Source organism: Coptis chinensis, chromosome 2 (genome assembly GCF_015680905.1).
Source record: "Coptis chinensis isolate HL-2020 chromosome 2, ASM1568090v1, whole genome shotgun sequence".
Taxonomy (NCBI): domain Eukaryota; kingdom Viridiplantae; phylum Streptophyta; class Magnoliopsida; order Ranunculales; family Ranunculaceae; genus Coptis; species Coptis chinensis.
Genome location: NC_141457.1, coordinates 95,934,352 through 96,047,524, shown reverse-complemented (window position 1 = coordinate 96,047,524; position 113,173 = coordinate 95,934,352). Strand labels below are relative to the sequence as shown.

At 36.5% G+C, this 113,173-nt stretch overlaps 11 protein-coding genes and 3 pseudogenes across 13 annotated transcripts; 6 read left to right on the top strand and 8 right to left on the bottom strand.

Annotated features, from left to right (window-relative positions):
- Positions 1 to 3,108: 3,108 nt before the first annotated feature.
- Positions 3,109 to 4,060, bottom strand: LOC147519311 (RING-H2 finger protein ATL80-like). The gene has a single exon (XM_086594850.1). The coding sequence runs from the start codon at positions 3,816 to 3,818 to the stop codon at positions 3,282 to 3,284; it is 537 nt and encodes a 178-aa protein (XP_086450976.1). The 5' UTR covers positions 3,819 to 4,060; the 3' UTR covers positions 3,109 to 3,281.
- A 21,553-nt stretch (positions 4,061 to 25,613) lies between these two features.
- On the bottom strand, positions 25,614 to 27,898 carry LOC147519310 (outer envelope pore protein 21, chloroplastic-like). Its single transcript, XM_086590939.1, has 5 exons — positions 27,741 to 27,898; positions 27,591 to 27,665; positions 27,271 to 27,423; positions 26,127 to 26,225; positions 25,614 to 25,918 (listed from the first exon to the last, which is right to left on the bottom strand). The coding sequence occupies exons 1-5, from the start codon at positions 27,834 to 27,836 to the stop codon at positions 25,835 to 25,837; spliced, it is 507 nt and encodes a 168-aa protein (XP_086447065.1). The 5' UTR covers positions 27,837 to 27,898; the 3' UTR covers positions 25,614 to 25,834.
- Positions 27,899 to 30,302: 2,404 nt separating this feature from the next.
- Positions 30,303 to 31,019, bottom strand: LOC147519309 (putative fasciclin-like arabinogalactan protein 20). The gene has a single exon (XM_086594108.1). It carries the CDS (start codon positions 31,017 to 31,019, stop codon positions 30,303 to 30,305), a length of 717 nt encoding a protein of 238 aa, XP_086450234.1.
- A 1,218-nt stretch (positions 31,020 to 32,237) lies between these two features.
- Positions 32,238 to 36,745, bottom strand: LOC147519308 (dolichyl-diphosphooligosaccharide--protein glycosyltransferase subunit 1A-like). Of its 2 annotated transcripts, none has more exons than XR_015212158.1 (10): positions 36,127 to 36,309; positions 35,993 to 36,037; positions 35,270 to 35,904; positions 34,999 to 35,146; positions 34,717 to 34,892; positions 34,241 to 34,309; positions 33,931 to 34,020; positions 33,231 to 33,389; positions 32,901 to 33,125; positions 32,238 to 32,611 (listed from the first exon to the last, which is right to left on the bottom strand). XR_015212158.1 is itself a non-coding variant. In XM_086590938.1 (10 exons), exons 5-10 carry the CDS (start codon positions 34,750 to 34,752, stop codon positions 32,420 to 32,422), a joined length of 771 nt encoding a protein of 256 aa, XP_086447064.1. In that variant the 5' UTR covers positions 34,753 to 34,892; positions 34,999 to 35,146; positions 35,270 to 35,904; positions 35,993 to 36,037; positions 36,127 to 36,745; the 3' UTR covers positions 32,238 to 32,419. The 2 variants fall into 2 exon arrangements, 1 of the variants encoding a protein (XP_086447064.1); XM_086590938.1 differs by having other exon boundaries at positions 36,127 to 36,745.
- A 674-nt stretch (positions 36,746 to 37,419) lies between these two features.
- LOC147519307 (DNA-directed RNA polymerase III subunit 1-like) lies at positions 37,420 to 46,448 on the top strand (annotated as a pseudogene).
- A 712-nt stretch (positions 46,449 to 47,160) lies between these two features.
- Positions 47,161 to 48,074, top strand: LOC147519306 (GTP-binding nuclear protein Ran-A1 pseudogene; annotated as a pseudogene).
- A 7,223-nt stretch (positions 48,075 to 55,297) lies between these two features.
- LOC147519305 (MLO-like protein 9) lies at positions 55,298 to 62,408 on the bottom strand. Its single transcript, XM_086590937.1, has 15 exons — positions 62,147 to 62,408; positions 61,527 to 61,584; positions 61,123 to 61,343; positions 60,264 to 60,380; positions 59,744 to 59,804; positions 59,526 to 59,614; positions 58,476 to 58,550; positions 58,311 to 58,399; positions 58,151 to 58,197; positions 58,001 to 58,044; positions 57,749 to 57,922; positions 56,627 to 56,662; positions 56,457 to 56,524; positions 56,132 to 56,192; positions 55,298 to 55,972 (listed from the first exon to the last, which is right to left on the bottom strand). Exons 1-15 carry the CDS (start codon positions 62,273 to 62,275, stop codon positions 55,625 to 55,627), a joined length of 1,617 nt encoding a protein of 538 aa, XP_086447063.1. The 5' UTR covers positions 62,276 to 62,408; the 3' UTR covers positions 55,298 to 55,624.
- A 1,044-nt stretch (positions 62,409 to 63,452) lies between these two features.
- Positions 63,453 to 66,011, bottom strand: LOC147519304 (tRNA N(3)-methylcytidine methyltransferase trm141-like; the record flags this gene model as incomplete). Its single annotated transcript, XM_086594106.1, has 9 exons — positions 63,453 to 63,673; positions 64,006 to 64,130; positions 64,230 to 64,292; positions 64,413 to 64,463; positions 64,555 to 64,626; positions 65,245 to 65,352; positions 65,439 to 65,543; positions 65,638 to 65,736; positions 65,847 to 66,011. Coding segments are annotated over 9 exons (867 nt in total), but the record flags the coding sequence as incomplete, so codon positions are not given.
- An 817-nt stretch (positions 66,012 to 66,828) lies between these two features.
- Positions 66,829 to 74,745, bottom strand: LOC147519303 (DHHC-type zinc finger family protein). The gene is made up of 10 exons (XM_086590935.1): positions 74,326 to 74,745; positions 72,406 to 72,519; positions 72,169 to 72,289; positions 71,530 to 71,738; positions 70,542 to 70,610; positions 69,977 to 70,048; positions 69,758 to 69,886; positions 68,619 to 68,699; positions 68,320 to 68,526; positions 66,829 to 67,808 (listed from the first exon to the last, which is right to left on the bottom strand). The coding sequence occupies exons 1-10, from the start codon at positions 74,368 to 74,370 to the stop codon at positions 66,882 to 66,884; spliced, it is 1,974 nt and encodes a 657-aa protein (XP_086447061.1). The 5' UTR covers positions 74,371 to 74,745; the 3' UTR covers positions 66,829 to 66,881.
- Positions 74,746 to 77,434: 2,689 nt separating this feature from the next.
- Positions 77,435 to 82,714, bottom strand: LOC147519302 (MLO protein homolog 1-like). The gene is made up of 14 exons (XM_086590936.1): positions 82,329 to 82,714; positions 82,124 to 82,181; positions 81,023 to 81,252; positions 80,628 to 80,744; positions 80,485 to 80,545; positions 80,296 to 80,381; positions 80,037 to 80,111; positions 79,742 to 79,830; positions 79,446 to 79,495; positions 79,322 to 79,362; positions 79,072 to 79,245; positions 78,444 to 78,479; positions 78,126 to 78,254; positions 77,435 to 78,044 (listed from the first exon to the last, which is right to left on the bottom strand). Exons 1-14 carry the CDS (start codon positions 82,446 to 82,448, stop codon positions 77,670 to 77,672), a joined length of 1,641 nt encoding a protein of 546 aa, XP_086447062.1. The 5' UTR covers positions 82,449 to 82,714; the 3' UTR covers positions 77,435 to 77,669.
- A 7,731-nt stretch (positions 82,715 to 90,445) lies between these two features.
- Positions 90,446 to 91,129, top strand: LOC147519301 (uncharacterized). The gene has a single exon (XM_086594105.1). The coding sequence runs from the start codon at positions 90,446 to 90,448 to the stop codon at positions 91,127 to 91,129; it is 684 nt and encodes a 227-aa protein (XP_086450231.1).
- A 523-nt stretch (positions 91,130 to 91,652) lies between these two features.
- LOC147519300 (uncharacterized) lies at positions 91,653 to 92,006 on the top strand. Its single transcript, XM_086594104.1, has one exon. It carries the CDS (start codon positions 91,653 to 91,655, stop codon positions 92,004 to 92,006), a length of 354 nt encoding a protein of 117 aa, XP_086450230.1.
- Positions 92,007 to 102,205: 10,199 nt separating this feature from the next.
- On the top strand, positions 102,206 to 102,679 carry LOC147519299 (uncharacterized). The gene has a single exon (XM_086594103.1). The coding sequence runs from the start codon at positions 102,206 to 102,208 to the stop codon at positions 102,677 to 102,679; it is 474 nt and encodes a 157-aa protein (XP_086450229.1).
- Positions 102,680 to 104,362: 1,683 nt separating this feature from the next.
- Positions 104,363 to 106,067, top strand: LOC147519298 (rust resistance kinase Lr10 pseudogene; annotated as a pseudogene). The gene is made up of 2 exons (XR_015213141.1): positions 104,363 to 104,630; positions 104,911 to 106,067. The product of XR_015213141.1 is annotated as a rust resistance kinase Lr10 pseudogene (transcript).
- Positions 106,068 to 113,173: the final 7,106 nt, after the last annotated feature.

Here is a 113,173-nt window from a genome sequence, read left to right as displayed (position 1 = left end):
TATGCTTAATTTACTATGTGGGATCATCGAAGATTATCCAGTTCCCGATTTTCGTTAATTATTATTTAAATTATGCATGACTCATTATGTGAAATATTCAAAGATTATCTATTTAACGTTGTTGTTATATTAATTACTCACGAAAAAATATTTGCAAATATGTAAAACTATTATATATTGATATAATATTGATCACTCAACCAAATTTTTTATAACGTGAAAATCTCACTCTCCATTAAAAAAATATACTTCGCCTTTGATAAAACCCTGTCAACTTCATTTTGTTGTTTAATAATAGAAGTTTGATTGAAGTTTTATTTGATTGCCTAATAAGAAGAAGTTCATATATATTGAAGCTACTTTCGAATAGCAAAAGAGTTCTCAATCATCACACGGAAAGACATAATATAAACATCATTTTAAATGCAAAACTATACTTATTGAAATATTCCCATAACATATAACCCAACTATATTTTGAGGTTAGTTCAATGCATTTGCATACAGTTTATGATTTTGTATATTATTTATATTTTGAGGTTAGTTCAATGTAGTTGCATCCAATTTTCTATTCCTTTTTATTTATTTTTTGAGATGGTTCAATGCAGTTGCATCCAGGTTTCGATTTAAAGATTAATTATTCTTTTCGGTTAGTTCAATACATTTGCATCCAATTTCGCATTAATTGTTCTTTGAAACAAGTTCAATGCATTTGCATCTAGTTTCTGATTTTTTAGATTAATTATTGGGGAGAGATTAGTTTAATGCATTTGCATCCAGTTTCAAATTTTTTCGTTTATTATTTGATAAAGTTGCATTTGCATATAGTTTTGATTTTTCTTGTTAATTATTGTTTGAGGTTAGTTTAATGAATTTGTAACGGAAGTTTCGATTTGGATTAATTATTTCTTGAGGTTTTGCATCCAGTGTATTTTTTGAGATTAGTTCAATGCAATTGCATCCGGTTTCCGATTTCTCGTTAATTATTTTTTAAGATTAGTTCAACGCATTTGCATTATGTTTCCAATTTATAATTATTTTTTTTTTTGAGGTTAGTTTATTTTGCTAAAATTTGCATCTAGTTTCGATTTTCGTTAATTTAATCTTTGAGGGTTAGCTCAATGTATTTGGATCCAGTTTCCGATTTTCCGACAATTATTTTTTGATGTTAGTTTAATGTATTTGCATCCAAGTTTTGATTTTCTATTAATTATTATTTGAGGTTAGTTTAATGCAGTTGTATATATATTTCGATTTTCTATTAATTACTTTTTAAAATTTGTTTAATGATTGCATTTGCATTCAGTTTCCGATTTTCCGTTAAATATTATTTGAGATACATTTACATCTAGTTTTCGGTTCCCCATTAATTGTTTTTTGACGTTAGTTTTATGAAAGTTTATTATACATTTTTAAAATATTTGTCATTATTGTTTTTGCGTTATTATTATTATTATTTTCATTTTCTATTATATATTTTGTGATGCTATTTTTTGTATAATTGTTTTTAACTATGTTTTGATGCTGTGTTAAGGATATATTTGAAATAAGTAAGTGATTTACCATTAACACTAAAATGTATGATTTGTAATAGGGAATTAGTTTTTACAAATCACATTTTTTTTAGCAATTTTTTTTATTTGATCAAATATATAAGAATTGGAACACTAAAAGTGTTTGATTCGTAATAGGAAATTATTTTCTACAAATCATTTATTTTTTAGCAATTTTTTTTTATTTGATCAAATATATAAGAATTGTAAATACACTAAAACTCTCAAAATATAAGAATTAGAAATACACTTAAACTCTCCCGAAAAGTTCTCATAAAAGTTATTAGAGAAGATATTTTATCTTTCATATTGCCACATAGGATAGAGAAAATGCTAACTCTCATATTAGAGTGCCACATAGGAGAGAGAAAATCATTTTTTAAAGGTCTCTCATTTAGTATATAGATAGTAGATATCTTATATTCCGCGTATTTGGAAGCTTAGAGTGTGACCATATTTGGATTTGACTTTGTATTTTATTTTTACTAGAATCCTAATATCCTATATTCCGCGTCGGGTACAACCTGGATCCTACTAACTTAGTTTACTAAGAATCTATGTTTCTATTTCGGTGCCAAAACTTGGCTTCCAAGGTGTATGACACGTCGTGTTTCTAACAAATTCCTACAATTTTTCGGTGACCTCAACTCTACAACAGTGAATACTGAATAGTCCCCAACAATACCGCTGATATTGAACATGGAATTATTCTGTTTGTCATGCCAAAAGCCCAAAATGTCCAGTTGATTCGAAATTTTAATCATTGACAAATCTACTAACAAATTTTGGTATCGGACATTCTTTTGTGATTTCGTAAATTCATTGAGCCACTTTTGGGGTGTGTTGAAAGATTTTTTGTAAAATTGATGGCTAAAAACACCAGTAACACGTGTTCACCCGACTACAGTCTTGGGCATATACATTTTGGGCCCAAGCGCATCCTATTGATTGCCCCAGCCCCCAGGTGACAATGCCTCAAACTCTCATAAGCGCCAGTGGAAAATCCAAAATTCTATAGCAACCGAATGTTTTGAACCGAATTTGTGAACACACTGACGTGGCACTCATCAGGCAGGAGGTGCGTGTGTATTGGTTAAAGAAGTACTGAAAATCAAAGTCTCTCTGCTTGCCACGTCAGTGTGTTCACAAATTCGGTTCAAAAGTGTGAGTTCCTGTAGAAATACTCGTGGAAAATTGATGGAAGACTGGTAGAACATAAAATGCCTTTTCAAGTTTCCAGTGCCCTGCTCATGAGCACCAGTTGGACTTCTTGTTGACCCGTCTTTTAGTCTTCTCTCTGGGTTATTAATTAATCTAAAGCATAGCATTTTACTTTGCCACAAATGGAATCACATAACAAGCAAATCAAAAATCTAACCACACATTGCTTACCCTTCACCTACGCCCCAGTGTCCCACTCCATGTGCAAGTTAGCAATTAGCAATAGCAATAGCAATAGCAATAGCAATAGCTCTTTTTCAGTTCATTCCCTTGTGCTAGTAATGGTATCAACTTAATAAAGCCCTTTCTTTTCTTCAGGAAAATAACAAGAAATATATGCTAAAATTAATTATTGATTTTTCCCACTAGCAAGTAACAACTGATATGTATATACACTCCAACAAAAAAGAGAAGAAGAAGAAGACGAAAGAAAAAGAAAAAAATCTCTATGAACAAAAATTTACATCACTGAAGAAGAAAAAAGGTAAAGGAAAGGGAGTGGTCAGCGCTAAGGTAAAAACCTATTAACATTATTAGTATCTTCTCTAGCTTTCAACCCAGATTCCAAATCAACAGAATTGGTACAATCCTGAAAGCCACCGCACTTCTGGCACCTAGCCACAACCAAAATCTGCCTACAAGAAGGACAAGACGAGTGTGATCCAAGCCACGTGTCAATACATCCAACATGAAACCCATGCCCACACTGTGGCAACACTCTAATTTCGACTCCATCAACGAATTCGGACAAACAAATCGCACACTCCGCTAACTTCGCGTCATTGTTACCCGTACCATTAAAAGTAAGTCTTGGAAGTGATCTAAGAACACTTTTTTTCAAACCTTTGTTAGCAGCTGCTGGAGCTTGTGAATTGTTATTAGAACGTGTGCCACGCCGAAGCCATGCGCAACGAGCGACCGCGATGAGACCCACAACGCAAATTAACGCGCAAAGAAGCGCGGCGAGGATGACTACAAAGTCAGAGTCGACTGTGATTGATTCCGGTGGCTCAGCTAAGGATGTGTTTACATTGCCTGAAGTCATGAGGAGATACTGGAAGGTCACTAAAATGAGAATTTTTTTCCCACAGTTTAGTATATGCCTATAATAAGGTGTACAAAAGAGTGCTTTAATACTAACTGGGAAAGGGTTCTTAAAATAATGAAATTGATAGTGTTAGCTCACGCAGAGTGAACGCTACATAGTAAGGCTGTTGGATGGTGTTTGAGATAAGAATTGAGGGTAGGTATTTGGCGAGCTTTCGGTGTTCACATCAGTGGTCACATGCAATAGATATGCTCATGTGGTGGCTGAACCAGACTACTAGAGTTAGGAATCATGAAGAGTAACTAAACCCACCTAGTTTTTCACTTTTTTGATATGGACATTTTTTTTTTTGGGGTAACAATTATAGTGGGTCCTGCCATGTGTATTTGAACTTTTGGGCTTTTGGCATTTGCAAGTGTTCAATTCCTAATGGAAGGCTCTGCTTGGTGTACTTCTCTTAAGAGATTCACAAAAGTTTGTCGGCTGCTCCACAAATTGCGAAATTCCGATCAACTTTAAGGTTTCAGAATGTGGGCCTGATATATGTATCGATTTTTTTGTTAATTATCGATTACCATTTACCAAAACCTGTTTTTTTTAATAATTACTGCTTACTTCTATTAATTGCCAGTAATAGAGATTAGAGAAGCATCTTGATGATTCAAATTATTGGCGAGGCTGACCTCCACATACACAAAATTTTCAGCTGCCGAATTTCTGTAAAATATTTAGCTTTTAGACATTGTCAGAAATTTCAGAGCAAATTTTTTGTTATTTCATTGTGTTGATTTCTGCAGCTTTTTAGGGCTATAGAGACAATAGAAATAGTTGTCTTGAAGGGAATTGGAAAATATCCAAGAGCGGGCTCAAGTTTGAATGGAAGGTTGAGTTTGGCGGTGTTGTCTTGGTATAATGGCCCGCAAAGTCGCAATTTCAATCAAAACTTTTCTGGTATTTTTATTGAAGTTGACATCCATTGCAATATACATGATCTTGGCGTGTGACTGCCTGACTGGTACAAAAAAAAGTGACAAGAGTCCATTCTTATCAGAATCAGTCAAGATTTATTTGCTCGATGATCTGTCTTTTTCATACCTATATAATCTTCTTTTCTATCTACCAAGCCGAATTTAAACTAATTGATCTACAAGACTACAATACACTTTCATAATTGTAAAGTGACGTGTCAATAGGTAAAGTGATATATAATATCAATAGGTGTCAAATGGATTTCAAGGTTAAAGCTTGAGATATAATATCGTGCCTAATTGTAAGCACCAAACAAATCAAATCACACGCAAATTCATGGAACATGAACAAGTGGAGTTTTGGAACTTGAACAAGTGGAGTTACTTAAACTTTACCATACAACACCTATCACCAGGGCCAACAGATCATGTGAGGCGGGTGGAACGCATCATCCAGTTAGTCCATTACTGATTACTCAACGAACGAACCTCTTACAGTCTTACCCACGAACAGATCCTTTTGACTCTTTGAGTTGACTTCTTTTCTCCACTACGAAGGTTTAGAATAATAAAATTGAGCTGCTCAACCACCCAATGTGGCAACAAAAGTAATGGTTGTTATAGTTGAACAAACAAGGATCATATGACTTGTTAATGAAGTTGTAATTTGTTGAAGATTGTGAGGTGGACTTGGGGAAGTTGAAGATTTTGTATGAGTTTGCATTTTGTGTATATTGAACTGATTTTTGATAATAATGATCTCTGTGACTCTAATATCATCTTGCAAATTGTTCGAGAAAGGTGATTTGCGACTTGAGCTAACAGTAACAGTTTTAGCAACAAAAAAACAAGACTCGAGTTAACAGCGGAAGGTGCTAGCAACTTGGCAAAGTGGCTACATGCCAATGATATGCATTATCCCGGCAAAAGTACTGAACATTATATATATTATTTCATACCAAGCGGAGGCTGCTACCAACTTGTCACCCATTAGAGCGGAGATCAAGCTCTGCGCTCCCTAGCTAAGTTCTTTCAGGACAAAAACACCAATTAATGATTCATGGTCACTAGATGTCATCTCGGCATTGAACACATCACTAAGGGCCATAAATTGTTGTTTCACTAAGGGCCATAAATTGTTGTTTTTGTCGTAGAAAGAATTTAGTACGGACGGCCGTTAACTGACCTTTTAAATCTAAAGAGGCGGAGGTTGATCTCCTCTAGATCGAGTGTATTTGCCAAATTGGAGAAAGTCACAATGTTTGTTAATGTGGTTGTCGGGCTAAGATTGTCCAAAGATTTGAAACAGAAGAGAAAGCAAACAAAGAATTGAAGGAAAGGGACATCTTATACCTTGTACTCATCCAAGAAATCGTTTTTCTGATTATGGAATGTGGATAACAAGTAATTGGGGGTAGCACACTGGCACCATCATTGCCACCATATCAACAGTGGGAACAAAATTCCTTGCATAATTCTCATGCGAGGTCAAACACTAGGGTCCATTTTCCATAGTCCATATAGCGGCAATAGCAATCAGCTAAACTTAAAACACATGTTTCTTTAGAAAAAATAAAAAAGTAAAAAATGTAGTGTTAAGAACTTAAGATAAGCATTTGCTTGAACTAATAAGTCGAGTCAGTGATGGATTTTATGGCTTGTCTTAATTTTGAATAATTGATTAGCAGGTTAACAGTTGACAACATAATGCTGGGTGGGCCTGTGAGGTCAACATACATGGACCCATTTGAGAAAAAAACAAAAAGTTGATTTAACCACTCCGGCCCAAAATGCGATGGGCTCACCGAGTTCATTTTCTCACGATCTTTCTTTAGTACGAGCGGGTGGTTGCAGTTGCACCGTTGAACAACCACCTTTTCTACAATTAGAAGTGGTGGGGTATTCTATCTTCATTAGTGGAAATTGTAACAGAACACAACCTTTCTTACATTCCCAAGTTTCAAAAGAATACTAAATATATGAGTAATCTATGTAGTGGACTAGACTACTAGAGCGTAATTTCAATTAGAATAGCGAAGAACATTTGAACTCTTTTTGGCACCATTCTTTTGTGAAGCTCTTCAATTATAAAATCATACAGGTAACATTGGTTGGAAATGTGTCTTTTTGTAGTGGTGTGTCTTTTTGGCACTCACACTATCTTTCACTAACATGGAGACCAGTACCAAACTATAACACAATTCTATTTTATTTTATATATTATATAACACTTTTTACTGATCAAAAAATAAAAAATTATAAAATCATACAGGTAACATTGGTAGGAGTTCTTTAATGAACTGATCACTTCAACTTCGATTTCAAAAGTATGATCTTTTTATAGTTTATGTCAATTGTCAATTCATTTTTGATAATGGAGTGAGGAATAAAGAATGTATAAAATAATAAGGAGAATTTTGTTTGGGTTTTACAATTTCCACGGAACTCTAGTACTTCCACGAATATATTCCAATATAAAAGGTTTTTTCTGATCCACGACATTGGTGTATAGCCGTACCTTGGTCGCACCCAAGAAACAAATACCCCAACTTTAAAATAAAATAAAATGTTTTCAATCTCAGTTTGTCTAAAACTATTTTAGAGGCCATACCCCCAATTTGTGTTTTAAATGGATCCAAAAACAAATTTGTGTCCTTTTTATATTAATGGGTAGTTTTGTGACTTTGTTCATTTCAATTGCAGGAATAAATTTGATTAGGAGAAAACCATAGTAGTAATATATGTATGACAATTGACGCTTATGCTGGGGTGGGCCGGTGAGGTGAAGATACACAGTGAAGACTGAACCATTCGAGACTGATTTCCGCTCCGTCCCAAAATGCATACGGGGCTTACCAAGTTCATGATTTTGACAATCTTATTTTAGTACCAGCAGTAGCAGGTGGTTGCATTTGCACCGTTAAACAACCCACCCAACTTCTTCTACTCCGTCCATTTCAATTGGCCTGCTATGTGCTATCACCACCTTCTTATTAATTCTAAAATTTTGATAATATCAGGCTGTATCCTAAAAAGTTGATACTTCGAAAACATGACTACATGAGACAGTACACCCAAGCTGTGAAAAACCAATGTCTCGGTACATTTGAGTTCAGACTTGTGGTTCGGCTTACTTCCAGTAGAGCAACACGTGTGATGTATGCAGTTTTTCTCCATTCCAAATTAAAAGTAAAAGTAGATAGTTGCTATAATTTCAGTAATGCACTTTTCCCATAGCAATTGAGCACTTTGTAGTGGGTGTTTGTATTTGTGTCTTTGTTGTTAATTAATGGATTATTCATTTTGTGCTGATGAATTATTCTAATGTCTAATGGTAAGGCACTGATTGCCAACTTTGAGGAAATATTTGTGAGGGGGAAGTAAAGTTGCCGAAACCAGTAAAAAGAGTTCGGACTGGAGAGAAATCTGAAAGAGGGTGAAGCGAGTGATTGTTTAACGGCAGTGTTTTACCACGGAACGGGAATGAATATAATGAAGCGACTTAGTCTAAACCAAGAGAACAATTGGAGGGTCCTCAACCAGGAGATGAGGCAAATGAGAGTGATCTGACTATTAAGCTGAAAGAGAAAGATCTTGTTTAGGTGCGGAGGAAGATTGAAACCAGTAATGAATTCAAGGAAAGAAGATGATGTAAATTGAAGATTGGTGAATCTACCACTTCAGAAGAAGGGGGAAGCTGAGGCCTGAGGCTATTACAAAAAACTTAAAGTTGAAAAAGACAGAAGCAGGTGCCGACTAGCAAAGTCGGTAAAACCTTTGGGTGATAATACTATAGGTTTGGGGCTCAAACGCGCCAGCATCAAAGAGTTACTGGTCTCATTTAAAACAGGCTTACCAATAAATTAAAAAAAAAAATACAGGATTTCTTGCCTTTGAAAAAATGTCAGCCTTAGAAAAAGGGTTGAGATGTAAACCAACACAATAATCTTACAAACTTGAATTTGAGCTGGAAATGGTCCTTAAGACAAAATGCCTGGACGAGGAGATGAAAAATATAAAGAAATTCAAGTAGAAAAGAAGGAACCTACAAACTGTCGTCTCAAGAAAGAGAAGATTCACAATACGGAGTAGGCTTTGAAAAAGAAGACGGAGAAGCTGAAGGAAAAAGAGAAGTTGGAAGCTTTGAGGGAGATGAAGAAGAGCATAAAAGTTTACTAGAAGAACCTGGAGATGGTAATGAAAGAAAAGGTCATAGACGAAGAATATTGAAGAATCCTATTAATTGCCGAGCTTGAGACGGAAAGGGCTAACATTGAACAGGAACAGCTGTGATTGCATGAAGATGAAGAAAATTTAAGAGTAACTGAAGAACAGAGAAAGCCACATATCCGTTGAAATTTCACTTGAAGCAGGATTTATGGATTAGATAAAATTGCCGAGAAGAGTTGCTCCTGAAAAAGTGTGACGATTTGAAGTAGGATAGTGAAAATTTTGGAAAATATGGGTAGTGTTGGACGACAAAAGGGTGGAGATGACAGAAGTTTAAAAACAAGTGAGCTTTGGGAAGGAAAATCTAGAGAGAAAAAAATTGAAACACACCCTAGAGGAAAGATTGAAGACGAGAAGCTGGCGACAGGGGATTATGTTCAAAGGGAGGTGGAGGAAATCAGACTGAAAAAGAATCTGTTGAGACCATGATGGAGCACTAAAGATCTGCAGCATCTGAAAGAGCACTGTGAGCATGAAGACATGCTCTGTGCACAATTGAACTTGAGTGACTACAATAAAAACAACTGAGTGAGAGAGGGCATTTGAGGAGCAGAAGGGAAAGGATTCAAATAGTACAACTTAAATGCGGAAAGTTGATGGAAGGGAATTGTAAAATATGAAGCCACAAAGGCTTGGCATGCGGACTGATATTGTTGCAGAAAAACAAGCATCGTGGATGTTTGCTACTTGACACGCGGACAGATCTTGACAAGAACATCAAACACAGAGGGCACAATTCAAAATGGTTATTGAGAAGTACAAGAGCTGCAGGAACTGTGGAGAGATTATCAGCGACTGTTATTCTGTTTTATATGATCTCAATTCTCTACTGGAAATGGAGGAATTTGGGTCCCTTTCTCTGCCGTGGTGGGTAGAACATTATTTGGAGTACATGCAAGGTAGTCATGCTTCTTTGGATATGCCAAATAATGATACATCTCCATTGAGATCATGGTCTGCCAGTGCCTCATCAGGAACACATGTCGTGGCCGGCTCAGAGAATGCACTTCAAGGATACCAAACTATGAAGTCTTAAGGATTTTGTTGTGCAAGGTATGACAAATTCAGACAAAAACACATGATCCATGGCAGCTGATCATGCAAGTTCAGACACAATCATCACAGGGATTAGAGGGAATTGAAAATGCACGAGAACCATCTTATGGAATTCCAACTGATTCTTTTTGATAACCAGAGTATTCAGTCGGGTGAAATTGTGAGGATGTTCGAGTTGAACCTACACAATGGTTTGATTAACAGATTGACATGGATAGCAAAACGTGTCGGCGTCAGCAGTTCTAAGAGATATTCTCAACACTTCGAGCTGAAAAATTTGCAATTAGGTGAATGCATTCTGTGAAAGCGGCTGTTGAAGATTCAAAGCCCATCGTTGGAAAATCCCAGAAACATAAATATGAAATGCAGCAAAATGGGAATGCTGAAGATTCTGTCAAATGCAAATGAAGAAATTCAAGATGACTCTAGTTTTGTGGTTAAAAGAAGTATGGATGCTGGGTGGAAGAGGAACCATGCTCATGCCTCTATTAGTACTGCAAGTAAGGTCGATGATTAATGATGCTCGTTGTGAAAGTATTGCAGCAGGAGGTTGCAAGAAGAGGCAGTAAACTGTTGATCTAGGCGCACCTACTCTTGGAAAAAACGATACAACCTCAGGACGGTGGCCAGAGCAGCAGCTACCCAAGCGTTATCTGATTTTGCTAAAGGGAAGCAAAAAGAAGCCTGAGGGTAATAGCAGACGCTTGGGATGTGACTACAATACAAGTTGTGGAGGAAGTCCATGAGTCTACCCCCAGACAGGGTTGTCAGGTTAGATGCAGTGATTGGGATTTGGGAATGATGGTGGCGTTGTTTGTGAACCAAAGTCAACTGGGAATATTAAACCAAGGGCGGTAAATATGAGAGAAATTCAGGCTGGAGGTTGTGTTGATGAAGATAGTTTGTAAAATGAAGTTGCTACTGAAGATGGGAATGCGGAGTAGGATGAGGATGAACCGGAGCATCCTGGTGAAACCTGTATGGGTAAGAAGTTATATAATTTTGTGTAACATGATCACGCAGCAGCTGCTGCTGAATCTCTTAACTGCATCAGTATCATACTCCCGAATTTCGACAAAATCGGAAAAACAATATTTGTTCCCGACTTTTCGATTTTCGAAAAGTGATTCACTCTCAACTTTCAAAAACCAATCATCCGTTTAATTATTCCAATAATTTGAAACCAATACAAATTTTAAAATCAACAAAAGTCACATTCATTACAAAAATTTACAAATGTAATTAAACAACTCCTCAATTATAATTACAACAAAAACAATTTTTGTCTCGACCCTATTACACCTTATTACAGTAAAAACCAATCAACAATCTTTCTTGAAACATTAATGCAAGCCACATGCAAAATAAACTTTCTTCAACATTAGTCCTGTCAAGATTTATCGACTATGTTCATTTTATTACCACACCCGATAAGCAAACATACAAATCAGATAAGCATTATAAACAATGCTAACATGAGCAAATCCTAAAATACAAACCAAGCTTATACATATATATACATAATCAACAAGGCATATAGTTCCTCCACCGAGGTGCTTTAATTTCCAACTAATCTCGCAATAACTATACATACACTAATTAAAGCAAGTAGTTCATCCACTAGGGAGTTTTAGCTTTTAGCTTCCAATTCAATAATATTAAGGTAGTTAGTTCCTCTACCGAGACGTCTTAGTTTTTGATTAAATCCACATCATATATATAATAAAAAGAACAAAAATGAAACTTACAATATACTTGCACTTATGTTGGCCAAATTACAGAGTGGGGTTTTTTGTCATTTCTTGCAAAAACAATTAATTTAACCCACCCTTCTACAAAATAATTGTGAATCAAAATAAAATAAAATAAAATAAAGTTCAATATAAACAAAATATATCGTATTCAAAATCCAATCATTCTATCAAACCATGGAGAACAAATTCTACGACAAATTTCATACCCATAGTCAATCATTTATTATTGTATTAACATACACTTTGACAAATAATAATTATTATTTAGAGTTTTTTCAAGTGTCCTTAAGATAGCATCATCTTTATGTCTTACCTAGTTTCCTGTTTACCACAATCGCTCTCCTCAATCGAGCCGAACATACACACCTGTATGCATTTTTCACATAATGGAACCACTCACGTGCGTAGTTATCCTAAGCGGGATGTCGCATACCAGGTAACCCCCACACAGACCCCAAAATTATGTGAGTAAGCCTTTACTAGGCATAACATATCGTGTGTTTCATTCTGAATTGGTGACGAGATAATCAAAATCATCATTTGGCTACAAGGGCTCCAAGTTCCCTTAAAAAAACAACTTTCATATTTATCACAAGAGTTGTGATAGCTAGGGGATAGGATCCAGGTTAGCCGCCATGACCGCCAGATCTTAACCTCTTCCTTATAATCCACCATGACCAGAGAGGGGTTTGAACCCCCTGACCCATCTCATCCCACCGCTCCCCTCTCACCTTCTTCCCCTTCAGATCCATCAAACATCCCCGTCACTACATCATATCTACCGGATATTCCAAATTCAGATACGGTGGTGGCTGATCAAGCAGTCTTGCAGACAACAAATGTCAATTCTATTGGGTTTAGATCTTGGAGCTCACTTTTTAACACAAGTAAGAACTCTAAACTCAAACCAAACCTTAAGAAGGTATTCCCAAATTTTACAAATGGTGTTGATGATGTCCCACTAGAAATAGTGGAGGAAGGGATATCTTTTTGGAAAGATTATGTGGTTGGATTCTTTGTATAGAAGAGGTTATCTTACCCTTTTGTCAAAGAATCATTAAACAAACACTGTAAAGTAAAAGGCAACTATGAGATGATAGCAGATAGAGACCTATTATACTTCAAATTTGTGAATGAAGAAGATCGTAAGATGGTTATTGAGCATGGTCCCCTATTCATCGCCGGCAGGATATTTGTTGTTCGACCTTGGTCCGAATCTATAGAACAACATCGAAACAAGATGAAATCTCTCCCCATATGGGTGAAACTTGACTTACCAAAGCAGTTGTGGACTAGTAATGGGATTGATTTTGTCTCAAGTATTATTGGGGAACCCATTTGTATGGACAATGCCACGGCAAACAGGACACGACTTAGCTATGCACGAATTTGTGCATTTGTTAATACAGATTTCAAGTTCCCTTCTTCCATTAGAGTCAACTTAGGTGATGGAAAAGAGGTAGATATAAGCTTGGAGTATGACTGGATTCCATCACTTTGCAAGATTTGTAACATTTTTGGGCATGCTGATGCAAAATGCCACAAAAACAAGAAAGCACAAGCCACCCAAAACCCGAAACATGTGAGGGCAAAACCAACAAAGAAACAACCACAAAGATGGACACCCAAGAAAAATACACAAGGAGGTCAAACAAGCTCCTTAAGAGATGATGGAGGTGCTCCCATCCTTGGGGATTGTGAGGTGACTTCAATTGTCGTAGTAGAGAGCCAACAATCTACTGATGTACAAATTGAACAGCATGAAAATGAACAAATGAGGATTGAAAACCCTTTAGAACAAGAGCTCTATGGTCAAATTGTTCAGATGAAATCACTAATGTGGTTTCTCCTACTTCTCAAGTTCCGAGGTTGATATTGGTTCTCTTATGGTCGTTATTCCAACTCAAGTTGATGTATTTGCTAACACAAATGTTAATGCTGCTAGAGCTTTAGCTACTAAGGTTGTACTTGGTACACATAGAGATGTCGCACCAGCTAAAGATACTTATCAAGATGTTGCTTTTGCACACATGAATGCTGAAATTAGTAATGTTGATTTGAATGTTGGGGTTCAAGTGGATACTGTTCCAGTACTAGTGGATGTTGCTATAGTTGCAAATGCTTCCCAGAATATCATGATTGGTGAGCAGGCTTGTGCTCCCATGATGAAACAGCAGATGAGATATAAAGTACAACCTATCTTTCCACATGGTACAAGGTCGAGAGTTCAAAGAGAAACTCAAGCTGATGAGGAATGGACCACGGTTAGGTAAAAAAGAAGTAGCAAAGAACCCTCTCCAAGTGTGGTTAGGGAGCGCTTAGCTGGAAAAATTAGTCCTACCTTAGGTATGATTAAGCAGGCTTCCAAGACAAAATATAAAGGTAAAAATCTTGATGGATACATCAAGGAGATTTTCGATGATACTCTTGGATTAACATACGCTTGCGGTGAATGTGGGACTTTTTTCTACAATTTTGAGTATGCACAGAAACATCTAAGGAATGATCATCTAATCTTAAGGGATAAACTTTTGTTTGGTGGTAGACATTAAATGTTTTTATGTTGTAAACTCTTTGTTTGTATACCCGAGTGGGTTATGTTCATGAGCTTCTCATGATTGTTAGGCTTAGAGCCTAGTATTATTGTAGTGAAGATTCTCCATCTAATGATCATACTCTTAGGGAGGTATGTAACTCTTTGAAGTTTAATCAACAGGTAGGGGTCTGCCTCAACCCCGTAACTTTTTCAAAAAAAAAAAAAAAAAAAAAAAAAAAAAAAAAAAAAACAAAGCTAGGGGCTAGGATTTTGCGCTATAAAATTTCTAAGTGTCATTTTAACTTGTTTACGTAAAGTTCAACTAGTTATCCATATTCAAACATGTCTCAAATTTATCCAAAGACATTGTCATATTATTTTATAGCAACGAAATCGTAAATATAACACCAACCTTAGTTACTTAATCATTCCTAAAAAATATTGCATAAAGGACCCACACCATTAACTAACAATGATATTACATCATTAATTAATAAAGGAAGTCAACATGGCTAGAGAATGCAACATAACACACCATGAGATTGGTAATTAATCAATAAAACATTTTTTAAATGTACCAAAAATCATAAAAAGTGTTGCAGACCATTATATAGCATTTATATCAGCAACTTTATTATTTACATAACTGCCATCAAGGGTTAGAAGAGCTACAATACGCATCCTTAACTACTAAAGTATTACAATACGCGCTACAGTAACAGTACCATCAGAAATGATTACTAATGCTACAGTACGCACTACAAGAGTAACAGTACCATAACTAATTATTACAGTGTTACAGTACGCGTTACAGTAGCAGTACCATAACTAATTATTACAATGTTATAGTACACACTATAGTACAGTACCATAATTAATTATCACATTGCTACAGTACACACTACATTAAATATTATAGAGAAGTTAGAAATAACTACACTACAAATTCATATATAGTATTTCATAAAAAAAACATGATTAATTTAAAAGGTTACCCTAATATAGTAGCATGCGTTAAATAAGAAAAATCAATCATATGGTTATGTTCTCATTCACGCACAACAACAAACAAAACATTTCTTCTATAATATCAAGTTAATATATGTTACCACACAAAAATAATGGTTACTCACTAGTACAATTTCAATCATATTATTTTCTCCCTTTTACATTATTTAACGTTAATATCTACTATGCAATATTTAATATATTTATATAAATAAATGTCAACCCATACATAAAGCAACCGTTTCATTACTATGATACAAACACTAATTTTTTTTAACATTCAAGGTAGTCAAGTACCAATATAAAATGCTCACAATATATATTTATTTGTTTTTCTAATTAATTAAACGCAATTTAGAATCAACAACTAAATAATTGAAAATAACAAATTAGTGGGTCTACTCATATTTTCTTCTAATGAAAGAACAATAAGAAAAAGAACGACACCCCACGTAAGATTCAAGCAATAAAAAGTACTCCATGTAGATCCAAGAAAACCCCAAGAAATACTAAACAACGAAAAACTCCAAGGAAACACCAAACATAGAAATACTCTATTTCTTCATTTTTTTTCTTCTTCTTTCTTTTCTTATTCTGTTTCTTTCTCTCTTTTGTTTTCTTCTTCTTTCTTTTAGATCTAAAACAAACTCAAAACATTTTCATATTTACAAATTCTCTACACATTTTCTTTTCAAAAAAAAACCTTCCTCTTTCCACAAATTATAGACATTTTCTTTCTAATCAAAGTCTTTCCATATTTTCTCTCATAAATTATGAAATTATTCTCACCATGTTTCCTTATTAATAAAATCTCTACACATTATTTTAAAACTTAAAAAAATTCCTATTAAACCATTTTCAAACCAAACAAACTATTTTTCCTTTTTTATTTTTTTTTTTTCAAAAAGTCAAACACACATAGTTACTTCAATTTAATAGTCAACTTAAGACAGTCAATAATATATTAAATTTTGTGAAATAATTAATTTTGAACATTAATAAAAATAGAAGTGTTACAATCAGCCTTTGAGGTGGGGGAGTTGGGTTAGATCTCACGTTTATTAAACATACACAATGTAGCTGATCGAGGATGCAAGCTTTTCTTGTTATGTTTACATTTTGTGGTATGGGGAAGGGAGTGGTTAGGTGTTGCTCATTATTTCATGATATATAGTAAAAATTATGTTCGCATTTGAGAAGAAAAAAGAAGAACAATAATTGTCAGTACCCTCCATTCTCAACCACTCGTGGCAGACCACGTGTCCAGACTACAAGCAGGTCGTGCATACGACCTAAGGTCAGGTCGTCCAAACGACCTAGGAAATATAACCGCTGCAAGCTAGTCAACAGCATCATTAATGATAGGTCATTACTTCGTAACGGAATGAGTAAAAACAATCATCAAGACAGCGCAAAAGAGGGATTTACGCCTATAAAAGGAGGCGTATTCAGCATTCTTCCATTCAACTATCAATGGCAGCAAGCGAAAAGTCAGCGTTCTAAGAGATAAGTCTACATTGAACTATCCTTCATTTATACTAATCTTTAATCTTTGGATCAATTCAGATAATCTATGCACACTTCTATGTTGCAAGATATACTTCATACTTACAGATCACTTGCAGTCGATCTAGTACCAACCCGAGGGCTACAACTACCACCATGTCACACGTTCCTTTACGGGAATCGGTGACAATACAGATCTAGGAATCCAGCTTACATGTCGCTCCTTACCAAGTCAACTAAGGTGTTGGTTCAACCAATCTCAAACAGAAATTTTAGAGCATGTTAATCTATGAACCTATATCAATGAGGAGAAGCGCACACCAGCACAACTCATCACAGAGGTATATCAAAACCTTAGGCAGATCTCATACAAAGACCTCCGCCAGGTCGTCCATGAACCTTCCATCAGCCAGGTCGTCCTCCTCCAGGTCATCCTCAGCCAGGTCGTCCATCAGATCAGTGCATCATCAGCTCATCAGGTCAGACAAAAATAGAAAAAGGTGAATTTACAAGAGAAAACAATGGATTTTGACCTCGAAAATTGCCACCATAATGATAACAACGTGTGCGCTGCCGAGATCTTTCCGAATTGGGGTCGCACAGGTGATTCTGACAACTATAGCCAAAGTTATGACCAAAATACTAAAACACATCCAAACTTACTCCAATTAGCTAAAGATCACGATTATTTGCCATCTTTGCGTTGATCCGCCAACTCATGATATTTTAGTACCATCAATGTGCAATCTGACAACTCAGCATCATCTGACTCAGATCCTCCTGCATCACTCAGCTTAGGTCATCCTCAAGTCAGGTCATCATCAAGTTAGCTCATCCTCTTATCAGGTCGCCCTCAGCTCAGGTCATCCTCAAGTCAAGTTGTCCTCAAGTCAGCTCATCCTCAGATCAGCTCATCCTCTGATCAGGTCATCCTCAAGTCAGGTCGTCCTCAAGTTAGGTCATCATCAAATCATCTCATCCTCTGATCAGGTTGTCCTCGAGCTCAGGTCTTCCTCATCTCAGGTCTTCCTGAGCTCAGGTCGTCCTCAAGTCAGGTCATCCTCAGATCAGCTCATCCTCTAATCAGGTCGTCCTCAACTCAGGTCGTCCTCAGATCAAATCATCCTCAAGTCTAGTCAGAGTAGGTCTACAACCTGGAAGAAGTAACCAATATTCCAACTATCAGTTCAACTCAAATACAATCACTATCAGTTCAGCTTGTACATAGGTTGTCATCAGTTCACTGGAGCTTGAACGAACATCAATATTCCAGGTCATCCTAGACTGACCACACCACAAAGCTCGCGTCGATGATGTCAATCAATCAAAAAAAACTCGCTCACCATGGAGTTATACCACACACAAAAAGTTGCCAGCATATCCATCATCAATTGAAATAACAAATCAAGGGGAAGCAATACTTTTACTAAGTAAGGAATCAACAATTCCAAGCCGAGAAGCATCCAAGTGTTCCCGGATCAGATATTACAATTCAAAGCACGCAGTTCCCTCCTCGACAGTTCACATATACTACAAACCAGTGAGTCGCTCGAATTGCAAAATGGAAGCTCACTCCCTTGCAGTTTATTGCAAGCCAATCAACCTGGGGGCTAGCCATAGGCATCTCCGAACTGGGACAAGTTATTGCCATCTAAACATGTCAACCAAGCTCCAACACTGGGGCTAAACAACATTAACACCCACAAAGGGCTGCTTCTACTACGAACTAGGGGCTAGCTATAAGCACGTCAGCTCAAAGCTAACTATCAATCATAGTAATGCCCCCAAAAAGCTTACTATCACCCAACCAAATTGGCATCTACGATCATAGTAACACCTCCAAAAGGCTTACTAAGCAGCCAACTCAAATGGCATCTACGACAACAATAAGCCCCAAAAGGCTAGCTATCAACCAATCAGTTTGACGCCCTGCTAAAGATCAAGTTTGAACCACACACTACGATGTCAGATCGCAATCAAGGACGCTCAACGGGAAACAACCATAGTGACACCCCCAAAAGGCTAGCTATCAACAAAAACACTCCCAAAAGGCGTACAAAGCAACTTAACACCAACGCCAGGGTTAAACTTGATTCAATTGTAATTATCACTCAAAGACTAATTATTAGTCAAATCCAATTCACGGTACCCCCAAAAGGACCATTAATCAACTTAAGGCCTCTGATAGGGTTAAACTTGATTCAACTGTAATTATCACTCAAAAGCAAATTATCAGTCAAATCCAATCTACGCACTACGAGCTACGACATACGATTTACGATCTACGCACTATGAGCTACGATCTGTGCACTATGATATAGGACCTACCACATCAACTCCCAACAAAGCTTTAAGTAACAAACAACATCCAGCCTACAAACATAGAAAATTCAATTCGCAGCAATCTCCATTTTCAACCAACTAAGACACGCGGTCTCCTTTATTATTTTTATTTACACCACTATTCTACAAACACTGATATAAAGAAAGGGGGCTATGTCAGTACCTTCCACTCTTAACCACTCATGGAAGACCACGTGTCTAGACTACAAGCAGGTCGTGCATACGACCTAAGGTTAGGTCGTCCAAACGACCTAGAAAATGTAACTGCTGCTAGCTAATCAACAGCATCATATCATTAATGACAGATCATTACTTCGTAATGGAAGGAGTAAAAGCAATCATCAAGACAGCGCAAAAAGGGGATCTACGCCTATAAAAGGAGGCTCACATTATCTCAAACTCAATCACTCAAAATGAACCATGTCTAACTTGATTCCAGTTCATCAAAGAACTGGATACGTAGGCAGCTCAAAACACTGACCTGAGTTCAATCAAACATTTTATACAAACCCTATTCTCCGAGATTGTAAGGTCGTGACTAAAATATACCTTTACAGTAATCAATCAATCAATTAGTCATTCCTAATAATCAATTCATCCTTCAAGTTTCAAAAACTGTGTAGTGAAATCAATTACAACATCAATTACATCCTTCGTCTAATATGAAATTCTTAATAGTGAGTATTTAAATCTACAGAGTGTAGCATCCACCCTCCTCCCTCATCAGTAGAATCTTGTTTCATTACAGTTTGTCGAATGGTTAGATGTTGCTCATTAACAACTATCAGTTACATCTTTACCACTTTCAGTAACATGTATTGATTAATTACCCTTGTGATGTCTATTTATCAGTTACATCCTTCATTTGTATGAGTATACAACAATGGAAATCAAAATTACGAAATATGTTGTATCACCCCTTCTATACAATCCCATCACGAGAATGGCTGGAGGCAGTGTTGTCCATATTTCTGTAGAGAGTGATGAGGTATGCCAATATCATGAAGAGCCCGCAGACAATGGCAACTGAATTTGGAATCTGAGACATAACATGTTCAAATCATAAAGTAAGGAATCTCACAATGATGAACTTGTCATGCTTGACCAGGTGTCCATAGCAGAGCCAAATAGTACTAGATATCACCTGCACAATGCATGGAAGCAGTGGAAGAAACTTTACGCTGCCAGTATGCATCACTTGCATCTGCAATTCATATTTAGAAGTCAAATATATATTTGACTTGAGAGCATTCCCAATGCAAGTTACTCATATTCACCTCTACGTAGGCTCAATTTTCCCTCTTTTTTACCGTTTTGGTGAAAAGCAAGGTGAGGCTGCCCAATGCAAAGGTGACTATTATTCTCGGACGGGATGTTTGATTCCGTCTAAATGTAAAAAAAAAAACGCTCTGGACGGAATGAAACATCCAGTCTAAAGTTAAAAAAAAAAAAAAAAAAGTCGAAAAAACACGAGACAAAATGAAACATTCTGTCCGGAAAAAAAAACGAAAAAATTTAAAAAAACACACGAGGCAGAATAAAACATCCTGTCCAAAGTTCCCAACTCAGCTACTATCTCGGTCACAAGTTTCACTCTCGTTTTGACTTAGTGTATAAGTCACCCCCATAGTCATCCTTGCATTGGGCAAGGGTTTTTTAGCAAATTTGGAGGTGAAAATTCTCAATTCCCCCTCATATTGATTTGCATTGGAAATGCTATGAGGAGTGAGGTAAAAAAAGTAATCCAAATAATTTTTACATATGCCTTACCACAGTAACCAATGGAGATAAATACATGAAGGCTGACATTATGGTAGAGCCCAGACCACAGTAGATTGCCCTTTTACTTCTGTGAATCACAAACAGGGGCGGATCTAGGATTGTCACTCAAGGGGGCTGCTACAACTAACATACACTACAAATATATATTTTTTGGGTGAATTATACACTATTATAACTAGTATTTTTTTTTTCAACGGAAAAATTGGCACACCCCCGCCCCACTAGATCCGCCCCTAATCACAAAGATCGACACAAGAACATGTGTTGTGACGAGAATGGCCAGAAAAATCAATGAAGCCACCATCTGCATCCCATTTGGGGTGTAGACGAAAAAGATGATAAAATATATCACGTTTATGATGATTCCTCCAAGATTATTAATCCAGGTAAGTAGCGTATTGCCATGGGAATTAAATGGCAAACCATACCTAATATACAAAATGAGTAGCTTATAAAATTTGAGTCCCAACGACTATAAGACTAACACATTCAAATCAGGGACAACTTACATCAATAAATTGCATTAAAAGTATTGAACCAAAATACATTAGCCTGATAATTAAGTGAGAAAAAATTCGCTCCTAAGCGCTTAGAAGCGAAAAGTCTCCTAAGCACCCATCCACCATCTTGTTAACTATAGTTAATTAAAATCTAACCAATTTTTGTTTTATTCTCTCTACGAATCATTCAATTTTTCTCTCAACAAATCTTTCATTTTTTCTGTGTTTCTATTAAAAAGGAAAACAAATTATTAATTTCAATTAAAAATGAAAAATTTGTAAATAAATTGTTAATTTTGTGTTGCAGATTCTTCAAGGGGTTCTCCTTCATTTAATTACAGCGCAAATTTCTCAAATTTATTTTTGTATTGGTTATTATCATTAGTATTTTGGTTTATAATAAAATTGCAATTTGTAATCGCATTTACATTTTTTTTTAAAAGGTATGATAAAATTCAAGAGTTTTTTTTTCATAAAGTCTAGTATAGTTTTCATTTTATTATATAAGATTATTTTCCACACAAATCTTTCGTTTTTTGTGTTTCCATAAAAAAACAAAGAAAAATTATTAATTTCAATTAAAAAAATTAAAAATTGTATATAATTTTTTAATTTTGTGTTGTTTTTTTTATATATAATATAATTTTGTGTTGCAACTTTTCAATTTTTAATTGAAATTAATATTTTATTTTCTTTCTATTGAAACACAAAAAAAAAAAATGAAAGATTTGTGGAGAAAAAAATAGAATGATTTGTAGAGAGAACAAAATAAAAATTTGGTTAGATTTTAATTAACTAGAGTTAATTAATCTATAAAAGATGGTAGATGGGTGCTTATGAGACTTTTTGCTCCTAAGCACCTAAGAGCGATTTTTTTTTCATTAACTTCAGTGAAACCGTTATAACCAAATTATAACCGTTATTAAAACATAAATGACTCTACATGCAAATAACTTAATAACAAACCAAACCATGTGAAACAATTATCGAACTGAAATATAACAAACTCAAAACTTTAACTGATTAAAGAATATTCCAAGAACAATGAGGAATTCTATACAAACTCCTCACTAATCTTCAATCATTTAGTCATTTTGCTTTGGTTTGTTAGTGAAACAAAAATATGGATGCAACTCAAATGTTGTTTTCAATTTGTGGTAAGCTTTATTACACCTTCTAAACTCATCTTTTTATCAAAACCCTTTTATAATATATATTAATGGCTTCATGATCATGATCATTTTCTCTTATGCAGGAGGTATCGCCATCTCCGTACTCTTTCTAGTTCCGATGTAAGTTTTGTTTAATTTCATATATGCAATGTGTCTTATATCTTTTCTTTCTTTAATAATGTGTAGTGAATCTAATCATCGTCTTGCATTGGATGATCGATTCGGTTCCTTCATTGCGCAATGTTAAAAAGTGACTAATGAAGTGGGGTTTTCGAAGAATTTCAATGGGGGTAGTTGATTGCATGATTTTTGAGTCAAACGTATGTGGTAATGTACTATGTGTGCAATTATTTTTGATTTGTTGCCATTCTTGCATAAAAACGTTTTGGAGAATTTACAATAATCAAGCAACATAAGAGTTTTCCTGCGTCCCTTATATTATTACCCTTTTAAGTTGTTGTTTTTCGGCATGGTAATAGTTACCCTCTTCCTTCTCTATTTAATTAGAGAAAAAATTCACTCCTAGGTGCTCAAGAGCGAAAAGTCTCGTAAGCGGGACCCATCCACCACACATCCACTATCTTGTTAAGTTAACTATTGATTAGCTATAGTTAATTAAAATCTAAACAAATTTTGTTTTATTCTTTCTCCAAATCATTCAATTTTTCTCTCAACAAATCTTTCATTTTTTTTTGTGTTTCTATTAAAAAAAGAAGACAAAATATTAATTTCAATTAAAAATAAAAAATTTGTAAATAAATTATTAATTTTGTGTTGCAGATTTTTCAAGGGGTTCTCCTTCATTTAATTACAGCGCAAATTTCTCAAATTTATTTTGTATTGGCTATTATCATCAGTATTTTGGTTTGTAATAAAATTGCAATTTGTAATCGCATTTACTTTTTTTTTTTGAAGAGGTGTGATAAAATTTAAGTTTTTTTTTTTTTTTCATAAAGTTTAGTGTAGTTTTCATTTTGTTATATAAGGTTATTTTCTACACAAATCTTTCTTTTTTGTGTTTCCATAAAAAAAGAAAATAAATTATTAATTTCAATTAAAAATTAAAAATTGTATATAATTTTTTAATTTTGTGTTGTTTTTTTTATATATAATATAATTTTGTGTTGCAACTTTTCAATTTTTAATTGAAATTAATATTTTATTTTCTTTCTATTGAAACAAAAAAAAAAAAAATGAAAGATTTGTGGAGAAAAAAATAGAATGATTTGTAGAGAGAACAAAATAAAAATTTGGTTAGATTTTAATTAACTAGAGTTAATCAATCTATAAAAAGATGGTGGGTGGGAGCTTAGGAGACTTTTTACTCCTAAGCGCCTAGAAGCGAATTTTTTCTCGTGCTTAGGAGACATTTCGCACCTAAGTGCCTAGGAGCGAAAAAGTTTTCCGTAAAATCATATGTAGTCACAAAGCAGAAACAAAACTATCATATATGACCACATTTTCCCCTTGCTTTGTACTCTCCCTCATCTGAACCTATGTTCTACACTTGAATAGACTATGTGTGCCTGCTGCTATGAAAAATCCAGAATTACCATGCAGAGCATAGCTAATTTGTAACTAACTCTTTAGACTTTTCAGGTTTATTTTCAGACTAAACTAGCATATGCTTTGCCATGAAATCTGTTACAATGGAAACTGACGATCATTAACTAATCCTTGCATAGAAACTACAAGCTTCCAGCTAGTATTATCTTAAATCCCTTCTCGAAACTCACTCCCCCTCTTGTTATAAAAACATAAATGACTCTGCATGGAAATAACTGAATAACAAACCAAACCATGTGATATCCAACTGAAATATAACAAACTCAAAACTCTAACTGATTAAAGAAGATTCCAAGAACACTTAGGAATTCTATGTAAACTCCTCACTAATCTTCACACTCATTTAGTCATTTTGCTTTGGTTAGTTAGTGAAACAAAAAATGGATACAACCTAAATGTTGTTTTAACTAGATTTTAATTAACTAGAGTTAATCAATCTATAAAAAGATAGTGGATGTGTGGTGGATGGGTGCTTAGGAGTGAACATTTACCCCCACCCAAAGATTGCCTAGGAGCAAAAAATTCCCCCCTAAATACACACAAAAAAAAAATCATTTAGGAGGAAGCCAGAAAGCCAGAAACAAGACTATCATATATGACCACATTTTCTACTGGCTTTGTACTCTCCCTCATCTGAACCTATGTTCTACACTTGAATGGACTATGTGTGCCTGCTGCTATGAAAAATCCAGAATTACCATGCAAAGCATAGCTAATTTGTAACTAACTCTTTAGACTTTTCATGTTTATTTTCAGACTAAACTAGCATATGCTTTGCCATGAAATCTGTTCCAGTGGAGACTGACGATCATTAACTATAATCCTTGTGTTTGTGTTCTCCTTGCATAGAAACTACAAGCTTCTAGCTAGTATTATCTGATATCCCTTCTCCCCCTCCCCCCCTATCCTGTAATCAAATCGGGGTATACCTTTACGAAACACAAGCCAACGGATACTCCAATAATTGTCCCAGTTTCTTATGATCATGGAGACTGAGTATGTTTATCAATGCCGTCATGCCACCCCTTAGTGATAGCCACCCCGCGTGGCTATAGTAGCCAAGGGGGAGTGCGTTCACTCAATAGTCAATCAGGCTCAATCGGGCGAGTCTTAATTGTTTTTTGTTATCTACTGTTGTTTCCTTAGCTAGGGCCTAGAGGTATTACAATTTTTCCCTGAAATCGGAATTCGCATCCAGTGGCCTCTGGGCCTAAGAAGCTCCAAATCTAGGGCTAAGACGTTCCAATTATTTGAAAAGGAAGCGAAAATGGAGAATGCAAATAAAGAAGGAAAGAACATAATTTTATTCTTTCGTAATCATAGAGATTTAAGATTGAAAACGGTGACAATGGAAACAATGAACACAGTTCCTGCCCTTCACAAGATGCGCCTTTTGCTTGTTTTAATTGAGCGATTTAATTGTTTTACTTATACAGTTATACTTTCCCAAAAAAGATCCCAAAAATCTGATTAATTTACCAGCCGAGATGATGAAAATGAAACGTTTACATACAGATTCTACAAAATGTAAATAAGCGCTAAAAAATGAAAGTTCTCGCAAATCTACTCTAACAAGGTTATATGCGTGCCTTTCACAAGTCAAATCTCACATTCCATCTACCATTACTGTCAGCATTGAGAGTCCAATTGTTTTCCCTGATCTGCAGGTAGGGCACCTACAATAAGATAGAAGAGTTGAAACTAAATTGAGTGACCGATGGATTCATCTTTTCAAAACATCAAAACTGTAAAATGCAGGGCAGCAAAACTACAAACAAGGAAAGCAATCAGCTACAATTTAAACTACAAGTGGTAATAGAGATGATCAATGCAATAGTTTTCATCCATGTATATATTAGTATAAAGGTAGAATTTCAAATATACCTTGTCAAAAAGTTCATACCCCACTTTGAGCCTTACATCCTGGTCCTTTTGGAAATTGAATATACTCCAACTAAACTCAGCAGCTCCTCGTCCCTTTCTCTGTAAGACGTAAAGATGTACCAGTACAGAAAGGGCCAAAAGAGAAAAAGTAAGCAACACGAAACTCATTGCCAATTGGTTTCGAGTTCAATAATAGATGTCACTTTTATGGAAGTAATTTTAGTTAAGAGGGAAGATGGCAAATCAAGCGAAAAAAGGGCATGTCATGAGTACCACTATGAGAATATACAATGTAAGACAAAATGTTTTATGGAGGAAATGACGACCAAGCCTTCTTACCCCCTCCGCCAACAAACACACAAACATACACACACACAAGAAAGAAAAAGTGAAGGAGAGAGAGAATCCTACTTCTATTTTCTCAAAACTGCCCTTTAGAGAAATGTGTAGGTCTCAGGACATCATTCATGAAAATAAACCATCTACTTCCTGATATAGGTTACCATCCATGCCGACAAGGCTAAATTAATTCAAAACAAGTCAGAGGTAGAGGAATTGTGGAAATGGGTCTTGGACCAAGAGCCTAATCGAAGGGCTCCAATATGGCAGGTTTTAACACGAACGGAGTTAGTGGCACATGCTTTGTGTTAAAAAAAAATAAAATAAAACCAAGTAGAAACCTTCTCACATCCAGATTAGTGCGGCCAGAGAAAAGTAAAGACTCTTGATGTTAATACATTGATTTTGCATTTGTTGATACAGACTACAGGGTCTCACTTATTACGATCTAGATGTGAACTCATGAACTCGTGAAAAGAATATAATAACTGGTTCTTCATGGTGAAAACAAGCTACAGCATGTCCTAGGCGGAAGATTTGGGACATATAACTGACTTTATCATTATTCATTTATTCTGCTACAATGACATACTAGATTATCTATTATCAGAGTTCAAGCACCAACTATCACATATTTGGTAGTTATTTAATTAAGCAATGAGAATGGAAGGAACCGAACTTCCTCTGGGTCAAATACTCAAATGTACCATTTGGTAAATTTAAACACACATCTATTGCAGTCTAACAGATGAATAAAGAGCAATCCTTTATTTTCAGGCTCTAAATAGACCATAGGGCTACACACCTCTTTGAACTCTCTATCTGCATCACATCTTCCTTTGATGTTTAGGCTGAGTGATCCACTTGAAGTAATAGGGAATGCCTTTTTCGCACGTACAGTATATCTGAACTGCTCCTGTTTATCAAACCGCAACCCTACTCCAAGGCTGGCTGACAACTACATATCAGTAATAGCCCGTCAAATTCATGTAGACAACAAGAGGTCAGAAGTTGAAAAACTAGAATATAAATTAGTTTAAGATGTACTCATGTACATAAGTACATAACACGCTAAAAGATTCCAACTTCACATATAAATGAGCCAATCAAAGATGAAACACACACCTCAGGATAAAAGTGCCTGATTATAGTACCACAATATATCGGAGCTCCAACTTGAGTATCTAGTCCCGCATGAACCTGCATTGAAAATTTCATTATTTCATATCACGCTTAAACAAAAGCTACATTCCACATTCCCATATAGATAGATACCTGCAAGAAGGTTTGGGAATCAATAACGGGTATCTTTTCTTTAGCATGAATTGTAAGAGAGTTTGAGTTCCCGTCACATCTAAGTGAAGTCTCCATATTTCAAACCCTAGCTAGATTTGATAACCAGGTGAGCTCTCTTTTTTTTATAGTAAAAAATGGTCAACAAATCATCATATCTACATTCCACAACTCTGGGCTTTTACATGGGCTCAGCCCGGTATTAATGGGCCCAACCCGGTTAAAGTTTAGAAAATTGGATTATGAAAATTTGTAAGTAACTATCGTATTTAACATCAGTACCGTCGACAAAACCTAACTCAATAATTTATTACAATATTGTCTAATATAATCAAAATTAACTCAGAAGTCAGAAACCATTAAATTATAGGATTTAGACGGAAATAATATACATCTGAGTGAAGTCTCTGTAATTCTTTTTATATCTCTTTATCGTTTCTGCAGAGAAACCCTAGCTTGATTTGATGACCAGGTGGGGTGAGCTCACCTTTTTAAGGTTAAAAAGGGTTTTTTTAAGTACTTCACACTATATTAGTGCGGTTTTGAATTTAGTCACATGAAATTCAAAATTTTGATTTTAATCACACTCTGTCAACAAGTCTGTCTCAAGCTGTTAGTCAACGTATTCGACTAGGTTTGACCGTACATTGACAATTGAGATTGTCCTCGAGTATGGTGGTGAGTGATGATGGATTGGTTCATTTATAAAAAAATTTATATATATATATATGAGGAGGGATAGAGGCACAAAAATAAAATGAATTAAATAAATAAATATATAATATTTGGATATATATATATTTTGAGCTTTTATATATTTCTTTGAATATATATATATATATATATATATTTATATAAATCCATGATATATATATGAATGTGCCTCTATATATATATATATATATATATATATATATATATATATATATATATATATATATATATATATATATATATATATATGAACTAACGCAAAGCTAGTCAAATACGTTGACTAACAGCTTGAGACAGACTTGTTGACGAAGTGTGACTAAAATCAAAATTTTGAACTTTGTGTGACTAAACTCAAAATCGCACTAATATAGTGTGACGTACTACAAACCTTAAAAAAAAGAGTCGTGTATTGGGCGCCACGAATTGGATTTGGCAACTTCCAACCCAAGCCCAAACAGCGAAGTCCAAAAGAAAGCCCAATACATCCCACCTAAATCACGCGAAAACTAGGAAAATCTTTTCAACCGGTATCATCTCTCTCGCGTACCAAACCAAAACTCAACCAAAAACCAAAAACAAAAGTTGATTTTGTGCAAGGATGGTTTCGTTGGTGCAAACAAAGATTTCTTCAGTTTCGAATATCAGTTGGTGAGTGCATTTTGTTTAATTTTTTTTTAATTCAACTCTAGTTTCTCAAATTGTGGTTTCTATTGTTGAATAATAAGTATGATTGTTATTGTTGAATAATTTGTGGTTTCTATTGTTGATTTTTATGCAATGCAAGTTGTTTGGACTGTTGGTATGAAATATTATTTGAGAAAAATTGAAACAACCCGGTGAGGTCGTTTTGAAGATGCACCAAACGACTCAATGAAGTCGTTTTGGAAATGGCCCAAACGACCCAGTGAGGTCGTTTGAATGTTTTTTTTTTTTTTTTTAATATTCTTGAATATTTTTTGTATTGTTGAATAATTTGTGGTTTCTATTGTTGATTATTATACAATGCAAGTTGTTTGGATTCCAAAACGACAAATTATACAATGCAATTTGTAGTTTCTATTATTGATTATTATACAATGCAAGATGAATAATAAAATCGGTAGAATATATAAAGAGGTGAGAGATATTTTTGGATACAGTGAGGGAGTCTTGGCTTTGAAACTTTGGGATTATGAAAAATTGGGTTTGAGTGCACCTATTGTTGTTAAGTGCACCTATTGTTGTTAAGTTAGTAAGTCGTAGTCCATCGCTATTTATTAGTGCTGTTAATGAGGATTTTGTCAGAGTTCTTGAGAAGTTGAAGGGTCGAAGAGTTAGTAGTGATTGGTTTGTGGGGCATTTGTCATAATCTTAGTGGTATACCAATTATAGTAGTTGAAAGAAACAACTACATATCAGTACTAACCCAATCCAATTTGATGAGTGCCCAATTAAACTACCAACAAAAAATAGTCAAGTCAGTCTTTTCGGTAAGAGAAAGTGAGAAAGCATATTAGTCTTTATTAGTCTTTACGACTATGGGCTTTTACATTGGGCTGGTATTAAATTTTAGAAAATTGGATTAATGAAATTTTGTAATGTATGTACTATGTAACATGGGTAACATCAGAACGTCGACACTTTTTTTTTCGACATACAATAATAATATATTATAAAGACTTGCAATACACTTTGATTTAATGGTCAGTTTACAATATTGTCTTACAATCAAAGTGAACTCAGAAACCATTAAACAAGAAGAAATAGACGGGAAAGAAAATACATCTGATTGTTACATATTCTGCCATGTTACATAGAGGGAAACCTCTTTGGATTGGTTGGCCTTGACAGCTAATCTAGCAGAATATAATCACCACCATCCCTATGTTGACGACGCCGACGGAAGAAAAGAACGCCGAAAGACCATGATATCAGAACGATGGCGATAACCAAGGCGCGAACAATATGCTTGTTCTTTGGAACACCTTCACTTGGTCTGCTGCTATTTGATATGACACCATCTGGAGAAAGAATTGATTGATAGGCAGGGTCGAAAAAGTCATCCACTCCATGAACAATAACATGTCCATCATTGTAGATGTTCCATTGTGTTATCTTGACATTGTTGATGGAATCACTTTCCGCATCAGGTAGTGTAGAGACAACAAGGGGGTGTCCATGAAAGAGAGTATCAATCTTGGACCCAAGTCCGAACGACGATTTTAGAATGTCCCTGTCCAGCTCCATCGGTGCAACATGGTATTCTAGTAGCGTTAAGGGAGGTTGTGGATACTTCAGTGAAAAGAAAGCTTTATCAGGCGGTGAAAATATTGTAATTACACAAGCATTCTTCTTGGAGTTGATCAGCGTGGGGAGAGTCGTTGTTAGAGTAAGTGACATAGCATTATAATCTGCATCCGAGAGAGCCTTGACGATCTTCTGGACTTGTAATACTCCTTGATTATGATCAGCAGTCGATGTTTCTCCCTGGGTGGGAAGAATTAGAGCCGAGAAAGTGGAAAGAAAGAGTAGGGTGACCAGAAAAGAGGATTGGAAACGTGAAGCCATTGGCAAGAAGTTTTCCAATGGGTGAAGAAGAAACAATGGCGAGAAAAAGCATGCCCCGGGGTTGAGAGATATATAGCTTGTCCAACTTGAAACCCCTTCTCAACTTATTACAAGTACTAATTTGAAAACAAAAAGGACTCATCCGCGTATTCAAGTTAGACTAAAATTTATGTTCTGCTGAAATAGCAAATACTTCACACGAAAAGATCCCCATTGGTATTTGTCACCAAAGTATCAATTGTTCGGAGGATTGATGTACCAAAAATATTTCGTTAATTCTTTCAGAGCTACAGCAATGCAAATGACCTTGATACAAACAAAAGTAGGAACTACTCTTACGATGTAGTAGCTGCTCATAAATGTGTCCCTGAGAGCAAGTCCAATGGGGAGTTATATGGAATTCTAAAGGCAAATATAGCACCCCAACCACAAAAATGTCATTCCAATGGGGCTGCTAAAAGAGTCTTAAATTTGGAAGGAGTCAAAAACCCAGCCAAAGTTAAGACTTTCGCTAGCTACTGCTATAATAAGTTCGGGAGACGGACGGCATAGTTTATGCTGTCCGTGTGTTAAATTTCAACGGACGGCTAATACTGTACCGTCCGTCCAAAAAAAATTCAAAAAATAATGGACGGACAACAGAAACTATGCCGTCCGTATCATTTAGTACTTCAAAACATAAAACGCAATTGGATTGGTTTTTTTATTTTGGAGAGCCAAATTTGACTGGGCAAGCTAAAAAATCTATGCGGCACTTATGTGGCACTTTTAGCAGCCCAATTTAACAGCTCTCCATTGGACTTGCTCTAATTGCTTTAACCTGAATACACACAGGTAACTGTAATTTTACAGATTTTTTTCCCCTCTTAATCAAGCTCAGACTTAACACTTTAAGATCTGTACTATGGGTACCTAGCATGAAAAAACTATACAAATTTTACGCTTATTACTGAGAACTGGAATGAGATTTTCGATCAATTCCTAATATAACAAACTGAAGACAGGCTTAGTTGAGCACTGTGTAGTGTGTAGTGTGTACCACGACAAACCTGGCTTAAGGATACAATACACTAGACACAAGGTTTGGCTGGATGTAACCCATTTAAATTCCAAGTCAGCAAATCTGCAACAAACAATTTTCACTCTTGCATCAACAATTCTAATGATTTTGGTTCATAGAGCTTTGACCATCCACATTTACCAGCATGCACACTGATAAGGAGCAACACATACATGTTGATTGTATAGGACTACATTGATGTCATTCACATAACCATTAATTAAACTCAGCTCATCAGAATATTTATCAAAATTAAAACAAAACTCGGATCGAACGGTTCCAACAAAGTGTAAAATTATGAATTCTATTCAACTTGAAACATCTCAATCGTAGTCATCTATCAGATCTCATCAATGACCTCAAGAAGATCATCAACCTCGTGCCTCAAAATTGTCAGTTTCTGTTGCAGTACAGAAACCTTGTTCTCTATTTCCCTTCCGCCAGACTTCTTTTCATAAGAGTCAACCACCATAATATGTTTTAACATCAGCTTCTCTTCGATCTCTTTTTCCTTGACAACCAAATCCTCTACCTACACATAATATGGAAGCTCATTAAGCAAAGATAAGTAAATAAAACCATTGGCACTTATGTTTGTATATCCAAAAGACCAAAAGAGAGGCCAAAGGGAGATGATCTTGAAGCCACCATAGTAAGGACTTAAAAAGAGAAAAACAAGTACCCAAATCAAGTTAATCAGCTAATTTCTATAAATGAATGGTCAAATACCATCACTAGAAACTTTGCAAGCCTCTCATGTTCAAAATGAAAATGAAAGAAAAATTAAAATACAAAACAATAAAAATTAAAATTAAAAAAACCTTGGGCCATATCTGAACAGCTTGTGGGCAAGACTGCAAGAACACCAGAGAAGGCTTCAAGTCTTTTGACAGTTCTTTCAAAAAACTGTCAGCTGCTTTACGAGCTGCTTTACATGCTTGAACGTCCCCTGTCCTGGAGAGATCACGTAATGATGTTTCCAGCTTATCATGGAGACCTAAACAACGATTGATGATATTCTGGATCTGCTGAATAGTGGCTTGCACCTAAAGTTATGGAACAGCAAACATATAGAAAGGATAACATCATATTCAGCTCTAATAAGATCGACAAATTAAGGTTGAAAAGAAAATTTGAAAAAACCCTCATACCTCATCCAATTGAAGCTTTGCCAAATAAGAAGCAGAAGACTTGGAGATTGACAGGTCAGCATGCATGTAAATGATGCAAGTGATAAACAAGAAGAAAAATCCAGATATCAACATCAATGGCTCCCTAAGTAATGAAAGGTTGCTGAATTTGTAATACACCTGGAAAGCATTAAAAGAAATCAGTAGTCTTTCTACATGACCTCTTTACAAAAAGAAAAATACAATAATAGTTATACTCATAGCAATATCTACAGAGAAATACAAATGTAAAAACCATATACTGAACACATACTGAATTGTGCACGTAAAGATTTCAGATCCAAAACAATGATTATTTCAGCCTCTTGTTGACTACACTACTTTGTCTAACAACAGAAGCATATCGAGTAAGAGTCCATATTTATCAAAGAGTGGCAGTTTAACAGTCCTGTCCTAAATGAAGTCAGCCCTGATGTTCTGCTACTCATTGACTAACTACAGTCAGATCTGATCACTTGACCTCTTGAATCACAGGGCCCCAACAGATTTACAACAAAAGCTAATAATTAGAAGGGATAGAAAACTGAGATGCCTTCTATTGTGGATTGACTAACGTTAGAGGATAACAGTTGTGTTTGTCCGTGCTAATTGCCAACAGGGTCTTTTAAAATTCAAGAACCAGAAGAGAAGAAACTGATAATGTTGAGAAAATAATGCGGACCTGAAAATGCAGGTTATGCTCTGGCACAACGTTGTTTCTTTCAAGCACAAGCACTGGTCTCCCAACGATATCCAGGTGCGAGTATTTTACCTGCATTAAGAAACTTGGGAAGTTATGCACCAATAGGCAATAAGTATGGAACTGAAGTTATGCACCAATAAGTATGGAACTGAAGTTATGCACCAATAAGTATGGAACGTCTATTTCCAAATCTCAAGAGATCAAAAATAGACAAAACATATAAAAATTAATGAAAAGAATAATGCTGGAAAAAAAAAAGAATGAGAACAAATGTTTGAGCAATGGATACCTCTTGCGATTTCTTCACTGAGAAAGGAACAGAAAAAGAAATATTATTGGACCCTTCGGGCAGAACAACCTGAAGACGTAAAGTATCATGTCAAGAGTTAACACTTTAAAAAACAAAACGATTACAGAAATCCAAGAACCAGACATCCCAGAAGGAAACAAAAACAGGAGTGGGCACGTTTATGTACGCAAAACACATAGGATTAAAATCCATCACCACCACCACAAAAAATTACACTGAAAGCGTAGAGCAATTAACAAAATAAAGATAATTTCCTAACGGATTTAATCAGCTACATTGGTTTGTTCCACTATTTTGTGCAAAATGGTCATAAATAATTTTATGAATCCATATATCATGTGGTGAAAATGAGATGAAAAAAATAGGTGACAAAGCAACAATATAGAGGTATCTTACTGCTTCTGTATTGAATCAGTAATATGTAAGCCAAGAAAGAGAGGGGTAAATCAACTTGCCTTCACAATGAGATTCTCAATGACCAACTCATTCATTGGGCAACCAAAAGTGATATTCAGGAACCTTCCCCCCTCTGACTCAAACAAGTACTCCTTAAGTGGTAAGCCATAGCCAATAGTAAACGATGTTCTCCAACCCCAAACATTGGATATCGAGGTTCAATTTCCAATTCTGTCTGCAAACAGGCACAAAATGGAATAAATTTCTCTACCAATTTTTAAGACAAATGTTCTATAAAACAAAAAACATAGTCCAGCACTTGCTCATCCATCTATACTCACCTTTCTAGAATCACCTCTTAAATGTGAGGTTGATATATTGCCAATTTCATCTCTGTAATAAACTGAATGTGCTCTTGGTGGCAGTCGTGCAATGAGTTGCCTAAATGATGAAACACCTCTTACATGAGGTCTTGCTTGATAATCAAGTCTGCAGCATATCAAAGATGAAATATTTTAGCAACAGACTACATGAGTGAACGAACTATAGGTCCCCTAATTCTACACGCCCCAAAGGTAGTAATAATATAATTAGGATAAGAAGTTAAAAAACCTGGAAAATCCGCCTTTGTTGTGAGCACCTCCATGAACAAGGTTGTAATGCTCTGTGATCTGCACATTGCCCCAATGGGAAATCTCTATCTCACGCACAAGCTCTTGAGCAACCGCAAAAGGACGGTTGTTCTCATAATGAACAACTACTGCTGAATATGAAAAGGCAGGAAGATTCTCGTATGGGCCGTATTTAATCTCTGAATCTACAAGCTTTGTATTCTGAAGTTGAGTATAAGATTCAACCCTAGGGCTAGGCAGTCTAAAACTGACTACTTGGAACTTAACTTCATAAGGAGATAGATAGTAAGCACTGTCCTGAAACAAGACAAGCTGAGTATCAGCCTGAGTAATTTGTTCGGGGAAAGGTTGCAGAGCACGGGTGAATATAGCCAACACGTCCAAAGTTAAGGTTTGCCCTTTACTTAATCCTTTGGGTAACAATACTGAATATAAAGTCAAAGAAGGAGGCATTCCTTCTGGGTAGACAGCTTCAACAGGGAGGCTAAGAGTTGGAGCTTTTGATTTTCCTTTTCCTTCACTAAGTGATGCTATCAAATATGCCAAGTTTTTTTCCTGATACTCAGGAAAGCTTAATAGAACCTCTGACACCACATCTCGACCCGCATTCTCTACCTACATATCAAAAACGACAAATGCAAATTGATTGATTTTCCAACCTATAGCTGTTAATTGATGGGTTAAATATAAAAGAATAATCTACCTTCAGGGTTGAAAGGGTGCGTACGACCTGTGAAGTTAGATCAACCTGCCAAAATGTAGATCATGTTTGAATATTAGCAGATCAGGGATGTTTAAACTGAAAGAGCTTAGAAAATATACAAAATTACTACTTACTCTTCGCTCGACTTTGGAAATAATTAGATCAGAGAATACTGATGTTGATAGAAACGTAATTGAGAATAAGAACAAGAGAGCGAATCGAAGCCCCATTTTTTTTTTTTTTTTTTTTTGTTTTTAGATTTCGAGACCTAAACCCTCTCTCTCTACTGTCAAACTGTCGAGGGACAATTAGACAAAATACCGATATGTCGAAAACAAAATATCAAACTGTTCAAACTCGACTCATTGAGTATTCAAATTAGCTCAATGAGTCTAGATTTCTATTCTTCTCAATTACAAATTCGAATTCGATCATTGATTTCATAGTTTGATTTGAATAGGCTCAAGCACGAGCTAAAGATAAATGAGCACAAATACAAATAGACACACAATTTTACCTCAAGACCAATATAACTTACTAAAACACTTTTAACGGAATACTAAAATACAACTATAATCCACTAACAACTATTTACACAATATGATTACAATTAGTATGTACGTGTTGAGTAACTATAATCCAACACACTAACATAAACAATTATCTAATTAAATGTTAACATAGTTATCTAAAAGCGTGCTACGAGTTTGAGCTCAAGTTTTAATATGTGCTCAAAACTTGACTCACTCGCTCAAATCAATCCCAGAACCACTATTCTAAAAATCGGTATAGGCGGTCTCTAGGCGCTAGGCAGTGTCCAATCGACTCGCCTAGGCCCAAGTCATTTAAAAAATTGGTGGGCCAATTAGGCAAGTTTAGGCGGGTCCAGAGCGGCCTCTAGGCAGTCTAGTCAATTTATTTTTTATTTTTTATTTTTTTGAAAAATTAAACATCGAAAATTAAAAGCCCGTATAGACTTAAGATTTAAACGAGTTTAAAAGACTAAAGTCTAATGTAAATTATATACTATTATAATAAAGAGTGTATTTTTATATGAAGTCGATATTCTTCACACATTTTTATAATAAATATTTTTGTTTGTATTTATTTTTTGAATTATGGTAAATTATTTTCTTAATATCTTGTAGTATAGCGTTTTTAGAACACTGCCCAGAACTAGCAGATGACTCTCGTAAAACTCAGGATATATATCACCGTAAAACTCTCGTTCGCAATTTGACATTTCACGACACAGTTGTCCATATCTCGTGTCATGCCAGTCGGTGGATATTTACCAAAATCAATAAGCCACTTTGACCAACTTCGGAAGGAAGAAGCTCAAAGTATTCGAGGGTCAGCCCAAAGAAGTTGGACTACTCTTGTTTTTGCTGATTTTCTCTCTCTAAAAAAGTGTTCCACTACACAAATTCTGTTCATTTTGTAAGCTTACGAGTTTGGTTTACTTGTTATTTAAAAAAAAAACAGTCACGTACACTTCCCTCGAGATGGCAGTTGTTGTTGTTCAAGACCAATTGCAGTTCACAAAACAACCCTACATAGAAGACGTGGGTCGTAAAATTAAAAGTGTCAACTTCTCAATGTTCTCTGGAGATGAAATAAGGAAAGCAGCTGAATGTCAAGTATATACAAGTGGTCTATACGACATGTCTCGAAAACCAATTCAACATGGTTTACTCGATTCTCGAATGGGTCCAGCAAATAAAACTGGTACATGTACAACATGTCATGGCAATTTCACAACGTGTCCTGGTCACTTTGGATATTTGCACCTTTCTTTACCTGTTTACAATGTTGGTTACTTTGGTTCTGTTATAAACATTTTGAAGAGTGTTTGTAAGTCTTGTGGTAGAATACTCGTTTCGGAGAAAGAAAGTATGGAGTATTTGAAAAAAATGTGAAATCCTAGAATGGAGGCTTTACAGAAGAATGTGTTGGTGAAGCAAGTGTTGAAAAGGTGTAAACCTTCTTCTTGTTTGCGGTGTGGGTACGTGAATGGGAAGGTGAAGAAGAAGGAGAATTCTGTGTTGTGTATCGTTCATTACTGGACAGTAGTAGCAGAAGGGAAGTCGTCTGGAGAAGAGTTTCTTGACCCTGTAAGAGTTCTTGTTGGATGAGGATTGTGAGTTGTTGTATCTGAATGATAGGCCTGAGAAACTTATTATAACTGATGTTCCTGTGCCACCTATACCGATACGTCCTTCTGTTATTATGGATGGTGGACAAAGCAGTAATGAAAATGATGCTACGTCTAAGTTAAGAACGATTATTCAAGCTAATGCAAGCCTTAGAAAGGATTTAGAGTGCTTGGGCTCGGCAGCCAAATGTTTGGCAGACTGGGAGTTGCTTCAGGTTGAGGTTGCGCAGTATATAAATAGTGATGTACGGGGTGTGCCTGTGAGTATGCAGCCATCTAGGCCTATCCAAGGATTTGTTCAGCGACTCAAAGGGAAGCAGGGACGTTTCCGTGGAAATTTATCTGGGAAGCGTGTTGAATACACTGGCAGGACTGTTATTTCGCCTGATCCTAATCTCAAAGTTACAGAGGTGGGGATCCCTGTCTTAATTGCTCAGATCTTAACATATCCTGAACGTGTTTCCCAGCACAATATGGAAAAGTTGAGGCAATGTGTGCGCAATGAGCCTCAAAAATATCCTGGAGCAAATTTTATTAGGTATCCTGATGGTACCTTAATGCATTTAAGATATTCTGCTAGGAAACGTGCTGCTGAGGAACTGAAAAGTGTCGATCATGTCCCATAGGGCAAGGGTGATGCCTTGGAGAACATTGAGATTCAATGAATCAGTGTGTAATCCTTACAATGCCGACTTTGATGGAGATGAGATGAATATGCATGTTCCTCAGACAGAAGAAGCTCGAACTGAGGATCTTACACTGATGGGGGTGCAAAACAACCTGTGTACACCGAAAAATGGAGAAATCCTTGTTGCTTCCACCCAAGACTTTCTGACCTCTTCATTTCTCATCACAAGGAAGGATACATTCTATGACTGTTAATTAAATAAGAAGTTTTGGTGTCTCTCCAATATGTTGGAAGACTAAATTTCTCTGTATTTATAATGAACTTTACAATATACAAAATAGAAACTTTCTCCTTCTGCGAGTGACTTCTTCACCAAGGATTACAATAAGGGAAAGTACTTGCTACCCAAGGGATACAATAAAAGGAACAACCAAATCAGCTAAGAAAAGAAATACTTGCATCACAAGGAAGGAAACACTTGTGACTCAAGTCACACATAGCCGTGTGTGAATACTTCAACACTCCCCCTCAAGCTGAGTGTGTATGTCAATAACAACTTGCCGATCGAACGATGAAATGAATCTGCTCCTAACGGTTTGGTGAAACAATCTGCAATTTGATTTGAAGAAGGCAGATAATGAGGTGCGACAAGTCCTTTTGAATCTTTTCACGAACAAAGTGGCAATCAATTTCAATGTGCTTTGTCGCTCATGGAAGACTGGATTTTCAGCTATATGTATAGTTTGCTTGATTATCTAAATACATCTTGATCGGTGATGAATGATGAATTCCAAGATCTGAAAGTAGATAATACAACCATTGAAGCTCACAAGTTAAAGTTGCCATAGCACGATATTGACCCGGTGAAGAACGAGAATCTTGACTTTGCTTCTTTGTCTTCAAGAGATAGGACTAGAGCCAAGAAGAATACAATATCCTGAGGAGGTAGACCATCGGTAATTGGGCATCCTGCCTAATCTGAATCACAAAACCATGCAAGTGAAGAGAGTTTGTTGATGACAAAAAATTCCTTTATTGATTGAACCTTTAAGATAGCGAAGAACTTCGAAGTCTGTGCCTCCATGTGACTACTTCTTGGAGATGTCATGAATTGACTGAGAATGCTAACAGAATAAGTGATATCTAGCCTAGTGGTCGGATAGATAAATTAAGCCCAATAAGTAGGCGATAAGAAGTCGGATCGAGGAAGCAAGGTGCCATCATCGGGGAGATAACCGTATATTTTGTTCCATAGGAAAATGAAATACGACCACCACTCAAACCGGCATCTTTGAGAATATCCTAAGATATTTTCTTTGAGATAAAAATAATCCTTTTACGAGAGCGATTTCGATACCAAGAAAGTACTTAAGACGCCCAAGATCTTTAATGAAGAATTTGGCTTCAAGAAATTTCTTAAATGCGTGTGATTCTTGGATCATCATTGGTTATAACAATATCGTCAACATAAACTAACACAAAGGTTGAGGAGGTACCTTTGATGTTAGTGAATAAGGAGTAGTCGACCTTGATTGAATGAATCCGGCTGAATAAGTCTTTGAAGAGAACTTTGCAAACCATTGACGGAAGCTTGCTTTAAGCCATATAAAGACTTATTTAGCCTACAAACTTTATTCTCCCTTGTCGCAAAACCCGGTGGCAAAGTCATGTAAACCTCTTCATCAAGATCACCCTTGTAAAGCGTTATTGACATCCAATTGATGTAATGGCCAATTCTTAACCGCAGCAACGGACACAACAAAGTACGAAAAGTAACAAGTTTTGCAACAGGTGCAAATGTGTCATGATAGTCCAACCCTTCCACTTGATTATAACCTTTGGCCACTGTTGGGCTCCATTTGTCCCATCGAGAATGATACTTGATTTTGAATACCCATTTACATCCGATTGCCTTCTTGTTGGAAGGAAGAAATGTGATACTCCAAGTATTGTTTTGTTCAAGGGCCTCTATTTCTTTTTGCATTTTGCTTTCGCCATTGTGGACTTAACAGCGGCTTGATTGAAAGACTTAGGCTCTTCTCTAGAACAAACATTGGAAAGAAATGCTCTATCGCAATTGAAAAATTAGAATTGAGAGAAAATGATTCATAGGATAGGAGTACTGTTGACTTAGAATTGGAAGGAGTGGATGAGCTATCATGAGTGGCATTGTTACATACATAATCGCAAGTTTTACAGGAGGACGACGATCACGTGGTGGCATCTGCCTTCCTTGATCATCGGGAACAATAGCGAGGTGCCACATCGGGGAGTTCCAAGTTGTCGACATTAAGATTTCTTCCACTGCTAGTATCGATCTCAACTTCAACCGGATTATGAGAGTGATTGAAATGTCAAGAACATCATTATCATTCAAGGGAAGAGGAATAACACAAGGTGGTGAAGAATCGGATTTATTTAGATCACTTAAAAAGGAAAAATTCCTTCATAGAAAATAACATCTCGTGAGACATAAATAGAGCTACTAGTAATATCAAAATACGATATCCCTTTTGACCATGGGGATAACCAACAAAAATTCAGGTTGAGCTCTTTGATCAAATTTGTGTTTGATGTTATTATTGTGAGGTAACAAAGACTACCAAAGTAAATGTGAGTAACAAGGCTTAGTATTAAACAAGACCTCATGTGGACTTTTAAGACAAAAGAGGTGAGGGCATTTTATTTATGAGGGTATTGCGGTGAGCACACATTCACCCCAAAATTTTAAAGGCAAATGAGCCCGAAAACGTAAAAAGCACGAAAGCAACCTCAAGGAGGGTGACGATGCTTGGCAGCTCTACTACACCATTTTGTTGTGGTGTGGCCACACAACTTCTTTGGTGGATAACACCATGATCTGAGAAGAAAGACTGCATGTCATTAGAAAGAAACTCTGTACCATTATCAGAACGTATCTTTTGGATTTGTGAGAATAGTTGAGGACCATTCCCTGAATACAGTGTATGAATGTGAGTTTTATATTGTGTTCTAACCATGGCAAAGAAGGACTGTAATAATCTTTTTGTTTCAGATTTAACATGCATCAGGTAGATCCAGGTACATCGACTATAATCATCTACGATATAGTCAAGAAATAACGGAGACCCATTTAATGAAGGATAAGAAAAAGGACCCCAAATATCACAATGTATTAATTGAAAAGGTTCACTAGTAGTGATATTACTAGAAGGAAAAGGTAAACGGTGTTGCTTAGTTTTGGACAAACTTGACAAACACTTTTATTTGAACACAAAATAAACGGAACATCTTGGCTTAAAATTTCTAAAGAACGATAAGACAAATGCCCTAAACGCCAATGCCAAAGATCGATACTAGGTGGCTTGATAACTGCTAAAAATTAAGACTGAAAATAATATAACCCTTCATGATAGCTACCTGTCCAATCCTCTTCTTCGTTAATGTGTCCTGGAAAACACACCGATCATGTACAAAAATCAGTTGACAATTAAGAGATTTCAAATTTGTTTCGCCTGACATGAGGTTGAACTTGAAAGATGGAATGTAGAAAACATTTTCAAGCTTAATAGTAGGTGCGGGAATAACAATTACCAATATGTGTAACTAAAGAATTAGTTCCATCCGGTAATTGGACATAAGAGGGCATGGAACAAGATTTATATGAAGAAAACAGAGACAAAGAATGACACATATGGTTTGTTGCACCGGTATCTATAATCCAAATAGAACTAGGAGGAACAAGAAGAGCTATATACCTGCTAGGTGAGCATTAGAATTATTGCTCCCGACGAAAGCATTGCAAGCAACTTATTGTAAAATGATAACTGGAGGATTCACAAAGGCTTATCTTCAAGTTTTGATGTTGAAGCAGATCCAACGGAGTCCCCCGACTTTGGAGGAAACCCATGTAACTTGTAACAAGTAGATTTCAAAGGCCCATCCTTACCACAAAATTCACTGGTGGGCGTTTTGTCGCGTTTTCGATATCCTCCACTTTGGTTGTTGCCAAAAACATTAAGTAGAATTTATTCATATGAAACCGGATTTTGTGGTGTTGATATTGGTGTAGGAGACAACATAGAGTGAATCTCTTGCTGTTTCTCCTCTTGACATACCAAAGAATAGATTTTTGTGGCATTGGGAAAAGGCTCCATTAACAAAATCTGACTTCGAATAGCCGAAAAACGATCGTGGAGACCTTGGAGAAATTCCATTGCTTGATCTTGTTGAGTTCGTTCCATGTTAGCTTTCCCATTACCGCAAGAACACGGATGAATAACACATAATGAATTGAGTTCATCCCAAAGAGATTTGAGTTTTGTAAAATAAGCGGACATAGACGACTCATCTTGTTTTAGTGATGCAATAGACTACTTCAATTGATAGATCTTCGGAGCATTAGATTGTGAGAACCGCTCCTTCAAATCAGCCCAAACTTCTGCAGCCGTGTTAGCATACAAGATACTGCTGCGAATGTCGCTAGATACCGAGTTTAAGATCCAAGAACTAACCAAATCATTACAACGCTCCCACTTATGCAGATCAGTTTGAGATTCAGGTTTTGAGATTGTACCATCCACAAAACCCAACTTGTTTTTAGCACGAAGAGCCATCGTTACAGCTCGAACCCAAGTTCCATAATTGTCACCCGAGAGAGATGGAGAAACGAGAATAGCGGAGGGGCTATCAGAGTGATGAACAAAGAAAGGATCATTGGTTAATCCTTGATCATTGAGAGAGTTGTTAGAGGACAAATCAGATGGTGGAGTTTTGTGATTGTCGGGCTTAGTCATGATAGCTAGCTAGAGAGGACTTAAAAAACAGAAAAGAGAAAGGATCGTTACTTAGCTCTTGATACCATGTTAAATAAGAAGTTTTGGTGTCTCTCCAATATGTTGGAAGACTAAATTTCTCTGTATTTATAATGAACTTTACAATATACAAAATAGAAACTTTCTCCTTCTGCGAGTGACTTCTTCACCAAGGATTACAATAAGGGAAAGTACTTGCTACCCAAGGGATACAATAAAAGGAACAACCAAATCAGCTAAGAAAAGAAATACTTGCATCACAAGGAAGGAAACACTTGTGACTCAAGTCACACATAGCCGTGTGTGAATACTTCAACAATGACCGTGCCGCTTTTTCTCTCATTTGTTCTTACATGGGGGATGGAATGGAGTCAGTTGATTTACCAACGCCAGCTCTAATCAAGCCAATTGAACTTTGGACTGGGAAACAACTATTTAGCGTTCTAATACGTCCTCATGCTCACATGAAGGTTTTTGTGAACCTTACTGTTCTGGAGAAAAATTACAGCAAGTCTGGAGGAACAATGTGCCCTAATGATGGTTTTGTCTATTTTCGGAATAGTGAACTTGTATGTGGGCAACTTGGGAAGGCTACTCTAGGAAATGGTAACAAGGATGGTCTGTTCTCTGTTCTCCTTAGAGACTACAATGCACATGCTGCTGCTTCTTGTATGAATCGTCTTGCAAAATTAAGTGCCAGGTGGATTGGTAATCATGGGTTCTCGATTGGAATAGATGATGTCGAACCAGGAGGACTTCTCAATCATAAGAAAAAAGCAAGGATGGATGAAGGTTATGAAAAATGTGATAATTTGATAAAGGATTACAACGAAGGGAAGCTTGAACTTCCGCCAGGCTGTGATTCTGCACAAGCATTGGAAGCTCAGATTACTGAAGTGTTGAGCAAAATTCGAGAGACGACTGCAAATGTTTGTATGGAAGAGTTGCATTGGAGGAATAGCCCTTTAATAATGTCGCAATGTGGATCCAAAGGTTCCCCTATTAATATCAGTCAGATGATTGCGTGTGTTGGCCAACAAACAGTTGGCGGTCGGCGTACCCCAATGGATTTATTGATCGTAGTCTCCCACACTTCCCTAGGAAACCAAAAACTCATTCTGCTAAAGGCTTTGTAGCTAATTCATTCTACTCTGGTTTGACGGCGACTGAGTTTTTCTTTCATACAATGGGTGGGCGTGAAGGTCTCGTTGATACTGCAGTGAAAACCGCTGACACTGGGTACATGTCACGTAGATTAATTAAAGCATTGGAAGACCTGTCAGTTCAATATGATTACACAGTCCGTAATACTAGTGGTGGGGTAGTTCAGTTTCTTTATGGGGATGATGGCATGGATCCAGCAAAAATGGAGGGGGAGAACGGCGTACCTTTGAATTTGGAAAGACTTTACATGAAAATTAAGGCTACATGTCCTGCTAGAAGACATGAGAACTTGTCTCCTTCAGAAGCTAAGAAGGAAGTTTACGAGAGACTCTCAAAACCTGATACAACCCATTGCTCGAATAAATTCAAGAATCCATTGCTGGGGTTCTTTGATGAACTCTCAAAACCTGATACAACCATTGCTCGAATAAATTCAAGAATTCATTGCTGGGGTTCTTTGATGAAGAACGTGATGAGAAGAACCATCCTAGTTTTATTGAGAAGAATGATGGAAAGATATCTGGTATTACTTCGCAGCAGCTACATGTTTTCTTGAACACTTGCAGTTCTCGTTATGAACTGAAAAGAATTGAAGCAGGAGCTCCAATTGGAGTTATTGGAGCTCAAAGCATTGGAGAACCAGGAACTCAGATGACATTAAAACTTTTCACTTTGCTGGAGTTGCTAGCATGAACATCACACAAGGAGTTCCTCGCATCAAAGAAATAATCAATGGAGCCAAAAATATCAGCACACCCGTTATTACTGCAAAGCCGGAGTGTAAGAATGATGTGAGATCTGCACGAGTAGTCAAAGGTCGTATCGAGAAATCCGTTCTGGGTGAGGTTGCCAAGAGCATAAAAATGGAAATGACGTCCAGACAGGCATCAATAGTTGTCACCCTCGATATGGAAAGAATTCAAACTTTGCATCCGAGTATTACTGCTGAGAGTGTGAAAAGATCGATTCTGCAATATTTGAAAAAGCTGAAGGATCAGCATATTCGCACGTCAGATGGTAGAAAGATAATAATTTTTCCTCCTGAAACTGATAGGAATAAACTACATTTTGATTTGCACTCTCTCAAAGCCATGCTTGCAAAGGTTATTGTGAAGGGCATATCTACTGTTGAACGTGCAGTAATAAGAGAAACTAAGGGGGAATTTGACTTGCTTGTTGAAGGTAAAAACCTTCAAGCGGTCATGTGCGCTCCAGGAGTTGTTGGGCGTGATACAACCAGTAATCATATAGCCAAAGTCGAGGAAACACTTGGAATTGAAGCTGCAAGGATAAAAATTATTGAGGAAATTCAGACTACCATGAAGAATTATAAAATGAACATAGACATGCGACATATGATGCTTTTAGCAGATCTTATGACCTATAGGGGTGAAGTGCTAGGAATCACAAGATTTGGCATCCAGATGATGAAAGAAAGTGTGCTAATGCTAGCATCATTTGAGAAAACAGCAGATCATCTTTTCAATGCTTCATTTAATGGTAGGCATGACGACATTGAGGGTGTAGGTGAATGCATTATCATGGGCATACCGATTAAAATAGGAACTGGAGTACTTAAAGTTCGGCAGTCAGTTCAACATGTTCCAAATTTGACCTATGCGATGGATCCAATTTTATCTTGAGAAAACATATGAAGCTTGTATTGTGATTTGATACACCAAGCGTGAATGTCAATGTGAACTAATCTTTCTTTCACTTTTTTGGTTCTTTAATTAGTAATTCTACTACTATGATACTCTTGAAGTTTTTGTCATTTTATCACATCAGACTACTCTGACTCTCTAACTCCGGCTCCTTAATTGGCTACTGTTGTTTTTCATTGAAATACACGCATATCTGACTTTCTGACAGGAATCATGAGTGGTCAGTTAGGTATCGACATATAAACGTTGCACATGAGCTCCATATATGATAGCTTTGTGTGTGATTGTCCTGGATTAAGCGACGATACATTTTTGCAGTGTACTACTGTGGCTGTCACTTGTTGTATATGAATAAGCAACAGCTCATAAACGCCTGTAAGTTGCAATTGCGCATCTGAATTCGCTTATGCTGCTTTTTAGGAACATAACTAGTTAATTAAAATAATCAGATTTCAATGGTATGAGTAAAAGTCATTTCGAGTAGTCACGAGGGAGTCCTAAGAAGTGGATGATATTCATAAAGAATATCAGTATTGGCTTCCTCAATAATCTGAGAATATATATCGGCCAGAAATCCAGAATGCTAATGAAATTGCCACCCGATTATAGATTATAATCATGAATCCTAGTAACATTCATATTCAGAACTTTAGATACCTACTTATTCGGAAAGTTCTAAGATATTTGGTTGAGATGGTTTCTAAATACAATAAGAACATCTCTATTCTCTAGCTCTATTTATTCAAACAATCAAACCATGTTTTTATAACGCGTCCAAAGAAACCTAGTGCTTCTGCAAATTAAGATGGCTCTTCAGAACCAACAGCAAGCTGATTATCCTAGTTTTAAGCTTGTTATACTTGGCGATAGTGGTACAGGGAAGACTACTTTTCTTAAAAGACATCTTACTGGAGAATTTGAGAAAGAACACAAGCCTACAGATGGTGTTGAAGTTGACTCATTGGATTTCTTCACCAGCCACGGAAAGATCAGATTCCATTGTTGGGATACTGCTGGGCAAGAGAAGTTAAGTGGTTTAAGAGATGGATACTATATTCGTGGACAATGTGCAATCATTATGTTCGATGTGACTGACCGCTTTACATATAATTGTGTTCCTACAAGGCACCGTGATCTTCGCAGGGTTTGCAAGGATATACCCATTGTTCTTTGTGGAAGCAAGGTGGATGTAAAGAAGAGACAGGTAAAAGCCAGGGAGGTCAGGTTCAAAAGGAAGAATGATTCTCTAGTCTACTATGAGATATCTACAAAGGGTAACTATAACTTGGAAAAGCCTTTCCTATATCTTGCGAGAAAGCTTGTTGAGGATCCTAAACTCAGTTTCATTGGACCTCCAGCGCTTGCTCCTCCAGAAGTGCGCATCGAATTGGCTGCTCAGGTAGAACGTGAATATGAACTTGCGATCGCTGCTTCAATGCCTCTTCCTGACAAAGACGACGAAGTAGAAGATACTTTACATGGTCTTCACCAGAGCGAAGTAGTCCAATAGATGAAGAGGTTTCTATTATTACTAGGACTAGTTTAGTCAGTACAGTGTGGGAAGATCTTTACTTGGGTCTTTTTCTGTTTTCGCCTTAAATTTTGTCTGCATGTATGATGCTGCTTGTTGACGGTGTATGAAAAGAGAAAAGTTCTTCTGTCTTAGAAATCTTTGCCTCTTTAATTTGCATTTTACCAAAGTCTATATGGTAACAAATTTATATTCTAATGGTGATATTTAGTCATTAATCAAGCGAAATCTTTGCAACATACCATGTGGTGGCGACTGGCGAATAGAATCATCAGGCTATGGTGTTAATGATGCTAATACTAGTGGCAGCACTTTCTGTTCTCGATTTTGTTGTATCATGGTCCCAACTTCTTTTGTTGATATGGCATCACCGACAACTGCTAATTTGCTAAACGAAAGTTAGGGATTCAACATGCAAGAAAATAATAATAATAATAAGCAAAGTAAAAATAATAATAATAAATTTGTTCTGTTATGTTTGGTCTTTCTCTTTTGTATATAGATTATGATTAGGAATTCTAATAAAAGTCCTGTTAGGATTATGATTAGAAATTCTAATAAAAGTCCTATTAGGTTTCTGCACATGAAAGCTCTACAACCATTTTACTTGCCTAATACAATAATATCATCTCTTCAATTTCTAAAACAAGAATTTCATAATTAAGCGTACAATGTGAATAAATTTGTTTTCCAACCATTCAATAATGTGCTCTATGTACGTATTTCCGCAATGCATCTAAACCTTAGATGTATAAATTCTTCTTGGTGTATCTTCTCTCCTAAAACTCTTGGCAAAGATGGCTCTTCAGACCCTACAACAAGCTGATTATCCTAGTTTTAAGCTTGTTAATGTTGGAGATAGTGGTTCAAGCTGGAAATATATATAATACTAGTTTCAATAAAAGATATTTTAATTGTTGGGATAATAATGGGCATTTGAAGTTATGTGGTTTAAGAGATGTATACTTTTTTTTCAACTTCAAAGTAACAACTTTCTTAATTTTTATCGAAGAATTGAATTGAAAGAATCAATCAAGTTCTTGACCAACTCAGAATCAACAGACAATGAATTTTTCCTTCATCCTCAACAATATATAAAACATTCTTAGGTACTTCCAGACATTGTTGTTGTTTTTTCAAAGCATTTGTTTTTTATTTTGTTTTTGTTTTTTCTCAACTTTTCTCAACTTCAAAAGATTTTCCGTCTGAGCTAATCAAAATAACAATTTTCTTATTTTTCATGGAATGATTGAAAGAATCAATTGATTTCTTGACTGACTCTCAAGAATCATCACGATGGGTTTTCCTTGATCCTTAACAACATAAAGCATTCTTATGTACTTTAGACAATGGTTTTTTTTTTCGTTTTTTTTAGAAATTTTATTGATATTGATAAAGAATTTTACAAATAATTAGGACAAGCGTTCAACAAGCTGCGCGGCAAGTCCTTTTAATTTTTATTTAATTTTTATTAATTTTTTAGAGCATTTGTTTGTTTGTTTGTTTTTTCAACTTTAAAAGATTTCCCATTAAAGATAATCAAGATAACCACTTTCTTAATTTTTATGGGAGGATTGAAAGAATCAATCCAGTTTTTTACCAAATCAAAATCATCTGACTACATAAGTTGACACCGTTATATTTTCTTCTCATTTTTTATTGAGTCTAGAATCAGTATAATAAAAACAAAATTTTCTCTTTTGACGAAGCTAACAATTAACATCATCACAGTGTGAGTCAGCTTAAAGTTAACTTAGTGATTGATTATCATCTAACGAAGTATAATGACGAGGTATCGAGTTGGAGATCTCATGGTCGAAGTCACATCTCACAAACCGCAACCCATACATTTGGTATGTAAAACCACATTTATAGCTTTTATTTCGGCTTTTGTTTAGGACAACTTTTTATATTTCAGTAATGGTTTTTATATCGATCATCTAACTAATAAGCATAATAATTTATATGTTACGTAGTTTGGATATTTTTGGATATTAATCAGTTGAAGATTTTATTACTTAGATAGATCAAGAGCTCAATGATCTTCAAGCTAAAATTTTAAGCAACTAAAAACTTTTTGTTCACCTTTTTACTTTTTTCTAGGAAATTAGGAAAACTGAGTTTGCTTATATATATGTTGTTTTTCAGGAATATCACTAGTTATTTAAATAACTATATTGGAGGAGTTATCGATCATATATTGGGGTAAAAGGTGGTAAAAGTGGAGGGTTATTCATCAAAAATATCAATACGGGCTCCCTAAATAATCAAAAATGTAATTTGGCTAGAAATCTAGAATGCCTAATGAAAGGGCCACCAGATTATAAACGAACTTGAATCCTAATAATATTCTTATTCCTTAGATATATATTATAGTTATACCTTCTTGGCTCTATTTTTCAAGGCTTAATAGAGTCTCCAATTTTTTGTAAATTCTAATACTAATTAACAAAAAAAAAAAAAAAAAAATTCAAAATCCTTAGATATATATTATAGTTATACCTTCACCAATCAATCTATTTTTTTGAGCACTCACAGAGACTCCAGTTTTTTCTAAACTCTATTACTAATTATGAAAAAGTAGGATATAAATAAAGAAACAATCCCATCTAGAGTTTCACAGAGTCTCAAACTTTTCCTAAACAATATAGCTAATTACGAAAAAAAAAATACTAAATTGCAAAAAACATTATTTTCAACCAAAAATGATTTTCCTAAAATCCTTATATCAAAAAGAATAGTTTCCATACTAATCTCAGGTGAAGTTTAACATAACAAAGTTTCTTTCTAGAAAATGATAATGAAACTATGAAAGAACAAAGGAAAAAATGAATTGAGTTGTTTGAACATTTACTTTATACATTTGTTAACCACACATGTGACTGTGAAAAAAGGAAAAAAAACGTAAACTAATCACAAAATAAGTAATAGTGTATACCCAAAACAATAAAATTGTATTATATGCACTATATATATGGCCCTAACAAATAAAGTTGGATCAATTTGAGGTGTCATCCACTGTGGGATTTAGACATTTAGTCATAGTTAAGGATTTTAAAAACCATAGGCCACAATAATTACGACATATTCTAATTAAATTTATGAATTTTATAATTTCCAATTTTAGCGGAATAACCGGATTCAGTTAAAACGGACGTTGACTTAAATAAATCATATAACTATTGATTTAGTTAAAGTGGACGTTGGGCTTAAATAAATTATATACCAAACCAAATCAAACCAAAACAAATTACATGTTGAAAATTAAATTATACAAAAAATAACATCACAAAATATATAATAACAAATGAAAAAAATAAAAATAATAATAATAATGACAAATATTTTAAAATATATATAATACTGAAACTAATGTCAAAGATCAATTGATGAGAAACAGAAAACTAGATGCAAATGCATCGAACTAACTTCAAATAATATTTAATGGGAAATCGGAAATTGGATGCACATGCAAGCATTAAATTAACCTCAAAGAATAATTAACGGAAAATCAAAATTTGGATGCAAATACATCAAACTAACACCAAAAAATAATTGTTGATAAATCAGAAATTGGATGCAAATGGATTGAACTAACCCTCAAAGATTAAATTAACGGGAAATCGAAAACTTGATGCAACTGTATTGAACTAACCTAAAAAAAATAACTATAAATTGGAAACATGATGCAAATGCGTGAAACTAATCTTTAAAAATAATTAACGGAAAATCGAAAACTGGATGCAACTACACTGAACTAATTTCAAAAAATAAATTGGATGCAAATGCACTGAACTAACCTCAAGAAATAATTAACGAAAAATTGAAAACTAGATGCAAATTCATTAAACTAACCTCAAACAATAATTAACGGGAAATTAGAAACTAGATGCAAATGCAACCTCATCGAATAATAAACGAGAAATCAGAAATTGGATGCAAATGTATTAAACTAATCTCATAAAATGATTAACGAGAAATCGGAAACTGGATGCAAATGCATTGAACTGAGCTCGAAGAATAATTAGTAGGAAATTGGAAATTAGATGCAAATGCATTAAACTGATTGCAAAGAATAATTAACAAGAAATCGGAAACTGGATGCAACTACATTGAATTAACCTTAAAAAATAAATAACAGAAAATCAGAAATTGGATGCAAATGCATTGAACTAACCTCAAAATATAGTTGTGTTATATATTGTGGGAATGTCCCGATAATTATAGTTTTGCATTTAAAATGGTGTTTATCTTATCTTTTTTCGTATAATTGGGGACACCTTGCTATTCAAGTAGCTTCAATATGAACTTCGTCTTATTAAACAATCTCACAAAACTTCAATCAAACTTCTATTATTAAACAATAAATGAAGTTGAAGGGTTTAATCAATGACGAGTTTTTTTTTAATAGAGAGTACGTGAGGTTTTCATGTTATAAGAAATTTGGATGAGTGATCAATATAATATTTGTATATAATTGTTATGCATATATTTTTCAGAATAATTAATATGACAGGACCCGTTCGTAGATAATCTTTGAAGATCCCACATAGTGAGTCAGGTATATAATTTAAATAATAATTAACGGGAAATTAGGAACTGAATAATCTTTGATGATCCCATATAGTATATCAAACATTATTTATTTTTATGTCATGTTTGCAAGGACACTACAGATAGATAGGTAGAAAGTTGGTATTACACACCACATTGGATAATTAAAAGGAAATCAAAAACTAGATTTAAATACATTGAACTGAACTCAAAGAGTAATTAATGGGAAATCAGAAACTTTATGCAAATGCAATAAACTAAACTAAAAAAGTAATTAACTATAAATCGAAAATTTGATGTAACTGCATTAAACTAACGTCAGAGAATAACTAATGGGAAATTAGAAATTAGATGTAAATTCTTGAAAAATATTTAACGGGAAATCAGAAATGGTATGCAAAAATGCATCAAACAAACCTCAAATAATAATTAATGGTGAATCAGAAACTGGATGCAAATGCATTGAACTAACCTCAAAATATAATTAATAGGAAATAAAAAACCAAATGCAACTGCATTGAACTAACCTCATAAAATAATTGACGAGAAATCAGAAACTATATGCAAATGCATTGAAATAATCTCAAAAAATAGTTAATGGGAAATCAGAAACCGGATGAAATTGCATCGAACTAACCTCAAAGCATAAATAATCAGAAATCATAAACTAGATGCAGATGTCTTGAACTAACCTCAAAGAGTTATTAATGAGAAATCGGAAGCTGGATGCAAATGCAATGAACTAATCTAAAAACTAATTAATGAATATAGAAACATAAAAAAAATATATGCAAATGCACTAAACTAACATCAATGAATAATTAACGGGATATCATAAATTTGATGTAACTGTATTGAACAAACCTAAAAAAAAATTAATGGGAAATTGAAAACTTGTTGCAAATGTATTAAACAAGTAACCTCAAATAACAATTAACGGGAAATCGAAAATTGGATGCAACTGCATTGAACTAACCTCAAAAAATAATTAATGGAAAATCGGAAACTGGATGCAACTGTATTAAACTAAAATCATATATTAACTAACAAGCCGGGAAATCAGAAATTGGATGCAATATCCTTGATGAATATTTAACGGAAAATCAGAAACTGGATGCAAATGCATTGAAATAATCTCAAAGAATAGCTAACTAGAAATCGGAAACAAGATGTAACTACATCGAACTACCCTCAAAGCATAAATAACCAAAAATTTGAAGCTAGATGCGAACTAACTTCGAAAAATAATTAACGGAAAATCAGAAACTGGATGCAGATGTATTAAACTAACCTCAAAAAATAATTAATGGAAAATTGGAACCTTAATGCAAATACAATTAACTAATCTCAAAGAGTAATTAACGAAACATTTAAAACTAGATGGAACTACACTGAATTAACCTTAATGAATAACTAACGGAAAATCGTAAACTTGGTGCAACTGCACTGAACTAACCTCAAATAATAATTAACGGAAAATCAAAAACTTGATACAACTACATTGAATTAACCTCAAAGAATAATTAATAGGAAATCGGAAACTAGACCCAACTACATTGAACTAGCCTCAAAGAATAATTAGCGTAAAATCGGAAACTTGATGCAAATATATTAAACTAACCTCGAAACATAGTTGTATTATATATAGGGAGAATATAATATCTCAACAAGTATAGTTTTGCATTTTAAGTAATGTTTATTATAATTATTTTATTATGATTGGGAATGTCTTGCTATTTAAGTAGTTTCAATATCATCTTCGCCACATTGAGCATTCTCACAAAATTTCAATCAAACTTCTATTATTAAACATAACAACAAAAATAAATCGATGAGTTTTACCAAGGTTTGGTGCTTTCTTTTGATAGAGAGTGGTGCAAGAAATTTTGAACAAGTGATTAATATAATTTTCATATTTCATAGCTATGAATAGTTACTAATATTTTTTAGAATAATTTAATATAACGGCACCCGTTCGTAGGACGGTTCGAAAGCTAGTCATAAATTAAATATCCTATCCCAAAGTTCTAAGAGATTTTGGATTTTTAATATAGTAAGATCATCTCTAGCATTTAAACCATATTTTTATGATGCGTCAAAAGAAAAGTAGCTACCCAGCGCTGCTAACCTTCGCTTTATAAAATTTCTTCTCTCTCAACAATTTGAGAAAGAACGCAAGCCTATAGACAGATGGTGTTGGAGTAAATTACTTCACTGGATTTCTTCTTCACCAGATGACTAATAGACTCTACTATGAGATATCTGCAGTAGTAGCCTTGCCCCCCTAAAAAAATATAAAAATAAAAGTTTGATCCTAAATTAGGGTCCCGCAGAAAATTACTACACTACTAGTATATTTGTCCATTCAATCATCATTTCTACTAATCCAAACGACCAAACCCCATTATCCTCAATATATTTTGCAAAATTAACTAATTTTATTTGTTAAAGCTACCATATAGGGGGGCCATTTGTATAGTTTGACTTGGGCCCCCCAACCGTCAGGGCCGCCCCTGGATCTCATACTACATCTTGCAAGAAAGCTTGTTGGGGATCCTAAACTACGATTTGTTGAATCTCCAGCGCTTGCTTGCTCTAGAAATGAACATCGATGTGGGTGCTCAGCAACAACATGAGGTTGAACTTGTCGTTGCTGTAAATGAGCCTCTTCCTGACAAAGACACCGAAGTAGAAGAGAGTTTACATTGTCTTCACAAATTTAGTAGGACATAGGACAAAATATTCAATAGGAGAGTTTTGATTTATTACTAGTAGTAGTTTATTCAGTGAACAAAGTTCAGTAGCTTTCAAAGGCATTTTCTGTTTTGTATACGAAGAAATTAAATGTATAAAAAATTTGAAGTATAACATAAAGGTTCTGCGGTGATCTTAAAAACATGGTACTACTAACAGTAACAGATACAACAAATATTGTTTCTCAATAGCCCAAAAATTGCATTCCTACGTACCACTCTTGCCCAGCAGGTATTCACTTGCGGTTAACACACACGTTTACATGCATCTGAACTACGCATACTCTAGATTTTCAATATGTACCACATCCACAGTAACAGAACGAGAAAATGGTATCATTAAACCATGGCACTCAGTGCAGGAAGAGATACTACCAGAGGATCATCATCTCATGGATCAGTCAGGAAGTTGGCATTTGTAAATTTATTTCGGTTCGCCATTTCTTGGTCTTGATTGTGACTACGTTGTTCTCTTGTTCCATCCCCTTGATCTTGCTTCAAAGTGGATGGAAATGCTGCCTCAGCTTGAACATCTGAGGTGGATGAGCGTGCTGAGTGTCCATTAGTCTTGAGCTGCTGAATTGGGTTTCCTGGTGAGCGTGGTGATGAATCCGGACTTCCACCAAGAGTCCTAGTGGTAGGAGCCATTCCCTCCTTTTTTACGGCTTTCATATGCCATTTCTTAAGGGCCTTCGATGTTTGTTCATCAAAGATCGATCTTTTCATAGTCGATCCCATCTGCGATTCCCACAATATCACTTAGTTTCTTTCCACTTAGTTGAAACTTCTTAGTATCAGTGTATCATGACAGAAGAGAACTTGCAAAATCCAAATTTAGTCCTTCCCCTTTTTACATTGCGTAAATGAGAACATAACGCTTTATAAGTAAAAACACACCTGAGTTACAAGGGCATACAATGGCAGCGTAACATAGCTACACATAAATTGGACGCCCACCCTGCACCAAATTAAATAAATTCAGCAAATCTTCAACTCCAAAGGGGTCTTAGTAAATATGAGCTTTGTATTATAAGATCATCCCCAGTGTTGCATCGTGGCTTACAAGTTGCATTGCTGAACGGAACACTGGATAGATGATTATAGGTCAAGTACACATATGCCACATACATGACATAGGGGGATATATATATGCGTAACATAGTTCAACTTTAAGTCAAAACTGTTTACTTTAATCATACTGGAAAATTCATAAAGCACTTACCCGAGAAAAAACCTTACAAGCATAACCTTTTTATTACCGTAGAAACAAGAGTCGAACCCAAACTCATACTGCATCAAGGAGAAGGCCAAAAGGTGTTATGGTAACCTTAATTTGACAATACTATCTATTAAACAAATGTTAATGAGTGTAGAAGGCGAAAAGTTGTTTACCCATATCCACAAAAAATACGTTATTTGGAACGCGTTCTGCACACAAGAGAACGAAAATCACCCTGTCAAAGACATCTCATGCACACATGACATTGGAGAGAAGATAAAGTTCAATCCTTCTTCTCAATATCGATCAAAATACTAAAATAAAATAAAAAATGTACTAAATATATGCTTAGTTTTCTATAAGCTTTTATTGATTTTCCTACTTTATTAACACTCCCCAGCCAGTTATAGTGAAACTGTCTATTAACACAAATACTAACTAGCTACACCTGCTCAACTATGGCGACAAATGGCAGCTAAAGCAAGAATAGTCACAAGCTCTTAGCCAATTAGGATGAATTGGCATTCTTCATGTGTTTATAGAAGACCCTATACCTTTACAATCTCCATTACTAATTTGGAACCAGTAATCCTAATAATGAATCAGCATAAGCATGTACAGGGCATCCTCTGGTAAAAAACTTATTAGGAGTAAGTTATAGATGCCCAACTTGGAATCAGATTGCAAACTGTAATATGTGCTATAATCTCCAGGAAAAGCAGCTTAAAGTTTTAAGGAATGACAAATTGAGCCTTAAGAGTTACAAGGACTGATTCTGTCACTTGAATACGTCATACTACAACTTGGCGGATACACCATGGAAACCCTAGGCCATTGGACCTCATGTTTTCTTCGTCACATGATAAACCGCAATCCTCTTGCGCATGCACAAAGTCAGTAATATTGCAAAATGCACTACAGGAAAGATCAATAGTATGTTCTGCTCCTTGCAAAATCAAATATTCCTCAAATTGAAGACCAGAAATATTGAAGTCTGCATTTAACTCTAACCAGATTATAAAAGTTGCAAGGAATGAATGAGATACACTTTTTGCACTTTCAGGAAAAATCAATGGCGTGGCAACCTAAATAGCAGATACGTCTAGAAGAGACCACCAAAGATGAAAACAACTCAAACATCCTAAGCAATGTGATGGAAATTGAAGATAATGAATTCGGACTACGCCATCTTCTAACTAGATTGCCTTGAGAGGCAGTTTCAACAATTCATAGATTGTCATTACGAATATTATCTTAGATGGTGCCAGCAGTATAAGGTGATTATCAGACAATACCTGAAACAAAGTGAAATGGATGAGATACAGAACTAACTCGGGCCAACCAAACCAGAAGTGGGCATCGCTGACTTGTACAAGGGGAATTCCTTGAACAACTGCATGCCTTTCTTGGATTTCAAGAGCCATCTGTGTTATAATAGCTTGTAGCTTTGTTCCCACTCCTAAGATTGCCTGCAAGCAGTTCAGGGGTGAGATTGAACTTCAGCACTAGTTAGGAAAGCTACTACCATAATACATAAAATTGCTTACAAGTAGAGGAAACACGGCTATCCACAACAACGCCTGCCATCCTGGAAATAACAATATGATCCAATGAAAAGACTGCATCTTAAATTGAATTTGAATTGAGAATATAAATAACCAGAAAAATGTTTGATTAAAGACGTGAGCTCACCAGCAACACATTCAGAAGCAAAAATACCACAACCGAAGGCCATAGCAAAGGACTGTTGACATCATGGAGCAGTTACGAAATTAAAATGCATAATTAGAAATCCATTATCAAAAACCAACACAACTAGAAAAGTTTCTGATAGAACCACAACCAGTAATGTCATACCTAATTCCAACAACTATCTTGAAATCGTCTTCTAATGACCTTTTGATATATTTTTGAAAGTTGAACTTACTTCCAGGGGATAAATGAACCTATAAGAATAAAAAGTTAGCACAATACAAAACAAAAATGAAGGAATCTGACGATTTGTTGTAGACAAAAACTCACACTGATGAATCCATGACGCATAGCCAGGTAGTCGGACTTGCGTACAGATCTGAAAAACTGCCGAAAGAAGGCACCCTGGAAGAGAAGGGTCTTTTAATAATGACACACCAGTATGAAGATATAATGGCATTTTTATCATATAAATAAGCCAATCAATACACTATACCCTAGGGAAGTAGAACTTTTGTGCATTGGGTTACTGTGGAGATGTCACGGAGCTGGTAGAAATAAGGACTCTGATTATGATCGATAAACCTAGTTAGTAAGTTCTGATATGACACTCCTTACTCACAGGAAAAAGACAGTCAGTTTCATAGCAAAAACTAGTAGTCTAAAACTTGGTCAGACACCGCCGTACAGAAAATACTTTAACTGAACATTTATTCCATGTAAAAATGGGCCTGATCTTATACAGATTCAGAGAAAAGTTTCATGTTAGAACTTGTAAATTCAAGTGCTGGCCTGTTGCAACATAATAGTTTGAGAACAGACAATATGTGACCAACATGAAAGTATGATGAGGAAGGAATTACATAAGGGTACCCTTACGTAATTATAGAAGACATAACGAGATGCTTAATAATGAACTCAGAGCAGAGGGGTTTAGGAAGACCGAATACCACTTCCTGTTTATTTAGATATTAAAAGAGAATACACCTAAAAATGACCAATGCAATGAATCCACGAAAGTATATTAATTTCTGTCTAAAACCTGTACATTATATATGGGATTAAGTGTAATCATTGAAACATGTAACAAGGCGCTTGCCTATTCTGAAACCTGATTTATCTGTGTGCATGTTTGTGAGTGCAACTTACAAATTAGGTCTTTGGACATCAAGGAAATGATTGTCCTTGACAATTTAGATCTTTTTGGTGAATAGAAAGAGACTACTTTTCGAAAGAAAGGAGCAATTCAAATCATTTGTTGTTTGGAGAGTATTCTTGATATTGAGTTTAGTGCATTTTATTTCGTCAAAACCAATGAAATCCAGTAACTACCCTAGTGAAAAGATATAAATGAAAGTCGAAGCTTCAGACTATTCTTACAACGTAAAATAAGACGGGAATCCTAGTCCAAAAACTGCTATGTGATTTCACAAATGATGTCTCGTGAGTAAGCCTGAATCTGGAAGGATCTGCATAAGTAGATATATGCAGTTAATCTTAGAAAACAATTCATCTTGGTAAAATACTAATAGTGATAATATTTTTAGAGGGTCGCATCACCAAATTCAGATTAGATACAGAATGAAGCAATAACTTACCCGAGGAGAAGTCATAGTCTTGAGATAAAGTCTCCCTCTCCCACTCCTTCCACCCACGAATCTGCGTGGAAGAGAATTTCCAGTTAGCAACAAAAAACATTTGACCATGATACTCTCCTTGACAGTACTTTTCAAGTCTTACTTGGAAGCATGAGTTAATGTAGGGGGTAGGACCCCCTCCAATCAGTTAGTTCACTGGATACATCTCCCAAGTCCAGACATAATTTGATCGTTTCATCTCAAAAGCCATTTTAGATTATGTAGAAGAAACAATGCATCTTGTGAACAATGATCATTGAACCATGTTGCTTTCTGAACAAGGTGATCTCATATATAGGAGTATAAGACCCAGAAAATGAAGACTCTAACTCATCAATGGAAAATCAGAAAATTGTATTTAAAACTACGTAGATTATTTTACTCTAATCATCCTTTGCTTAAAAATTGCTTTGCGTTTAAAAAAGGTAGAAGATTACTGAAGTCTGAAGACCCAAGTCAGAATCCAACATTTACTACCCACCTGTAATCTTCCAAGCATCATTGTCATGGCACTATATAGTACGTGGAAGGCTGCTAAAAAGAATATGAAGATGTGCAATTGATGCAATCCATTCAAAGATATAAGCGGTTCATAACCCTGTTGATTAGAATCACAGTATTAGTAATATATAGGTAAATTGAATCCTATACATACATAAAGTTATTTTAGTTTGTTCACTCATACCATAATGCAGAGAACAACTATCGGGTATTCAATGGTAACTATCAAGAATCGGAGTAACAAAGAACAAAGCCCCATTGACATTGTACAGGTGTAAATGTGAATTAGGGAAGTAACATAAAGAGACTGTGCACTTCGAGTTCTGTAGCTTTTCTCGCTTTTATGCTCTACTTTTTCACTTAACGACTCATTATCAAATGAGTCTAAGATGGTTTTACTTTCTATTACGAGAAGAACCACCAATCACTGAACAAGCAAAACTATTATTTTTAAAGTTTTAACATCTTTGTTTCACACCCAGCAACCCTACCTATACTGAGAAATGAACATTTGAAACACTCTTTAAGGTTGTGCACAATCAAAGAACATATTTGCAAAGCAAAGTTGGTCATCTAGGCTTTAGCTTGAATAACCGTTGAATTTTTTTAGAAACAATAGTTCAAATGCATGAAATTAGCATTTGTGCTTATGTAGCTACTATGACCTTATGATTGATTTTCAAGTTCGCATCGGGTCTCTCTGCGGAAGACAACTTGAACAAATCTCCTAGCACTTATTGCACAACAGGAAAAGGAATTCAACGTTTGCGTGTTTAATAGACAGTAAATCAAATTGCACTCCCAGCTAAGAACATGAACAGAGCACGTAAAATGCTTACTTTTTTGCAACTAAAAGTATTACTATCAACGCCACCAGCTAAAGATCTACGCTCATTCCATAAAAGCCTCCTGCGGTTGTTCTCCCCCTCACTTGGCTCTGATTCTTTGGCCAGGGCGCATGGCAGCATTGTATCTGCTACACTTAAGGGGATACAGATTCTTACAATGTAATTCTGTCCAATTGTGAGGATCAAAGAAATGAAACCAAGAACCATCAGCTCTGCAAAATGAATGCAAAATAAGGTCACTATTTTCATCCACAGACACACAACCAAAGAGAAAAAGGAAAGGGTTAAAACTGAAAAGTAAAGAAAACCGTGCAATCTATTTAGCAGGAAAAAAAATGTCTCTTTCTACGTGTTCCAAGCAAGTTTTCACTACTAATGATTATGATGTGTTATACCTGCTTTGATCTTCTCAAGAGCCTCAAAGAGGGCGCGTTGGCGCCTTTTGGTAAATGCCTAATTCAAAACACAAGATGAACTACAGCTCATTAATAGGTACTCAGATGACAAAATAAGAGGTTGATATCCATTACTCCCCCAACATACACGAACTGACGAACACATTCACTAAAGGAGAAAAGGAAATAAAAAATTGAATGTACAACACATTATCAAGTTGAAAAAGGAACAAAGTGAAGTAATTTATCTGTACATCTCAACCTGTTAAAAAGAGAAATGAAACAAAGAAAGCCTTTTTCGGTTTCCATCAATTATTTTAAGGTCTTTGATCTTCAACATCAATAGTACATTGAACAAAATAACAAATGAAAAAAAAGTCAGAAAAATAAAACAGAGAAAATCAATGAACAAAAGAAATATTATCTATAAAAGAAATCAAAAGGAAAAAAAAAATAGATATATGAACATCTCAAAAAAAGAAGGAAAATATTTTTACTACCATTTTTCTAGCAATAAAATTAAGAATGCAAAAGGACATATACCAAAAAAACAAAGACAAGGAACAAAAGATAAATGAAGGATTTGAAACAGAACGAGGTGCACATTTCTCCTTACGTACCTCTCCAACTATATGAATAACCTTCTCTAATATAATTGATATAATAATAATAACAGCACAAACGGCAGCAACAGCCCATGTTGGTGTTCTATCAAGCTCCCTTACATGGGATCCATTTCCTCTAACCATGATTAAAGATCAATACAAAAATATATATTCAAAGATTGAAAATATATGTGTGCTGTGTGCATGCACCACCTTTATTTATTTTTTCTGTTTGAAAGTTATCTGGGTATGAAAGAAAGAATGTGCATGATTAAGAAGGCTAGTGTAGAGATTTGACACAATGCAGTTTAACAGGTTCTGAAAACATTGCTTCTTTGTTTTACCCATTTCAAAGTTGGTCTTGAAAAACGGTTAATGGTGAGCTGATGTGTAATAGAGACAAAATAAGTGGTAGTTAAGACACAAGATTTCGTGGTAAAGAGACCTTTATTAAATCAAGAATTTCGAATTTGCCATTATAGAGAAGAGAGAGAGAGAGAGATCCAAGTGTCCAACCAGAGGAGACCAGAAGACCTTCTCTCGTTTCTTTTCTCTTTCCTCTCTGCTTCTATAAATAACCATTTAAATTTCTCACAACACAATGACACATAGCACCTTGATTTGTCTAACTAGTATCTATTCCAAATTCTTTGGATTAAAATCAGTAAAGAACAAGTCTGTACTTAAGTCTGCTCCAAACAGAAAATTCCATACGTCTACAATCTTTTCATAAAAGCCACACTATTCACATGGTAAAAGATGTCCAACTTTTTAATAGGTAAACTCCAATTCAATTTTTCTCAATGGAAAAAATAACAAATAATGGAAGCAACGGCACCAAAAGTTTTCCTGCCTCATCACTTCGATACAGAAAGCTTCTGTTGGTTTCTTATCTAAAGCGCATGCGCCTCAGTATGCAATGTGAGATTACAATATAACTGTTTGATCACGAAAAAATGTCATACTCACCTGTTTACAATGAACATATAATAGGACAACAAATGGTTAAACGCATGCCAACTTGCCAAGGATAACAGGTCATACACTCATACCGTGTCAAACCAAGTAAAAAGTGTTGGTTTAAGACCATATTGTACATAAAACATGGTCATTTCTCCTTGACTACAACTTTATACCTGTGCTACTGCATGATCATTTGATAACTGTAGAGGGTTCGGATGGCAGTCCACCTGAAGCTTACAAAAGCAGAATTGATTTTCATGAAATTCAGCGAGGAAAGAAGTAGCTTTGATGTCAGTGACACGCACCATTACCATATTTGTTGAGCCATCAGACAATGGTAGCTGAAAGACTTTCACCAAATGATGATGACTAGTGATCGAGTAATTTGAAGAGGCATTCGCGCCGAATGACAGAAATCACCAGAACCAATGACGGCTTATGTTGAAATCATAAACCAATGAATTGGAGGAAAAATTGCTCGTTGCTCAACAATTGTAAGATTAACATCTAGGTTTCAACATGGAAGCGTACTGAGTATCCAAAGGATCCTGGTTGCAGAAAATAGCGCGCATCCAACGCCTGGAAAAATATACCAACATCAAAGCAGAAAATAACAAGATGACAGAACTGCAGGACAACCTCGATACATTCTCCAATTTAAAAAGATAAACTACAACTCTAGGAACTAGACCACAAGATTGCAATGTATCTTTCAGTTGAACAGAGTTGGTATTGTAATAGAATGACACTTGAGACTTTGAGAGGTATTCCTAAATCAAAAGACATTTTGATTACTACTGAAATTTGTGTGTTATCAGATTCCCCAAGCAGAATAATGAATTGGAAATGAGAAAAAGGATAATATCAATCTATAAATTAGGGTACAAGCGATAGGTTAAATATCAAATTACCTATTCATCACTATATTTCGAGAGCGATTAACAATTTCTTTGCAGTATGTATTGATTTCTGCAGTTTTGTACCCTTCCCTGGCAAACAGGCTAGACAAAAAATACTCCGAGAAATAAAATGCACACTGCACACAGGAAGTGAAGAACAATAAGAAGACCAGTCTATAACTCTATATGCTTTTAATTGCAGATCAAATAACTTTAATGTGACTGAGAGAACTTACAGTACCATCTCCTCGAACACCAAAGTTCTCACTGATCATTTGGTTTTTATCAATGAGCTTCTCCTGTAGAGTCAGCAGAAGTTAACAGATATGTTGCTAAACTCCTGATCATAACTTACATAAAAGTCTAAAAAACTAAACCATAAAAACTTTGGAAATCTAGAATAAGCTTGGGAGTCTCACTTGAGCAAAATCTCCAATGGCATAATCTCGGAAAAGAACATGACCACTTGGCTGCAGCAGATGAATATACTGTGCATTACTAAAACAGATAAAAATTAAAATAGTAGTAAGCATTTAGTCTTTCTTGATAGCATGTAGGCACCTTGAGAACTTTTTTCAGGTTCTGCAATACCAAGGGCATCTTTTCTGGAGAAACTGCAGACAGAGTAAAAATCTGCTTCAAATGTTAAACGCTCATTCAAGCATTACAGGAACCTAAATGTAAGCCAGTGTAAAGGCACACGGAAAAACAAGAATAATATTCAAGTAGGATCAATATTTATGCATTTAGAAACTTTTAGAAGTAAATCAGCATATATGTTGATTCATCCTAAATGTTTGTTCTCGTAAAACATCACAAAGAACACAAACATAAGCATTATTCTAGAGTTGAACCAGAGCAGCTATGAATGCAAAACCGAAATCTGCTTTCGCTAGAGTCAAGGCAAAATAAGGTCCGAGGGATAATGCATTAACTTAACTAACTACTATACATCAAAGGTAATCCTGTAAGTTTTGTATACTTTAGGTGGTATAGAATCTAAACATATAAACAGGGTGGTTGAAATCCTGCGTCAACTGTATAAAGATTGGATAATGGTTTATGACCGCAGAGTACTTAAGCATAAGGTTGTTATTCAAGGATCAGATAACAAAACAATGATCATGTTTAACAATCAACCCCTGCATTTTAAGTAAGAAGACAACATGTTCTATACCAAATTACCAATACCAACAAATGCAGCTAAAAACCACAAAATACAATATCAAACTACAATTTTCTGTTCATTACCAAGGTCACAACATCAACTGAAGAAGGCGCAACTCTTTCACAAAGTTCACCATTCGTCAGATCACAGACAAACGCGTTCACTTGATCTTCTCTGAAATCTTCATGCGACTACATCATTCAACATTCATAATCAACATTATAAAGTATTCAACTATATAAGACCTTTTAAAAAAAAAAAAAAAAAAAAGACAAACCTTAACAAGTGATATGGCATTAGGCGAGAAATCACATGCGTGAATGAAAAGATTGGGAAATGCATTTAAAAGTGGGAAAATGGTATTACCAGCTCCACAACCAACCTGATATTTATAAGAGAATAAAAAAATGTACTTGTTATAATACTGGCAATTTAATTTCAGTGCAAATTCAAGGGCAAGTAAGTTATGTAACTACCTCTAATACAACTTTTGGTGAAGAGTGATTAGTAGAGTCCACATTGGTTGAAAAGCAATGGGCCCATTCTTTCTCCAAGTAATGCCGGTCTTTGAAGAACTGTAAAAGTTAAATAAGAGATTAAATTATAAACTGGTATTTATAGAGTAATATTGGGATTTGAGAATGGGACCTTGTTATGGTGTCGCTTGTAGAAAATGTCCCAGTACCTTGTGGCATATTTCTGATACTTGTCTGATGGTAATCTGACGGTTGATATAGGACGAAGGGATTGGCGTGTCAGCATATATGGGGAGGATACTATTGATGTAGCAGGAACTCCTCTCATTTATCTGTCTCTCTTCAATCTCAACGGAGACACACGAGTTCACGAGTCACTAGCCACTAGCCCACTACATGCAATGAACAATCTGAGTTGGGCTGAACATTACCCAGATCCAACTTAAAATTCATGGACAGAAAGCCCACAAAGAACGGAATCAAAAAGAAGAGAATAATTTTGTGTACATACAATTATTTGCTGTCCGCAAGACCATTGGTGGAGAGACTGCTCAAAAAAACTGTTTATCTGTTCACAAAGTGTTTGGACCAATGAGAAACTGTTGTAACGAGATATAGTCAAATGTTGGGTTCTGAAGGAGTTAGCAAATTGGCAAAACCACAAGCGTTGCTTAAAAATCACTCGGCGTGGAGCAAATTCGGTAAATTTTTTGTAGTTTGGTAGTGGCGATAGTTTTGATTATTTTGCATCATTATTATGATTTTTGTCTAATGTCATTTACCATTCCGACAGGATTAGGACTTTGAAACGGGATGATCACTTTTGCAAAAAATATTCAGTTCGTTCGAAATTTTACCTGAAAAAGAGTCTTTCTCGGCAGTAGAAACTATCTACCAAATTTTAAGTTATGTTATTAACTTTTAGTTTGTTTCATAAACACCAGAATTGTGTGAACAGTGATGCCATTATACATTTTAAATAAGATATCACATTAAAAATTTAAAACAAAGAATTTTTCATCCAAGACTCACTTATGTCCCAGTTCCTTAAGACCACGAGTCATGACCATACCTTATATAGCCAGCGTTAGATTTCCTGTTTTCTCCTAAACCTATCATTACGGTTATGTTATTTTTTTTCCCCACTAGTTCATGTTTGTGCCGGCCAAGGAAGAAAACAAAGCAGTTAAATGTTGGTCTAATAACTCACTATATACCTCAACGTGTGTTCTACAGTCCGGCCTTCAAGGCATTCTTGATGGAAACTGATTTACATGAGAATCACTTGGAACAAACACAGGAAGCTGACCCCCTCTCCCTGACCTACCCTGCTGATATAGACTCGAGGTAAACCCTCTCTCCAAGCCTGTCGACCCTAACGAACCACCATCCCTAGCGCTCCTCACTGACTGTTCGTTTACAAGAGGACCTCCAAAGAATATAGACTGACCTGTGTATAACAGTTCTGTTCCAGCAAGCTGCGAAGATGACCCCGCTGTTCTAGATGCTGTAGACATGAATCGCCCAGCTTCATGATCCCAAAAAACAGATGATCTTGAACCCTCTGACATAGCCACATCGCTTTTCCTGGCTGGATTCCTGGACATGTTTTCATGCAGGGTAACACCAGTCCCATCATTGGCTTTTACTGACCACGGAGATTGACCAGCTGAAGATTGATATATAGGGTTAAAATGGTCTCTGTTGGAAGCCCTCTGTTCTAATGGAGAAGGGGTGAGATTGTTGGTGTGACGAGGACTACTAAAGTTACTAAGGCTGTGATTGCATGTCTCAGTATCCTCTCTGCTGGCACGACTAGGCGGATAAGAACTCTTACGTGAAGATGTTCTCGGCATTCCTGTTCTAGCATCCCTATGGTTGTTCCCATGATCAGTACTTGCAGGACTACTTCTACCACTTAAGTTTGCACTTGACAAGTTATCAGCATCATATGGATGATGCCGAGAATTTACAGGACGTAGCACAGAGGATGAAGCTCTAGCTTTGGCAGCTGCTTTCACTGCGTCAGTGGAATCCAGCTTTGCAAGTTTCCATGCGCTAATTCGAACCTGACGCTGGGGCAACCTTTTCCCCTTATCAGACGACCCAACCACATCTGGATCTACTGTTGATGGAACACGCCCAGGTCCCAGATGTGGGATGATTTCATCCTGTCCAGTACACAACCAAAACACATAAGTTAATTTTACTACAAAATGAAAATCCCACTTACAATATAATCATTCAAAAATCATAACCCTAACAGTTCATGGAATCTGTAATCTGGTTGTGATGGCGATCTATCCATATATAGTATCATATAATGGGACAGCCAATATGGATATAGAAAATGTCGATATGCATGACCGAACTTTTGTAGTTTATTTGTTAAAACAAACTATGAAACAGATACAAAGAATAGTAATTCAGTCCCATCTATGCCATGTGACATAATGGGAAGGGTATATATCCATCTAAAAGGATGAAAAGGATAATACAAATATATTTGTAGTGAGTACATTCCTGAAGCAATCAGTATACAGAATAATAACAACTACAGCCCATCGTAAAAGTGGTAAAACCTACTAGGTTAGATCATTCAAGGACCTTTATCTTTTTCATGATGCCCTGTTGGCAGGGAAGTTAAATGTGTTAAGCTTGGTAGGCGGATCAAGCTCATACCTGATGGTCAACAAAAATTCTTGGAGGCGTGCACCAGGCACCTTTATATTGCAGGCCTAACCCGAGAGAGCTTCTTCCACTTATGGCAGTTACAGCCGAACCTGTTGGTGAAGATGGTAGACTTTGCTGTTCACCACCATCTACAGATGGTCCAGGTGGTTCGCTTTGTGTTCTCATGGCCACTACATACTCATATGTTGTAATTCCCTATTAAAAGAATAGAAATTCATCATTTCCATTGTTGTAGGACCTAATGAATGGAGTGGGAAAATTATTTTATAGGGACTTAATAAACACACCTTCCGTATCAAAATTATATGGAAAAAGAATAGTTCTCCCAATGGGACAGTTGCAAGAAAAGAAAGAGCTGTACAGAAGGCCTGAAACAAAGGAAACCGTGGAAAACTGATGTGATAATGAAAGTTGTGAGAAATTCAGGAATAACAGACAAATACAAGACACAACATTGATCATTATATGGAAAGTTGAGATTTATAGCACTAAAATTTCCACAATCATGGCATGCCAAACTTAATATGAACATCCGTTCTCCATTTTTGTGTTATTTTATTTTAGGAATTGAATAGAGAAAATCACCTGGTAAGTATTGATAATTTTCTGTGGTTGAAGTGATGTTGAGTTCAAACCAATTCCACAAGGAGATTTTGTATGTGCAAATAATTAACAAAAATAAAATAAAATAGGCAGGCAAAGAAAATCAGTTGACAGAATTCCTTTCTTATTTATCATCTTTGCAAAGGCAATAATGACGAAAATAAAAGAATATTATACACATAGACATAAGTTAATTCTTTGTAGCTTGTCACTCCTACATTTATCTATAACTTTTTATCGTACTTTTAGTATGCTGTGTTGACCTACTTTGTATCTTCGTGATGTTAACATGCATGGCCACCTTACTTATTTAAAGTTTTAAGGTAAGTAACTGTACAAGATCCACCGCTGAAATGGAATTTTAAAACCAATAATTCTTAAGCATGTACGGAAGCCTAAGAAATATGTGCCAATGATATTCTAAGCAGTCGGAAAAATGATGCAACATATTTCAGTTGTACAATATAATCATTAAGAAATTAACGAACAGAAAATAATTATATAAAATAATAGAAAGACAGTCGCACATTAAACAGGGAACATCCACATAACCTAAATAAGCCGTATACAAGGCTAGTAAATTGGGTTTAGGGTAAGTCATACGTGATACACTTCATCAACTCCGTAAACCGACAACCAATCCTAGGCCCATCACTAGCAACATGTGCCAAACATTGTGCTCCGCAGCGGAGGACTCATGTTCCAATTTTCAGTTTGACTCTAAACTTACTAAGTTGCTTTATTTTATCAATTGCTCGGAAAACGCTAGCTCATTGAGAAATAGAGAAGCAGAGAGTAAAGGTAAAAAAAAATTGGAGTTTACCACCACACTAGCTAAAATAGGCCGAGAGAACCCAACACCAAGCCTCTCAGTTATTTGATGCTCAGTAGCTGTTTTATCAGTAAAGCACCGCACCAGGACTGCAATTCCAACCCCGCACTCGACCATGAGCTGAGAAAAAGAAGTCACCGTTCAATTTTAGCTACAATACAAGCCTCAAGAAGTTATAGGAAAGTAAAGCATCAAACCTATGTCACTCACCCAAAGAAGACTAAATGCCATTAGAGACACAAATGTGATGTAATTTTTCCTCCCAACGCAATTATTCAGCCACTGCACAAATACAGGGATTTTACATTTTTCATCAAATTCCAACAAGAAAAAGATATACATCGGATAGGTGGTAGAGAGAGGCAAGCATAAGAGGTTTTGCCAAATAATAGTCTGATAATTGTATACCATCTCTTAAACACTAAATACCAGAGCATGGACCAGATAAAGAGAGTCAAACTCCACCCCCACCGCCTCAGTTAACTTAACTGCTTGAGCACCTTGATAATTTCCACCAAGTTAATTTTTTTTTTTTTTTGTGGTAAATATCCAAGTGCATTATCTCAACATTTTAACATTGTTCACTTTAGAGATTACTTCCTGTATCTTATTAACCAGTCAGAGTCAACTTAATGCCATACATAATATGTGTCTGTGTGAGTGTGTGTGTAACCATCTTATTCATTGATTTTGACCAAGGAGATCTTAATTTGAGCTGTAGCATTGGTTTTCACCCTACAGGGAGCAAGTTCCAGTAATTAAGGTGCTTACATACCCGACAATGATGATCAAATCCATCAACACATTTGTCACAACTTCTGCAATGTTTGCTGAACTTGCGCACCTACAAAAATAACGAAGTTACTACCATGTATAAATATATCAATATGGTGTCTACAACCCAGAACCGGCAATCTCCAAAATTGACCAACTCTTACGATAAGTTTATAAAGATCAAACACACTGATCAATGGTAAGTATCCCCACCAAATTAGCTTTTGACTCATTTTCAGAGGTCCCCAACTAAGGCAATGAAAGGATTCAAGAAAACGAGTCACGTGACCCCCTCAACTTATAGTGGTGAAGGTAAATTAGTTTTTCTCATATCCCTATCCCCCTTCCCCATGTATAAACTCAAACCTGAAGACCTTCAAGAACAGCTCCCTAAACTCTTGCCAGTGGAGCACTGACCATGGCCAAAACATTTACTCTGAAGTTGCTTTAATCATGAAGAAACGTGGTTAAATTGTTATGAGCCACAGATTGTTTTGTTATCCGTATTTAGTAAATAATCTCCACAGAAATAAGAAGTACAAAAGATGGCAAACAAGGTTATCATGGGAAACGGATCTCAAGATTCGATATCCATTATTACTAGTAACAGTATATGGACCAGTTTTGGTGTAAAGAAAAAGATGGGGCATCTAACATATTATTTGCCGCGAAACACATCAGCATTCAACTTTCATCATTTTCTTCCAATGCCCCAAGAAACCTAAGACTTCCTGCATGCTTTTCCAAAAAACACCACTTAAAGAAATTTTGGCTTGAAAGAAGTATCAAACATGGTACACTGGGATAAGATATCCAATATAATAATTAGTACAAAATAGCATCAATTGTTACACTCAAATATAACAATATTTGGGAAACTAACTTATGGAAGCACAAGGCATCATCATCCTCATTGTATTTTATCACTACTTACTAGCATAGAAATATTAAGCACAGAGTGCAGAAAGCCTCAAATAAAGCTCTTATACCTCAGCATTGCAAAGCGTGCAAAATAATGCATCTTCTTCACCAGATTGCTGCTGGATAAAATCTTCATCTCTGCGGCAATCCTCTTTTACCAGGAAACCACAGAAAATACATCCAAGTGTTGTTGCAAAACAACTAGCGTTAACCTCCGGAGATTTGTCTCCGTTTCTTGGTCCTACTTTGCTGAGCTCTCCAACTGAAGATGGATATCCTGGTTTTTTTTTTGATCGGTAAAATTAGGACATATATTTTGATAAAAGAAAAACAATTACAAAAAGGATGAGATATCCTGATTGCACATCACAAAGGATTAAAAGAGTCGTTAAAAGAAGACCAACTAGAAACTATCCAAAAGGGAATGATCATTGCTGGTAGTGAAAGAGAAGTAACTCTGTATATTTCCATTTCCATAAACATGGCACAGATCGTGACCTCAAAATTTAGATTTGTTCAACAAATACTCTCATTTTCATTGTTTCTACTTTCGTGGTCCTATAACTCGTTCTACAAGACAGCATGGATTAGTTTTATGGACATGTAATCAAGACAGTAATTGGTCGTCTCCTTGGTGACTGAATGGTAAGACCCAACTTCTGTGGATGTGTTCAGAGATAAATAAATTTAAGGAAATAGCAAATTACCTGGAAAGTCAGGGGTATTATGTGACTTATAGGCTGATGTCACATCATTAACAAGCAAAATTCCAGGATCGGCAGGGTCAATGGCTGTGCTTCTAACGTAGAGAATAAACACAGAGAAGGCCTGAAAATAATTCTAAACCATAAGATAACAGCAAAGGAAGCAAGATGAGATGCCACTGAGGCAACAAATACAACAGAGCAAATAGAAAGTACAAGCTTCAAGACATCTGTACTTACCAAGAAAGAATAGACACCCATTGCAACATATTCATATATATCCTTTCCAAGAAATGGAGCAAAGAAGGCATAAAATGCAATCGATAGAAACAAAAATACTGTTATAGCCACAACCTGTATACATAAAATTAATTGTCAAGCATGGGCACTTAAAAAGGAAAACAATCCAAGCATATAACAACCAATACCTCTGAACAATAAGTTCACTTGTTTTCTTTTTCAAACTCCAAAACAAAGAAACCAGATACAATGACGGAGAAACTATGATATGGGTAGGAAAATCTATCCATAACAGTAGTCATTTAGAACCAGACAAGATCATTCGAAGCTATAAAAGATAATATATCATTATATTTAACTGCTGCATGGTTGATAAAGCCATGAGCTTAAAATACAAAATAACTGTAAATGCATGAGACAAGGATTATAAAGATCACAGTACCGACATTGATCATTATTAAATTACTAGATTATCCACCATAATAGTTTGACGCATGCCACCCCTACTTCAAATGGAACAGAACTCTTGCTCTCATCCTAAGCTTTGTCATAAGCCTTTTATATTTTAGATAATTTACCTTATCAAAATGCAAAGGATATAATTACAAAGCTCCCATCAAAAGCCTAGAACAACTAAAGTCGACTATCACTTCCAATAACAAGATCTGATCAATCATGGGAAGCCAAAATCGTCTCTATATATCTAATGTCGAAATTTTAAATATATTCCAAACCAATCTACCGCACCAATTGACATACATTCTAGACAACAGGGAGCTTTTGTTTTTGCATAGATGAACAGAAGATTTCTTTATCAACGTTATACACAGGAACTTTATTTTATTATTTATTTATTTATCTACTTTTTAGTTATTTTGACATACCCCTGTAAATAATAAATGATGGCATTAGTATTACCGGTTAACACCTATCCTTCCTATGTAAGTCCTAAGTCCTAACTATTGATGCAATGCTCAAACTTATTTAAGCCTTGGACACCAAAGAAATCTCCATCTTCATCTGTGTAGGATCACCTAATTAGAAGGTTGACACCCCTTCTAACAAGAGATTCCATCCTTCTTTGCTCAAGTCCAGAATATGATTTCCTCTTGGTGCTGCACCAAGTAAGTAGGTCTAAACTCTGTTGTTATTAGAAAGGAAAGAGACAGTAAGAGCTATCCTAAAACAACACATAGAGATCAAGTTCACAGTTGTTAGATCTATGCAAGCTGGTCCTCGATTCAGCCACTGGTGAATGCTTCATTCATATTTCCAAGGCAGTTAAGTCTAGACCCACTTTAAACCTACTCTTCAAATATTGTTAATTTCTTACATTCCTTTCCCATAGATTTGTACTTTCATTTATTGTATATGCACTAGTTTCTCCTAAGCTTACCAAAAACTGCAGTTTATCGTTAGTTTTAGGTCATCCACCAATTTGGAAATTAGATGAAAACCAAAACAGTTAATGTGATGCATAAACAAATACGATGACACTGAAAATTTATTACATTGCATTATCGACACTTCTTCTGATACTCATGTAACATATATGGGCACATGGATGATATTTTGAGTCACAGGGCAGAGCCACTAATGCATTTATGCCTCTTGTAATTACAATCTAAGGTCGAATCTCCGCAACCGAGTTATACTTTACAAAGAAAAACCTAAGATACTGCATTAAATCGGATATCAATCTCAGCTAGACATTCATCCATACACAAAATAAATAACTTATCTCGAGTGTAAAAGGCTTTTTAGTGCTAAATTTTCTAAATAAACCAAAAACATTCATTTCATATACGAAACAATATATAAAGAGAAAAATGAAGTTCAAAACCCAAACAAACAAGTCTCCCACCACATTGGTGAAATAATAAAAGTAAAAATACTTGTACCAAAAAGAAAACAATATACCTGCAATGTATGTGCAGGAAGTTGCCATCCATGACGTCTAGCCATTACTGAAACTCAACACTCAGAAACCAACAGCACCAAAAGTTAAACAAGAAGAAAAAGACTAGTTCTAAAAATAAAAAATAAAAAACTGTTTCTTCTCTTGTTTACTTCACTGATATATAGATCACTTAAACCCCACTTATTTCTAAACAGTTTTTAGAGATTTGGATCTCGACCCGACCCAAGAGTTCAAATCCCATTTTAAGAAAGCCCATTTACTTATTTTTCACTTGTTAGAGTTTACATATTTTTCAGCATTTTTAATGAGGAAGGTCTGCAAAATGAAGAAGAAGAAGAAGAAGAAAAATGTTTAGTAGTTTAATGATAAGCTGCTCTTGGCCGCAGCTTTTTATTTCACATTTTTTTTTTTTTTTTTGTAAAGAAAAAAATTGTGCCGGCCGTATTTGAATTTTTTTAGTGTTGTACGATCGAGATAATGCCACGTGGAGAGTTTGGTGATTTGATGGTCTGAGATTTTGTTAATTTGTTAATTGGTAGGTGGGTCCACATAGGATTCTTTTAGTATAGCGAGTGAGATATTTCCACGTGGATTTGGGGGTTTTTCTCCAACATGGAGTATTTTGATCAGTATTTTTGAGTTACTTAAAGTGAGGTTATTAATGAGATGAGACAATTTGCTTGGAGTTCCCATTTGCTTGGTATGGAATATATATGCAATTAATTTCCACATTTTGAGGTTGCCTTTCAATTTGGTCTGCCATACTTGGGTGGTGAACCAATCCAAACCCATCGTTATACTGTTATTAAAATTGAGACTTAAATTAAGTTTAAAATAAAATAAAATAACCCCCCTGTGAAATGAAAATTATACGAAATTACATGCCTCGAGTAATAAAATGGTCTATTAAGAGAAAACAAATTTTGATTAACTTTTTTTTTACTTAGCATAGGGTAATATGTATTAACATGTTATTAACATGTTAATATACATGTATTAACATGTATAACCACACGACCAAACCATATATTAACATGTATATCTCCAATACACATATACAAACAAGTATGCAAATTGTGCTACGTATCATTTTTTTTTTCTAAAGTCTTGAAACTGGATCAATAGTAAGCATGGTTTATTTGAATTCTAATTGTAATTATATAGAGAAGGCACGTCTATTTTATTTTATTTTTTAAATATAGGGGATAATTATTTTATTTTTTAAGTGAAAATAGAGAGATTTTCCTAAATTTTATTAATAAAATAAGATTTGTTCTAAGTTCAGTGAGGAAAATAGATAATTATTATATAATTTAAGTGATATTAGGGAAGTGTTTCTAAATTATTAATAAATAAGAGGGAGGGGAGATTTTTCTATTTTTTGTGAGAGAAGTATTTATAAATTAAGCAAATATAGATATCACAAATTGCTTACTCATAATGGAGAGAGAATTCTTGAAAACCAGCTATCATATAGTGCTTAGATAAAATAATTGTGTTGTATATATTAAGTATTCCGTTGAAGATAAACAATTTGGAAATGGTAGTGTATTGCATCAGATTCGTACTTTTGTTTCCTAATATCGTCCTAGGCTCCTAGCTACTATATTAAACATTTTGAATTAACAATGTTCATTGTAAACGAGCTAACATAACCACTATAATTTAGTTCAATAGAGGGCTCTATCAATTCATGACTAAGATTTATGTAGAAAAGCTAACGTTATTTATTTCAAACAATTTTCTTGATAAGTATTTTTAATTAAAGGGACCATAGGCTTTAAGTAAATAAATTAATAAAGAGAAATGTTAGCGGCACCATAATACCTCTCTCCCAGCCAAAAAAAGAATAACCCACAACCGGTACTAAAATTAGAAAAAGGCCAGACGGCAAAATGAAAAAATAGTTTTCTTCCTCCTCAATTTCCTGCGTGTTATTCACTCTAAAACTCTTTGGTCTTTTTCCTCTCTTTCTACGTGACACCTCATCATCATTTTCTTACCCTTAATCTCCCTTATTGCCTTCTTATATTATACTTGTGTTGTATGATCAACCCAAATTGATTTGCAAAGTAAAACAATTATGACCTATAACTCCAATTTAACGGGACTTTCTTTTTCTTCCAATTGTATTTTTTATCGTAAATAAATCAGTTAAGAATATAAGTGGGTTTTATCTAATAGGTTCGAATCTCTAATGGTAATTATCTTCAAATACATTCTTTGGATCCCATATTGAATTACTGTTGAATTCCATTAGTTTTTGCACTTTGATTGAAGTACTAGGATAAGTTAATCCTTGAACTTGAAGTTGGGGTGGAGGTTACGAGGATAAGTTCAAAAGGAAACTCTATGGAGAAGACAATAACTTTCCAGTCTTTTTTTGTTTTATTTAGGAATCTTTCTATTTCTATGTTGAGAAAAAAGAGAAACGGAAACAAAAAAAAAAAGTTATCGAGTCATGCTTTCTGTTTTTAACCGGGGTATCATGGTGCTACCCCTCAGAGGGTAGCTCGCTAGCATTTCTCATTAATAAAATGCACTAGTTTACAAAAGTCTTAGCATGGGAATCTTTAGTGTTGTTTATTTCTTTCTCACTAATTTTTTTTGTTCAACATGGAGGAAAGGTGCTAACATTTCATAATGAACATGTGCCAATGGCTTGATTTTGAAGTCATGACTAAAACATGAGCCCTGCAGTGGTGGAAGAGCAGTTATCTTGCTTATCAAAAAATAAAAAGAGCAGTTAGCTATCTGATAGCACCAAGTCACCAGTTGGCCATTGTGGGTTGCGACCATATATTAATGTTTTCCAAGCTGATCAATTCATCTTATTTGATGTGCAGTGTTATATGCAAATTGACCACTCATGCTCCAATTCAAAGTAAAATGTAACTGGGGATTGCTTCTTGTAGACTCCCAATTTTCACGCAATTATATTTATGAACTTAATAATCTATGCTCCTATTCGTATAAGTGGAGTTCATACAACCGTATCTTTTAAAAAATATGGTCTTTAAATACTTTGAGAGAGTTTACCAAGTTTTTTAGTCAATCACAATGAAAATACAGAAAACTGTGTAAACAATAAAAATATATGGTCTATACTTTCATAGAATTTACCAAGGCTTTTCATTCTTTCAAAATGAAACTTACAAAAGAACTGTGCAACACTGTAACAGTATAATTGAGCTACAATAGAACTTTTTTTTTTAGTATTATTTCGATAAACTACATTAGAAACTTGAAGAAACTACACTATTTGTATTCAAGTCAATTTAACTAGCCCATACAACTTAACATTTCATGTGCACGTAGGACTCTTTAATTGCAAAATTCTGTTTCAAGGTTGAACGAAAGAAAAATCACCACTATGAATCTCTCCATTTCGGTTATGATATTCATGTGGTCTTAGTTCATGAACTTGATGGGCTACTGGTATTGTAGGCTCAGTCTCTGAAAAATCGGTATCTGATTGATAAGACCTTGGAGAATTCATAGCCATTTCAATGTCAACTGTGTTGGATTTGTGTTTATGAAGCAAATGTATGGGAGATGAACCAATGCTGGGTGTGTTCTCCCCACTCCTGAACCCAGAAGAAGCATCCGCTCCTGGTTTTCTTGTTTTATTTGACCTTTCCTTTGCTGCTTTTCGCCATTTCATTAGAGCTTTCGCAGTCTGTTCTTCAAATATTGCCTGCTTCATGTGAGAGCCCATCTGCAGATACGGAGTAATCAGAACTACACGTACTTTTGCTTTTGCTATTAGTGTTCTGGTAATAGAGGGGGGAAAACTCACTTGTGTCACTAAAGCATACAGTGGGAAGGTGATATAGCTACACAGGACCTGAAGAGCTACGCCAAGGACAACCCTTATTATAGTGGTTGCCAAGTTCTCGTGGAAGCAGGATCTGAGTCCGAATTCGTACTGCATTGAAACATTGTTGGAATTAAGTCGACCATTTCAGATAGAAACTTGAAATTCTATTGAACTTCTACTAAACAAAGCGCTAGCTAGTGCATACATTTAACAAAAATTGTAAGCTTAATTGGGTTATAGCTGTAATGCAAAACCCAATATACGACAATCAAGACGGGATGAAAATCTTCAACTTACCCATGTCCATAGAAAGTACGCCATCTGGAACGCGTTCTGTAAAATGCAAAGCCTTTATTAGGATTTTGGAACAAGAACCCTTGAAACCACACGAAATTGTTGCATTAGGACATTGGGCAATTTAACTATTGTACAACGAATTACAGGCACGCAGCCAATATTCAAGACAATGTTCAAGTTAGCTTTCTTGTAAAACCCCCATCGATAACCAAATTGGAGGTTCTAGAGCATGTTTATTATATGTTTTGTTAATTTCTTATCCCCGACCTGTACTTAGGTACTCCCCCCTTTCCTCCTTTCTTCAATACATAAATTTTGCTTACTTAGAGAAAAAATAGTAATACCGGCTAGGAAGGGAAGATATGATCTCCCACAGCATCAGGCGAACAGTAATAACAATCTATGCAGGGCCACATGAGTGACTAAATTATATTTGATCTCAGAACAGTGGTAGTAAAACAGGTTTTCGAGGAAAGCACATTCCTAGTGCTTAAGGAAATTTAATTTAGCCATGCATTCCAATTTTAGTTCCACTCATTTCACAAGAAATGCTGAACTACTATATATCGGTCCTTATGTTAATCAAGTACAGAAATTGAATATATGAAACTTGATCATAGAAATTTACCTGGAATAAGGTTAGATGTATTAAGAATAGGATCAACCCAGGCCGATCAAACCAAAAGAGCTTGTTACTAAGCTCTACCAGAGGAGCTCCTTTGACTACTGTTGTTCGATCTTGGATTTGATGAGCCATCTCCATAATAACAACTTCCAGTTTCATTCCAAGAAGGAGAAGTATCTACATAATATAGTACAAGGTTGAGACAGAGTTCAAGGACAATTGTAACTGAAAAGTTTGATGAGGCATGTCTTACTATTAGTGGAAAGAAAGAGATCCAAGCGAGTGTGTACCAATCTGCAAAATGAGGACAGGATCATGAAGCTGTTCAAAAATATGTCAATGAAATAAAATTTATGGAAAATGATGATATTTCTTACTGTATACATTCAGCACCAAATATATGACTGCGAAAGCCCAGAGTGGAACACTGTCCAAACAACACTCATTGTTAGTGCTAAGTTCCTATAAGCATGGAACTGGTAAAACCCTGTTATACCAGACCGGTTCCATGGCTGACTGATTATTACCAAGTAAAGACAATGAAGAGGCGACCCTAGCTCCCAACCGGAGTTCAAATAAAAATAAATGATCTCAAGTTCCTGTAGCACCTGTAGATGAACTAAGCCAACTTTCACGACACAAACAAAATATGGAGAGATGGAGGGAAAAATACCTGATACCAACAACAACTTTGAAATCATCTTCCATGGATCGCTTAATGTACTTGTGGAAATCGAATTTGCTGTTCGGAGCCAAATGAGCCTACATTTGTATGTATCTTGTTAAAAGAATTTAATGTACAAGCAGTTGCTTAAATTGTAAGATGAACTAGTGGTATACATGCTATGATAGCATAATAAGCATTAGGGTCACTAGTCACTACCATCTGACAGCCACTAAAATGTGATACTGAACATGATTACGATGTATCAAAAGTGTGTGATGTAGAAAATGAAGAGATATCTTACATTAATAAATCCATGGCGCATGGTTAAGTAGTCCACCTTATTGATTGAACCAAAGAATTGCCTAAAAAAAGCAACCTGCCAATTAAAAGTAAAGTGAAAAGGCTCAGGATGAAAGCATTCAAACTTCAAATTAAGTATGTGAGTTACAAGGTGCAATTTTATCTGGTTATTGGTGTGCACACTGCATAGTATTCATATCGATCGGCACATATTTTATATGAAGATCATTCCGTTTTACACAAAGAGGAGAATAACTTACAATCCATCTGATCCCAGGTTTTCTTGAAAAGCCAGTGTGCCTCCTCACAAAGGAAGTTTGGTGAGCAAACCTAAATCTTGCTGGATCTAGAGATCAAAATCAACATAATGTAATCAATTAACAGAGAAAAACGAGCACATTTTTCAGTCAAATGCACATATATTCATACAACAAAAGTGAAATAGGTACCATTTGTGAATTGATATTCCAAGGAAGTTGTTTCCAATTCCCAATCCCTCCATTTATTCATCTGTGAACATTCATCCATTTTAGAATACGAAAAATGGACTTTAGGACTCAGATTAATGCATATAGGATGATTACTTCCTTACTTTTGCTCTTCCTAAAGCCATAAGGATGACACTGTAGAGAACGTGAAATACGGCGAGGACAAAAATGAATATGTGCAATTGATGCACTCCAGTTTGCGAGATCATTGGGACTTTGTTCTGAAGAGAAACCATTGATAGTAGTCAACACTAGTTGAGCAAAAAGACCATGAGCCGCTTGCAATGACAGTAATTACCCTACTGCACCTTTAGCAAACTCTGTTTTCCTTCTAGATAAACATAGTAGTATAGTACAAATAAACAATTCTTAAACAATATGACCATTGAAACAGGAGCTAGACACTTTCCTAATTCTAGCACGAGGCAGGACATCAAGTCACAAATCAAGTTAATTGAAATGAACTAAGTTAGTGCATGGAGGGACTTTATTTGCTTACATATTTGGAGCAATAATCTCCTGTACCACTATCTGCTGCCAAAGATCGACGCCAAATTGTATCTTGAGCCAATGATAGTAATTTTCTCCCGCTCTCCTTGCCATCCTCATCCTTGGGAACCTTTGCACATGGAAGCATATAGTCTCCCATTTCGGAAGGTATACATATCTTAGATATTGGCTGTGTACCAACAGTAAGGAGCAGAGAGATGAAACCCAGTAGCATTAGCTCTGCAAATAAACCGAATGATCGAATTAGCTCTACAAACAATTATAAAATTCGATCTTAAAGATTATTAGGACTGATTATGGTTTTAAATTTTGAAATGTTCCACCTTCAACGTATATATACAAAATATCGGCCCTTAATTCAACTAGTAGGATGATTCACGGCTATCTCTTTAAAAATAGAGTTAAAGTCAACAGATTTTACTCTCTGTCATTAATTTACTCTGTATATATACAAATGATTTTACTCTCTATCCTTATTTTACTCTTTATATAGAGAGTAATATCTTTTGTTAACAGATTTTACTCTATCCATCATGGTTGACTTTAGCCCTACTTTTACACTCGCGAGTCATACTTGGGCAATCACGAATTCACGATCTTAACCATGTCCATGCCATGATGCAACACAGAGTTTTTAAAGAAAGCAAAAATTATTATTGATTATAACATCTGCTCCTACTGAAGAATTGCTATATTTGGGGATGATCATTTATTAATTTATACTGATTTATTCCTTCTTTTTCAAAACAGTTTCTAGAACATTGCATGTTTTTAACCAAACAAAAAATGTTCTGACTAAGTAGCGAAAATCATATATAAACTTAGTCAGAAAATATGAACCAAACAGACAGGATTCTGTTAAACTTCAATGCGCGCGACCACCTTTCTTTTAGGACACGTACATATGTATGTGTGATTATGTGTCCATAGATCTATTTTAAAGCATATGCTAAATTAGTTTTGCAACGATTTCATTTATAATTATTACCGCTTGAAGATAGCAACATAAACATTCCTAAAAGTGGTCCCAGAGTTGCGAATATATCAATGAAGTTTGCTTCTTCGCCTGTTAGAGTAAAGAGATACGTACCAGCTTTCATTTTCTCTAGCGCTTCACTCATGGCTTTCTTTTGCCTCTTTTGGAACCACTGTGGAAGGAAGTGACTTAACATGAATATACATTTTTGACACTTATATCATATCAGAAGCCTATCAAGTCATCTCTCCGAGCAACTCTAAAAATTGAAACTGCATCCATTTAAGACTGTGAAACGCATGAACAATGTATGACTTACCTTTCCAAGAGCATGGATTCCTCTTTCAATAAGTAAAGAGATGATCACAAAGACAGCGCAAACAAATGCTACAGCCCATGTCGGAGTTTCCGTCAACGGTCGATCTCCTGCTACAGCCATAGCTACATACAAGAATCCTGTGCGAGAGCAAGCTACAACTACAACTACCCCCACTACTATATATCAGATAGAATATATATTCTCTTCAAAGAAAAAAACACTTGAGAGACTTTTGAGGCCAATGTTTTATGAACTTCGGAGAAATGAGAGTTACAAGTTTATGAAAGAAAGAGTTCATAAAGCTAAGCATTACGCGCTTCATTTTGTCATGGTGCTTAGTGTTAGTATCGAAAAGGAGCCTTGAAGTTGCTCTACAACTATTGTTCACTTATTGCTCAAGAAAATCATTCATTAATATATCTCGGAATAAATTGATAAAAGTTTATTATAATTCTGAGCCGGCCATAAAGGCCAAAGATAGACGAGGTCAATGAGAATTTAATAATAATGTATTAAACAACGAAAACAGTCGAAGAAAAAAAGGAAGCGAGAACAAAAATGGGGATCAAGAAGACCTGTTATTGACTTTTTCCTAACGAATTAATGATATGATTTAACGACATGCACATAACATCCCCCATTAACTTTTATTAAATGGTCCATACTCTTATAGTCTTATGGGCATTGAACCGCATGGTTAACTTGTTTCACTATAAAAAAAAATGGGCATTGAACTGCAAGTTAGTGGCTTGTGATCCTTAATTATTGTATCTGAAGATTGTGGGGAAAATCTCTTCTTACCCAGTTTCAGTTTAAACTTTGAACACTCGGAGATAAATAAAAAGCACTCATATATAGGACATGTCATACATTTTATATTTCGACACGACATGTGAGATGTATATAATATTTCAATTTTCAAAAGAAAAACAGAAAAACTAAAAATTCTCCCTAAATGACCAGTGCAATGCGGCCGCAACATCATTGCGTACACTCACTTAAGTGGCGCTCAACTGTTAGAAAATATTTTCCAATACGGACAACATTTTTCATGAAAAGTCACTTGACTAATTTTAGGGTGTGTTTGTTAAATTTTAACTCATGGAAAGGAAAGGAAATAAAATGGGTGGTCCACTATGGAATGGAATGGAAAGGAAATAATTTTAAATGGTATGTGTTTGGTAAACTGGGGAAAGGAAAGTAAAAACTGAGGAAAGGAATAATCATGTTTGTTTGCAAAAGCTATGGAAATGAATAATTGTATTGTTGAGTGGAGTGTATTAGTAGTAAGTCTCTATTTATTTATTTCCTTTCCTTTCCTTTCCACAAAAAATTTCGGGGTTAATTTAAAGACACAAAACCTTTTCCATTTGTTTCCATATGGAAAAGCCCATTTCCTTTCCATGGGTAAACAAACGCCTTAAAAACTATGGAAAATGTGGACCACTCTTATTTTCCTTTCCTTTCCATAGTGTTTCCATCATAACAAACACACCCTTAGTTCAAAATGAACCTTACATAGTGTCATTGCGATTTAATTTCATTTTACGATGTTGTATCTCTATTCACTAAGTGCAAAATGCGTTTTTTGTTTTGAAACTTACATGCATGATCGATCACATTTGCATCGGTATCTCCAACTAAAATTTAGCATCGAAGATTCTCAATATTTTGATTGAAAGTTATCAAAACCGTTAGAAAAGAGGATGTGGCCTTGTTGCAAATTATGAAAGACATTGTAAAATAAAAGAGGCCAGATCTTCTCCGCCCGGGTGGAAAACTCAAGTTTTTACACCTTACAAAAATAAATCGACACATGTCCACTCATTTAACACCCAAACTGAAGGGTAGTAACGGTATTAAACAATAAAAAAACAAATCACTAGAAAGAAAGAGTATGAGAATAATAACAGTTTCCCAAAACTTCCGAATAAGTTTGAAGGTCTTGTCTAACTCACGAGCGTATCCACAATACCACATCTAACGCACTGTGAATCCTCCTGTAGTCCATCAAGAAATAATAGTTGAAGGCCACACTGTCGAAAGAAGCGAGGTAACGTAAAAAAGGCGATTGCAGCTAAACACGACTCTAGTAACTGTACCAACTTGTTCAATGAAACAGGATCTTCAGCAGTAGCAGTGGTCAGAAAGAACCAACTATGGGAATATAACGACTGTGAGGGTAACAAACACCAAGTATGACACAAGCTTATCTATGCAAGTTTGAGTACTCGAGTGGTCAAACGCACACCACTTAAGACATTTTCGGAAGTTTTGTAGTTAATATTTTGGTTGAGGAATCCAAGCTGCTTTCAGGCGTCAATGTCATTTTTTATTGAGTTCACTCTATAAATTTCTCAGCTTAGCTATGTGACTATGTGAGTATTAGTAGATGTTTTGTTGTGATATTATCATTTGAAATGATTGCAGAAGAATATAAAACCAACCTTTGAGTTTCCTTTCCTTGTTATTTTTTTTTTGTGGGTTTTACTTTTATCTACCCACGCAAGGAATCTTCCTAATTTGTAGGCATTTTTTTTCGTCTAACTCCGTTTGTTGCATTAATTTTGGGGTTAAATGAGTGGACACATGTCAATATATTTTTGTGAGGTGTAAAACCTTAAGTATTCCACCCGGGTGGAGAAGATCTGGCCTCAAAATAAAAATAGCAACAACAGCAAAATTCATCTTATCCAAAACGAAAAAAAAGGAACAACAACAACGAAATAATAAAATGAAAACATCCAAAAGAAATAAAAATATATATAAGAAATTAACAAGTATTAGTGAAGGTGCAATCTCAATGATTTACATTCTAATAATAAAAAATATTAGCATTTAGCAATCAAAGGCACAAACTATCCAAATATTTGATAATTTGAATAATAAATGTAGTCTAAAGGTAACAACTATGAATTACCAAGCCTTGTTAGCAATTCACCGAATTATTCGCGAATAATTTGCGAATCGAATTTTTGAAGGGCAAAACGTATAATACTTCCGAATGTTTGAAATTTTCAGAATAATTAGTGATTTTTTGCCTTGAAACGTATAATACATATTTTTTGGTACAAAAATTCAGCAAAAAAAAAAATGAATGAAAATTCGGTTGCGCTTTTGTTATTTTTTATGTACTTTATGTCCTTACTCTTATTTTAAGTCCTCAACTCTTACATTTTTAGTGATAAATTAATCCAAAAGGTTTGCTTTTATATTTTTTGGGCAGTATTTAAATTATCATGTTATGGTGTGTGTATTTTGAAATTTGAACGGTAATTTCAATTCAAGAACAAATAATGAAGGTACCTATGTGAACTATTCAATTGGTTTCAATGTTTTTGTAGCTAAATTGTTTAGATATGTTTGTTATGTTGTAAAGAATGACAACTAATATTAATATTTACTAGCATAATATCACGAATTTTTTATTTTCAAATTTTTGCAACCAAACTTTTAAAATGCATATTAATTAAATATCGCATAATTACTATATTGCGAATTTTTTACCGTACCGTTTTTTTGAATCACTGAATAATTATCAAATTATTCCCTAACCGAATTTTTGCCGTCCCGAATTTGCTAACAAGGCTACCAAGTCCTGGCACTTCAATTTGGCACCAGTCAACTGACATTACTTTCAACTGGTCATTGATGTAACACCATTCAGTGATCCATCTATTTAAAATATGGGAAATGAATTCCATAAATATATTAGATAAGATAAGAAGAATATTCTTTTTTGTTCCCGAAAAAATTGAATCAGGGGTCTTTTTAGTGAAAGCTATTGGTGCTATTGACTTTTGTCTTCTTCTTGTTTTCGGCTGGTGCCATACATAGAGAACATCGTTGGCCACTTGTCTTTTTCAAGACCCATTGTTTGTCATTGTTCCCAATAAGTTTGATCTGGTCCAAACCTTCTTATTTTTGGGTCGGTTAAAAGATTACCCTCAAACTCTTCTAGCCCCACTTCCAAATTCTTTGAATTGGGTGATTTTGGACACACATAAAAATATTCCCATACCCCATAACTAACTAAGTTTTTGTCATAACCCCAATAACCGTTTCAATCCAATAATATCTCCCAAATTAATTTGAGATATTTTCAATAGGAATAAATAAAGAGAAAAAACAAAAAAACAAGAGACCCATTCCAAATGGAAACACCAAATAAAAAAAATTGAAAGTAATATTATGGATCTTTAGGAATCTTTGTGTTACAGTAGCACACTTCACAATAAGAAAACTTATAATAAAGATAAAAGAATGCCCAAAAAACAAATTGTCTTTTTCCTCTTCTAGAAATTGCTTCAATTTTGATTTTATTTTTCTTATTGCAATTACTTCTTTTTTATCATTGTCGAAGGGTTAAAAGAGTTTAGTAGAAATATATTCAATTGGAAATTTCTCAAGCGAAAAATGAGAAAGACAGCAAGGAGGTGCAATGAGGAAAAAAAAAGGCTTTAATGGTTGATGAGTGAGAGGAGGAGAAAGACTTATTTGTTTTCCGAAATTCTATAATTTTACTATTTCCAATTCATTTTGTAAAGACGAAAAACAATGACAGAAAAAAAGGAAAATAAGTGGATTTGTGTTTGTTGGAAGGATAAGCACTTGTTTTGTTTTGTCTTGGATATACTTAATAAAAAAAAGGGTAATTTAGGAACTTAAATGTGTTTTAAACAATTTTATTTATTTATTTCAAAATTGGGATACGGGAGTGTTTTATGGGTGTGTCCAAGATCACCAAATTGTTTTACCTAATGAAAAAAACATATATACACTAATTTTGTAAATCAAATAATTTTTTTATGTCTTCGTTGAACTTGAAATTTTGACAAGTTTCCTCTAAAGAAAAGAAAATAAACAATTGTTCAAAATATTCTAAATGGTTGTGCATCACTGCATCATAAGATCAATATCTAAAAAAGTAATAAATTATTGACAATTCTGAAAATCAATTATATATATAACTAAGTTAAATAGTTAATTAGCTGACCCATTTTATAGTACGTGCAGTATAATAGGATTACAGATAAAATAGAAAATGAGTTCCCAATAGAAAACTAAAGAAGATGTACAGGCGTACATGTTTAAATACTCCAAACCCGGCCAACCTAACACATTACTTTTCATGCATAATTCAACTTTAAAAGAAAATTATTTAAAAATTATTGTGGTATAAAATTATTTCTTTGACCACTTCCACGTATGTGTCAATACAGATTTTACCCTGTTTACTCCAAACCCGGCCAACCTAACACATTATAGGTCTGCAAATCTTGTTAAACAATTAAATTTGTAAAAACAAGAAATTGGAAAATAATAAAATAAAGCAACTTACTCGCCGTAAACAATTGGAGGAGAACATGAGGTTGAAATGTCGAATTATCTCAACACATAGCGTCGTGACTCGAGGGCCGGGCCAAATCTTTATGCAAAATGGCCCACTGGTATAACATCACTTGGGCTTGAAATAATAAAATTTGAGGACAAGGTCGGGCTTAAATTAAAACCATTCATGTGTCAGAGACTAAAGTCCATGTCTAGAGGTTACATTTTGGGCTAATTTTAAGCACACTAGCCCATGAAATAAAACTTATATCAACCCAAAATGTATGAATGATCGGCTAGTTTGCTTAAAATTAGACTGAAGAGAACCCAAAATAAAATGTATGCTTATAAAACATTTTGGGTTCCAGACACTTTTTTTAGTGTGTATTTTGTCTAGAGAAATACCAATGTTATTTTTTGATTCTACTCCAATTTTAACAACACGTTATTTTTTGGGTGTATTATCTGTTTTTAAAACTTTTTATTTTTCCTTTTTCCTTTTTCATTTGTAACTGTCAATTTCTTCCACAAATAAATAATACGAAAATCAACTGTGCGCAGGCTGTATGTGTGCGCGTCAATTGAGGTCACCCATCAAGCAAGGGTGCGTGTGTATTGCTCCAAAATATACTGCAATCAAATAATACAATTGTCTTATAAAAAAAAACCATTTGTCCTTTCACAATTTGAATTACATCAAACAAAGGTTAAACATGCTATTCAAAATTATTAGAGATGCATTTTAAATTGCTAAAATTGTATTGAAATTAGTTGTAATCAACATATTTTTTTTTTCCGTTTTTGAATTTGATGTTTTCCACATTGTTTTGGTCTCTCCAGAAATTCATCTCACTTTTAATTGGAATTTTGTAGATTTTGAATGAATTTTAGTTATTTTGATTAACCCACTACTCTTCTGGTAACTGATTTAGTTCGCAGTTTTTTTTTGTTGGTAGAATGGTAGTTGTTTCTTTAGTTAGGACTAATAAAAGAGGTCAAAATTGTAAAATTCGGTCTGAAATTTGAGACAGATGTCAAATTTCAGTTTTTATGGAGGAAAAACAATTTTTTTTTTTTGCTATTTCCTCTTAACTTAAGAAATTTGCAGCTGTGTACTTATACACAATTTTTTTGCGAGTGAGAGACAGAGATTTAAGGATGGGGTTATAAAAATAAGAAAACAGTTTATAAAGGGATTGGTTACACAGTTGTGCAATGCAAACAACTTTCAGGTGAAAAAAAGAAGAAGATTGAACCCTATATATATATTAACTTCGAAAATATAAGATGGTACATGTACCATGCGATGCGATCGAGCCCTCGGGCTAAATTTACTCCATGAACCTTTACAAAATAGACATGATAACGCTACGCAATGTGAAGGTTGTGCAGCACCATATCATCAAGGTTTGTTGCTGTATACTTCTACTGCCAAGTGCCAACCCCCTAAAACCAAAATAATGTACATCTGATTGAATCGCCTAAAATCCAGTGTTATTTGGGATATCAGGATTTCCATTGTTAAAACCGTGACGCCTATCCGAACCAGGGAATGAATTAATCAATCTCAATACTCTTGTTTGAGTATCTGATTTCCCAGTAAAAGTTTCAGCTGACAGTTCAATTTCTGTTACCCGAACCGTTTGTGGATGCTCTGAAGTATCAGTTCTAAACTCCCCATTTGAAGATACCAGTACCGCAATATCCCTTGCTTTGCCCGATTTTGGATCTTTATGCGATGGACGAACAATCTTGAAATAGGAACCAAGAGTCTTAATCCTATTCCAAAAACTGGTGTCCACATGCAATGTTGTTCCAATTTGAGGAACAGAATGGCGTCGAAGTTTTCTTAATGGACGAACAATGTAAAGTATAACCATAATTGTAGAAGTAAGTATGGTGACCAGAAAGGGACCCCAAAAGTTATCAAGACCCAACCTTTGGTTATCTGTGCTTGTGTCGCAATCCTTACACTGAGAGGCTTGAGAGCTAGATGACTTGAACCAAATGTCGTCCAATTTGTTTAATGTCCCTGTAGTGGCATGATACCGTCTTGAAATAGCATGGGGATTTGGGCCGGACTTAGCGTAACTTATAGGGCCGCTACCGCACAGATCGGGATGGCGAGTGGTGGTGATGAAACCCTACACATGGAGGAGTGGACGAGGAGATGAAAAGACAAAGTGGAGGGTTGAGATGAAACGTGGTCGCTGATGCGGAAACCCTACACATGGAGGGGTGTGGACGGGGAGATGAAAAAGACAGTGGAGGGTTGAGATGAAAGGGAGAGGGATATAAAAGAGAAGAGAAGAGAAAAAAAAGGGGAGAAAAAGAAGAAAAAAAAGAGGAAGAGAAGAGAGGCTGCCAAGAGTGAGAAAGAGAGTCTTGTGAGGAGAGTGGAAGATAGCGGTTTGTAATCCGTAGTCTAAAGAAGAGTTTGCCATTACTATTTTGTGTTGTAACATTTGGCCGCCGTTAAGGGGAAGACAAGATAGAAATGGCACCAAAGAAGTGGGTAGGCCCCGAAAGAAGAGAGCCGACGGAGTAAACGCCGAGAGGCGGTGGTGGAAGAAGGAGAGGGAAGGGAGGAGGAAAGAGCGGAGGAGGAAGCGCTCATCGCGAGAAGAAATGGGGAGGTCGAGAGAGGAAAATGAGGAGGCGAGGAGAGAAAAAGAGAGAAGGGAGGAAGAATAACGGGGATGAGACGTAAGAGGAAGCGGAGAGAAAAGGCGGAGGGGGAGGAGCAAGGACCGACCTTGGTGGACAATCCGGTGACCGGATTAACAATGGAGCAGGTCCAGCAAATGATTAACAGCGACAGAGAGGCGAATCTTCAACAGACAAGGGCCCAAACGGGCGCGGCCAGTCAGGTGGTGGCAGGTTTGAATCGCAACCCCCTGGCGGACGCGATATGGACGTCCGAGGTACCAAAACGCTTCAACCAGCCGAGGTTCGAGAGGTATGATGGCACGGGGGACCCGGCAGATCACATCCATCACTTCAGACAGCAGATGCCTCTCTGGCAAGAGGCGAGGTATGATGGTCTGCGGTGCATGATGTTCCCGGCTAGCCTTAAGGGTGGGGCCTCCGACTGGTACTATCGATTACCCTCAAAGAGCATAACGAATTTCCAAGAGCTAGAACAGGCATTTGTGGACCATTTTATACATCAGAAGAGGAGGGTGGTAGACATCGCGGCCCTATTCAATGTTAGACAAAGATCCGCGGAGTCGGTCAGAGAGTATCTGTGTCGCTTTAAGGCCGAGACCTTAAAGGTGGAGAATCTGGACGAGAGAACGGCGGTAATAGCGTTTGAAAGGGGGCTGCGACCCGGAACAGCGGTCCATCAGTCGGTGGCTAAGAACGAGATTGCGAACTTGCTAATTAATTATACCCGGGTAGAAAAGTACATCAGTCGAAGATACCATAGAAGAAGGAATCGAAGAGGGAGGCAAGATAAAGATCAATGATGGAGAAAGAGAGGGAACGCGGTAAGATCGGGGGAAAAGACCGGGGCAAAAAGAGATACATGCTGGACAATCGCCGAGGCCGAAAAGAGGGAGGGAAGTAGTTCAAGAGAAACAGAGGGAGAGGAAGCCATACCACGAATTGGGCCCCTACCGACGTGAGACCGGCCGAGTGAGATATTGCCGTTGATAAAAATGTGCAAGGATATGAAGGGCCGCGAACCATTAAATTTGAAATGCCTAACAAGCCATACCGCGACTATCACGGCGCAATCAACAGACCAACGATTGTTATGCCTTTAAAATGGTTAGTCCGAGATTGGTGGAGAAGGGGATGCCGAGGGAATTTGTGGGTGAACCTCAAAATAGGGAGCGGTAGCAATGGCGGGCGAATACCGGGAACTATAAATGTTATTTTCAGCGGGAAGGCACGAGCCATAATGCCCACCGAGACAAGGTCAGAAGGACCGCGAGTATCCAGCAGGTCAACGAGTCACACCGAGGACAGAGATACAGAGAGGAGACAATGGAAGAGACAATTACATTCTCCAAGGCGGACCTCCGAGCCGTGGACACACCGCATGAGGATGCGTTGGTCATTACAGTAGCGATGGGTAATTATGTGGTCAAAAGGGTTCTGGTAGACTGTGGCAGCGCCGTGGATTTACTGTTCAAAGGGGCTCTAGAGGAGATGGGAATCGACCCGGGGAAACTGAGACCTCCGCGGACAAACTTGTACGGGTTCAATGGGGCGTCATCGAGCCTATGGGGAACTCTTTGCCGCCAAGAACGCGGGACCAGTGACAGTGTTCTCAAGGTTTATGGTGGTCGATTCCAGCTCCCAGTACAACGCAATCCTGGGGAGGAGATGGATACATGAGATGAGGGCGGTCGCCGACGCATCTATCAAGTTATTCGATTCCCTACCCCAGCGGGCACATATGAGGTCCGCGGAGATCAGGTGGCATCCAAAAATAGTCACCAGAATACAATCAAAAGGATGTCCCGCGGACCAGAGGACAAGCCGGCGAGCTCCAGGAAGAGGGCCGCGTAGCAATTACAGTGTGGGGCCGTGGAAGAGGGGGAGCAAGCCGCGGTGACCCCAAAAACTTTGGATGAGATAGAGACGGTAAACCTGGGGCAGGGGGAGGAAGAGAAGTTCACGTCGATAGGGTCGAGTTTAGCCGAGGAATGGAGGGAGAAACTGATACAATGCTTGGTGAGAAACAAAGACGTCTTTGCGTGGGGATAGAGGATATCACCGGTTTAGATCCGAGATTCGCTTGTCATCGCCCTGCATGAGGGAGGGCCGAAGCGGTGCTGAGACGAAGATGAGGGGTGTAAAAGGCCCAAATACGCGGAAGGAATGGAAAGAGGTTGTCAGGTTAAAGAATGCGGGAATTATAAGGGATGTGGAATTCACGGACTGGTTGTCCAACATTGTCGCGGTCCCAAAGAAGAATGGCAAGGTCAGGATGTGTGTTGACTTCACAGACGTGAATTTGGAGTGCCCAAAGGACAGTTATCCGATGCCGCGAGTTGACGAGTTGGTAGACAGGACGGCGGGGTTCAGCGTGTTCTCATTTATGGACGCATCGATGGGGTACAACCAGGTGGCGATGTATGGCCCGGACCAGGAGAAGACCTCCTTTGTAGTGGAAGGAGGCACCTACTGCTACACGAGAATGCCGTTTGGGTTGAAAAATGCAGGGGCCACGTTCCAGCGCCTGGCGGAGAAGATGTTCGAGGGCAAAATTCGCAAAGGCATTGAGGTGTACATCGATGATATGGTGGAAAAGAGCATGACGGAGCAGGAACATTTGGAGGGGTTGGAGGAGACGTTCCGAATACTGCGGACCCACAATTTGAAGCTCAACCCCGAGAAGTGTACATTTGGAGTGACCACAGGGAAATTTCTAGGGTATATTGTGACGCGGCGAGGGATAGAGGCAAACCCAGAGCAGATTAGGTCATTGGTAGAGATGCCCTCGCCGCAGACAGTAAAGGAGGTGCAGCGGTTGGCTGGAAGGGTTGCGGCTCTCAATAGATTCATATCGAAGTCGTCTGACAAATGCAGGCCGCTGTACCGACTGTTGAGGAACTCCGCGGATTTCTCATGGACGGCAGAGTGTGAGTGAAAGCATTCGGGGGCTCAAAAGATATTTGGGGAGATCCCTTGTTGTCGCGACGGAAGAGGAGAGAAATTGTATCTCAGATCTAGGGTCACAGATCACGCGATCGGCTTCGATCCGCGTCGAGTAGTGGATAAGATAGAAAGACCGGTGTACTTTCAGAGCAAGACGATGTTGGATGCGGAAACCCGGTATAGTCGCGTGGAGAAGTACGCCCTCGCCTTGATATTTTCGGCCCTGAAACTAAAGCCCTACTTCGAAGCACACTCAGTGATCGTGGTCACGAACTTGCCCCTTTAAGCAGGCTCTGAGGGCAGAGAAATCCGGGAGAATGTTGAAATGGGCCGTGATGCCGAAAGTGCATATGAGAGATCGATCGTTAGGACAGGGGAGAAAGCTCGAGCCCCGCCGAAGTTCTTGGCGGAGTTCCCATGCAGAGGACCCTACTGGGGGAGGATATGGTGTTGGAAAACGAGGGAGCAAAGGAACCTGATAGCGCGGACCCATGGGACGAAGGTAACGGTTGGAGAGTGTTTGCGACGGTCACCTACGATGCGCGGCCGGAATAGAGTAGTATTGGTTCACGCCCGCAATAACAGGCTAGCTAGCTGACGATGAGATCGGGGTTCGCGGCATCCAATAACGAGGCCGAGTATGAGGCGTAATCGCGGGCATGGGAATGGCAGAGGGCTTGGGGGTGAAGGAACTCACCGCGGTATTCGATTCTAATTTGGTGGTGGTGTGTCGGCGAATGGCGGATTCGCGCACGGTGTCCCCGGATGGCGAGATACTTGGAGGTCCTCCGGTAGAAGCGTCGGTTCAGCGGAGGTTCGGGTTTGTACATTTGAACCGCGTGGAGAGAGAATCCGCGCCGATGCCCGCATATGTGGCGCAGCCATGCGGGATCCGGGCGAAGGACTATAGAGGTGAGAAGACTGGACGGACCAAGCACGAGAGGAACCGATGGGAGTAATGAGTACCGAGGAGAGCGGCGAGGGTGGATGTTGCCCATCAAGCGGTTTTGACAGAAGGGAGAATGTTGATCCGTGGAGAGGCGAAGGTTGGAAACAGACGGCTCGGAGATACACCTTAGTGGGGAGAGTTATATCGGAGGAATTTCAAAGGGACCTTTGTTGAAATGCTTTGGGGCCGGGGCCGCCGGGAGGTGCTCTGATGGAAGTTACACGAAGGGGATTGCAGGAGCCACTCTCGGGCGGGACGACAAGATAACCGCTTTGTCGACGTTAGGGGTTACCGGCCTCACATGAAGAGAGAGACGTGGAATTCTCCAAAAATGCGAGAAGTGTCAGAGATTTTCTCAGTTGATATGGGCCCCAGCAGAGCATTTACCGACAAAGTGTGTCTAGCCCATGGCCATTCGCGATGTGGGCCCTCGACATAGTGGGACCGCTGCCCATGGCCCGCGGTAAGAGGAGGTTCTTATTGGTCGTGACTGATTACTTTACAAAGTGGATTGAAGCCGCTACCAGCAGCAGTTAAAAGGTGCATGTGATCAAGTTTTTGTAGGAAAACATCATTTGCCGTTTTTGGTTTTCTATGCTATAATCGCGGATAATGGAACCCAGATTCCTTTGGTTCGAGGTTAGGGTTTTCCGCAAATGTATCACATCAAACAGGGATTCTCAGCCCATACAACCCCGGCTGAAATGGCGGCGGAGTCCTCTAACAAAACCATACTCAACAATCTCAAGAGGAAACCTGAGGGCGGGAAAGGGTCCCGGGCGAATTTAACTAAGTTGGGTGCTTTGGGCCTATCGGACGACCCACCTAACATCCACCCGATGAGACCCCTTTTGATTGGCATATGGAGTAGAGGCCGCGGATACCAACCGAGATGGTGGCGGCGACCACTCAGGACCGCTATGGTGTGGAGGATAAGTCAAACTGGGGCATTTTGGCCGAGACTTGAACCGGCGGAGAGGAAAGGAGAGACACGTAGCGCGATCGATTGGAGGAATATCACCGCCCGCAGCAGAGGCGACGCAAAAAGTCGAGAGTGAGGAGATTCGCGGTGGGAGACAAGGTGCTTCGGAGAGTGACTCCCAGCACCAAAAAAGCCAGTGAGGGGAAGTTGGGCCCGACGTGGGAGGGGCCCTACGTGGTGGTCGGGGTAGGGGGAACCGGCACCTACAAGTTACAAACTTTGGAGGAACAGTGTGGATAAGCCGTGGAATGTAAGGTTGTTGAAAATATTTCACGAAAGTGAATGTAACGAGAGACGAAAACTGCATGAGCTATTTGTACATATATAAAACCGTAGCACTTTTGAGGTGAACTATTATTGTTTGAGTCTTCATTACCCCTTAGAGTGAAGGGAAGGGGGATGAGCCCCCCAAGGACGAGAGGTCCAAACCTTAGAGGGGCAAAAAGGAGTTGCCCCCAGGGTAAAAGTCTCTCGGTCGGGGAGAGGAGTCACCGCATGAACCCCGGGAGATTAGGGCAGTGAAGCAAAGAGGCTTCCGCATGCCGCGGGCAGAGTGCCTGCCAGAGGTAGAGAGAGCCGCGGAGCTCCAATCGGGGCATGGGGCAGACAAATCAAACATCCCCAACCGACGGGGAGGGATGCGCTAACGGAGGCCAGTTTTTACAAGGACAAATACCCACACAGATAGCAGAAAATACAAGGAACGGAAACAATCAGATAGAAAGGATCAAAAACATAATATGTACATCCCTACTGGTGGGAACGAAAATACAGTAACAAGTAGCGGAAAGAGTATGACAACACATAGCATCAAGAGACGCCTAGCCAGGGCACAAACAGGCTATATTCAAGGAACAGTACTTTCCAGAATCACCGAATCGGCGGCTTCTTCTATGATTAGGTCCGCAGCCGTGTCTATAGCCTCGGCTACCCGCTTACCGGGCGCCCCCCCCTCCCGGCCGAAGTCCCGCGACCGGCACAACGCCTCGATAGCGGAGCAGCGGTGGGAGCTTCCGGAAGAAGGCGGCCTTCTTTGGTGAGACGGTCAATCTCCTCCTTGACCTTCTTGGCCACCCTCTTCTCGGCCTGGGCCCGGTAGATATCCCGGAGCTCGTCCATGTCGGCCTCATGCTGCGCATGGATTGCTGCAAGAGCTTCCTGGTGCTTCTGAGAAAGGGAGTCCAGAGCGGCAGCATGCTTTTCTTGGAGAGACTCGCGCTGGAGGGCGGCCGCGTTCATATACGCCAGATGGGCGGCCTCTGCGGTCCTCAGCTCGTCTTGGGCCCGGACCTTGTCTAGGTCCGCGGCCGAGTTCTTCTCTGCTAGGAGGGCCACCTCCTTATCAAGTTCATCGATCCGGGCCCTGGCACCAAATAGGCCGCGGATCATGAAGGATATATCCAAACTCATCTGAAGAAGATAGCAAAAGTCAGAACACTCAAAGAGAGAGAAGAAGGAGGTCAAATGTAAAGAAAGTAGTACCTTCTCCCAGCCTGTGTAGAAGGAAGTCCGGTGGGACTCAAAGGAGCCACCTTCGGCGTATGCCATATCTGCTGGGAGGTGAGACCCATAGAACAGGGAAGAAGCCATCGCGGGTTCTTCAAAGCGTAATCCTTGATACCGTGGAGCCGGGTTCCGGAGCTTGAAGGAGGGGCAAAATAGAGGAATGGGCTCGTCGGCCTCCTTGTCGGTGCGGGACGCCACCTCCTTCCCGGGACGTTGTTCCACTTGAGAAGGCACGGTAGGTGGGGTCGCGGCCTTAGTTGGAGGGCCTTCTCCAGAGTCGGATGGCCGTGGACGTTTGGAGGCGGGGGGAGGAGGTGGGGGAACAATGGTGGATTGGGGGGCAGCGGCGACCACGTCCTCATCCGAGTCGCTATCAAAGAGTTTGCGTTTGTTAGCGCCCATGCTTGAAGGGGGAGAAGAGGTGGAAGAGGAATGAGATGGGGAGTATTGGTCTTCCCAAGTCTTCAGGGAGCGGTACGGAGTGGGGGCTGCGGAGCTATGAGCGGTACGGCGAGCAGGGGGGTTGCGGTGTGAAGAGGCGGCGGCGCGGCGTTTTTTCTGAGGAGGGGAAGTGACACGGGGCTTTCTTTCTTTAGGGGGAGGGGGACGGAAAAATGGGGCGCTATATTTTCCTATGGATGCCACATTTCGGGGATCGAGAGTAGGGGAGTAGCGGTGGCGGGTCAATGCCGAAGTATATCCGGATCGAGCGGCGCCCAAATCCTTAATCTTCCGGAATGTTGTGGAAAAGATGTTGTCGTAGGGTCGCGATATCGAGTCGGGCCGCCAACCTGAAAAAGACAAAACAACAAGTTGGATTATTGCCGAAAGACATAGTTCAATGGGGATAGATAAAGAGCGGGACTCACCACTGGGGAGGAAAGCCAGGTGACGGAGGTTCAACTCAGGTGGAAGATCCGCGGAGAGGAATTTCCCGGATATATAGAGAGGGTAATGGTGCCACAATTTGTCGGAGGAAGTGATCACGAAGGATAAAGTGCTGTTTTTAGGCGGAGGCAGAATGAGTGGTAGCCCCCACGACTTCCTTGGTACTCTTCTTGAGGTAGAAGGGCGCCATGTCGCGAACCGTTATCCGAGGTACTTCGAGCGGTTGTAGTGGTTCGCGGCATACATGACCCTCCGAAGTTGCCAATACCTTGGCATGGGGGATGTTAAAATGATTGCACACCTCGACATCAAAGGAAAGTGAGAGGCAATCGAAGGCGGCGACAATCGGGCCGAATCGTATTAATGGAGACACCCCGGCTTGTGGGGACCAAATCGCGGGTAATAAGTTAAGTCGCACGCGTGCTCTAAAATGGCGTCAGCTGGTATCCCAGAGGGCGCTTTAACAGCCTCAAGATTAGGTCTACGACTACGTGGTGGTGGTGGCGGAAGGGCAAAGGCTTGCCGGGAGGTAGAGGGGCCTCGGTCTGGTCAGGGGCAAGGCTGCGGTGTAAGGAGGAGGAGGAGGTGGCGGATCTAGAGACAGACATCGAGTACAGGGCGGAAGACACACAGTCACAGCAAGGCAAAAAGGGAAATGAAGATGAACAGTTTCAAACACAAAGGGGAAATGCGCACTATAACAATTAAAGGAAGCCAAAGAGAGAAGGAGACCAACTTGAGGAAAAGAGAGAGCAACCGGAGCAAGAGTGTCAGCCACAGGATTTGAAGAGATCGACCGAGCGAGCGACCGGAGCTAGGAAGACAGAAGAAAGGTGGAAGAAGAGGGGAAGAGGAACTGGAAGGTGAAAGAAGGGCTAAGTGAGAGAGAGAAGAGAAATCGAGCGGGCTTTTTATAAGAGGGTGAGGGCAAAGGGGTAATTGCAGGGGTGCTGAAATCGAGGGGACACCAAAAAGAACCAGCCAACGAAAGACACGTGGATGCACGCGAAACGAAGGGTCAGAAGGTGAAACCGCGTGAACACTCATGAACCCAGCTGTGAGGGGAAGAGGGAAGACCACGGTCGGAAGGAGGAAGGGGGCGAGCTCTCGACTCCACGATCAAGATATCATCGCGGACTCGAGAGGGGGCATCTGTAGTGGCATGATACCGTCTTGAAATAGCATGGGGATTTGGGCCGGACTTAGCGTAACCCTCTGAGGCCGCACCGCACTCGGGATGGTAGCACGCGGTCGCTGCAGCACGGAAACCCTACACATGGAGAGGGAGTGGACCAGAGATGAAAAGAGAGGTGGAGGTTGAGATGAAACGTGGTCGCTGGGTAACGGAAACCCTACACATGGAGGGGAGTGGACCAGGAGATGAAAAGACAGGTGGAGGGTTGAGATGAAAGGGAGAGGGGATATAAAAGAGAAGAGAAGAGAAGAAAAAAAGGGGGAGAAAAAGAAGAAAAAAGAAGAGGAAGAGAAGAGGCGGCGGCCAAGAGTGAGAAAGAGAGAGTCTTGTGAGGAGAGTGGAAGATAGCAGTTTGTAATCCGTAGTCTAAAGAAGAGTTTGCCATTACTATTTTGTGTTGTAACAGTCCCGTCTTCACACAATTTTAGAAAGGCTTCAGAAAAGTGTTTGGCCATGGGAGAGCTTTTTGGAAAAGCCTGAAAAATATTCAAAAGGCAAAAAATTTAGTAGTCCCAATAACGAATCTTTATATCAAATACCATTAATATTGAGTAGTGGAAAATGCTCCCAATGACCCACATCAGTCTTCTTTTTTTCTTTACACATCAGATTTTTTATAAAAAAAAAGAATTCTACGCCATTTTTTGTAGATTTTAATTGTTCGTAATCCAAAATAGATTAAAACCTCTTTCTATACTATTTTTTCAATTCTACAAAATACTCCCAACTCTAAAATAAAATAAAAATCATCTCTTCAAATCCTCTCTCTTATTCTTCTCTTCTTCCAATTCACCTGCAATTCGGTAAATACCTTTTTGACTATTGGCTCAATCTTCCTTGCCGAGTTAGGAACTGTGTTCCCAATGGATTTATCCAGGTCCTATAAAAGCATTCAAAGAAGAGGAGAAACTCGATTGTTGTTGGGATTCGCAGTGAACACAAAAATAAAAAAACAAAAGTAACCCATCAATTATCTGGCTATGGGTTTTACGGAGGACTGACTTAAAAGTGAATGAACGAATTCTGATTTATTGATTGGTTCAAGAATATGTCCAACAACAACGACAGGAACAGGAAAGTTGATCATGGGTTAGGAGAAGGAGGAGGGAGTTTCAACAGAGTGACGGGAGATTCTTCTATTCCAGCATTGAATCTTCATCATTACCGGCACTCCATGTCGTTTCAATTCCCACCAGGACTCGATGATGGCGTCTGGACTCAATCCAGATGTTGAGTTGGCCGTTGAGTGGTCTCCCGATGAGCAGGCCATTTTGGAGGATGGTCTTTTCAAGTACTATTATTTCCTTTCTTATTAATTAATTACCCGATTTTGTATGCTCTTTCCTCCTTCCCTCCTTACAAATAATAATCCAAATCCATTCTTACTGTTGTTACTTCTTTTCAACACTACCTTTCCACAAGTGCAATATATAATTCTAGAAAATAAAATTTATTTTATATAACTTTATTATCAATCTATATCATTTTCATTAACCATAGGTACCTCCATCGAGCCATTGTTATACCATGAATACCCTCTTAAAGCATCCGGCGCCCTCTTTTATTTGGATCATATGTGTTTACATTGGGAAGATAAACCATCGTACCACTTTCCATGAATAAAGAAAATCATTCATCCCAGTATTCCATTCCTCTGATCTCAGCTCTCAACTCTCAACTCTCAACATGGTGCTGATTATGTTTTTGCGCTTTAAAGTTTTCTCCATATCTACTACCTTCCTACTTATACGACTTTTGAGTTACATTACCGTTGGTTTACAACTTATTGTTGCCAAAAATAAACAAGAAACTGCCTAACTTTGCAATTAATCAATCCTCGCGCTATATTTGATTAATCTATTCCACTTGAGGTGTGCTGATTTTGTTGACTGTCCTATGGATTTCATAGATATGCTGATGAGCCAAATATCTTGAAGTATATCAAGATCTCAGCTGCACTAACAGAGAAGACTGTGCGTAATGTTGCTTTGAGGTGCCGGTGGATGGCGGTAAGTTCTTTACTACTTTAGGTTGGGGAAACAAATATTATGTTGTTAGCGGAGGCGGTTTTAATGAATTAGACGTTTTGGAATTGTTTGATTTGTATCATTGTAAAATGATGGTTATCATATGTAAATGTGCTATAATATCTTGGATTAAACTTTCATCCAAAGTTTGGTTTGTGCATTTACATTTAAGGTACAGGCATACTTCAAAAAGAGATACTGTGATGTTAGTATTCTCACGTTGAGGTGTGCTGATTTTGTTGACTGTCCTATGGATTTCATAGATATGCTGATGAGCCAAATATCTTGAAGTATATCAAGATCTCAGTTGCACTACTAGAGAAGATTGTGCGTGATGTTGCTTTGAGGTGCCGGTGGATGACGGTGAGTTCTTTACTACTTTAGGTTGGGGAAACAAATATTATGTTGTTAGCGGAGGCGGTTTTAATGAATTAGACGTTTTGGAATTGTTTGATTTGTATCATTGTAAAATAATGGTTATCATATGTAAATGTGCTATAATAGCTTGGATTAAACTTTCATCCAAAGTTTGGTTTGTGCATTTACATTTAACATATAGGCATACTTCAAAAAGAGATATTGTGATGTTAGTATTCTCACGTGCTTTTATGCATCAATTCATGTAAACCCTATTCCTATTCCTATTCATGTCTTTTTACTTGAGGAGTATTACCATCTTCCATGCTTATCTGACCCTTTGAAGAATTGCGAAAGGGAGATTCTGAAGGCCTTGACTTCTCTGGTGGAGATGGTACCGGTGAGACTGAGAATCTGCCCTTGCCAGTATGTGTTGAAGACATCACTGACTTAAATACAGACTTAGCTAGACTCGCAGTAGCTGTTAAGCCAAGATGATGGGGTGGCAATGGCCAATGGGTGGAGAAGGGTAAAAGCAAAGACATCAAGTAAGTAACAACATCATTATCAACTATTTAAGCTATATATCGAAGATCTACTTTCATGACAATAATATAAACTTTCTACAAGAGATTAAAATCTGACATATGCCCATACCTTGAGTTGGCTCAACTTTCCATTTTTTGAATGGAGGATCTCTCTTTGGTTTATGGGTTGTCCTTCCTGAATTTATTAGCAAAACGTATAAATGTTGTTGATCAGGGTAAAATTAAATAAAAGAGGGCGTTAATGAGGCTGGGAGTGGGAATCACAAGATACACCAGAATCTTTAAGATACCACACAGGAGTAGCTCAGTAACTACTCCTCTTTCAGGGGGGTTCTGTACTGCAAGCCTTAACTTTGATCAATTCTATAAATTTTGTGTGGACGACTTTTTAAGCAAAGTACTGATTTTATTGTATTTTGATTTATGGCATGGTTATTAACAAAACATGAGAACTGAATTTTCAAAACTGGAAGGTATATCTATGGTAAATCTGAAGAGTCTGTCTTTTGCGGGAGATTGGCTTCAGAATGAGCAAAAGGTTGTTGATTATGACATAAAGAATGGCTCAATCATCAGTGTCTTTCTGGATTCAGGATTTCGAACAAAAACACATGTAAAGATGTTGCAGACTGGGAAGCCAATAACACTTGATGTGGATATGAGGGACACAATCCTTACTATCAAGCGCAGGATACAGAACAAGGAGGGTATCTCTGTTGGCCAACAAGAACTTTTCTACTTAGGAGAAGAACTGGATGATGGTCGAACGATTGCAAGTTATAACATTGAGGGGGGGTCAACAATTTATGCAGTCTTTCGTTTGGGAGATACAATGCTAATATCGGTTACTACTGAAAAAAATAGAACTTTTAGTCTTAAAGTGAAAAGATGGTTTACGGTTCTGAATGTTAAGTTCCTGATTGAAAGCATGGTGGGGATCCCAATTGGCAAATAGAAACTCTGGCTTGACAAGGTGGAGCTGGAGAATGATATGACTTTAGCAGACTTACATTTTTCAGAAGGACAGACATTGAATTTGAGGAGTGACAACATGCAAATATTCATTAGGGTGCCTTCAGGTAAATTGATTAATTGCAGAGTGGATGGATCCTATACCGTTCAAAATGTGCAAGAAATGATTGAAGAGCAGGAAGGAATACATATAAGGTCGCAAAGGCTCATCAACGGTGCGATGCATAGCTTGAGTCTTCGCGCAGTTTGGACGACTACAATATTAAGGAAGACGCCACAATTCATTTGGTTCTTCGTCTATGTGGGTGTTAGATAAAGACAATTGTTAATCTTCTGGTTGGATTAGTTGATTAGATAGAAGGTATTGTACGTTTTAACATATTGTTCTTATTGCTTAGAAGCTTTTTAGAATTTTATTTCTATGCAATTTAAAAGTTGGGTGCTGCTTTTGTGGTTTTAATTGTGTTTTTTTTTTATAGTTAAACTTTGGTATTTGGACTCAAAGTTTTAGTAGATTGTTTAATTTCTTTGACACTCATAGGCCACATTATTAGCATGGCTTTCAAAAAGTAAAAAAATTACATAATAAGCAATTAGTGTTGTAATATATTATGAGGCTTCAAATGGGGTATATAACGGTGCATTTAGATTGATTGTTTTATTCAGTTTTTTTTTATAATGGATCGCTACCAAGTGCTACTCTTCTCAACCATGCCTAAATCCTTAGAAAGAGAGCTGGAAACAACTATGGCAGCCGTGTAGCTGGAACCACGATGAGATATACTCAGCTGATGGTTAGTTTAATTGGATTGAGGGAGTATTGAACATTGCGATAATCGGGTTCTTTGTAATTATAAATTAAAGCCATCTACTTTCGATGTTCCTAATTAGTATTCCCATTACCATATGATTCTCCAGCCTCATAAGGTATGAACATATTGATGTAAGAATGACATTTTTATCCTTTAAGTGAAACTGATTTATTAGCATCTTAAAAGGATAGACTACAACTCCCTATATTAATAGTACACGGTATTGCCTGAGATCATAAAATATGATAGCTATAAATATATCAGTGGAGAGATTTATCTATATTGATAATATATATTGATAGTCTTGATGAATATAAGATGAAGCTTATATATAGAAAATGACATATTGAAAAGAGTCCTAGCGCACTTCAGTAGACAATGTCATTTTCCTACCAAGTGGCTAAATGCCTAAATAGATGATTTGGAGTGGTCAATGACCAAAATTATGATGCCCATTTTTTTTAAAAATAATTTCAGGATATAAAGGGGTTCAAGGTTCCTCCTTAGATTGCGCTTTTCATCTCATTTAGAAATGTATGGAACCCCTGTCCAACATTATTTAATTTTCTATTTTCAAGTGAATTTGAAGTAAAATTTTCAGACGACTTCTCATTTCCAAGGCAAATATAGCTATTCTAACATAAATTACTGTTTCAGGTCATGTGGATGGCACCCCGACTAAGTTTGAACTTGGATATTTTCATGTCAGGCAGGATTCCAGGTTCCTCCTTAGATTGTGTTTTTCATTTCATTTTGTGATGTATGCAACTCTGGTTTTGCGTTGCTTACTTGGTGCATTGTACATGGTTGATTTGGTTACTTCCACACAACTTTTCTCTCCCTTAGCTTATTTCAAGTCAATTCCAAGTCATAAAGTTTTAGACATTCCTTCATGCACGTAAAAATACTTTGCGTATAAGACTATCTGACGTGAGTTGAGGTGGTTTGTTTGGAAAGATATATTTTTGCTCTTTGCTGATGTATTTCTTCATTGATATACATCCTAACTATTCTCACTTCATCTGTAACGAGTATTTCATAGTTTACAGGCTATGACAAGAATATATCATTTGGAAACTTCACTCTGTCAGTGGCTATATAATGAACTGATGTTCCAGCAAGGTAATAAATTAATGATTTTTTATTTCAGAATTATTTGGAGAAAAAGTGCAGATTCTATTATGTTCTTCTGTTACTTGGAATTATAGAATTATATATATACATCAGTCTACTCATTGGGCTCAAGCTCCAGGGTTATAATTGAACACACCAGATATTGCACCACAGTATGTGAATCCCATATAAGACTTAGGATCAAGGTGCCATCATTCTAAGCTCTTCTTTATTGTGCTGTTTAGAATTTTTTTTTCTCAATCTTTCAAATTTTATTTGTTTTCCTCAGTCATTGATAACTAGCTAGTTGTCGCCCTTTTGTCCAAATTTGCTAGCCACAAGCTTTCATGTTATTAGTTTGGCAATACTTGCCTAAAACTACAAGGTATCATCTGAGATCATGGACTGTGTTGATTTGGATACAGTAGAGAGAATAATTGTTGATTTAGAGATAGAAAAACCAAAGAGGTATTCACCTGAGGAGCTACAGACCTTCACTTCAAATTTTTCGAAGGGGTTAGGTTCTGGTTCATTTGGAACAGTTTACAAAGGCATATTACACAATGGCATCCAAGTAGCTGTAAAGGTTCTGAAAGATGGAATACTATCCGATAGAATAAAAGATCAATTCACAGCTGAAGTGAGCACACTGGGAAAGACTCATCATAGAAACTTGGTAAAGCTCTATGGCTTTTGCTTCGCCCCAAACATGAAAGCACTTCTGTATGAATTCATGGAAAAGGAATCTCTAGAGAAAATTCTGTATGAAAACGAAAGTATAATGTGGGAGGCGGCTCGTGATATTGCAATAGGCACTGTGAATGGACTCTCCTATCTGCACAAGATCTGCTGACAAGGATGCGAACCCGAATAATTCACTATGATATTAAACCTTCCAATATTCTGCCCGACTCAAATTTCTGTCCTAAGGTTGGTGATTTTGGATTGGCCAAGCTTCTAACCAGGGACAAAAATCATATTACCATGTCCGGATTTCGAGGGACTCCTTATTATGGCGCTCCAGAGCTATGGGTGAGATTCTCATCAGCAACTTATAAATGTGACGTTTACAGCTACGGTATAATGTTATTTGAAATCCTAGGGAGGAGAAGATTTGATGGCCAAAAGTCGTTTCCAGAACAAGTTTGGGAGAAGTTTATGCAAGGAAAACTAGAGGAGCTTATAGAAGGTTATGGCATTGAGGAGAAGAATATAGAAATGGCAAAGAGAATCTCCATGATTGCCCTATGGTGTGTGCAGTACAGGCCTCAAGACAGACCATCCATTCGCGATGTGGTGAGACTTCTTGAGGGTAGAGAAGAAGTTATGACGCCTCCTAATCCCTTTTGGTTGTTGGACTTTTCGAATACTGTGACAAGACCTAACCTTGAGTTTGAAGAGAAGGAAACAAAATGTAATCTTCTATTTCCAAATGAATTTCCATGAAAATTTTCGAGCAGCTTATAATTTCTGGAAAATACAACTTATTATACGTTTTTACAACTCTTAAGATCTGTGCTTTAAAGATAATCACTTTGTTGGGTGGTTATATAACGTTTTCCAAGTATATCAGAATTGTTAAAGATTTGTTGCCCAAGGTTTACGTCTCTGTCATGACTCACGAGGTCAATTTCCAATTAGCACCTGTTATTTGGTTTAATTTGTTCTTATTATGGAATCAAATTCCCAGGTTTTCTTCATCTCTTCAATTCCCTATAAAGTATATGTCAAAATGTGGCCCTTATTTTCTTCATTTCATTGTGTTATTTATGATAATGATACTTCAAAAAAAATTAGAAAAACATAAACCCATCAAACAAAGTATATATATATTTATAAGCAGTGAATCATTAGCTATCAATATGCATATATTATTTATTCAAGTGGATTTTAGGTTTTTGAGTCATTAGCTATCTATGTAGCAAGTCCGGCCATAGGCCGGGCCAAATGGCTAGTCTTCTTTATATATATATTATAGTTCTACCCTCTTCAATTGAGGAAGCGTTTATAGGGTGTCCACGTGTCATGACTAATTAAGAAAAAGTAGGAGATAAAATAGGAAACAAATATTTATCTTTATCCTTAGATATATATTATAGCTATATCCTCACCAATCTATTTTTTGGAACACTTGCAGAGACTCCAATTTTTCTAAATTCTATTACTAATTATAAAAAAGTAGGATATAAATAAGGAAACAATCCAATCTAAAGTTTCACAGAGTCTCTAACTTTTCCTAAACACTATAGCTAATTACGAAAAAACAACCCCATCTAGAGTTTCATAGAGTCTCCAACTTTTCCTAAACAATATAGCTAATTACGAAAAAAAATATGAGACAAAAAACTAAATTGCTAAAAACAATAGTTTCCACTAAATATGATTTTTTTAAAATCCTTTCGATTTAATGTGTCATCCACTGTGTGATTTAGACATTTATTCATAGTTAAGGATTCCAAAAATCATAATTCCGACCACAATAATAACGACATATTCCAACTTCTTATATATATATATATATATATATATATATATATATATATATATATATATATATATATATATATTATAGCTATACCCTCACCAATCTATTTTTTTGAGCACTCGGAGAGACTTCAGTTTTTTCTAAACTATATTACTAATTATAAAAAAAATATGATATAAATAAAGAAACAATCCCATTTAGAGTTTCACAGAGTCTCTAACTTTTCCTAAATACTATAGCTAAATATGAAAAAACAATCTTATCTAGAGTTTCACAAAGTCTCCACCTTTTCCTAAACAATATAGCTAATTACGAAAAAAAAAATATGAGACAAAAAACTAAATTGCTAAAAACAATAGTTTTTACCGAAAACGATTTTCTTAAAACTCTTTCGATTTGATGCGTCATCCACTGTGGGATTTAGACATTTATTCATAGTTAAGGATTCCAAAAATCACAATTCTGGCCACAATAATTATGACATATTCCAATTAAATTTATGAATTTATAATTTTTCAACACTATAATATAAATTTTCAACTCTATAATATTATATATTTGGCGGAATAACGAGATTCAGTTAAAGTGGACATTGGACTTAAATAAATTATATACCAAATCAAAACAAATTACATGTAGAAAATTAAATTATACAAAAAATAACATCACAAAATATATAATAGAAAAAAATATAACGGCAAAACAATAATGACAAATATTTTAAAATATATATAATACTGAATGAAACTAACGTCAAAGAACAATTAATGGGGAACCAAAAACTGGATGTAAATGTATCGAACTAACCTCAAATAATATTTAACGGGAAATCGCAAACTGGATGCAAATGCAAGCATTAAACTAATCTTAAAAAGTAATTAATAGAAAATCAAAATGTGGATACAACTGTATTAAACTAACCTCAAAGAATAATTAACAGAAAATCAAAATTTAGATGCAAATACATCAAACTAACATAAAAAAATAATTGTCGAGAAATCGGAAATTGGATGCAAAATGCATTAAACTAACCCTCAAAGATTTAATTAATGGGAAATCAAAAATTGGATGCAACTCCATTGAACTAACCTCAAAGAAAAATTAATTGTAAATTAGAAACATGATACAAATGCATAGAACTAATCTTAAAGAATAATTAACAGGAAATCAGAAACTAGATGCAACTGCACTGAACTAATCTCAAAAAATAAACTGGATGCAAATACATTGAACTAATCTTAAGAAATAATTAACGGAAAATCGAAAACTGGATGCAAATTCATTGAACTAACCTCAAACAATAGTTAACGAGAAATTGAAAACTAGATGCAAATGCAACTTTATCAAATAATAAACGAGAAATCAGAAATCGGAAATTGGATGCAAATGCATTAAATTAATCTCACATAATAATTAATAGAAAATCAGAAACTGGATGCAAATGCATTGGACTGACCTCAAATAAATAATTAACAAGAAATTGGAAATTGGATGCAAATGTATTGAACTAACCGCAAAAAATAATTAACGAGAAATCGTAAATCGGATGCAACTGCATTGAACTAACCTCAAAATATAAATAACGGAAAATCAGAAATTAGATGCAAATGCATTGAACTAACCTCAAAACATAGTTGGGTTATATGTTGTGGGAATGTCTCCATAAGTACAGTTTTGCATTTAAAATGGTGTTTATCTTATCTCTTTCCGTATGATTGAGAACTCCTTACTATTCAAGTAGCTTCAATATATATGAACTTCGCCTTATTAGGCAATCTCACAAAACTTCAATCAAACTTCTATTATTTTGAATTGAAGGGTTTTATCAAAGGCGAGTTTTTTTTATTTTTTTTATTTATTTTTTAATGGAGAGTGAGGTTTTCATATTATAAGAAATTTGGATGAGTGATCAATATAATATTAATATATAATAGTTATGCATATTTGCAAATATTTTTAAGAATAATTAATATAACAACACCCATTTGTAGATAATCTTTGAAGATTCTACATAGTGAGTAATGCATATAATTTAAATAATAATTGACAGGAAATCGGAAACTGGATAATCTTTGATGATCCCACATAATAAATCAAGCATAATTTATTTTTTATGTCATGTTTGCAAAGACACTACAGATGGATCAGTAGAATTTGGTATTACACACCACATTGGATAATTAAAATAAAATTGGAAACTGGATTCAAATACATAACTGAGCTCAAAGAGTAATTAACGGGAAATTGAAAACTTTATGTAAATGTAATAAACTAAACTCAAAAAGTAATTAATTAGAAATCGAAAACTGGATGCAATTGTATTAAACTAACGTCAGAGAATAACTAACAGGAAATTAGAAATTGGATGCAAATCCTTAAAAAATATTTATCGGGAAATTGGAAATAGTATGCAAATATATTAAACAAACCTCAAATAATAACTAATGGGAAACTGGAAACTGGATACAAATGCATTGAACTAAACTCAAAAAATAATTAACAAAAAATCAAAAACCAAATGCAATTGTATTGAACTAACCTCATAGAATAATTGGTGAGAAATCATAAACTAAATGCAAATGCATTGAAATAACCTCAAAGAATAGTTAACAAGAAATCAGAAACCGGGTGTAATTGCAGCGAACTAACCTCAAAATATAAATAATTAGAAACTAGATGTAGATGTATTGAACTAACCTTAAAGAGTTATTAACGGGAAATCGAAAACTGGATACAAATGCAATGAGCTAATCTCAAAGACTAACTAACAAAATATTGAAAAATGGATGAAACTGCACTGAACTAACCTAAATGAATAATTAACAGGAAATTATAAATTTGGTGTAATTGCAGTGAACTAACCTCAAAAAATAATTAACGAAAGATAAAAAACTTGATGCAAAAATATTGAACTAACCTCAAAGAACAATTAACATAAAAACGAAAATTGGATGCAACTACATTGAACTAACCTCAAAGAATAATTAACTGGAAATCAGAAACTGGATGCAGCTGCATTAAACTAAAATAAGAGATTAACTAACGGGAAATCAGAAATTGTATGCAAATGCATTGAAATAACCTCAAAGAATAGTTAACTGGAAATTGAAAGCCGGATATAACTGTATCACACTGACCTCAAAGTATAAATAACTAGAAATTGTAAACTATCGAACTAACCTAGAAAAATAATTAACAGGAAATCAGAAGCTGGATGCAGATGTATTGAACTAACCTCAAAGAGTAATTAACAGGAGATTGAAACCTGGATGCAAATGCAATGAACTAATCTCAAACACTAATTAATAAAACATCGAAAATTGAATGCAACTATACTGAATTAACCTTAATGAATAACAAATAGAAAATCATAAAGTGGATGCAATTACACTGAACTAACCTCAAATAATAATTAACAGGAAATCGAAAACTTGATGCAATTATTGCATTGAACTAACCTCAAAGAATAATTAATGGGAAATTGGAAACTGGATGGAACGTACTACATTGAACTAACCTTAAAGAATAATTAATGGAAAATCAGAAACTTGATGCAAATGCATTGAACTAATAACTTTAAAACATGTTTGTATTATATGTAGGGGGAATAAATGCCTCGACAAATATAGTTTTGTATTTTAAGTAGTGTTTATCATAATTTTTTTTATTATGATTGAGAATGTCTTGCTATTCAAGTAGCTTCAATATTATTTTCGCCACATTTGACATTCTCACAAAACTTCAATCAAACTTCAATTATTAAACCTAACAATAAAAAGAAGTTGATGGGCTTTATCAAGGTTTGGTGCTTCCTGTTTATAGAGAGTGGTGCAAAAAATTTGAATGAGTGATTAATATAATTTTCATATCGATCTCATAACTATGCATAGCTAATTATGCATATATACATAATTGCTAATATTTTTTTAGAATAATTTAATATAAAGGCACCCGTTCGTAGGACGGGTTCGAAAGCTAGTCTTTTTATATATATATATATAATAGCAGTCCCTTTTCCTGGTCTGTGAGGGTGTCCACATCGGCAAATTTTAAGTACCCTATTTACCCACGAGAAATCAGGAGCAACCCCGCAATTTAAAGTTCGAAAAATCAGGATAACTAAATAACCCCACGAGTCCCCCAAATCCTTCTTTTCTCCACCTCTAAAGAGAAGTTGAGTACTTCTAAAATCTCCACCTCTAAGGAGAAGTTGAGTACTTCTGAAAGACATTTCAGAACGGGCTGCGGGCAAGGGAAGCTTTAGCTATAGCCGTTTCTTTGCAATTGGCCTATTCCGTTTTCTTGAGTTGGCAAATGCAACAGAGCCTACCGTCTTAGAAAAGGTTAGATCTCTTACTTTCTTCTAAGCAATTTGAACGACTTATGGTTTTGATGCTATTGATTAAACTTACACTTATTCTCCTAGAGAATAACTTTATCAGTTATCACTCTGATATCTTAGTTTTAACTTCATGGCACATATTTATCAGGTGAGCCAGTGAAAGTCTCATTAATTTCCTGAAAGGCAACACATTTTTGGTGTTTATTCTTCCTGCTTTTTGTTTTGTTCTCTCACATGCATCAGTGTGAAAAAAAAAATGTTCGTTGATGGCCACATAAAAAGAATTTTGAACTTCATGGCAATCCGTTGATGCTTCTCTGAGGTGATCTCCATGTTGGACTGGGATGTAAGGAGGTTATCCCGTGAAATTACTGTACAAAGAAATAATTGATCAAACAAAAATGCTTTAATTGAGAAGAGTCGACTGAGTGATTTTAACTTACTGATATTCATCCTTGTGGGAGATGAGTCCTCAAGCAACATAGATAAAGGTTGCATATTTTCACTTTTATTGCACGTTTCTTTCACCCGTATCTCAGTTTCTTCAACAATACATTCTATTTGCATAGCGTCAGTAATTTCTATGCATGTAGCTTCATGTTCAAGACCTATAAAGTGCCACAGATGTCAGTATTAGATCGTAATGTGTTCATGGTAACAAGACACGGAATGCAAAAGACATTTAGAAATCTATATATATATATATATATATATATATATATATATATATATATATATATAGCAGTCCCTTTTCCTTTTCTATGAGAGTGTCCATGTAGGCAAATTTTATGTACCCACTTTACTCACGCGAAATCAGGAGAGGGAAAACTACTCACAGGAAATAAGGAGAGAAAAAAGAAATTATACTCCGCAAATAAGATTCTAAACCCCACGAGTCCCCCAAAACCTTCTTTCTCCGCCTCCTTCCCTAGGAACAAAAATGCTAAATGCATATTTAATCACCCTGTTTATGGTGATGCCTATACCATGAACATCCCGGAACTAGCAGGTGCATTTATCCGCGATGCCAAACATGGGTGGTTGGTAATGTCACATCCTAAGCTTTTAGATGAGAAACAAACTACTATATATAAGAGAGCGGTTGACAAGAACTATCACTTAAAGATGAAAGCTTCAAAATTTATCTTTAGCGAAATAAATTAGAAATTCCCCATCATGCCATTTATTGCAAGGTTAGCAAACTTCTTATTAATTTTGTGGTAGAGTTATTCTTGTTGTGTTTTGATTTTTGTATTCTTTTCCTTGACCAAGGTTTTGCAATTTCTAATCAGGGCTTTGGAAGAGAAGCGAGCTCGCTTGGGATTGGTTGAATGTGTGAACCATGACCTTTTGCAGCAATATCCTGTTCTTCAAGAGAAACTTGGTAAGCGTGAAAAGATAGATTGAGGTGATGGCATGAAAAGATAGATTGAGGTGATGAGCATGGTTCTGCACAACTATTATACATTTCAAACACACTTGAAGCTTTTTGTGTCTTCTTTTTCGGGGTGACTTTGTTGCCCATATAAAATTCAGTGTTGTTAATGCCAAATGGGTCGGATCAGATTACATCTCATGATCTGCAGGAGTTCTGACCCACTAAGGCGGTGACAAATGACCCAGAAATCAAGGCAAGGCCATCTCTGGGGACAAAGATCAAGAAGAAAGGTGGTGGCAAGAAGAAGAAAGGTGAGATAAAACTCTAAACCTTTCAAAGAACTGAAA

Bases quoted from the DNA above. Each gene is read 5' to 3' on its own strand.
- LOC147519309 (XM_086594108.1), bottom strand. From the start codon at position 31,019: ATGGCTTCACGTTTCCAATCCTCTTTTCTGGTCACCCTACTCTTTCTT.
- LOC147519300 (XM_086594104.1), top strand. From the start codon at position 91,653: ATGGAAGAGACAATTACATTCTCCAAGGCGGACCTCCGAGCCGTGGAC.
- LOC147519301 (XM_086594105.1), top strand. From the start codon at position 90,446: ATGGAGCAGGTCCAGCAAATGATTAACAGCGACAGAGAGGCGAATCTT.
- LOC147519299 (XM_086594103.1), top strand. From the start codon at position 102,206: ATGGTAAATCTGAAGAGTCTGTCTTTTGCGGGAGATTGGCTTCAGAAT.
- LOC147519302 (XM_086590936.1), bottom strand. From the start codon at position 82,448: ATGGCTGTAGCAGGAGATCGACCGTTGACGGAAACTCCGACATGGGCT. The intron at 81,253-82,123 runs GTACGTATCTCT...GTTTATTTGCAG, and splicing joins GCTAGAGAAAATGAAAGCTG to AGCTAATGCTACTGGGTTTC. The intron at 80,382-80,484 runs GTACCTATTTCA...TTTGATCTCTAG, and splicing joins GGAATATCAATTCACAAATG to ATCCAGCAAGATTTAGGTTT.
- LOC147519308 (XM_086590938.1), bottom strand. From the start codon at position 34,752: ATGAATGAGTTGGTCATTGAGAATCTCATTGTGAAG. The intron at 34,021-34,240 runs GTATCCATTGCT...TTCTTAATGCAG, and splicing joins CAGTGAAGAAATCGCAAGAG to GTAAAATACTCGCACCTGGA. The intron at 32,612-32,900 runs GTTTTTTTAATT...TATTATGTGTAG, and splicing joins CTGTTCAGATATGGCCCAAG to GTAGAGGATTTGGTTGTCAA.
- LOC147519303 (XM_086590935.1), bottom strand. From the start codon at position 74,370: ATGGCTAGACGTCATGGATGGCAACTTCCTGCACATACATTGCAG. The intron at 72,520-74,325 runs GTATATTGTTTT...TTATGTATACAG, and splicing joins TTCCTGCACATACATTGCAG to GTTGTGGCTATAACAGTATT. The intron at 68,700-69,757 runs GTAAACTCCAAT...CCTTTGTTTCAG, and splicing joins CTATTTTAGCTAGTGTGGTG to GCCTTCTGTACAGCTCTTTC.
- LOC147519311 (XM_086594850.1), bottom strand. From the start codon at position 3,818: ATGACTTCAGGCAATGTAAACACATCCTTAGCTGAGCCACCGGAATCA.
- LOC147519310 (XM_086590939.1), bottom strand. From the start codon at position 27,836: ATGGAGACTTCACTTAGATGTGACGGGAACTCAAACTCTCTTACAATT. The intron at 27,666-27,740 runs GTATCTATCTAT...TTTTCAATGCAG, and splicing joins ATTCCCAAACCTTCTTGCAG to GTTCATGCGGGACTAGATAC. The intron at 27,424-27,590 runs GTGTGTGTTTCA...ACTGATATGTAG, and splicing joins TCAGGCACTTTTATCCTGAG to TTGTCAGCCAGCCTTGGAGT.
- LOC147519305 (XM_086590937.1), bottom strand. From the start codon at position 62,275: ATGGTTAGAGGAAATGGATCCCATGTAAGGGAGCTTGATAGAACACCA. The intron at 58,400-58,475 runs GTGAGTTTTTGT...TTATTCTTATAG, and splicing joins TGCGTCATGGATTCATCAGT to GTTCATTTATCCCCTGGAAG. The intron at 58,198-58,310 runs GTATGACATTAC...TGATGTCAACAG, and splicing joins AAGATAGTTGTTGGAATTAG to TCCTTTGCTATGGCCTTCGG.